This window comes from Caretta caretta, chromosome 10 (assembly GCF_965140235.1).
Source record: "Caretta caretta isolate rCarCar2 chromosome 10, rCarCar1.hap1, whole genome shotgun sequence".
Lineage (NCBI taxonomy): Eukaryota > Metazoa > Chordata > Testudines > Cheloniidae > Caretta > Caretta caretta.
In genome coordinates, this window is record NC_134215.1 from 82158803 (window position 1) to 82302981 (window position 144179).

Genomic DNA, 144179 nt, shown 5'->3' on the forward strand with positions numbered 1-144179 from the left:
TCGTTTATTTTAAGAAGTTTTCTTCTTGCATTCATACTGTAACAATAATATCTTAAGTGTATAATAGCATTTGCGCTGTCATTCCAAAACACTTTACAAGCAGACAGATACACCACTGAAATGCAGCCATTTCTGGGGTGCAGTAGAAATCTGATCACCCTGGATTCAACAAAGCACCTTAGCCCATGCTTATGTCTGCCTGAAAGTGACTTCAGTGGGACTTAAGCAAACACTTAAAACTTTTTCTTTATGTGTTTAAATGCTTTGCTGTGTTGGGCCCTAAACAAGTAATAAATGATTAATAATAAACCTATTATGAATTTCTCACCGTTCTGCCTACAAGGGCTTGGCATTTCTTATGTCACCTTTAGTGGTGATTATGCAGGATGGCTCAGTCACTGGTTTCATAGTTTAATAATTCTCTCTGGTGCTGTACAGAGTAAATCATAAAAGTTAATAATTAACAGCTAAACCATTTTTCTTGAATTTAAATCCTCCTGCGTGCCCTGTTGTATTTTCACTCTGATTGTGTCTGCCGTGCAGCCAGTGCTAATAAATGTAACTCTAGAAACCCTACAATGGAAGGTTGTGCTTCAGTCAGACCTGTTCACCCTAGGCCCATATCTTCCTGAATAGAAGCATGCCCTTGTAGAAGAGAGGTGATTCTGTAGGGGACTGTCAGGGCTCCTCATCTGCAAAAACTGGAAATTAAATAGTCAGGCTGAAATATTCCTGTGTAAACTTAACAGCAGAAGAATGGCTGGCTCCTGCCCTTGGAGATATGGGCGTGCAGCGTGTGTAGTATATTTTGTAAAAATATCTACTTGGCATGTGTGGACAGATGCTTTGCTGAGTTTGCAAGATAAGCAGGGAGAGGCTTCTCTCTATTCAAGCTTCAAAGCCAAATTTGGACCAGGACCTTGAAGCCTTTTGGTGCATGTTGCTCCCATGGAACTCAATGGAGAGTAACATGAGGCTTGCACAAGGGGAAGTTGTGTTAAAGGGAATTGGACAAACTGTGAGAAAGTTTGTGTCTCTGTCTTTGGGGAGGGAGGTTGTAACTTTTACAAAGAACTCTCTCTCTCCTCGCAACTGCATGCAGAGCTCACTTGTGTGTGCACCTTACCACCCTTCATACGCCACTTTCTGGCTGCTTGTTAATGTTTCCCTTATTCAAATTTGTGCAGCTTCCAGGTGTGCATGTAGGGGGTACCCTGCAGTGCACAGTACTGGCAAGAGATTTTTAGCAGGTACGGGGAAAAACTTGGGGCTAGCCTCCCTCCCCCCAAGGGGGGAGGGGCTGCACTCTGCTCCTTAAAGGAACAGAACACAGCTGGGGAGGACATTCATTCTTTATATGGCTTTAACAGCACAATACATATGCTAACAAACATAAACGAAGGCTTTAAGTTTGTTAGCATATGTATTGTGCTGTTGTGTTGGTCAGGAGCCCTCAAAAGGGGAGGGGTGGGCGGGACGGAAGGTGTTTCAACAGTGGTTTTGATTCTGTTTCTCCCCATTGGTCTGAATTATCCACGTTCCTACTGCATCACATCAAATCCAGATCAGTAGAGGAATGCCTCTGCTTGCACTGACCAGAAGATGTTTGGATTCTGATGTCAGCCCAGTTCTGCAGCCTGACAGGAATCAGGTGTGGTCCCCAGCGTACCTAGAATTCTTCTTCGCAGCCAAACTAGTCTAACGGCTTGTCTACACTGCCCCTTACAGCTCTGAAACTTTCCTCACTCAAGGGGGTGAAAAAACACCTCCCCCCCCCTCCAGCGATGCAAGTTTCAGCGCTGTCAAGCGCCAGTGTAGACAGTGCACCAGCGCTGGGAGCTGCTCCCCTCATGGAGGTGGTGTTTTTACAGCGCTGGGAGAGCTCTCCCCCAGTGCTGGGGCTGCGACTCCCCAGCCACGTTAAAGCGCTGCCCTTCCATGCAATTTAACATCGGCTGTGTAGACATACCCTTCCATGCAATTTAACATCGGCTGTGTAGACACACCCTTCCATGCAATTTAACATCGGCTGTGTAGACACACCCTTCCATGCATTTTGTGAACGGGAACTGGAGCAGCAAAACAAATGCCTCGTGTTCCAGCTTTGTGGGTGAGAGAACTATAAGTGAAGATTATAATGCGGGACACTGACGGCCTTAAACCAGCTGCCTCAGGAATCTGCCAAGAACTTTGCCGAAAAGATGTTCCTCACCTTAGCAACGGAGCTAAGACGTATCACACGTCTGCCCACCTTTAGTCGAAGGACGCTCCTTCTGATCTGACAGCTCAGGCCTTGTCAGCTTCATCCAGAACAATTTACAAACTTGGAACCGAACACTGTAAACCCTTAATCATTTGATCGGTCCCATGGAAGACAATGGGACTATTTGCATGACTATGGGCCACTTTTGACTGGTAAGTGTTTCAGGAGTCTGTTCCTGTAAAGGATGTTGAATCCCACATTGAAATGCAGTGTTTGGGTACAACACTGTAGAGCAGTTTAGGATACAGTTCTATTTAAAATGTCTTTTAATAAGTCATACATATGCTGAAATGGCTCCTCACCCAACTGCCCTATTCCATATAAACAGACTGAATACAGCATACGGGGGAGGGGGGGAGTGAGTAGTTAAGTATGTTGATGATTATATATACAAAGGGGGGGGGCTCTGAGCTGGAGGCAGGATGGGAAGCAGTCACATGGAGGGTCATGTGGGAAGTCACGTACCCCTCCTTATGTCCCTCCCATGAGTGCAGTACCAGCAAAAAATGACTTCTACTAGCACCACTGGTATCGTCCCAGAGGCCACAGGAGTCTTGCTGTGGGAGCAGAGGGAAATGGGACCGTAGGGTTGGTTGTCTGTCTCTGCTAGTCTTTTCATCGGTTCTAGAGTTGTGCATAGTTTACTCTGAGCTTTAGAGAGGGGACTATATTTCTGACACTTGGACAGTGAGACCAGAAGACATTTTCACTGTTTCAGTAGCATGTAATTAGATGTATTCATATCAACATAGCTTTTTGGGTATTTTGACTCTCTCCGGTCAGCAGTGAGTGCCAGCTTGGAGGGCGAACAGGCAAGCTAATTGTTCACGAGGGAAAACGGTTTGCCATGACGAAATCAAAGCTGGAAATGAGAAGGTTCCCAACTATCGGAGGAGTGACGTTTTGGAACAGTCTCCCATTAGCCCTAATACAGGCAAACAACCGAACTAGTTTGAAGATGGAGCTTGATACATTTCAGAATGGGATTATATGATGGGGCTGCCAGGAAAAGTACAGGCCTGGACATGGTGACCCGGGAGGTCCCTTCTAATCCTATGTAAATTTGTTTATATTGATACACAACACAGTAACTCACTAGTGAGGGCATATTGCTCCTCCAGGACACATTTCTGAAATGTACTATCAGCTGCTCTTAGATACTACACTGATGGATGCCAGTACAAGAACCTAAATACATAGACAGAGAGTCAGTGGCTAGTCAGATGTATGCCCAGTTAGCTGATTTGCAATCTGGTAACCCAGCATATCAGGTACTCGGCTTTGTCTGAGACTAAAAATACGGGTCATGTGCTGATCAATGATCCAACATGTAAACCACGGCACTGTGTAACAAATGTGTTGAGCAGCTCCCGTCTTTTCCAGTTTCACTAAAATAACAAGAGTTTGTATTTTTTCTGTCCCATGGCTCCCTTCAGCTGTGTTCATAGCAAAGGTGTTCTGGCAAAGGATAGGAACAGATAGAGCTTGTTCCAGATCTTGAGAATCCAGGTGAGCACTGGAGGGCCCAATTCTGCACGGTGTGGAATGCTTTCAATGGGGATCTGGAGCATTCCCCCACAGGATTCGGCCCATCGCTTGTACTGCAGTGAGAAAATGAGTAACTAAAAAGGAGACCTTAACAGACCATACTCTGCATGAAACAAGACAAAACTCTGAGCCTGTAGGACCCTTGTTGTAAATCTGAAAGAAGTAAAGTAATTACAGATCATGGAAAAAAATCAGACATGAAGTGTAAACTTCGAAAGCATTTCTGATTGTTTTTATGTCACGCATTAAATTGCTGGGCTGTATTCGTTTTCTTCTTTTAAAACAGATGAGCGAACGTCGAACCCTTTCTTCCTGGGAAGTAGCTTTGCATGGTGGACTACAACACTTCTCCCATTATGCAGTGCAGCTCGGGAGTTGCACAGCCACAAACTTTGTTTAATAGTGTTGGAAGGTTGGATCTGAGAGAGTGAGGCAAACTCTAATTACAAGGTGTGGGGCATTTGCAGGAAAATAAAAGGGGAATGTGTTTAATTTTCCGGATGGAGAATAATTGTAGGGTGGAAAAGGCTATCAAAGGCTTTGCTTGAGATGGAGTTTCTCTACCGCTGGGGCTGCGTGTCTATGCGGAGTCAGTCCCGTGCTTACAGTCTGATCCTGTACTGGGCTAATGCCCCTCAGCTCTTAGTGAAGTTGTGACTGGCATGTTCTGCACAAGAGAAAAGGGGAAGACGGAATAATTGGGCTGTCTGTCACAAGAAGTGTGTACTGATACAGAAAATAATGAAACTGCCATTTTCAAATCTAAATTTGTGGTGCCAGTTTGTCTGTCACTTGGATAATACTGTTTTAAATATTGTCCAGGCACTGCGATTGGTATGTGACTGTTCGTAACACTTGGCTACAGGCCTACTGAAAGGCGAGGCAAGCTGATAAAATATGCGTTTGGATACTCACCCTTAAATGACCCTTCTCCACAATCTTTGACTACGCAGTCGGACAGATGTTCAGGCTGTAAGAAGTCTGGGGACCTGGAGCTAGAGAGCCTGCCAATTAAACTCCAGCAGCCTGCAACAGGTTAGCACAGATCATGGAAATAGGGCTCTGCAGTGGCATGCTATGAGAAAAAAAAAAAGGAGTACTTGTGGCACCTTAGAGACTAACCGATTTATTTGAGCATAAGCTTTCATGAGCTACAGCTCACTTCATCGGATGCATACTGAAGTGAGCTGTAGCTCACGAAAGCTTATGCTCAAATAAATCGGTTAGTCTCTAAGGTGCCACAAGTCCTCCTTTTCTTTTTGCCTGAGTTAGACGTTTGAAAAGGTTTTGCAGAAACAGAGACAAAAAAAAGGCTCTGGGGGACTGTGAGCAGTGCACAGATATTTCACCGTTCACCTGCCACTCCAAAGAGGGGCATCCCCGGGCCCTGGATGCATTCCCGGCATGACCACCCTCTGTTAGGATATAGATATTCAGGCTTGTCTGTAAAGGCCTATACTCTAAGAATTTAGGTGTATTCTTATCACTTGGCTATAAAAGAGAGAATCCAAATCACTGTCTGACTGTCTAAGGCCTTTTCTCACTGAGACAGTCTGAGGCCCTGTTCTTAGGCTAAGGCCTTTGGCTAAGCAGCAGAGGCTGCCATAAGCTGCGAAGCGACCGGTCACCTCCTCACGTTCCAAACTAGTCACATTGAAAGAAGGTGCTATGGGGCTGTTAGGATACAATCCTGTCCTGATAACGCCTATCGCTTCCAGAGAAAGGGAAGTGCCTAGAAAATGTAAAAGGAAACTTAGTTTGATAGCATCCTGTCTGGCAAGAACTCACTTATACATAGCTGGGATGGGAAATCCTCACTTCTATGTTGTTTTGTCATTATAGTTCCCACTTTGCTATTGTTTGTCTGTAAAATCTCTGTCTGGTTCTGTGATTGTTTCTGTCTGCTGTATAATTAATTTTGCTGGGTGTAAACTAATTAAGGTGGTGGGATATAATTGGTTACATAATCATGTTACAATATGTTAGGATTGGTTAGTTAAATTTCAGTAAAATGATAGGTTAAGGTATAGCTAAGCAGAACTCAAGTTTTACTGTATAGTCTGCAGTCAATCAGGAAGTGTGTGGGTGGGGGAAATTGGAATCATGTTTGGCTAAGGACAGGAAATGGGAACAGGGACACAGGAGTAAGGCTCTGTGGTGTCAGAGCTAGGAAGGGGGACACTAAGGGTATGTCTACACTACGGAATAAGGTCGAATTTATAGAAGTCGTTTTTTTAGAAATCTGTTTTATATATTCGAGTGTGTGTGTCCCCACAGAAAATGCTCTAAGTGCATTAAGTGCATTCACTCGGCGGAGCGCTTCCACAGTACCGAGGCTAGAGTCGACTTCCGGAGCGTTGCACTGTGGGTAGCTATCCCACAGTTCCCGCAGTCTCCGCTGCCCATTGGAATTCTGGGTTGAGATCCCAATGCCTGATGGGGCTAAAACATTGTCGCGGGTGGTTCTGGGTACATATCGTCAGGCCCCCGTTCCCTCCCTCCCTCCGTGAAAGCAAGGGCAGACAATCGTTTCGCGCCTTTTTTCCTGAGTTACCTGTGCAGACGCCATACCACGGCAAGCATGGAGCCCGCTCAGGTAACCGTCACCCTATGTCTCCTGGGTGCTGGCAGACGCGGTACGGCATTGCTACACAGTAGCAGCAACCCCTTGCCTTGTGGTAGCAGACGGTACAGTACGACTGGTAGCCGTCATCGTCATGTCCGAGGTGCTCCTGGCCACGTCGGCTGGGAGCGCCTGGGCAGACATGGGTGCAGGGACTAAATTTGGAGTGACTTGACCAGGTCATTCTCTTTAGTCCTGCAGTCAGTCCTATTGAACCGTCTTATGGTGAGCGGGCAGGCGATACGGACTGCTAGCAGTCGTACTGTACCATCTTCTGCCGAGCAGCCATGAGATGTGGATTGCATGCAGTCCTTCTGCACCCTCTGCTGCCAGCCAAAGATGTAAAAGATAGATGGAGTAGGTCAAAACAAGAAATAGACCAGATTTGTTTTGTACTCATTTGCCTCCTCCCCTGTCTAGGGGACTCATTCCTCTAGGTCACACTGCAGTCACTCACAGAGAAGGTGCAGCAAGGTAAATCTAGCCATGTATCAATCAGAGGCCAGGCTAACCTCCTTGTTCCAATAAGAACGATAACTTAGGTGCACCATTTCTTATTGGAACCCTCCGTGAAGTCCTGCCTGAAATACTCCTTGATGTAAAGACACCCCCTTTGTTGATTTTAGCTCCCTGAATCCAACCATGTAAGCCGTGTCGTCAGTCACCCCTCCCTCCGTCAGAGCAACGGCAGACAATCGTTCCGCGCCTTTTTTCTGTGCGGATGCCATACCAAGGCAAGCATGGAGGCCGCTCAGCTCACTTTGGCAATTAGGAGCACATTAAATACCACACGCATTATCCAGCAGTATATGCAGCACCAGAACCTGGCAAAGCGATACCGGGCGAGGAGGCGACGTCAGCGTGGTCACGTGAGTGATCAGGACATGGACACAGATTTCTCTGAAAGCATGGGCCCTGACAATGCATGCATCATGGTGCTAATGGGGCAGGTTCATGCTGTGGAACGCCGATTCTGGGCTTGGGAAACAAGCACAGACTGGTGGGACCGCATAGTGTTGCAGGTCTGGGACGATTCCCAGTGGCTGCGAAACTTTCGCATGCGTAAGGGCACTTTCATGGAACTTTGTGACTTGCTTTCCCCTGCCCTGAGGCGCATGAATACCAAGATGAGAGCAGCCCTCACAGTTGAGAAGCGAGTGGCGATAGCCCTGTGGAAGCTTGCAACGCCAGACAGCTACCAGTCAGTTGGGAATCAATTTGGAGTGGGCAAATCTACTGTGGGGGCTGCTGTGATGCAAGTAGCCCACGCAATCAAAGATCTGCTGATATCAAGGGTAGTGACCCTGGGAAATGTGCAGGTCATAGTGGATGGCTTTGCTGCAATGGGATTCCCTAACTGTGGTGGGGCCATAGACGGAACCCATATCCCTATCTTGGCACCGGAGCACCAAGCCGCCGAGTACATAAACCGCAAGGGGTACTTTTCGATAGTGCTGCAAGCTCTGGTGGATCACAAGGGATGTTTCACCAACATCAACGTGGGATGGCCGGGAAAGGTGCATGATGCTCGCATCTTCAGGAACTCTGGTCTGTTTCAAAAGCTGCAGGAAGGGACTTTATTCCCAGACCAGAAAATAACTGTTGGGGACGTTGAAATGCCTATATGTATCCTTGGGGACCCAGCCTACCCCTTAATGCCATGGCTCATGAAGCCATACACAGGCAGCCTGGACAGTGGTCAGGAGCTGTTCAACTACAGGCTGAGCAAGTGCAGCATGGTGGTAGAATGTGCATTTGGACGTTTAAAGGCGCGCTGGCGCAGTTTACTGACTCGCTTAGACCTCAGCGAAACCAATATTCCCACTGTTATTACTGCTTGCTGTGTGCTCCACAATATCTGTGAGAGTAAGGGGGAGACGTTTATGGCGGGGTGGGAGGTTGAGGCAAATCGCCTGGCTGCTGGTTACGCGCAGCCAGACACCAGGGCGGTTAGAAGAGCACAGGAGGGCACGGTACACATCAGAGAAGCTTTGAAAACCAGTTGCATGACTGGCCAGGCTACGGTGTGAAAGTTCTGTTTGTTTCTCCTTGATGAAACCCCCCGTCCCTTGGTTCACTCTACTTCCCTGTAAGCTAACCACCCTCCCCTCCTCCCTTCAATCACCGCTTGCAGAGGCAATAAAGTCATTGTTGCTTCACATTCATGCATTCTTTATTCATTCATCACACAAATAGGGGGATGACTACCAAGGTAGCCCAGGAGGGGTGGTGGAGGAGGGAAGGAAAATGCCACACAGCACTTTAAGCACAGCACTTTAAAAGTTTACAACTTTAAAATTTATTGAATGACAGCCTTCTTTTTTTTGGGCAATCCTCTGTGGTGGAGTGGCTGGTTGGCCGGAGGCCCCCCCACCGCGTTCTTGGGCGTCTGGGTGTGGAGGCTATGGAACTTGGGGAGGAGGGCGGTTGGTTACAGAGGGGCTGCAGTGGCAGTCTGTGCTCCAGCTGCCTTTGCTGCAGCTCAACCATACACTGGAGCATACTGGTTTGGTCCTGCAGCAGCCTCAGCATTGAATCCTGCCTCCTCTCATCATGCTGCCGCCACCTTTGAGCTTCAGCCCTGTCTTCAGCCCGCCACTTACTCTCTTCAGCCCGCCACAACTCTCTTCAGCCCGCCACCTCTCCTCCCGGTCATTTTGTGCTTTCCTGCACTCTGACATTATTTGCCTCCACGCATTCGTCTGTGCTCTGTCAGTGTGGGAGGACAGCATGAGCTCGGAGAACATTTCATCGCGAGTGCGTTTTTTTTTCTTTCTAAGCTTCACTAGCCTCTGGGAAGGAGAAGATCCTGTGATCATTGAAACACATGCAGCTGGTGGAGAAAAAAAAAGGGACAGCGGTATTTAAAAAGACACATTTTATAAAACAGTGGCTACACTCTTTCAGGGTAAACCTTGCTGTTAACATTACATGCATAGCACATGTGCTTTCGTTACAAGGTCGCATTTTGCCTCCTCCCACCGTGTGACTACCCCCTCAACCTTCCCCCCTCCCTGTGGCTAACAGCGGGGAACATTTCTGTTTAGCCACAGGCAAACAGCCCAGCAGGAATGGGCTCATCTGAGTGTCCCCTGAAGAAAAGCACTCTATTTCAACCAGGTGACCATGAATTATATCTCACTCTCCTGAGGATAACACAGAGAGATAAAGAACGGATGTTGTTTGAATGCCAGCAAACATACACTGCAATGCTTTGTTCTACAATGATTCCCGAGTACGTGTTACTGGCCTGGAGTGGTAAAGTGTCCAACCATGAAGGACGCAATAAGGCTGCCCTCCCCAGAAACCTTTTGCAAAGGCTTTAGGACTACATCTAGGAGAACCGCAAATGCCAGGGCAAAGTAATCCTTTCACATGCTTGCTTTTAAACCATGTATAGTATTTTAAAAGGTACACACACCAGAGGTCCCTTCTCTGCCTGCTGGGTCCAGGAGGCAGCCTTGGGTGGGTTCGGGGGGTACTGGCTCCAGGTCTAGGGTGAGAAACAGTTCCTGGCTGTTGGGAAAACCGGTTTCTCCGCTTGCTTGCTGTGAGCTATCTACAACCTCCTCCTCCTCATCTTCTTCGTCCCCAAAACCTGCTTCCGTATTGTCTCCATCTCCATTGAAGGAGTCAAACAACACGGCTGGCGTAGTGGTGGCTGAACCCCCTAAAATGGCATGCAGCTCATCATAGAAGCGGCATGTTTGGGGCTCTGACCCAGAGCAGCTGTTCGCCTCTCTGGTTTTCTGGTAGGCTTGCCTCAGCTCCTTCAGTTTCACGCGGCACTGCTTCGGGTCCCTGTTATGGCCTCTGTCCTTCATGCCCTGGGAGATTTTCAGAAAGGTTTTGGCATTTCGAAAACTGGAACGGAGTTCTGATAGCACGGATTCCTCTCCCTAAACAGCGATCAGATCCCGTACCTCCCGTTCGGTCCATGCTGGAGCTCTTTTGCGATTCTGGGACTCCATCATGGTCACCTGTGCTGATGAGCTCTGCATGGTCACCTGCAGCTTGCCACGCTGGCCAAACAGGAAATGAGATTCAAAAGTTCGCGGTTCTTTTCCTGTCTACCTGGCCAGTGCATCTGAGTTGAGAGTGCTGTCCAGAGCGGTCATAATGGGGCACTCTGGGATAGCTCCCGGAGGCCAATACCATCGAATTGTGTCCACAGTACCCCAAATTCGAGCCGGCAACGTCGATTTAAGCGCTAATCCACTTGTCAGGGGTGGAGTAAGGAAATCGATTTTAAGAGCCCTTTAAGTCGAAATAAAGGGCTTCATTGTGTGGACCGGTGCAGGTTTACAACAATTTAACGCTGCTAAATTCGACCTAAAGTCCTAGTGTAGACCAGGGCTAAGGAAGGAAACTGGAATCATGCTTGCTGGAAGTTCACCCCCAATAAACATCCAATTGTTTTCACCTTTGGACTTGGGGTATTGTTGCTCTCTGTTCATGCGAGAAGGACCAGGGAAGGAAGTGGGTGAAGGAACAAGCCCCTAACACACCCCCTCAGAGGAAACCTCAGGAATTAGTCTGCCAAACTAGCACTGGGCAGGTAGGCTTGAAATAGGTGCTTGGGAATAAATGCATGCGATTGTAAATGTTGTCAGAAAACCATTCCCATGCCAGGAGTAACAGCGACACGCCAACTGTGAGCCAACAAATTGAAAAAGGAGAAGGTTTGAAACCTAAACCGAGTGGTGTTGGAAACGGTTTCAGCAGAACGTTTGTTTCAATGAACTCACTTCATGGATCTGTGAGTTAGCAAGTTATGGGACAGTATGGGAAGCCTTTTCTGTGCCCTGTGGTTTCCTGTAGATGGCGCTACAAACACCTTTCCCTAGGCGTTCACTGTCAGTGCTCTGCTTATGTTGTAGTTTAACGTGAAGCTGACAGCAGTGCTGCTTAATTCTGAAAGGCTACGGAGCACTTCTGACCATCACTGCACGTGTTAGAGGCTGGCAGTTTGATGAAACAATGGAAAAGGGCTATCCCCTCCCCACCCCTGCCTCTGTCCCAGACAGAGTCCTTCCAGGTTTAAATACATTAGCTCTTCCAGCATCACAGCACCCTGGTGAGGCAGGTTTTGTTACCCTCTTTTTACAGCTGAGACGCTAAGGCTCAGCGTGGCGAAGGGACTTGTCCAAGCTCACAAACTGAGTCAGTGGCAAACTTGGGATCAGAACCCAGGAGTCCTGAGTTTGCGCCTCCAACAACTGCAGACTGTTGCAACGCCCACCCTTTATCCGTTTGCATTTTCCAACATCAGGAGTGCAGCGTGGCCCCTTTCGGTTGCTGTAGAAGCCAGCAGCTTGTACCTCTTCCCCCAGGACTGTGCTATTCCAACACATCTGGGCCTCCCTGCCAGGGCATTCAAGCTAACCCTTAGTTGCCAATGCCCATGATTCAGCATCTGACAGTCTCCCACACCCACCTCCCAACTTCCTCAGCAATGCCAGCTGGGGCCAGAGGGCCAGACAGATGGAGTTTTACTGTTAGGGAAAGTTGCCAATAGGGATTGAGATAAAGGGGGAGACATACTGATTTCCCAGGGGCTGCATGTTATTAATAACACTGAGCTGTCACTGGGCATGGAGGAGTTTGTACTCCACACCTTGTGGCATTGGACCGGGAGCAATAAGCACTTAAACTAGCATTTTGGCTGATACCAGCTGGAACGAGGAGGGACTCCCATGACTGAGATTACTCCAAATAGCTGCAGGTTTGGCAGCATTGCCTGGATTCCACCCCCATCTCCCCACTCCTTTAAGGAGAGCTCACCTCCCCAGTCTATTGATGTCCAAGGACATCACTGAGCAGCAGAGACTATCTGCATGGTAGCACGGTACTGCACATGGAAGGCTGGTCCTCTTGCCATTTCAACAGTTCTCTCCTGAGTGATTTTTTTTTTTTGGTGTCTGATAAATGAAATCTCAGACACCGCTAGATGGAGTGTTAAGGAAATGCTACTCACGTGGCTTATTCCCCATGACACTCACTCGTAACGGGAACCACCTGCAGAAGAATATGGGAAATAAGTGACATTCTGCAAAGGGGCCAGTCCTGCCTTGAATGGAGCACATGTCAATGCCAATGGGAGCTTTCAGTGTGGATTAATTGGCAGCATGAGGCCTCAGAATGTCAAGACAAGTGGGTGTCTGAGCTTCCTCTCAATACTTCCATCAACGGTGGGGAGTTTGGACCCAATGACTGAATAGGCAGGGCCCAAACTAGACTTCGGTAAAGTTTTTCATGACTAGTTTTTTTCCACAATAAAATGCAGTTGTGAGGTGACCAAAACAATCTGTGAATTTGGCTAGATTTTGGCAAATAGCCCTGGTCTACACTAGGACTTTAGGTCGAATTTAGCAGCGTTAAATCGATTTAAACCTGCACCCGTCCACACAATGAAGCCCTTTATTTCGACTTAAAGGGCTCTTAAAATCGATTTCCTTACTCCACCCCTGACAAGTGGATTAGCGCTTAAATCGACGTTGCCGGCTCGAATTTGGGGTACTGTGGACACAATTCGATGGTATTGGCCTCCGGGAGCTATCCCAGAGTGCCCCATTATGACCGCTCTGGACAGCACTCTCAACTCAGATGCACTGGCCAGGTAGACAGGAAAAGAACCGCGAACTTTTGAATCTCATTTCCTGTTTGGCCAGCGTGGCAAGCTGCAGGTGACCATGCAGAGCTCATCAGCACAGGTGACCATGATGGAGTCCCAGAATCGCAAAAGAGCTCCAGCATGGACCGAACGGGAGGTACGGGATCTGATCGCTGTTTGGGGAGAGGAATCCGTGCTATCAGAACTCTGTTCCAGTTTTCGAAATGCCAAAACCTTTCTGAAAATCTCCCAGGGCATGAAGGACAGAGGCCATAACAGGGACCCGAAGCAGTGCCGCGTGAAACTGAAGGAGCTGAGGCAAGCCTACCAGAAAACCAGAGAGGCGAACAGCCGCTCTGGGTCAGAGCCCCAAACATGCCGCTTCTATGATGAGCTGCATGCCATTTTAGGGGGTTCAGAAACCACTACCCCAGCCGTGTTGTTTGACTCCTTCAATGGAGATGGAGGCAATACGGAAGTAGGTTTTGGGGACGAAGAAGATGATGATGAGGAGGTTGTAGATAGCTCACAGCAAGCAAGCGGAGAAACCGGTTTTCCCAACAGCCAGGAACTGTTTCTCACCCTAGACCTGGAGCCAGTACCCCCCGAACCCACCCAAGGCTGCCTCCTGGACTCAGCAGGCGGAAAAGGGACCTCTGGTGAGTGTACCTTTTAAAATGCTATACATGGTTTAAAAGCAAGCATGTGAAAGGATTACTTTGCCCTGGCATTTGCGGTTCTGCCTTTGCAAAAGGTTTCTGGGGAGGGCAGCCTTATTTCGTCCTTCATGGTAGGACACTTTACCACTCCAGGCCAGTAACACGTACTCGGGAATCACTGTAGAACAAAGCATTGCAGTGTATGTTTGCTGGCATTCAACCAAAATCCGTTCACGCGGTGGGAGGAGGCAAAATGCGACCTTGTAACGAAAGCACATGTGCTATGTATGTAATGTTAACAGCAAGGTTTACCCTGAAAGAGTGTAGCCACTGTTTTATAAAATGTGTCTTTTTAAATACCGCTGTCCCTTTTTTTTTCTCCACCAGCTGCATGTGTTTCAATGATCACAGGATCTTCTCCTTCCCAGAGGCTAGTGAAGCTTAGAAAGAAAAAAAAACGCACTCGCGATGAAATGTTCTCCGAGCTCATGCTGTCCTCCCACACTGACAGAGCACAGACGAATGCGTGGAGGCAAATAATGTCAGAGTGCAGGAAAGCACAAAATGACCGGGAGGAGAGGTGGCGGGCTGAAGAGAGTAAGTGGCGGGCTGAAGAGAGTAAGTGGCGGGCTGAAGACAGGGCTGAAGCTCAAATGTGGCGGCAGCGTGATGAGAGGAGGCAGGATTCAATGCTGAGGCTGCTGGAGGACCAAACCAGTATGCTCCAGTGTATGGTTGAGCTGCAGCAAAGGCAGCTGGAGCACAGACTGCCACTGCAGCCCCTCTGTAACCAACCGCCCTCCTCCCCAAGTTCCATAGCCTCCACACCCAGACGCCCAAGAACGCGGTGGGGGGGCCTCCGGCCAACCAGCCACTCCACCACAGAGGATTGCCCAAAAAAAAGAAGGCTGTCATTCAATAAATTTTAAAGTTGTAAACTTTTAAAGTGCTGTGCTTAAAGTGCTGTGTGGCATTTTCCTTCCCTCCTCCACCACCCCTCCTGGGCTACCTTGGTAGTCATCCCCCTATTTGTGTGATGAATGAATAAAGAATGCATGAATGTGAAGCAGCAATGACTTTATTGGCTCTGCAAGCAATGATTAAAGGGAGGAGGGGAGGGTGGTTAGCTTACAGGGAAGTAGAGTGAACCAAGGGGCGGGGGGGTTCATCAAGGAGAAACAAACAGAACTTTCACACCGTAGCCTGGCCAGTCTTGAAACTGGTTTTCAAAGCTTCTCTGATGCGTACCGCGCCCTCCTGTGCTCTTCTAACCGCCCTGGTGTCTGGCTGCGCGTAACCAGCAGCCAGGCGATTTGCCTCAACCTCCCACCCCGCCATAAACGTCTCCCCCTTACTCTCACAGATATTGTGGAGCACACAGCAAGCAGTAATAACAGTGGGAATATTGGTTTCGCTGAGGTCTAAGCGAGTCAGTAAACTGCGCCAGCGCGCCTTTAAACGTCCAAATGCACATTCTACCACCATTCTGCACTTGCTCAGCCTGTAGTTGAACAGCTCCTGACCACTGTCCAGGCTGCCTGTGTACGGCTTCATGAGCCATGGCATTAAGGGGTAGGCTGGGTCCCCAAGGATACATATGGGCATTTCAACGTCCCCAACAGTTATTTTCTGGTCTGGGAATAAAGTCCCTTCCTGCAGCTTTTGAAACAGACCAGAGTTCCTGAAGATGCGAGCATCATGCACCTTTCCCGGCCATCCCACGTTGATGTTGGTGAAACATCCCTTGTGATCCACCAGAGCTTGCAGCACTATCGAAAAGTACCCCTTGCGGTTTATGTACTCGGCGGCTTATTGCTCCGGTGCCAAGATAGGGATATGGGTTCCGTCTATGGCCCCACCACAGTTAGGGAATCCCATTGCAGCAAAGCCATCCACTATGACCTGCACATTTCCCAGGGTCACTACCCTTGATATCAGCAGATCTTTGATTGCGTGGGCTACTTGCATCACAGCAGCCCCCACAGTAGATTTGCCCACTCCAAATTGATTCCCAACTGACCGGTAGCTGTCTGGTGTTGCAAGCTTCCACAGGGCTATCGCCACTCGCTTCTCAACTGTGAGGGCTGCTCTCATCTTGGTATTCATGCGCTTCAGGGCAGGGGAAAGCAAGTCACAAAGTTCCATGAAAGTGCCCTTACGCATGCAAAAGTTTCGCAGCCACTGGGAAACGTCCCAGACCTGCAACACTATGCGGTCCCACCAGTCTGTGCTTGTTTCCCGAGCCCAGAATCGGCGTTCCACAGCATGAACCTGCCCCATTAGCACCATGATGCATGCATTGTCAGGGCCCATGCTTTCAGAGAAATCTGTGTCCATGTCCTGATCACTCACGGGACCGCGCTGACGTCGCCTCCTCGCCCGGTATCGCGTTGCCATGTTCTGGTGCTGCATATACTGCTGAATAATGCGTGTGGTGGTTAATGTGCTCCTAATTGCCAAAGTGAGCTGAGCGCGCTCCATGCTTGCAGTGGTATGGCGTCTGCACAGGTAACTCAGGAAAAAAGGCGCGAAATGATTGTCTGCCCTTGCTTTCCCGGGGGGGGGGCAGGGAGGGAACGGGGGGCTGACGATATGTACCCAGAACCACCCGCGACAATGTTTTAGCCCCATCAGGCATTGGGATCTCAACCCAGAATTCCAATGGGCAGCGGAGACTGTGGGAACTGTGGGATAGCTACCCACAGTGCAACGCTCCGGAAGTCGACGCTTGCCTCGGTACTGTGGAAGCGCTCCGCCGAGTTAATGCACTTAATGCACTTAGAGCATTTTCTGTGGGGACACACACACTCGAATATATAAAACCGATTTCTAAAAAACCGACTTCTATAAATTCGACTTAATTTCGTAGTGTAGACATACCCTTAGTCTCAGTCCAAAAAAAAAGGGCAAAAAGTTTCAGAAATGTTCCAGAATGAAACGTTTTGATTTTTTGTTTTGGCGAGATGTTCCAGTTTTGAATTTTCCTAAATTATGTTTTAAAACCCATCAGAATGAAACAAAATGAAATTATTTCAATTTTTTAATTTTGCCAGGAAATCAGAAATGTATTCATTTTGGTGTGATCCATAACACGTTTTCCCCTGTTTTTTTTTTCTTAGCTCAGCCACCAAACTGAAATACTGGTTATTCGCTCAGCTCTAGCCCAAACTTACAGGTCTCCCAAGGTCCACATAGGTATAAGAACAGCCATACTTGGACAGAGCAAAGGTCCATCTAGCCCAGTGTCCTGTCTTCCAACAGTGGCCAATGCCAGGTGCCCCAGAGGGAATGAGCAGAACAGATCCATTCCCTGTTGCTCATTCCCAGCTTCTGGCAAATAAAGGCTAGGGGACACCATCTCTGCCGTTCCTGGATAATAGCCATTGATGGCTTTATCTAGTTCTTTATCTAGTTCTTTTTTGAACCCTGTTATGGTCTTGGCCTTCACAACATCCTCTGGCAATGGGTTCCACAGGTTGACTGTGCGTTGTATGAAGAAATACTTCCTTTTGTTTGTTTTAAACCTGCTGCCTGTTAATTTCTTTTGGTGACCCCTAGTTCTTATGTTATGTGTTGTGAGAAAGAATAAATAACACTTCCTTGTTTACTTTCTCCACACCAGTCATGATTTTATAGACCATGATTTTATCATATGCCACCTTAGTCGTCCTTTTCTCAAGCTGAAAAGTCCCAGTTTTAGTAATCTCTCCTCATATGGAAGCTGTTCCATACCCCTAATCATTTGTGTTGCCCTTGTGTACCTTTTCCAATTCCAATATATCTGGGATGATCACATCTGCACGCAGTATTCAAGGGTCACCCATGCAGAGATCCAGTACCTCTACCCTGTTTTCCAGCCCCTGTGCCAGTGCTGTAGAGGCTTGCCGACTGGCCCATACTGCAGGGATTTCACTCGCTTGCAGGGGATCTGTGTTACACAACATCCTGCTTTCCTACTTGGAGAGCCCCTGCTAGTTTCCAGAGGGCTGGGGTCTCACAAAGTCCATGCTGGGTGTGGCCCTGAAGTACCTCATCCCATGAAGGGGCTTTCCTGGGATTAGGAGGAAGGGCATTGCCATGGAGACACCATTCTCCTTTCTGTGCCTCGAAGCTGTGTCTTCCAGCTCTGGGTACGCTCTGGGTACCCTCTGCTCTCAAAAGCAGTGGGACCGATCAAGCTCTGAGTAAGGCCTGCAGCGTCTGGCGCTGAGTTCCGAGTCTCTCTACCTACTCATTCCTTTAGGGCAGTCGTTCTTAAGGTGGGGTGCATGCACCCCCTGGGGGTGCGAGACATGCCAGATTTTTTTAGAAGGTAAATTATCGAAAACACAAATTAAGCACAGGCACGTTAAGTACAACTACTTTGTTTCATCAAACCTATGTATTTATTAAAATTACACATTTTTTAACGATTACTGTAATATACAAATAGGTTTAAAGAACTGACCTACTTCAACGATTTTTGATAAGGGGTGCGAGAACATATTTTGAGAACCAAAGGGGTGCAGGCTGAAGTAAAGGTTAAGAACCACTGCTTTAGGGTGACATTCCCTCATGCAAAAGGTCATCTCAAAGCATAGGTTTCACGTCAGCCCATTTTGATGGCCTACGTGTGACGTAAGCTGTGCATAGACCTCGCACAGGGGTGAATGTCACTGTCTTGCCTTCTACATCACACCTGCCTTCACTAAACCCAAGAATCCCAAACTGGCACCCTAACTGGGTATAGAAACAAAAAAGAGAGCAGCTGGTAGGGATGTGACACAGGCTAGAGCTGCCAATGACGGTTTGAATCCAGTTACCTGGCCCGGGGCCCTTTCCCTGTTTGTTACTCTTGCTATAGCAATCCACCTTGTTTTGTTCTCTTGCGCTCCCTAGCACCAAAGCACTTGGAGGGCCTTGGCAACAAGAGCTGGGCGAGGAGACAGGAAGGTGTAAATAAGGATGAGTTTGGCCTGAGGCCATAGATGAAGACTACGCAGGAGTCTGTCTCGAAGGAGGTGAAGATTTAACAAGCATTCCGAGCCAAAATCATCACCACCGAGCCCAACGCACCATGCTGGGCTGGAAGTTGCGCAGGCAACTCAGTATTAACCAAGTGCCTAAAGTAAGTAAGGTTTGGTTAAATGTATCTCCGATTTGGCTGCTAATCTGTGGGCTCAGTAGCCTAATAAAACCTCAGTGACCGCTTTTCTTTTTAATGATAACTTTCTTCTAATGCTCTACACATGAATCTCTTGATTAAAGCATGTTGCCAAACCCTATGTCCAAATCAGTGGCCCTCGACCTGGCTGGGGAAAGAGCTTATTTCTGTGGAAAATTTTTGAAATGGTGAATTTGTTTTGTGTAAAGTTTTTGTTTTTGAAGAGTTTGAAAGAGAGGCATTGAAAAAACAGCCCAGAGAATTTTTTTCAGCATATTTTTAATTTTTTTAATTGAAAACATTATAAAATGGTTATAAAACTTACATTCACCAAAAACCAGGTTTTTGATCAAATATTTTGATGATCATTTTCAATAATAATTTTAATTCACTTAAATACCTGTAAGCGTGTTCACTCTCACACTAAAAACAAGATTTTTTTTGTGAAAAAGGAAAAACGTTGAGTTTTGTTGCATAAAATTTCGTTTTCACAAGAAGGCCATTTATTGGATTAAAATATTTTTAGTTCAAATAAAAGTATTTTATTTGGTTTGAGAGCCAGCGCCAGCCAGAGCCGTAACAGCCCTACTGCTATTTACAATGTGCTGGCACAAGTCCTGCCAGCACAACTCTGTGGACCCAGGCTGGGAGGCTCCCTCCCAGACGCAGTGTAGACATCCCTTCGTCCAGATGTGGGCACCTAACTAAGTGGGCTCGTTTTCAGAATTGCTGAGGACCCAGCACCTGCTATTTTCTTCAACAACTCTGAAAATCAGGCCCCAAGTGTCTCAAATGTGGCTCCCAAATGGAGGCACTGCAAATCAGTGGCCGTTTTTGGAATGACCTAATTTTGCAGAAATGGGCTGGGCTGGAGCTGAGCAGTAGCCTAGCTTCCACATGCCACTGAGGGAACAGAGGCTGGGAGCAGTCAGCAGCTGGGGGACCAGCCATTGCCAACAATTCTGAGGCAGGCTTGCAGGTAGAGCGTCAGCTCCTATATGTAGATGTCCTGTGACTTGAGCTCAAGGTCCTAATCAAGAATTTCCCCAGGATCCTCAGTCTTCTGCCAGAAGCTGGGACTGGGAGACAGGGGATGGATCACTTGATGATTGCCTGTTCTGTTAATTCCCTCTGGGGCACCTGGCATTGGCCACTGTCGGAAGACAGGACATTGGGCTAAATGGACCTTTGGTCTGACCCAGTATGGCTGCTCTTATGTTCTTATGACCCTGTTTAGCAGCTATTACCTCGATTGTTCCTCGCCCCATGAGCCCATCTCCTAGATGAGATCATGAACCCATTTTTCTGCACCATTAACATGTGTTCTCCTTCCTTTGTAGCATGCTTTCTGAATTAAATACAGTTACCAATATTTTGCACTGCAGCTTGATAAAGTTCTCCTTTTGCAGGGAGATGTTTAGTGGGAGTTTTGCTGCAGGACTGGGCATTTCATGCTCATGCTCCAATTCCTGTGACACAGTGTGAAATATACAGACTGTACAGTCCATCTAAACGACGCACTTCTAATCATCCCCTGGCAGGTGTTTCGAGAGCAGGGCATCCTGTTTGGGTATCGCCATCCAAGAAGCTCTGCAGCAGACTGTCTCCTCAGTGTCTTCCAGATGACAAATGAAACACTGAATATATGGACACATTTCTTGCCTGCCTGGTACTTGAGCTGGTTTTTATTAACTGCTGTATTTTCAAATGTTTAAAATCACCCTAAGTAGATGGCTCTTTGTGATTGGGGGTGGGTGGGGGGGGGGTGATTTTGGGACCTGGGTGGGAAATGTACTGTATTCTAATGGAGGGACAAGGAAAATATAACTGAGAACTTAAATAATCAATGCATTCATTGTAATTCTGACAAAAATACAAGAATCAGTGAGGGTGAAATCCTCAGGAGTGGGAGTGTTGCCACTGATTTCAATGGGGCGGGATTTCACTAGTAACGCACAAGGTACTAACTCAGTACTCTGTATTTCAGGTACTTCCTATGGAAGTTGTTTGTCTTGGCCTATTCGCTGGATATCTGGAATGACATGTATGCCTGGCCCTTTCTTGCCTACATGCTCACGTGCTGTATTTATCCGTTCACATCCAGCTGTGCCCACACGTTCAGTGCGATGTCCACCCAGGCGAGACATATTTGTTATTTCTTTGATTATGGTGCCCTTAGTATGTACAGCTTAGGTAAGAGTCTCCAAACATTGTCTTGTTAAATATGTAACCGAATAATTGGCAACATCTTCAGAAGCATCTAAGTGACTTAGGGCCCAGATCCTCAAAGGTATTTAGGCCCCTAGCTCCCATTGATATCAGTAAGAATTATGTACCTAAATACCTTTAAAGATCTGGGCCTAAGCCCCATTTTCAAAAGTGACTTTGGCATTTAGGAGCCTAAATCTAATTAAAAGTCAATGGAACATGGGCTCCTAATTCACTTTTGAAAATAGGACTTAGGCTTTTAAGTCATTTAGGCACTTTTGAAAAAGTTGCCCAATGTCTAATTTTTTTTCTCATTCGTCTTTAATGCCTTAAGTATTTTGGGATTGCTGTAGGTGTTTTTCAGTTAATAATAATTCATGCTTTGCACTTAAATTTCACCTTCCATTCAAGGATCTCTAATCAATGAACATTAATGAAGTAAGGCTCACAACACCTTCATGAGATATGGAAGTATGGTCATACCTATGTTACAGAAACTAAAGAACAGAGAGTTTAAATGCCTTGTCTGAAGTAACCCAGGAAGTCCTGAGGCTGCTGATATTTATGCCAGGAACCAAGAGATTGACATATGAAAAGTGGCTTAAAGCTACCTTTGGTCCCCCCAGTCAAGTCCTGCATCAACCCCAAAATTGGGGTCCTTTCCCTTTATGCAACCACAGCAAGATTAGGGATGAAATGCTCCTTGGGCTGGAACTGAGTGGGCTCTGATGGTTCATGCTCTGCTGCTTGAATCCTGACTCCCAGGGCTGGGTTCTCTGGGGTGACTATGGGAGACACAATGGGACAGTCGTTCTTTTGGAAAGACATGACATTTGCCCTGGCTGGTGCATGCTGCTGCCAGCCAGCTAGAGGACTTATCCCGCTGCCTGCCTGGCGGATGACATCTCTCTGGAGCTGTTGGGTCCAGCTCACTAGTGCTTCCTTCACATGCCACCATGAAATCCTGCTCCACCGATTAGCAAGGGGAGATTGAAGGACCTCTTGTCCTTAACTATTGCAACGTGACTGTGTTGAAGACACACCCAGGGCTTGAGACAGACAGAGAGACACACGCACACTTAATCCAACTCTGATACCTGCCGAAGTCAAAGAGATGGCTTGCTAGATACTTGTATTACCGTCCACAGAATGTTGAAGTATTGTCCTGCATGTTAACATTTGGTAAAGTCACTCTGTCTGGGAGCACTGAAGTAAAACTGTGACTTTTTTCTATCATGAACCTGTGCTGTGTGTTAATGGTTAATCTCGGAGGAAGAGGGGACCAAAGCGGTGGCTTGACACTGTTATGGCTCTATAGAAAGAATGCTGAGTACATGCAAGCTGTGTGAGAATAGCTCTGTTTTGGTTTTTTTTTTTTTTTTACAGATACCATCAAGGGAGATGCAGGCCATCTAACCATTTGTGAATTAATCCCATGCTTTTGTTTACAGTGGGTTTCACTGGCTGTTTTGGTTTGGAGTGGCCCGTGGCTTGTAAAACGTGTGTCACCAATGTTTTTAGATTTTGCTATTTTGCTAATGCCAGGAGTAAAAGAATGAAATCGCAGGATCCAAATAGCTCCACACCCCCATAGCTGCCCCCCCCGCCCAAAAATGAAGTAAGGTAAATTAGCCCTAACCTGCTGGTTCAGATGTTCTGCATTTGTGCAGTGCCAACATAGCATGCTTTATCTATTATCATAGGACATGTCCAGCCTCCTTTGAAGTTGCTGGTAATTCTTATCAATCCACAGTCATACAAGGGGATGCTGAAAGTACCCTGCTCTGAGTCAGAGTTTCCCCTCTGTGATGTGTCTAACTGCATCTACATAAGGATCCAGAGGGACCTGGCTGTCTTGCTTATAAATCAGAGAGATCCTGACATGAAGTTACTGCCTTTGGGTTTATTTATTATATTTGTAAAGGAATGCGCCCTGTGGGATGCATCATCTCTGTTACAAGGAAGTCCTGGTGACAGCAACTGGAACAATAAAGTTATCTTCAGCACTTAATGAAATAATTCAAGCATAAATATGAATGACACTAAAGAAAGCATATAACTGGCAACCACATAAGCACAACGGAGACATAAGAACATCTCCACTGCAATTTTAAAAAAAATCCATTGAATGGTCTGATCTTGCAGTACTGCCTTAGCCCTACCAGTCACTGGGGGGAGGAATGCCTGAGTTAGGACTGGCTGCAGGGTTGGGCTCTTTGTTTTTTGTAAAATACCTGAAAGGAGCAGCTGAAGCAAACTAGAATTCTATCACTTTACAACAGGAAAAAACAACAGGTTCTGGGCCAGATTCTTCCCTCGCTTACGCTGGAGTCAATCAAGAGGGACTCCACTGAAGTCAATGGCATTGCACAGGCATAAAACCCAATGTGAGTGAGAACAGAATCATCCCAGAGCCACATAATTTGCCTTAATTTTTTCTAACAGAAAAAGATGTATAAACATAGCTAGAATAGAATGTTCTCTGTCTGGGCTGCCAATAAATCAGGGAATGCTATTGTCCTAAGTCAATTTGTTTCTCTTCTGTGTGATACAGACCAGTTTCAAAGCTCTAATTAATGAAGTGTTTAACCTAGTATCTGAAATGATGAAACTTTTTTCCTTATTTTGTCTTTCACGTGTTAAATTAAGGTCCCTAGTCCACTAGCAGACACCTCTGATCAAGGCAATGGCAGACTATCCACTATCAGAGAGACAAAGATAGATGAGATAATGTCTTTTACTGGACCAACTTCTGTTGGTGAAAGAGACAGGCGCATCTCTCAGCAACTGAAGTTGGTCCAATAAAATATCACCTCAACCACTTTGTCTCTAGACCAGCACAGCTGCGACAACACTACGTATCCAGTATCAGTCAGCTTCAAACAACAGTGGACTTTTTCTGATAGTCTTGCCCCTGAATCTGGAGGCTTATTTAAAAATCAATGGTTTCATTTTCCAAGGTGCTGAAATCCTGTCCTTCCTTGCAGCTTTCTTTAATTGCAGAGGGATCTACAAGTGCTCATCACCTCTGAAATATATTTAGGATCTGCCTACAAGAAACACAGGATAACACAGATTTGCTTGTTTGAAACCTGCAAGATCAGCAAATTACCCGGGAGGTTACTGAAGGGCACTAATAACATTCAAAACTAACCTGGGCACTGATTTTATTTTCAGGTTCTGCGATTGCTTATTCAACCTATGTTTTCCCAGAAGAATGGATCAATAGCACTTTCCATCACTATTATGTACCCACTGCTGTGCTTAATACTGTCATTAGCACTGGTCTTTCCTGCTACTCCAGGTACAGTTACCTCCTGATTATCCCACTGTGACTGCTAAAGCAGGTTTATTTACAAATGTAGCTTTGGAATATGTTACGCTGTGTGAACTGGGGAAAGGGAAGGGGAAAGGATGTTTAATTTTAGAACCATGTCATATACTGAAGCTAGAGCAGCTTCACAAGAAAGCATGTGAAATAACTTATCGGGGAAGCTTTATTTTTAGAGTTGCTGAAAGCTAACTTGATATCTTACTATGTTTAATATGTCTGCCTAAAGTAACTTTTTTTTTCTTTAACTACAATGTGCCTGATATATGGGGTAAAGAAATTTGGGCCCCTGTGCTGCAAACACTTAAGCATGAGTTTAATTTTAAGCACAGAGATAGTCCCGTTGAAGTCTGCACCTGGGCATAAAGTTAGGAACATGCATAAGGGTTTGCAGGATTGGGGCCTCACATCCAATTGCCTCCTTTGTAAAGGGTAATAAACATGACGTGTACTGTATGAGAAATTTTACCATGAGAAAATCATTAAAATCTAACCTCCCTGACAATCTGACTGACTTATAAACTGAAAGTATCCTGGCATGGAATTGGGATTTGAGCAACATTTCTAAAAATTTCCATAGTACTCAGCTAGCTTCTGGTTATGAATTACCTACCAAATCTCAAAAAGAATCTTTTTAATCTTCATAATGGAAATCCTCTTTAAAGTCTTCTTTGTAGAAGGTTAATATCTACGATTAGGATGACACAGTTTGCCTCTGCAACTGATGATTGATTTTTTGGTTTTGCAGCTGCATGAATAGTTCAGCGTAATTAGTCAATTGTCCTTTCATTGGAGTGTAGTGATCCCAATTTTTCCTATTGGCATGTGTGTCCATTACAGGAGACCCACAAAGCACCCACAATAGCTTCTGCTGATTGAGGGGTGCTTCCCTATCAGCTTTAGTGGCTCTAAGTACACTTCTAACCTGGGGTCTTTGCTGGCATGTAAATATGTTTGAAATGCTGTTGCCACAGAACAGGGAGAGCTGAATTCCTGAAGGTAAAGCACCAAAACAAAATGGAACAGTAGAAGAGGTGATTCTGCTGTAGCAGAGAAAAGAAGCAACTCCAGGGGGGAACAAATTGATAGCGTAGCAGTACCTGGGTCTACCAAAAATCATGCTGCAAAGCTTGGGTGTCCCAGATGTGTCCTGATCCAGCCACTTACTCACAGAAGTAGCTCTACTGAGTTCAGTAGGGTACTTGCAGAGGACTACTCACTAAAGTCAGGGTTGCAGGTTTGCCTCCATCATTTTAATTTTAGTACCAAGTATTATGTGAACTGCAGAATTAGGAACTGATATTTTAGACCACTCCACTTGTCTTGCCTTCTCCCCCCCCACTCCTTTTTCCTTTTTTTCTGTTTTTCTTCTTCTTTTGTTTTCCCTCCTCCTTTGTGTTGGTTGACTTTTGATTTCTGTTGTCTGGTTAGACAAATGAAGACAGGTGACAATGGGTTAACTCTAGCTTTTACAATTTCAGATATTACCATACTAACACAGTTATGAAATGTCAATGAATTTGACCAGTCCAAGTGTAGCTTTTTAACCTATTTTAAATTCTTTCTAATTTGCAAATTGAAATGCCAGTATCACCCAATTGCAGAATTGTAGAGACGGTCATGTACAAATTTGTACAGCACTAACTAGATCGGATAAGACAGTGTAACATTGTCTCAGCAATGCTGAAGTGTCAATTGTATCTGTGGTGCCACCATCAAATGTCACCTTTTTAACAAATTAAAAAGAAGTTCCCAAATAAGCAGACATTGTGGCTGTTGGGCCTGATTCTGCTCTAACTTTACACCAGGATGATTACATTGACTCAAATAATATTATTCCTGATTTATACCACTCTGAGTGGAGAATCGGGCCCACTGATTTCTAATGGCCATCTCTGATGGGATAATAGTTCTTGCCCTAGTTATCATTCTTGAATTCTAGAGACATCTTCCTCTTCCTACCAAACCATCCCGTTGCTTCACAATCAGCAGTGCAATGTTGTCCCCTGTGAGTAGGTAACTTCTCTATTATTCATAATAAACATATAATAAAATCAGAATCTCTCTGTGCAGTTGATGTTGAACTCTTATAGGAAGCTTTTATATATTTCCCGAACTTCATTCACGCAAAATAGAGCTTCCCTGTCAAATGAACTGCAGTAGCATGGAGCTTCAGCTTATACTGTGCCAGCAATGAATTTGTTAGCTACCAGACTCTCCATCTCTTCTTTTTTTTTTTTGTCTGTCTCTCTCCTTTCTTTTTCTCTTTCAGGCTCAGGCCCACAGCTGCAGAGAAAGAGCAATGCCACCCTGTGGCATGGAATCACTTTCCCCAAGGGGCTTGATGTTCAGTGAAATACACTAGGAGTGCACAGTTCTGTAAAATCCATAGTTTTGTGAATGTCTCTTCACCAAAGTCCTCTTCCTTGTTTATGTAAGTGGCTAACTCATGATTGCATCCCCAAAGGGTGCATGAGCCACGCGAGGGGCAGAGAGCCTGCTCCAACAGGAAAACATTGGAGAGAAAATGGGAGAGAATTTAAGGGCCTGACTGAGTCCCTGGGAGTTTTAAGACATTTAGCACCATGCAGGAAATTTAGTGCTCAGTGACCACAGTAAATCTCATTTGCTTGCATACAACACAGAATCCTTCCATAATCTTAATTGCTATAGCGAAAGGATCCGATTCTGCTGAGTTACGCCAGTGCAACTCTTCCTCAAAATCAATGTGAGTTATAACAGAGCAAAATTTGGTCCAAACTGCAGAATGGACAGTGTTGGAAGCAGTGCAGTCTAACATGTTTAGAAGTGCAGCCACCCATGAATCTCTCTCTTGTCTTTTAAAAAAAACCACTCTTAGTAGTAGGCCAATGCAATCTTGGGCCGTCCACATCTATCATAGCTTTTATGACCTTTCACAGAAAAAACACTGACATTCTCTACCTTGGGGGAGTGTCCTGGAACCCCCATATTCCTCATTTATATAAAGCAGGCCTTGTAAGGTATCAGGGGAAAGGCTATGACCCCCTGAAAGTCATTTCTCTGTCCACATGTGTATCATTAATGCATGTGAAGTTCTGAGAATTGTGTAGTATGGTGGTCACTAAAACATGCTGTAAGTTGGGGAATCAACCAGGTTTTAGCTCCCCAGAGGCAACAGCAAGGAAAGTGACCAATGCCCAGGTGGCGCCATCAATAACCGTCGTCCAGCAAGGGAGCTAGGATGCAATGATTCACCTGCATGAGGCCACACCAGGGGAATTGCTCAGCCTTGCCTAGAGACTCAGCAAGGCCCACCCAGACATGCCAGGACTTGTGTTTTCCAAGCACATGGACTGAGGGTATAAAATCGACAGAGTGGCCATATGCTTGGCTTTTCTCCTTCCCCCACCTACGCTGCAAGCAACTAACACACTGAGAAGACGACAAGACTCCAACAGAGGAGATTGGCACAGATTTCAAGGGGGAAATCTGTATACTAAGGACTGCAATATCCAGTGGGGTGAGAAAAACTGCTTAATCTAGTTGTTGCCCAGTCTAATAGGATTGAGAGTTTAGGCTGCATAGTCATATTTTATTTCTTTTGGTAACTAATTCTGACTTTTTGCCTATCATTTAAAATCTATCTGTGATAATCAATACATTTGTTTTACTGTTTATCTTTACCAGTGAGTTTGTATGATGTGTGTGGCAAATCTGCTCAGGTGTATGTCCACTTTCCATTGATGAAGTGGTGAACCAATTAATAAATCTGTTTTGCTCGTCTTGAGAAGTGCAAGACGGTGTATTCCTGGGGTACAGTGCTGGGAGCTGGGGGGATCTGGTTCTGGTGCCTTTCTCTGTGTGATTCGTGAGTGGCTATTGGAGCATTCATGCAATCTAGCTGGGCGTGGGGCTCCACATACAGTTGTTCTGAGTGATCACAGCGCCTGGAGGGGTTTGCTGCTGGTCACTATCAAGGCATTGTGAGAGACAGCCCAGGATGGAGAGAGTTAACGGAGCACAGTGATCCCACAATCTCAAGCTGTACCCTGTGGGATCCTGTCACAACCACATCTACCAATAAGCAGGTATATTTCTACACCTCCAAAAGTAGTGGGCACTAACTATCATAGGCATGTAGATTATTTTAGTGAATAAAAGATGTCATTGCAACAATATGGTATAATGATTTCAGGTTGATTAATACTGAGGCCATTTGCACTTCATCATCATCTTGGCAAATCCCAAAGGGATGTGGCCTTCTTGTAAGGCAATCACCATCCGGACAGATCTTTGGCAAGGTGCTTAAGGTTGTCTGGTTGTATATTGAGGTTTCTGTCCATCACTGGCAACCTTGTCATGCCACCGAAGCGTTTAGCACCCACCTGGTCACCGGAGGGGTAGCAGCATTCATTGGCATGCATGCATTGGAACTCATTGGTCTTCCATTTTTATAATATATCCATACCAACAAAGCTGCTGGAACCGTTCCAGTCCTGATGGAGATGATTGTTGGATTTGGCTTTGAATATCTTCATTTCTGATCTTGCCTTGGCACTTTATATGGAGCAGCTGACTGAGACAATGAAAATTAGAACCATCAGTCCAGTGATCTTCAGCCCTCCAATGCGCCCACGTTTCATTTCCACGCAACAAGGTTGGCGTAACTGTCATTCTATAGACCTGCAGGTTCGTAGAAAGCTTGATGTCATGAGGTACCCACAGAGGCCGCTGAAGGGCCTGAACCATGGATGCTGCTATACAAGCATCCACATTTTTCAAGCATCGTTCAGCATTGTCTTTGACGCTACTCAAGTATTTGACAGCTGGCAGCTGCTCCATGTCCCATTCGGACAGGTTAATATTGAGCTGGTTGTAAACAGCAAAGTAGCTTGCATAGGTCTGGTTATTAATCCCAACAAAACAAAGTCTGTAGCCATTACCTTCAAACAACCTGCAGCTCCAGATTACAGCCAGCTCAATATTAACCTGTCCAGATGGGACATCAAGCAGTTGGCAACTATTTTCACTTGCTCTACAATAACTAAAAATGGAGAAAGATTCTTGGGTCCTGGTAGGATTCCTCAGGGTACTTGGAGCCTTTAACAACAAGCAGGCCTATACATAAATGTAAGAAGTATGGGGAAGAAACAGGAGGGACTGCAAATATTAGTACACAAGCTAAATTATGACTTAATTGGCATCACAGAGACTTGGTGGGATAAATCTCATGACTGGAATATTGTGTAGGAAGGACCAGCATGGAAAAAGGCAGGAGATGTTGCATTATATATCAAGAATATATACACTTGTTTTGAGGTCTAGAAGGAGGTGAGAAGCATACCAGTTGAAAATCCCTGGGGAAAGATAAAAGGGGGAAAAAATAGGGGTGATATCATGGTAGGGGGCTACTATAGATCATGAGATCAGGAAGAAGAAGTGGATGAGACACTTCTAGAACAAATAACAGAAATATCCAAAAAACAAGACCTGGTAGTAATGGGGCATTTTAACTATCCAGACAACTGTTAGAAAAATAATGCAGCAAAGTACAAAATGTCCAATAAGATCTTGGAATGTATTTTGGACAACTTTTTATTTCAGAAAGGGGAGGAAATAACCAGGGCAAGAGCTATTTTAGACTGGATTCTGGCCAACCAGGAGGAATTCGTAGCAAATCTGAAGGTGGAAGGCAATTTGGGTGAAAGTGACCATGAAAGGATAGATTTCATGATTCTAAGGAAAGGAAAGCGAGAGCAGCAGAATAAGGTTTACTTGGTCCTGCCTCAGCACAGGGGATTAGACTAGATGACCTCTCAAGATCCCTTCCAGACCTACATTTCTATGATTCTATGTATCCATCCATCTTAACCACTTCATACTGTTCCTCATGAAGATCAATAGGAATATGAATCAGTGTATCAGCATGAAGATGGAACTTCTTGATGAAGGCAGGAACTTTATCATGGTCATCAGAAAAAAGTTAATGGGTTTCTATAAACCTACCGTACCAGCTCTTACCAGCTTCTCAGGAATTTCTTTCAATACTGGATAGTTGGTTGGTGAGTCAGTAATAAAGCATTTTTTCCTTTTATGTACTTTACGAATACTGACTTGTCAAATGTAAAAGTGTATAAAAATGGCTTAAAACAAACATATTTTTGACTTTTAGGGGAAGCAGGATGTCTCCATTGCTCTCTCACTGAGAACTTCCTACTTCTTCCCATATCCTTTTCACCCACTGAATCAATATCTGTGCAGCAGTCACATCTCAGTATCTCTTGCATACTTGGAAATCTCCCTTCAGATTCCCACATGGATCTAGAATAAAGACTGGACATATGAAAGAAAACAGAAGTATTTCTGGGATTTGTTGCATCTCACTTAAACTTTTTTGCAGAACATAAAATCCCATGGATTATTGTGCACCTGGGCTGAAGAATTGGTGTTATGTTTCAGAAATGGAAGTAAATGTAGATTTGTACATTGCTAAAAAGTAGCAGCAAAATGTGGGGCAAATAGTAGCAGTATTTGAATGGATGGCATGATGACATGCAGGACGGTATGGAAGCTGCAGTTGCACCTGAAGCTCAGCACCCTACAAGGAGGGTAAAAAGAAAGTCAATAGGATCTTCTTCACCATCATCGTTTTTCATACCCAAAGTCTGCAGGGCTACAACAGGCTTTCACAGAAGTCCAACTGTGTCAGAGCTTTGTTGGGGGCCAGCTTGCCAGCTACACATCTGATCTGAAGAGCACTAGTAAGTATCTAGTTCAGGGGTTCTCAAACTGGGGGTTGTGACCCTCAGGGGGTCACCAGGTTATTACATGGGGGGCTGTGAGCTGTCAGCCTCCACCCCCAAAGCCCAGTTTGCCTCCAGGATTTATAATAGTGTTAAATAAAAAAAAAAGTGTGTTTAATTTATAAGGGGGGGATTGCACTCATAGGTTTGCTGTGTGAAAGGGGTTACAAGTACAAAAGTTTGATAGACACTGCTCTAGTTCATTGCTCAGAAAGTCCAGATAGTTACAAAGAATTGTTTTGCAGGGAGGGGGCGTTAAACGAGCTGAGAAGTTGGCACTTTAGATGACCTGAGCACAGAGTGCTGCATGGAGAAGGTGCAAGGAGCAGTGAGGAACTTGACCTTGCAGCAATGGAACAGCTGCTGCGCGGCTACTAAGTTAGTTCTCCTTGATCGCAAGAATAAGACGTAAGAAAGAAGTGCAGAGTTAAGACCACCCAAATTAGCATCAAGACACACCCATTCAATGCACTGTATGTAACCACACTGGGAGCAGGCATGAAGGAGATCTGATGCTTACTTTCACCATACTACACCCCATGCTTAACTTTCCTTGCCCTCACATGTAGCCTCCACTTGTGCTATACGGCTCAAGGATTTACAGGATCAAGGCCGGTCTCGTCTCTTTTTAGGATGCTAAAAGAAATGAAAGGTAGAAAAACACAGTTGAGTCTGCCATGAGAAACCACTTTCACACAACTAAATATCCCAGAGTACCACGAGAGTTGCAAATAATAGTTTTAACTGAGGCTTCCATTTTTCTCTTCCAGGAATTTTGGGGTTGGAAATTATCTGGTTTCATCCCCATCTGTACCGTCCACTCCTCATCTTTGGTTGGTTTTTTTGGTTTTAGTTTTAAAATAAATAAAATGCAAATACAAAACCAATGGACGCTGTGTTCATTCCTTAATTAGTGAGTATCAGATCAGGGCTACGGGCTGTGCACTGCACTAATTGTCATGCAAATGCACATGAAGTTTACAAATGAGTGGCTACTTGCGCTGAACTTGGTGGCAAAATTCCTACTGAGGTCAGGGGAACAGGACTGGACCCATTAGGGCAGGGCCACTCACAACCTATCTGAACTCTTTTCGCTTCCTTCCAGCGTACATTTGAGGTTACATCGGTAGTAGAGCTCTTTCGTATGGAAAATTCTTAACGGTGAGGGAGCAGATCTTTCATAATTCAAATCAAGTGAAAACACAGACTACTGAAGATGTGGGCCCATAACTTCCCACTGGCCTTGCCTGTGAGGTTGAATATCTTTGTAAACATTGGGCCTTTTCTGCTCAATCCATGAGAAAAATCACATGGAGAGGTGCCCTGCAACTGGCATTTTCATTCACCAATGCAAACTGGGTGCTTGACGTTACCAAATTAGTATGGTGTCATTTTACACCCACTTTATAAATGACACCAGATGAATTGGGCTCATTGCACTGGGAGTCCTGTGTGTGGAGTGGCTGCCATATCAGACATAAAGAGGAATCTGACTCTAAGGGATAAGTGAAGTGTCTGCGATCACTGATATTCCAACTGGATTTCTGATCTGGATAGAATTGTGATACATTGCATTTACTATGAACTTAGTATGTGAACCACTGAGCAATAATGTGTGTCTTCCTAGTTCTGTCTTGGTTTGGAATCTCAGGCTCTTCATTGGAGTAAATGAAAGTCACCTGTGAACATGTTTCTTTCTGCAGAAAGGCGAGGTGTTCTTTCTAACTCTCCTTTTTGGCACAATTACCACTTCTTTCAGCTCTTTGCACATTTGCTGAGGACTGTTAAATTATGTTTAGACTTTGCACCAACTAAGTATAAAGTGCATCTCCACAATTTTCTTTGTCGTGCTAACGAATTCCAGCATATATTTCTCCACCCAAACATACCCTTTCCTTCCCATTTACCATATGATTGTAACCAACAGGCTTGGTGCGCCATACCTCCATTATAACCGTGATATCCTAGAAAGGTAATAAGGGCCAGATTTATTTTGGATTTTAGCTGATATGTTTGGATTCCCTGAAACACTGCATTTACAAAATCTTGGCTGGATGTAAAATATAAGTATTCTGAGATATGTCATGCATTATAAACAAACTGTGATTCAACTTAATGAATCAACATCAGTGATTAATGAATCAACAGCAGTGACCAAGGCCTTGTAATCCAATATAAATAGATCTCTCTTTATGACAACACTGAGTTCAATATCTAGCTCCTGTGATTAAGCAATACAAAAACTCAGGTCAAAATAACTATAACTTTGGCAACTATTTAAAGAAGTAAACTCTGTTTTTTCCATATGATATATGTTGCTAAATTTTTAAAGGAAGCACTTTCTCAGTGTTTTGCCTTAGGGCATTAATACTGCTTTGAAACGTGTGCCAAGATGATGTAAAAAGATTTCATGCTTTCAAAACTGCTCAGAGTCTGTGTTGAAGAGCCTGGTGCATGCTAATCTACATCTAGAAGAGACATAATTTTAGCCAATCAGAGCTTAGAAAATTGTCTGATTTGTTTTCTGTTGTGATATTTTACACAATGGTAAGAATCTTGTAATCTGGGAAATAAATTTGTGTGATTCAGCCATCATGGAAATGGCTATAGGCTCCTCAATATGCTGCTAATTCCACTGTGGTCTGCAGAAAACAATTGGGAAGATTTTTATAGTAAACCACACAAGGAACCAGCAAATCCAACACTGCTCCTAGTGTCTGTTTATGCTGACTCTGTCACCTCAATGACACAGCATCACACCACAATACTAGCAATCAGGCTGGAGGCCCAACATGGAACAGTTTGCTGAACTGTAGAATCAAGATATCCCTCTGCTTCATTCGTCATTCCTTATTATTAACGATGACTGGCCTGCTATGCTCCTGTATTAGTGCACGATTCAGCTATTTTCAATTTAATTGTCTTATCTACAACATGAGAGCCGAGGAGGTGGGGAATCGATGGGGAATGATCAATGTGGAATGATTGTGGGTGCCCTGTCTCAAAAGGCCTGATCCATGCATGGTAAAGGCAATGGAGTCTTTCCATTGCCTTTAGAAGGGTTGGGCCAGGCCCACAATTTTAATCAGCTGAATTATGCAAAGATTGGTTGATACATTATAAACAAGGCCATTGTTCGAACAAACATGGACATTTATGTGGCTTGGTTGTCTACAACATGTTTTACAACAATTAGTTGCATAAACAAATTGAGGATGGCTGTAATTTGACTTCCATTTCTCCAGCCCCACTTCTGGACTTAAAGACAGCTTTTTGTATGCTAGTATAGATTACAACAGCTATGAAAATATGGCTTGTGCAAAAAACTTCCACAAAAAGCACGTTCTGCAAGCCACAGTTCCTTCGAAAATATGCCTGGCAGTTGCACAATCCTTATTTGCCTTGATTTTGTAATTTGAAATGCTTTTTTATGTAGGTTCCCTGAGATACAGCAGCCCACGCTCAGCAAAACTCTTCGCACACTGGCTTTTGCATATCCGTACCTGTTCGACAGCACCCCTCTCTTCTACAGGGTATGCGCTGAACATTCAACCTTTATTAAGATGCCATAAAATACATTAGCTTCCTGCAGTGAAGTAACTATCGCCTATTAACATGAGACTGCACATATTCAGGAAAATATACAGACTATTTTTTTAAAGGAAAACTATACGGGTTAGAAAACAGTGTTTGGCTATTTTTAGCAAATACCTGTTGATGTACAGATTATTTTGTGCTCAGTACAGGGGCACTCAAACATACTGGCAATTTACAATGAGCCCAAAAGCTGCCCCTAGGCCCAATTCTTGGATGTTAGTGGGAGTTCTGCCTGAGCAAAATCTGAGTCAGGTCATCAGTATTTGCACCATAATTTGCATAAAATGGAGATGATTGCATCTGCTCTTATATCTACTACTGGGCTCTGCCCACCGTGTTCCAGATCCCAGCATACAATAATCCAGCCTGACCAAGTGGCCATTCTTAGTCCTGAGACTAAGATGGCAAAGCCTCATCATCTTGGTATACAGGGCTACAGGGATAGGTGGTAAGTTCTTTGGAAACATGCAACAGACAAGAAAGCCATTAAATATAGACAGCCTGGACTTGATTCTCCACTGTGACCTAGCAGGGAGGACACAGGAGCTGACTGAGGAGCTGATCTGATTCCCGGCCACAGTCTAAACTGAAGCTCCAGGAAAAAGGCTTTAATTTACAACACTGGCATAAGGACCCTTAGGGACCTTACACCAGTGGCGAATAAGACTCAGATATAGCCTCACCCACTTCATTGTCCATCCCATTCATGCCCCAATGTATGAATGCCCCTGCCCTAGCCCCACTCTCTGCTTACACTGGAAGTGAAGAAGTGGCTAGCACAGGAGGCAGGGGAACTGCCTGTGGAAGCTTTCTGCTAGTGGAAAGTTCTGGTGTGTGGGGTAACTACTCCACCAGCCACCTCCAGCCATTTTATGAGGCCAGGTGACCTTTAGCAGAGCAGCAAATCTGGCCCCACTCAAGAGGTATTCTTCAGTAGTTCTCTAACTTTCCTTTTCTTGGTACCCCCATGTGTAATTTTTCCTTTTGATATCTCAGCTATATCTGTGTACTGGGGAGAGCTGCATGGAAAGCGTAATCCCAGTCCACTACAGGCATGGTGTGTTTGCCTTCCTCACTTGTTTCATTTTTGCTGCGCATCTGCCCGAGAGACTTGCACCGGGATGCTTTGACTATATTGGTGAGTGCAGAACACTGTGATTCTTGTCTTTACTATTCTTTATTTCCAGCATTGAAGAGTACAGAAGCGTGGGCATCTCATGAGGGATATAATATATCTGGAGCAGAGTAAATGGTTCATATCAGGAAAATGCATTCACTGTTTCATGCTCATGATTAGAATAACCATGCATAGTTGTGCAAGAAGCCATCTCCAATGACCTGCTGTTTCAGGAAGTATCATAGAATCTTTAATGACCACAAAGTGGTCCTTTGCCATCCAAAAATCTACACCATAGTGCCATGCTATACAGTACTGAGTTGGAAGAAAGACTGACTCACCAGTACCAGTTCTTGCAGCACACAGGTGTTTCTTGGTGATCTCCCATCCAAGCAGAGCTCCAGTCTAGTCCTACTTAGCTTGTAGTCTCTGGCAGAATCACAGCACAAAGCAATATACCCAGAACTTTGATTTATGGTAGGCAGGGATTCAGTGAGTTTCCAAATGGACAATTGTCTTAGTTTAGTAGCATCACAATAAGAGCTATATAAATTAGTAAAATAAATAAATAGAATTTTTGCACATAAGACTTGCTAAGCTGTCATAGGTGTATTTTAATGAAACACAGAGAAATTTCTTGTTAAATATTTTTGACTCTGTTGCAGGGCACAGCCACCAGCTTTTCCATATATGTGGGATCATTGGCACACACTTCCAAATGGAGGCCATCTTTATAGACATGAACGCTCGCCGTGACTGGCTCTTAGCTTCCTCACCACTTCTCTCTCGTTCTCAAATAGTTGGTTCAGTTGGCATCTCCATTATCATTAGTCTAACTATCATTGGGGTTTTCTCACTGGCTCTCTATTCAACACCAATGTCCTCTAGGAAAGAATAACTACATAAGCATTAAACTTTAAGTAGAGATTGATTTTTAGTTACATTGCTGCAAATGAGAAATACCAAGTAACATTAGCACTGGATCAGTGAAGGTGATGAGATTTTTTAATGAATGTTTTTCTTGGGAAAGACACTCACTCAAGGGGTTTTCAAGAGTGAACCATTTTATATTGCACTGCTTTTTGTACTATAACTTTAAAGTTGGAGACCAGATTGTGAAATGGTTTTAAATCGGGACAAGTTGATATTTTAGCATGAAATTATTTAGAAAAAAATTAAAACACTGTAAAAGGGAGAAGTGTCATATTTTGCAAGTCAGTATTTGAAGGGCAGATTTAATCCAAATGATAAAACTCAGTGTGATACCATCTTCTAAATCCAACGGCCATTTATCTGTGTTGCTTTCGACTGCTTTAGGGAGGAACCAGGAAACTTGATTATTTTGATTATAACATGATGGTACATTGTGCTTATGTCAGTTCATAGGCATAAGTGTCTATATTTTATATATTTAATAAGTAAGGTAACATCTTGAGCCTACTGAAGTAAATGGCACTTTTTTGCAACAGACTTCAATAAGAGCAAGGATTTCACCGTAGAATCCTAGTTGAAATGTCCCTAGGATTGGGCCTTTCAGTTCTTCCCTATGGAGATTATTCCAGTCTGAGTTCACTGTATGTTTTTCTGATATTCAGTCTAAATTTCCTTGGCCTGATTCTGCACTTGTTTAGGGCCTGATCAGTCAGTGGGTGTTTTCCATTGAGTACAATGAGGTGTAATTCAGGCCCTGACATCAGTCTTATATTGGGGTAGTTCCACTGACTTCCATGTTACTCCTGATTTACAGTAATGTGAATGAGAGGAGAATCAAGCCTCCACTGCTCCTAATTAAACCTCCCCCAAGTATGCACCTGCTGTAGCAGACACCTCATTGAAAAACTATCACTGAGAAGCCATCAAAATTGCAATCTGGGGTCATAAATTTTGGCTTGGAAGCAGATGGCATCCTGCGATAGGACCGACTTGCACTCAGCTGGTGACCAGAGAGGTACTAGGCCAGGTTGTAATGTCCGTTAGAGTATTTTCACAACTGTTTTTTATACATAGGAGTCTCTTATGTCTCAGGCTTTGAGGTTATCTGTGACTTGATTGCCTATTGGATTATCTAATACCTTGGAATATAATATTTTTATTAGGTACATAAACATGTAATGCAGAAAATTACAATGAGATTATCAAGCTTCCTGATAATTGTGTTGGTTTATTATATGTTTTGTAAATAGTAGCCTCCATCGAGGTGTAATAGATGCACTTTGGGTTGACAGTACAACAAAATCTTTAAATATATTCTGGGAAAAACACAACTTGGAAATGATCTTACTTTCTTCTGAGAGCTGATCAAGATTGCTATTAACATTTATTGGCACTGGAACATAACGATCTTATCCAACATTTTATTTAATTAAAAAAATCATAACCATGACAAGAAAAGTGCTAATATGTACTGTTTATCTATCTTGTCTTTTAGTATAACTGGGAAAGAGTCTGGTTTTGTTTGCAAGAAATGATTTAAGATTCAACAGCATTCATTAATTAATTAACCGGTACAACTTCTTTCTCAGTTGGTAGTCTAACTTTTCAGATTCAATAAGTCCTATTTTCTGTGACTACTACACAGCCACACTTAGATAACTTCAAAGATGCAGCGGTTCATAGGAGAACTACCTGTAAAACAACAGGTTTCTGTTGGACATGGTAGCTGCTCCTTCATCCTTCTAGACCCTCCAGTAGTGTCACAGGGGGATCTGGTCTGACACTTAACTAATTTGCTCTATTAAAATGTGTGTCATTGCAACATTTTCTGATCTTGGAACAGCATATGGAAAGAGAAGCCAGATTCATTATAATGTGTGAGATACACATTCAAAACTATACAATAAATTAAGCTATACAGATGTAAAGAAATAAAGTCTATTTATGAAGAATTGGTCTTGTCATATTATTACATGTGAAGAATGCCAGAATAACTGTTTGTTTCCTTCAGCCTCTCTACTATGTCTGTATTCCAAACACAGAGTCCTGCAAACTGAAGACCAATCTTTGACCTATCCTGTCCCAAACACTGACCTTAATTTCCATCCTGTACATCAGACTCCCAACCGAGAAATAGGCAAAGCCCTTCAAGTTTAAGACCAAATAAATCCAGAACATTATTTCAGTTATATATTTAAATTCAGTGGTACTTTATTGGCGTGGCAAGCTATATAAGTGTGGCCAAAGTGTAAAAAAAAAGACAGAGATGGCAGGTATCTGTCCAGGATAAAGTTACACTGTTTGAGATATGTCCAGAGGTGAAAGTAAGCCGGTATGCACTGGTACGGTGTACCCGTAAGAGCCGGTGCACCGTACCAGGACTGGCTTTCCCAGACAGCAATTTAAAGCCCTGGGGTAGTGGCAGCGGGGATTTAAAGGGCCCCAGAGCTCCAGCCGCTGCTACTGCCCCAGCCCTTTAAATCCCCACTGGAGCCCTGCTGCCGAAGCCCTGGAGTAGCGGCGGTGTGGCTCCGGAGGGGATTTAAAGGACAGTAGCGGCTGCTGGAGCTCTGGGGCCCTTTAAATCTCCGCCTGAGCCCTGCTGCCATAGCCCTGGGGTAGCGGCGGCAGAGCTCTGGCGGGTATTTAAAGGGCCCCAGAGCTCCAGCCACTGCTACCGACCCGGGCCTTTAAATCCCCGCTGGAGCCCTGCTGCTGAAGCCCTGGGGTAGCGAGGGCAGGGCTGGAAGAGATTTAAAGGGCTGGGGCGGTAGCGGCTGCCGGAGCCCTTTAAATTCCCGCCAGAGCCCTGCTGCCCCTACCCCAGGGCTTGGGCAGCAGGGCTCAGGTGGGGATTTAAAGGGCTCGGGGCTCCAGCAGCTGCTACCCTAGCAGAGCCCCAGGCCCTTTAAAGCTCTGCCAGAGCCCCGGGGTAGCGGTGGCAGCCGGGAGCCCCCAGGGCTCCTCAGTGATTTAAAGGACCCGGGGCTTTAAGGCCCTGCCTCTTCTGATTGAGGCCACGCCCCCTACTCAGGACTCCTGTGTACTGGTAAGTCCTCTAACTTACTTTCACCTTTGGATATGTCTGTCATTTCTATCCATTCCTGATCCAGTGCCAGGCTCTAAGTTCCCTCTAAACTGTGCAGCCACGCAGGGGGAGAGGTGCCTTGGCCCTGCCCCCCCCCCCGAAGCTGCCACCGTGGAGAGGTGCTCTCCCCACCCCTGAGCTGCTGTAGGCAAGAGAGAGCTGGGGGGAATCCTCTCTCCCTGCCGCAGCTGTGGGGCACCCTGCACCCTAAGCGCCTCATTCCCAGCCCAACCCCAGAGCCCACACCCCCAGCCAGAGCCCTCACTACCCTGCATCCCAATCCTCCGCCCCAGCCCTAAGCCCCCTCCCACACTCTGAACCCCTTGGCTCCACCCCAGCCAGCCACACATCACCTCCATATTGGTGCATATAACAAAATTCATTCTGCACATGGATGTAAAAAAACTAAAGGGAACATCAGCCAGGATGCTACATAGTATGATGCCGCTTGAATTTAACCTCTTCCTTTTTAACCCTAGTCTTTATTTTACCCCAGGCTCCCAACACTAACTCTCTTCCCATAATATTATGCCTAGTCCATATCCCATCCTTAGTCTGAGAATTACATTAGTCCACCTCTTAGGTCCAATGTTCTTCATCTCCACCCCACTGATTACCAGGAGCTGCTGAATGTATTACTTAATGTCACGGAAAAACTGGGGCATGGATGAGGGCTAACTGGCTGAGATTCAGTTCACATAAGACTGAGGTGATGTTGGTTGATTGACAAAAGCAACCAGAAGAGATGAGTGGATTATTTCTGCCCACTGACTGAGATGTGGTCCTGCCTTTGGTGGCTGGGATTTGCAATCTTCAGAGCAATCAGATCATGGCTGTTGCTAGAAGATCAGGTAGCTGCTATTGCCAAGTTAGCCTTTTTCCCATCTATGGAGAGCTAGGAGGTAATGCACCCTGCCCCCCCCCCCTTTTTTTGGCTGCAGTCCTTGCAACCATCACCTATGCCTTTGTCACCTTGAGATTAGACACTGTAGTATGCTCTCCATATTAAATCTATTTGGAAACTGGCTAGCAGGCAGGATATTCTCTGTTAGGGCCCTGGGCCTTTGGAACTTGCTTCCTCTCCAGGTCTGAAACAGCCCAACTTCCTCAGCCTTCAGGGCCCATTAGAGGCACCACCTTTTCTCCTGAGGTCCAGAGGAAACAAGTAGGGCAGAGGGTGGGACTCAGGGGATTGATTCATTTCCACTATAGTCATATTGCTGCTGTGTAATTAAGCTGATCTAGGGAAACTGATACATCTGCTTATTTTTGCGTAGTTAAATAGATATATTTATATCAAGGGTGCCCAGAGCAGTGGATGGATTCTTCTTCTTGTAGTTTGTATAAATCTAAAGGATGGATAACGACTATAGTAAATAATAACATGAAGCTAGGGCATTTGGCCCGTTAATCTACCCACTTTGGGTCCCTCATTGGGCTTGTTTGCTCTCTGCTACTCCGCTATCAGTAAACAAAAGCTCCCCCCCGCGCCGTCTCGTTACTACCCCGGGTACCCTGCAGCCAGCAGGGGAGGGAAAGAAACGGGAAACCCGCCCAGGGGAACGTCCTAGGCAGCGGGTCCCCAGAGCACGCGCGGGGGGGGGGGGGGGCTCTCTCCCCTCTGGGCCTGCCCCGAGCGCCACCCGGGGCTCGCCGGCCTACACCGCCCGCGGTCCCCGGCTCGCAGCGAGGCCAGAGCCCGGGCTCCCGCCCCGCCCCGCCCGGCTGCCCCAGGCCTCGTCCCCGCACCTCGAGCCTGGGCGCCCCTGTCGGCGTCTCCATGGGGACGACGATGGTCCGTGACGCTCCGGCACGCCACACGCGTTGCGTGGCGACGCTCAGCCGCACGGCGCCCTCTGATTGGCCGGATTTGAATCGCAGCAGCGCGCGGCCCGATGGGAGCGGAGGGACAGTTCAAATCGAATCATCCCTAAGTGAGAGAGACCCCCCGACCCTCCTGCCGGCCCCGCGCAGGCCTCGGCAGAGCGGCCCCGCCCGGCCACCATCCCCGGCCCGCCCGGCCACCGTCCCGGGACCCGAGAGAGCGGCCCCGGCACCATGAAGGCGGCGTGAGTATGGGGTAGACCCCCCCCCCCCGCGCGGGAACCCCCCGGCCCGGCTCTACTGCCGGGGGCCTCAGGTCGCCGCCCTCCCCCGGCCAGCCCAGCTCTTGCCCCACTCGAGGCCGGCGGCGGGTAGGAAGGCCCCGGCTGGCTGAGCCGCCCCGCCGAGCGCGGTGAGGGGGAAGCGTGTGTGTGTGTGTGTGTGTGTGTGTGTGTGTGGTGGGGGGCGGGCCGGGGCCTTGGCCGGCGAAAGTCACCCCCCCCCCCCCCGTCCTGCCCACCCCGCACCCGGCAAGGATCCCGCGTGCGCAACAAGCGGCGTGACGGGGGCTGGCCGCTGCCGTCGGAGCGGGCCGAGCGGCGGGCCTGAGAAACGCCCCGCTTGTGCTAAAGACCCGGCGAAGTTGACCCCGTAGCGGCCAGGACCGGGAAAGCCGGCCGTGCAGTTGCGCGGTGAGGTCAGCCCCATGTGGGTACTGAGGCGGTCAGCCCCCTGCCAGCGGCGGGTGTTGGCTCCTTAGCCTCGTGTCAGGCCCGTGTCTGGTGTGTTCTTAGGCTTTGCAGCGGCGGCGTAGCCCTGTTTGTCCCGGGCTGGTAGCGAGAGGCACATCGCTCTGTAGGCTGGAAAGCCCCTCTCTTTCACCGACAGAAGCTGGTCCAGTAAAACCTATTCCCTACGAAATTAGGTCGAATTTATAGAAGTCGGTTTTTTAGAAATCGGTTTGATATATTCGAGTGTGTGTGTCCCCACAGAAAATGCTCTAAGTGCATTAACTCGGCGGAGCGCTTCCACAGGACCGAGGCAAGCGTCGACTTCCGGAGCGTCGCACTGTGGGTGGCTACCCCACCGTTCCCGCAGTCTCCGCTGCCCATTGGAATTCTGGGTTGAGATCCCAATGCCTGATGGGGCTAAAACATTGTCGCGGGTGGTTCTGGGTACATATCGTCAGGCCCCCCTTCCCTCCCTCCCTCCGGGAAAGCAAGGGCAGACAATCGTTTCGCGCCTTTTTTCCTGAGTTACATGTGCAGACGCCATACCACGGCAAGCATGGAGCCCGCTCACCTCACTGTCACCGTATGTCTCCTGGGCGCTGGCAGACGCGGTATGGCATTGCTACACAGTAGCAGCAACCCCTTGCCTTGTGGCAGCAGACGGTGCAATAGGACTGTTAGCCGTCATCGTCATGTCCGAGGTGCTCCTGGCCACGTCGGCTGGGAGCGCCTGGGCAGACATGGGCGCAGGGACTAAATTTGGAGTGACTTGATTAGGTCATTCTCTTTAGTCCTGCAGTCAGTCCTATTGAACCATCTTATGGTGAGCAGGCAGGTGATACGGATTGCTAGCAGTCCTATTGAATCATCTTCTGCCGGGCAGGCAAGAGATGAGGATGGCTATCAGTCCTATTGTACCATCTTCTGCAGAGCAGCCATGAGATGTGGATGGCATGCAGTCCTTCTGCACCGTCTGCTGCCAGCCAAAGATGTAAAAGATAGATGAAGTGTATCAAAACAAGAAATAGACCAGATTTGTTTTGTACTCATTTGCAAACCCCCCCTCTGCCCCCTGTCTAGGGGACTCATTCCTCTAGGTCACACTGCAGTCACTCACAGAGAAGGTGCAGCGAGGTAAATCTAGCCATGTATCAATCAGAGGCCAGACTAACCTCCTTGTTCCAATAAGAACAATAACATAGGTGCACCATTTCTTATTGGAACCCTCCGTGAAGTCCTGCCTGAAATACTCCTTGATGTAAAGCCACCCCCTTTGTTGATTTTAACTCCCTGTAAGCCAACCTTGTAAGCTGTGTTGTCAGTCGCCCCTCCCTGCGTCAGAGCAACGGCAAACAATCGTGCATGTGAGTTGAGAGTGCTGTCCAGAGCAGTCACAACAGAGCACTCTGGGATAGCTCCTGGAGGCCAGTTCCGTCGAATTGTGTCCACAGTACCCCAAATTCGACCCGGCAAGGCCGATTTAAGCGCTAATCCACTTGTCAGGGTTGGAGTAAGGAAATCGATTTTAAGAGCCCTTTAATTTGAAATAAAGCGCTTCATCATGTGGACGGGTGCAGGTTTACATCGATTTAACGCTGCTAAATTCGACCTAAAGTTCTAGTGTAGACCAGGGCTAAGTTGGCCTGTGTTAGGTCGACTTACAACCATCACAGTGATTAGTGCAGTGGCTCATGTCCCCGTTACCCTCCTTTTGTCTGTGGTGCGCCATCCCCATGAGGAGTGCTTCTACTGACTTAACAGGGGCAGCGTGGGGGGCTGAGAGCCTGGGCTGTCAGCTCCACACACAGCTCCTCCCTGCCAGGAGCCCAGCTTTCTTGTCAGTTTCATGGCTCCTGCCTGAATGACAGCCAACAGCGGATGTAAGTAACACAGTGTCTACACACACACACTGCGTCGCCCTGACTACACCGACATAAGCCCTACACCTCTCGTGGAGGTGGAGTTATAATGGCAGTGTAGTAGGGCGCTTACATCAGTGGGAGCAAGGCTGGAGTGTGTACGCTGACATAATTAGGTCAACATAAGCTCCCTTATGTTGGCCTAACTCTGTAGTGTAGACCAAGCCATCTTTTACTGGACCAGCTTCTACTGGTGAGAGAGACAAGCTTTCCAGCTACACAGACCTCTTCATCTGGTCTGGGAAAAGTACTCAGAGTGTCACAACTAAATACATGGTGGAACAGATTGTTTATCATAAGCAGTTGCACATTGTAAGGGACCATTCAAGGTGAAATGGCTGTTAACACCACTGGAGTCATAAGACAAAAAAGGGGGGTTAGTGGGTTACAGATTGCAGTAATAAGCCAGAAATCCAGTATTCTTTAGACTGTGATTTTTAGTGTCTAGCAAAGTTATGAATTTAAACTCCCAGACTTGTGTTAGAAAGCGTTGTGCAGGTTTCCTTTGCAGATGACGACTGAGAGATCAGAACTGGAGTAATTGTATTGTGAAAAATGTTTACCCTTGGGTGATATGGTGTGTTTGTCTGTTATCTTTTTTTGGTATGTCATTTGAGAGCTTAGTGATTGTCTGTTTTCACCCACATTATTTTTATTGGGGACATTTAGTGCACTGGATCAGGTACATCACATGATGTGATGGGCATTTGTAGGACCCATGGATCTTGAAAGGTCTGTTGTGGGGTTTTTGATCTTTGTAACAGTGGGGATATGTCTGCAGGTTTTGCATCTGTCTTTGCGACAGGTTCTGTTACCGCTTTGAGTTGGTGAGTCCTGGTCTGTGAGTAACTTGCTTGTGATGATGAGGTTGGGGGTTTGAAGACCGGAAGAGAGGGTTCTGAAAATATTTTTATTATTTATTAATGATTACTTTCTCTGTTATTAGGCTTGGCAGAATTTGATATAGAATCATAGAATATCAGGGTTGGAAGGGACCTCAGGTCATCTAGTCCTACCCCCTGCTCAAAGCAGGACCAATCCCCAATTTTTGGGAGCTGGTCAGACAATAATTATTTATTGATTCAAAAAATTAAAGCTTTATACTGTTAAAACGCATTGTCAACATCACATGTCAAAATATACATAGTAAATAGTCTTAAATCAAACAGGCAAAGAAAAAAATGCTGCCTGAAAACTATCTATACATTTTGATGATTATCGATGGAAGTATTTTTTTAGTTTGTGTGTTTATGATTAAATTGATGTTTATTGACACTTATCGATTACAAAATCTAATCTGTCCAAGTTTAGTTGCAATAAATCCCTGTTTAAGTAAGTATTACAGTACAATCCTGACATCTCCTATTTTACCTTAGGTAAAAGTAAAATGCTTTGTCTTCACTGTGCCTGTATCTCTGGATAGCTCTCATGTTTTTTACCCTGAGACAAGAATCAAAAACAAAAGCCTTCAGCAGTGAATACAAGGTCTTAGGAGCCTATGACTTGCCATTTTGGAGCAATGGTGTCCTGTTTCCATAAGTGGCCCATGTTTTCCTAAAGAGATGTAGGTAGATCACTGATGTTGGAATGTTAGTCTAAAAGATTGTTGGGGAAAGGCAAGTTAATGTTCTTTAGGTAGAACTATGCTAATCAATGTATGTATCGTGTGACTAGATGACGAGTCTAACTTTCAGTTCTTTATTTTCAGTAGAACTAAAACTCCTAGAAAACCAGTGCTAAAGAAGTCATCCAACACAAATCTGAAAGATCCAGTTGGGGTAAGGTGTCTTGCTTTCCCGTCTTGCTCTTCCAGGTCAACTGGAAAGCAAACCTACTGTAGCTTTGAGAGGCTGTTTGGGGTAAATCTTAATAACATTTCAGAAATGGTGCCATAGTGTTAATGGCTGAGAATGTTTCTACAAAACAGCTGACTGGCAGCCCAGTGAGTCTAATTTCTATGATTAACTTTCTACTAGCACTGTGGTCTCCTTGGTTTGTGTGTGCCTGACATAATGCTGATGAGCTGAAAGTAGCCCCTACCTCTCCTTCTGTTGTACAGGCTTATTTATACCTGTGCTTAAGTCTTTTTGGAATCCACTTGTTGTGATCAGGCTTATGCATTTCTAATCCATTTCTTCAATGTTTTTCTGCTTTCTTTCTGGTGAATCCCATCTGTGGTTCTGAGGAATGAAGGGGAGGAAAGCCATGTAGTGGCAGAGAATATTCCCTCAATTTCTCTCTTCTTCCCCATCCCCAGCAGAGTTTTACTCCCCTCTCATCTTTCCCTGATTCTGTGGCTCAAGGTCCTGAGTTATAACTTTACTTCTTGCCAACAAGGATTGTATGGGATCATAAGAATCTGTCAGTGGCACTCCTGGGTTGATGGGAGGCACTTGACAGACAGTCCTTTACCCACAAGGGCAGTGTGTGCTCCAGAATCTAAATCTGGGACTCTTATGTGGTAATTTTGAGTAGAAAGATTTTCAAGGACAGCACTGTCAGTATGCAGTGGCAAGTGACAGAAGTAGACACAAATCTGTTAAAAGAGTGACTTTGTTAATCTTTTGGCACTGGACAAATTTGGGGGGGGAGGTCTTAAAATTGTCCTGTCACTGCCATAGTAGGAATTTCTCTGAAGAGAAGCAGCCAGGGAATTTCTTCATGTGGGTCGTTGTGTTTTTTTTTTTTTTTGTAAATCACGTGTATTTTCAAGTACATATGATCTGGTACATAATTATAAGATGCTGAGATAAAACGATTTCTTTGGTGACTTTAAAGTAGAACAAATTAAGCATTCTGCAGCATGAAATACACTGCACAAATATCACTAGGTGGGAACGGTTGGCTAATGTAGATTCAATTGACCAAATGTCTTGGGGTATTAAAATAAACTTTATGTATAAATGTTTTTAACTTTCGAAGGTGCATGTAAACTGTAGTGGCAAACATCAAAATGTTAATTTCACCTTGCTGTGTCAAAAAAACGGAACCAAAGTAGACTGCCTTTTTATTATTATTTATTATTACTACTTTTTATTCTAAGAAAACCGACTTCTGTTCCATCAGGTGTACTGCAGAGTGCGTCCCCTAAGTGTTCAGGATCAGGAGTGTTGCATAGAAGTGATCAGTGAAACAACAGTTCAGATTCATCCTCCTGATGGATACAGAATATTCCGGAATGGGGAATACAGGGAGGTATAGTACTTTTTAAGACTAGCAGTAGAAACAAATTTAAAATGGGCAAGTTGATAGCTAATGCTCATGCTGACTTTGTCCAGCAAACTTTGGAGCTAATCTGTTTATCATAGGCATGCCATACAGTTCATATATCAATCTACAGAGGGCTGGCTTCTAAAATTCACTTTTTTGTAAACTGTTTGATTAAACTATGTATTTATTCTCACACTAAGCTCTTAATTTAAGAGTTAAATGGCTTAAACTCAATCGCTGAAAATCAGGGAACTAACCACTTAACATCCACAATAACCTCAACTCGCATGCCTTTAATTCCCAAGCATAATATGTTAACATACTATCAAGGGCCTGATCTAATGCTCATTGAAGTCAGTGGAAAGAATCCCTCTGACTTCAACGCATGTTGAAACAGGCTTCAGCTCTGCAGCTCCACAACACACTCCCCTTCAGTTCCATCACGGGACCACACACTGTGCACGCATCCAGTTCCTCATCCTCCTAATCAAATACAGTTCTAACCTCTTATTATCTTGCGGGAAGGAGGGTGGCTTTTTCTTCTGTCTGGAATGTGCTAGTGTTTTTTTCTTTTCCCAAGACGCAGTATACGTTTAAGGAAGTATTTGGAACTCTTGTCACTCAGAAAGCGCTCTTTGATGTTGTGGCTAGACCTCTAGTAGAAGATCTCGTTCGTGGAAAGAATGGTATGCCCCTGTTTTGTATTTAACATGCTGTAGCGGCACTGCATAGCTAAAACCATTTATTTTTTACTCTTGTTTGGTTGCCTTTCTCCTGGAATCTTTTTTTAACCACTGTTAAGCCTGTTCAAAACTTAAGGATACTTATTTTCTTCAGGTTTACTTTGCTTATTCTGGCACTCCCACAAATTATCAAGGTTTCTCAGTTTGTCTTCTGAAAACAAGTTTTCAAATAGTCCTATCCTTTCATGAAAATAGGAACAACTTCCTTGTAACAAAGTGGAAAGAACCCCCCCCCCATTCTAAATTACTCCTGTTTCAGATGCATGCAAGATATTTATATTGAGGCTTAATTTTCTTGCATACCAATCAACTGTAGAGGCTTTTGTCTACAAAACCATGACATTGTATAATTTTGTAAATAGACTAGAGTCTTGATTGGCAAGCGATTTGGCCTAGTAGGTCTCCTGAATCCCAGTCCAGCGCTCGCTCTATGTTCTACTTTGGGTTCAGCCACGGCCCTCTGGGTGACCTTGGGAAGTCACTCTCCTACTCCATGCCTCAGTTTCGTCAGCTGTAAAATAGGGATAATGATGCCGACTTTCTTTGAAAAGAGCTTTGAGATCTCTGGATGAAAAGTATGATTGAAGAGCTAGATGGTGGTGGTAATTTGGTGATTGGCTCATGTGAACTGTCAAAAAATGTCTGATACCATGAGGCCAGGTTCTTCAGGTCCATCTGGCTGCTGTATCTGAAGCTCTTCAGAGCAGAATAAAAACAAACAAGCTTCCCGCAGTCAGGTTTTAAGCGATGGTCAAAATGGCTGCCTTCACTCTCATTTCTAAATGTACTTAACCAGAAAGGGGAACTTTGAGCAGCTAGAGTTTATTAAAAACTGTTCATTTCTAGTACTTCCCTGAGGTCTGCCTGCTAGTGCCAGCTAGCCTTGTCCTGAGCAGCATTACAGTATGCTGGGGGAATGGCTTTACACTAGCTGGCCCAGTCCTGCTCTCTGGGCAGTCGCTGCACTGACAACATGCAGCTGTGGTCTTTCCTCCTTTGGACTAACTCTTTCCTTTCTCACTCCTGGGATGGTACCAACATGTCTTGAGTATTCGTGCTGACCGTTCCAAATGAGGAAGTCTTCTCCCCCCCCCTCCCCCTTTATTGGATAGGATCAAGTGACAGTTCAAGTTGAAGGTTTTCTAGTTAATAAGGTCCAATTAGGAACATTTAACTGTAACTGTTTTACTCCTAGGTCTCCTTTTCACCTATGGTGTGACAGGTAGTGGGAAAACACACACAATGACAGGTTCTCCTGGTGATGGAGGACTTCTTCCCCGGTGCTTAGACATGATCTTCAACAGCATAGGACCATTTCAGGCCAAGCGATTTGTGAGTTGCTTTGTTTTAAGTCTTAAGAGAAACTTTCCCAGTAACAGCCTAAAACACAGTCAGTTATTCTCTGTTCTAAATTGTTAAATTGTAAGAAAAACCTTACAGTCCTTTAATCAAAATAAAGTAATCAAACAAAACATCTGCATCAGAAGCAGAGCCTGGTCAAAAATGGAGAATGACTGCAGGATGGCACGTCAATGAAGTAGTTCGGTCTTACTATTTCAGAGATCATTAGTCATATTTTCACTTTTATCGTGCTGACATTTTTATCACAATTAACCCTTGCCACAAACGACCATTTCCAGTGTTTAAGTTCGTCACATGACTGCTAACCCCATTTGCTGCCCTCAGGTTTTTAAACTTGATGACAAGAACGGTGTGGATGTGCAGTGTGAAGTTGATGCTTTGTTAGAGCGTCAGAAAAGAGATGCCATGCCAATTCCAAAGACTCCATCTGGCAAGTAAGTAGAATGAAATGGTGTATTAATACATATATATGAAATGTTGTAGCTGTGTCAGTCCCAGGATATGAGAGAGACAAGGTGGGTAAGGCAGTATCTTTTATTGAACCAACCTCTGTTGGGGAGATAGACAAGCTTTCGAGCTGTACAGCTCTGCTCTTCAGGTCTGGGAAAGATACTCAGGCCATTCAAGGTAAAGTGGCCCTTTAACACCTCTCCAGGCATAGGGGGGCAAGAACTGGTGGGGGAGGCAGGTTATACTCTGTTGTAATAACCCATAAATCCAGTCTCTCTGTTCAGTCCATGATTTTTAGTATCTAGAAAAGCTATGCATTTAAGCTCCCAGGCTACTTTTGATGGTATTGTACAGGTTTCCTTTGAGGATGAGGACTGAAAGGTCCGATATAGAGAGGTGAAAAGTGTTCACCCACAGGTGATATGGTGTTTTTGGCTTCTCATTTTCTGAGAGTTTATTTAGTTGTGACACTCAAAGTACATTTCCCAGACCTGAAGAAGAGCTCTGTGTAATCTTGTAAATTTGTCTATAAAAGAGATCACCTCACCTACTTTTTCTCTGTTGATACATGTCATTCCAAAACTTGAGTTTTGATGACTTGGACGCCCTTCATGAACGCTTCTTGCCACTTTCAGGAAGCGTTAATATATCACTCTACCTTTTTCTTCTGGTGAGATAAAGCGTAGTCTAATCAACATTTAAAGCTGAGTACTTGGAGGCAGGCAACCTAGGTTCTATTCTTTGCAATATGATTCGTAGCATTACCTTGGTTAAGTCACTTAAACTGTCTGTGGTTTAGCCTTTCCTGTTAGTAAAAGGTATGTTAAATTTAAAAAGTGTTTGAGTCCAATGAATGGAAGATGCTATAAGTACAAAGTATTAATGAGCTCTGCATAGGGCTGACTAACTGTAACTGCTTGGTAATTGACTAGGTAACACAACTACATCTGAAAATTTTATATCGCAATATATAGTAATAAACATGACTATATTTAAGCTTTTTACTGCTTTCACAAGTGCTCTAGCTCTTTCTTTTTGGAGGAGAACTGAATACATGGCATCAATGTTCAACATGGGCATTTTTGGGACTGCAGTTATATACCCGTGGCTGGCCAATGCCAGCTGACTCTGGCTAAGGGGCTGTTTAATTGCAGTGTAGACATTTGGGCTCAGGCTGCATTCTGAGCTCAGGGACCCCCCACAAGGTACTAGAGCCTGGGATCCAGCCTGAACCTAAAAACATCTACTCTGCATTTAAATGGTGCCTTAGCCTGAGCCAAAGTCAGCTGGCCTAGTCCACCCACGGGTTTTAATTGCAGTGTAGACATACCCTTAAACTGTGCTGCTTTCAATGTAGCTTCTAATTGTAGAGTATATGTGATGAATTATCCGCTTGTCATGGATGCTGTATTGTAATAATGTCATGCATGGTTTTAACAGACGACAAATAGATCCAGAATTTGCTGATATGATCAGTGTACGAGATCATTACAAAGTGGAAGAGATTGAAGAAGACAATGTCTATAGTGTGTTTGTCTCGTATATTGAAATCTACAATAACTACATATATGACCTGTTGGAGGAAGTTCCCTTCGATCCAATAAAACCAAAGTAAGTGTCTTTTTTTTAATATGCCTCTTTGAGTGATTATCACCTCTCCAGGTTGTAATTAATATTGGGTTACCTTGAGACATGCTCACAATCCCCACCTCTTTGTCTTGAGTCCAAACGAGATTACTCAAGAAAGGAATATTGGGTACAGTGGTGTGGAGACAAGACTGTGAACCAGACAGTTGAATCTGACTTTGCCACTGACACCCTCCATAGCCTTTTACAAGTCTGCCTCAACCTCATCTGAAAAATGGGGACTTGCTGTGATGTAGTGTGGAGTTGGCTTGTTTAAGTTTCTACAGCAGGGTCTAAAACCGCAGAACAGGTGTCTTATTGCTGGTGCTAAATTTTTCACATTCCCTTTAGAGTGTGTTACAGAGGAACTTAAGTTTGTTACATTGGTACAGGCTCTTGGAACCTGTGGGACTCCCAAATCTGTTCATGCTGTCTTACAAACAGCACTCTCAACTGATGACTACAACTTGCAATCTATACAACTTCTTAGCTGCCATTCCTACTCCTGTTTCCAAAGAAACTGATCCTGGGCTTGGTGACCGTGACTCACTGTTAATCAGCTTCACGCTTCATTGAAACAGGAACAGAAATCTTGGGTGCCAGTTTGAAACTCTGGCTTTTGGAGGCAGCCTCTGGGTGAGCTCCCTCCCACCATTACAGTGTTTGGGAACTTTTGGGAAAACAGTGCCCTTTAGGGACAACACAAGCGCACCTCTAAACTTTTGTCTTGTCTCCACGTTAACTCTCTGCTTTGTGCTTGTGTTTAAATGGATCTAAAATTAAGGTTCTCACAAATAGCTACTGGTGCACAAATATCTTTGTGAAACTTGACACACTTATGGCAGAACAATTAATGCACACAGATTTGTCATGGCTCTGGCCTGAGGTCTTTGGATCTAATCTTTTTGGATTCCATCTCTGAATAGGGTCCACAAACCAATAGAACATATTGGCTATGTCATGAGGCTTTAGGAGGAGAATTGCAATTATTTTGTTTAACCACTTGTTAAGCACTCACTAGAGGATCACCATCTTGTTAAATGTTTCCAGAACTTGGTCTTAACTTTTACATTATTTTCTGTTGTGCAAATTACAATGATTAAAATGTTAGGTGGTTGCTATGGGTGCTGTAATATTTTACCCTATTCCCTTGATAGGTGGAACAGTTGCAACACTCCTGTGCGGAATGGTGATTTTATGTATGTGCCCAGCATATTGTCTCTTCCATTAAAAATGGAGAAGCTGAATTTATTGTATGGTGTTGCTGTAAATAAATTCAGACCCCATCTCTTTCTCTGCTTCTCTAGCAAATTCAGAATAATGCTGTTGAAGTCTATTATATGCTTCTGTATGAGCTTATGCATGTAGGAGAGTAGCATTAGTCCTCCAGCCTCATAGTGCCTACTATGCATTGCAATTAAATGTGTAAAAGCAAAGCAATAACTGAACTGTATCTAGTCCTGCCTAAATATTTCCCCATGCATTTGTATTGGCTCTCCGTTCTGTTAGTGTGGGATAACGTTTGACATCTGTGTTCAGGTTGAATCTGATCCTTAAACATAAGGATATGCATGGTGCTTGCTTTAAAAGCCTTGCTGCCTGTCAGCTTGATCTAAACCATGCTCTTTGCAGACCTCCACAATCCAAAGTACTCCGTGAGGACCAGAATCACAACATGTATGTTATAGGATGCACCGAAGTCGAGGTAAAATCTACTGAAGAAGCTTTTGAAGTTTTTTGGAGAGGTAAGAAATGTTCAGGAGTAGTGCTCACTTTAGTCATGTATATCCCTGTGGCATGAAGACCTGCATGGCCTCTACCGATCTGCCACTCAGATTAAAGGGCTCTCTCGTTTAACAGGTCAAAAGAAAAGGCGCATTGCTAACACTCAGCTGAATCGCGAATCTAGTCGTTCTCACAGCGTGTTTATGATTAAGTTGGCTCAGGCGCCGCTGGATGCAGATGGAGATAATGTCCTGCAGGTGAAATTCAGAGGCTAATTATTTTAAAGAGCGCAATGCGTGTGTGGGAAGGGCAGTGATGACCTAGACAATGGCTCCTCTCTGGGATGTTCTAATTACTAGTTTCCAGTTGCACTTTTTAAATGCCTCATAAGTCAAAGCTCTCTCTGTCAAGGTGAGCATTAATGAAATAAGCAAAGTTTGTTGTTCCCTTGCTCTTTGTCTTGGCTACTGTTACGCAAAAACTAAGCATATAGAAATTGGGAGAGGCATTTGTAGTTTGAGACTGCCTGAAATAGAATATGAATCCTAGATTCCAGAACCTGGAATGCTAGGGCACTAAACCATTAGTAGCTCATAGTCTCTCACATAATTATAAGAGAGAGCTTCAATTCTCTCCCTAACCTTTATTAAGTGTTAACTTACAACAGTTATGTAAGGCTTAAAAGTCTCATGTAATTTTATTTCTTCCCCTATATTGGGGACATGTTGCAAATGGCATTAAACATTTTATTTTTTTTCTTGAACAGGAGAGAGAACAAATAACTTTAAGCCAGCTGTCCTTGGTTGATTTAGCTGGAAGCGAAAGAACGAATAGGACAAAAGCTGAAGGAAACAGACTACGTGAAGCAGGTACATAGTTGGCTTGGATGGTCTGTTGCTTATATGCTCATATGCAACTATTGGTTTGTGGACTAGAAAGCTGGTCATATGGTAGTGCCTCCTGGCTCAAGATAAATATCCTGGTGGGGTGTCTTTTTGTTCTATTAAGTCAAATGACTCTTAAATCCCCTTGTCTGGAAAGCTGGACACTACCCATTGTCTTAATGTAACTAGAAAAGGCTTGAGGTATTCCTAAGCTAATCAGAATAGTTTATCCCCCCAAACAATGCAATTTTAGGCATAAATTGGCCACTAACTTTGGAATATTGTAACTGAGGGGCAATATCCATCTGAGTGCTTAACACTAGCTCTGTTTCTTTCAGGTAATATTAACCAGTCACTTATGACATTAAGAACATGTATTGAAGTTCTACGGGAGAACCAAATGTATGGAACCAACAAGGTATATGACAACCCACCTTCTTACTGTCTTTTAACCTGTCAAGACTTTTGCTTGAGACTGTTGTTGTTGGGGTTTTTTTCGTTCTTTTTAGATGGTCCCTTATCGAGACTCCAAATTAACCCACCTGTTCAAGAACTACTTTGACGGAGAAGGAAAAGTGCGTATGGTCGTGTGCGTTAACCCCAAGGCCGAGGACTATGAGGAAAGCTTGGTAACTTGCATGTGATTCTTCTCTTCTTCCCCCCCCCCCACCCCCCCATTCCATCCCCACCAAACTGATGAAACGAATATGAAGAGATAGAAAATATAAAGGGGAGGGAATCTCTCACTTCATCTCACAAGGAACAAAACTGAAACTTTAAAGGGAAACCCACAACCTAACAATCACACTCCTTATTCCTAGAAATGGCATTAAAGAATACTATAACAGAAAGAAGCCACATTTCTCCTAGGCCTTAACTGTTTGCCAACACTCTGTACAGTCACTTTCACTGTTTCCTTTGTTGGCAGCATCAGGGAGAGGGTGGGGAGGGGGCGACACACACCCCTGTAAAACCACCAGGGAAACTGGGCAGGAGCTGTAGTAGTTGAAACTACCTGTAACTTGGCTTTTAAAAGCCATCTCAACTTGATAATGTCCCTTTTTAGTATGTATCTAGATACTTGCGAGTTCACACTGTGGGTAAAGATTGTGGTAACTAAATATGGAGTATCTAAAACTGCATATTATTCTATCATAGCAAGTCATGCGATTTGCAGAAATGACCCAAGAAGTTGAAGTTGCAAGACCTGTTGATAAACCACTGTGTGGCTTAACCCCAGGACGCCGATTTAGAAACCAGGCCTTTAAGGATGAACTCTCACGAAGACTTGAGATTCGAGGTGGCCCAATCGGCGGAGGTAAAAACTGGAATGATGTTACATGGTTTCATAGCACAGACTTATTAGTCAATCCAGCACTTCTGACTAATAGAAAAGACATGAAAATAAAACAAAAACTCCTACATAATCTATAACTTAACCGAGAGAATAAAGTCATAAGGATATTTGTTACCTTGGGTTTATGCTGCAGGGTTATAAATTATAATGAACACAGTCGGTGTTAGTACACATATTACTAGTTCCAAGATACATTTTAAATATGGTGATAACAGATGTAGGTGAACTTTCCCTTACCCCCTCCCTTGAGGGAGGTCGTGGATCTAGAAATACAGCAATATTTGGACAAAGAAATAATTTTTAAACTGGATTAAAAAATTGTATGCTCACAGGGCTTCTAATCTCTCTTAAATTTCCAAGCTTCCCTCTACACCTATCTTTTATTTATAACTTCTCTAATCGAAACACTTATTATATGCAGCAATGTCCCATTCAAACCCTTCTTTTGGTACAGTTGTGCCTGATCAGCTACCATCTAGGTGGTGGAAACTCTTCCTTGTTAAAATGTCCAGGCTTTTATATTTCCAAAATGCTTTGGGGTGAGAGCGAGTGAGTGCGTGGCTTCAGTCTGTGTGCTGCAATGCTGAAGTAGGTTTAGAATAGCTTGCTGTCATGGATTGTCTGCTTTAAATCCTTACAGAAACAGAACAATCTGTGACTGAAATGCTTCTGCAGAACTTCCCTCCGTTACCATCATGTGAACTACTGGACGTGAATGATGACCAAACACTTCCTAGGCTGATTGAAGTCCTTGAGAAACGCCACAGAATGCGGCAGATGCTGTCAGAAGAGTTCACCAAAAATGGTGAGCACTGATTCTCCATATGAAACCATTCCTCTGCTAATCAATACATGAAAGGCAGTTGTGCAAAGCAGCTGGAGTAAAATAGCTATATCTTCTATCCCAGTGGGCACATGGCGGAACGTATCTGGTTTGCCTAAATTCGTGAATGATGCTTCAAAAACTTCACTGTGGTTTGATATAAATACTCAGACATTTGGCAGGGTTGTGTCAGCAAGCAAAATAAGGCAATCTTCATATTTCAAGCTAGTAGGGAAGAGGCAAAAGTTGATCTAGTTTAATGTTCTGGGGAGGGAGTGCAAAGATTCTCCCTAAGTGAATTTATATGGATTACAATGTCTGAATCTGTTCCAGTACTCGCATTTAAAACTATGCTGCAGGAATTTGATAGCAGCATTGTATCCAAGGAAAACTACGCTCAAGGAAAACTCACTGAAAAGGAGAAAATGATAGCAGGACAGAAAATGGAGATTGAACGACTGGAAAAGAAAACTAAAACATTAGAGTACAAGGTTTGTTCTTGCATAATCTGAAATTACTCAGTTCTTAAGCACAAAACTTATACTTTACTTAGCAAATGTCAAATTTTTAATTCAAAAACAGAAGTTTTTTCCACATAAGGTTTTCTCAAAATACTTTAGTTAATTGTTTTTTCTCTTATTTGGTGGGGATATTAATCAAAATGTCTTACTTGTTTTGGCTTTAGCATGAGTAAGGTTAAGTTTCTTTCAAGAAAACCAGAAATCGCTAAACTACCGTATATACTTGTTCATAAGCTGAATATTTTTGGTAAAAAAGTGACCGTCAGAGAGCAGGGGGTCGGCTTATAAATGGGTCTACACCAAAATTTGATGATTTTTAAACTCTGTGAAATCATTGAATTGAATATCTAATACATTGTCGTTTTGTTTACCCAGAGCATCTGCAGGCACGGAGCCCCTCAGTTCCCTGTGGCCGCAGTCTGCAGCTCCCATTGGCTGGGAACGGCGAACTGCGGCCACAGGGAGCTGAGGGACTCCGTGCCTGAGAATGCTCCAGGTAAACAAAATGTCCCGACCCACCAGCAGCTTATCCTGACGGGCTGGGAGCCAAAGTTTGCCAACCCTTGAAATATTGGGTTGGCTTATGAAAGGGTCATACAGTTTTTACTATTTTTACCTATCCATCTTGGGGGGCTCGGCTTATAAACAAACTGGCTAATGAATGAGTATATACGGTATGTGCTACAAACTTCTGAAATTGTCTTTGAAATTTCAAGGGAACTTACTGGAGTGTTGGTTTATGTCTGTACTAAAATCGCTGATTGTGGTCTAAAGCATGTTAAAATATGATTAGCTCCTTTGCTCTCTTGTGCACCTCTTCAAGAAAATGCTTTGTGAGCAATTAAATGTGAAACTTAAAAGAAAAAATGCTATGGTCTTTCCTCCAGATTGAGATTTTAGAGAAAACTACTACAATTTATGAAGAAGACAAACGTAATTTGCAGCAAGAGCTAGAAAGCAAGAGTCAGAAATTGCAGCGGCAGGCTTCTGATAAGCGTAGATTGGAAGCACGATTGCAAGGCATGGTGACAGAGACAACAATGAAGTGGGAGAAAGAATGTGTAAGTACACTAGCATATCTGTTAGAAATGCTTAATGGAGCAATGTTCGTTGTACCAAGCTAAGGCTGAAATTAATTTTTCTTTGTGTATCCAGTTTTGAGAGACAGACCAGACCATCCACTCTCACCTTGAAATTTGACAAGTGTGATCTTATGCTGAAGTAGAATTTTTCTAGAAGGGTATTGATGTAAACTCGGTAAATTTTGTTAAAAATTATTTTACAAAAATTTGCTTTTTTTAAACAGTTTAGCATTGTTTCCTTCTGGTTCATAACTTTTTTGCCTTCTGAAATCAGATTTTCTTTGTCAGTTGTCGTCATTGACCTAGCCACAAGGGTTCTGCTCTTCCCGTGGTATATTAGCAACAGCAAATTTTCTGCCAATTGCGCGCGCGTGTTTGTGTGTGGGGGGAAATAGCTTTTGAGGAACCAACCTGCTATAGTGATCCGTTACCTGAGCTAGAGACTTAGCCACTACAATATGAGCGATGTGTGCTACTAAATGAATGTAATCACTTTGTTCTTCAGTTAGGATATTGAAGATGCTAGATAGTTTTCAAAGTTGGCCAGGCCTAGCGTACATAGGGACTACTTTGACAAGTCTACATCTTGGCTGGAAAATCTTCTTCCATTTGAAATACACAGCTCTCCTCAATTCAGTTGTCATCACAATAACGTATGCTTATCTAATTTGGTCTTTATTTACAACAATATCCTCCACCCGGTTCTCACCTGCAGGAGCGCCGTGTGGCGGCAAAACAGCTGGAGATGCAGAACAAGCTCTGGGTCAAAGATGAGAAACTGAAGCAACTGAAAGCTATTGTTACTGAACCAAAGAATGAAAAACCAGAGAGGCCTTCACGGGAGAAGGACCGGGAGAAGACTTTTCAGAGATCTGTGTCTCCCCCGCCAGCACCAGTATGTTATATGTGAATCTCTTTGTATGTCAGTGCAGAGACAAACAGGTTTTTATAAAGCTAAATGTAGCTGACTATTTTTCTCTCTAGTTGTTGGGAATGGGACACGAGAATGAGTATGTTTTGGGCTCTACTAAATTCCTTAAGTGTTTTTTTTTTTTTTTTTTCCCCCCTCTAGTGTGTTGTCTCTGCATGCTCTTTTACCTTACACTTGACTAATTGAAAGAGTGCCCTGGCTTTTTAAAGCTGACAGTGAAACACCTAGTTATGTGAAGTACTTGCGTTGATTACTCTCTGCATATACGCAAGTCAGCCATACAGGATGATTTCTGAGAAGTGTTATACTTTACCAGTTCAAAATTGTATGTGTTCACTAACTTCTCTCCCATTTTCTTCAGTTTTCTAGTAACTATGTTACTCAAGTCCCTAACAGCCAACCTCTCATGAGCCAGCCACAGCTGCATAGACGCTCTAACTCTTGTAGCAGCATTTGTGTGGCATCCTGTATTTCGGAGTGGGAGCAGAAAATTCCTCCATACAACAAGCACACCATTGGCACACCTAAGGCAAGGAGTAGACAACAGGAACCAGAGCAAAATAGAAACTGTAATGTGTCAGACAGAAGGCGAGGGATGCACTGGACTGGAGTCATTGAGGTCCCCAGCCGTAGAGATGAGATAGAAATAGAAGAGGACCAATGCTGCAGGGTTAGTGCTACTCCTAGCAATGGTTACATGAAGCAGTGCTTGGTTGCTGTGGCTCAGAAGATTACCATTCTCAAACAATTGCTAAGCTTAGTGTGTGCTGCCATATGTGAGCTCACCCCTGAAATGGAATTGGACCCAATTTTACAAATTTTCTCCATGTTTGACTGCTGCCTCCAAGTTATGTGTCATGGCACTTGCAAAACACAATCTAATTTGGTTTCTAAAGTCAGTATATAAAAGCCCTTAAAGGAGTATGTCTGTCTGTGTCTCGTCAGCGTGTGTATAGTTCTCTCCAGGAACAACAATTTAAATTTTCTGACTATAAACCTCCTTGTCTCCATTTGTCTGTCTCTTAAACTTATTTGGCAGTCTGCAATTGCCAGAGTCATTTTTGGGCGGATTAAGGATCTCATGAGCTGTTTGTGGAAATTTCATTTATCAGCTGGAAAATGTTTGGACAAGCAGTCTCGCTTGTAATGAGCGGAGTCTGGGATTCATACAACCGTTAAAATGTTCTTACTAAATTTGAATATTTGTAATAAAACTGGTGGTTTTACTTGCAGTTTTCATTCAGTTTTAATTGGTCTAAGTGATTCTTCTGTGTACCAGTTCGTATCAAGGAGATGCTTGTCTTAACACTATACGCTTTATCATCACATTCTTGCTAAAGGGGTTCAGGTAAAACTAATAGACAAATACCAGACTATTTTGAGAGACGTTCTAAACAGGAGCAAAATCTGTTACGTTGTGAATCCATATCTTGGACTCCCTTAATGGTATTACAAACAAAGTTCCTGTGACAGACTTTTGGATGCAAGTCATGCTTTCATACGAATGCCATTCAAATTAAACTTTACCTTAACCCCTGTTGGTGGCAAGCTAAGGAACATTGTCCACTGTCGAATACAGTGCACCCTTTTTTAAGGGTCTAAACTACTAAGGCAGCTTCTCAGAGCTGTCTCAAAAAATTACCAATGGAAAAATGAATACTTCACTCGCCCAGCCAAAAGAAAAGGGTCACTGTAGGTAGTTTTAGGTGAGCCTTGAAAACTTCTATTTGCCCAAATCTTAATGTTGCGTTCTGCGTCCTGGCAGCATGTAGTTTTTGATATCATAGATGCTTGTAACCGTGTTTGGGGCTTCTGAGAAGAGACCTATCAAGAGGGTGCACTGTAAGCCTTATACCTGTTGCTAAAATACGATGTAATCAATGCTCAAGTCTTGGAAGCGCAGTGGATGGGGTTAGTATCCATGGATCTGAGTTAGGTGATCTTGCCACATGTCACTAATGAAATGGATTTTCATTGGGTGTATATGTGAGACAGAAGTGTAAAATCTCCCCTTATTATTTACAGCTGTTGGCTCCCAGAGCCTGATAGAGGAACACTCACCCATATGTGTGGTCTTGCCAGTTTCATCTTATTTCTCTTAAAACTGAGCAATGTAAACTCCCGCATGATAGGCGGAAAAGGCTGAATTTGATGGGGACAGTGAGCTGTGTGACTGAATGGAGATCTTGTGTACTTTGGATGGGTCAAAAAGAGGCCCTTTTTCCCTCTTCTTCCCTGCACCTCTTTGGAAGTGACCTCTGCTGTAGAGTTTATTTGGCAGGGGGACAACACTGTATACAATTGTTCTTTGTGGCTGGGATTTTACTTCTAGACTCTGACCCTGAATCTAGCTGTCTGTAGAATAAGGGTTGGTACATAGTCACCCAGTTATGGAGTTCAAAAGAAGGTAGTGGAAAGTGCCATTATAACTTCATCCCTTGAGTCTGGTGTTCAGATTGGCCCCTCCATGGTTGGTCTTCAGCTCCACATCAAGAGCAGCATTTAAAATATGCACCTTGTTAAAGTCATGTCTTGGTCAAGAGTGATTTCAGTTTGATGAACATAAATCACGGCCTTGTGTCAGAGGTCCCTCAAATTCTTTCTTAAGAGGAGGATTACGTTGCCCCTCCTGAGACTTCAACCATCCTTCTGCTTAACTTTCAGAGAAGATTCTCTGCATAAAGCTTATTTTCTTGCATAAATAATACTACCTCTTGTAACATTTTCACCTGTGATCTCATAAGAGGGTCCATATTTAACAGACCTCCTGTTGCAGTTTAAAACAGACTTCTAGTTCTGCCCAGCAGAGGGTGGGTGGTATACGGGTAGAGGTATCAACACATCAGTAACTTCTGATGCATTCCAGCAACTGAGTGCCAAACCAGTCTCACTCTGGAAAGAGGGGCTAATGTCAAGCTTCTTCCTTCTCCACAGAATTTACCCAGAAATACACTTGAGGCCTCCCATCTTTGAGTGACTCCGCTGAAGTAACACCTCCTAAAACCTGTGCCATGAATCTGTTCCCTTGATTACCTGAGAAACCGACCATTTGACCCAGGAATGTGTCCATGGAAACTATCTTATGTAACTGCTTTTTCAGGCCTGTTTAATGGGTGTAGAATTCATAGTTTGGCTGGACATTTGAGAGCTGCTGCAAAAAAGTTCAGATTCTTTAGTCTGAAGTTCTGGTTAAGGAATCCATCCAACTATGTAGAACTTAATTAAAACTGCAAAGAATGAGTTGGCCCAAGTGTAATTCTAATAGCAATGTTGTGTAAGTGTGTCAGGAATGGTTCCCTGCAAGATCAATTCTGATTAAACGTTTAGAGATGAAATTTTGGTCTTCATCCAAATACATTTTAACCAGGCCTGAAAAGCTGCACTTTAACTACTGATTATGCTTATTTCTTCTGGTTCTTTTCTGCTCTGATCAGACTGCACCTCCAGTTCGTCTCAGACACAGACGATCACGCTCAGCGGGGGAGAGATGGGTAGATCATAAGCCACCTTCTAATGTGCCAACTGAAACAGTCATGCAACCACATGTCCCCCATGCCATCACAGTAGCAGCTGCAAACGAAAAGGCACTAGCTAAGTGTGACAAGTACATGCTGACTCACCAGGAACTAGCTTCTGATGGGGAGATTGAAACTAAACTGATTAAGGTAAAGCAAATACCTCTGTGTTGTCAAATCGTACTTAACTGATTCGGAGTTTCTGATTTTAGCTTGCATAAGGATGTGTTTGACTTAAAGTGCTTTTGTTGATTGTGGTTTTGGAAGTTGCAGGTTGGGGTAGGAGACGCTTCAGTTCCTAGAAAACATTTCTAGTAAGCTTACAGTACTTGAATGTGTTCTTCTAGCTATTTGCATGCCAAGTTTCATCTGCATCAGTTTTGATTTAAAAAAAAATTGCACCTACCGTAATAAAATGATAGTTTGTCCCATTATGTAAGACACCATCCATAATCAGTGGATGTGTCAAGCCTGTGGCTGCCACTGGTTTTCTGAAGCCTACTTACGGAGGCTTGACCATCTTGTTGAAGTGATGTCGCTTCGTTCCTCTAGCAGCGTGAACCAGTTCCCATCTTGCTGCAACAACAAAGCAATATGAAATCTAACACTTTCAGAATGTAGCTTCCAAGTGTTAGTCTGGCAAACACTTAAAGCAAGTTGGGATGCAGCGTAGGCTTTGAGTTCCAGGGGGCTCTGCTAGTTTCACACAAGTTGTCAATTCCGCCAGATGGCCGCTTTCAGCACGTTTGTTTGGAAATGCCAATTGTTGTCAGTTAAACCCCCTCCCAAAGAAACAGTGTTGATAAGTACTTCTTGTGGTGAACTTTAAACTGGATAAAACAGCTGCAGTTTTCCTTTAGCTCTGACTACTAGGGCATGGTCACTTTTTAAAATAAAATTCCTCCATGCTACCCCAAGGGCTTGTTGACCCCACTTATCCCAGGGTTTATCCCATCTGCCAACACAGTTACAGTCCTGTCTAGACTGCCGAATGAAAGCATTGAAACTGGGCCTTACTCAGTTGTGTTTTTAATCTGCTATCTTAGGAATTTCTTGCACCATTTTGGGGGGGGCAGCTGACAACCTCTGGGTACATCATGTGCTGATGGTTCACTCTAGTGCATGCTCACGTGTTTGTGCTCTCTGGGTTGATCGATGAGCTTCCTTGAAAGAAATGGTAGTTATTGCAAACACTGAGGTCACGTACTAGTTGGCCACAATTCAAGTTTCTGTGCAAACATAATATCCAAGTAATTATATTAATTTGTAAGGAACTTGTTTCTTTTCCTCAGGGTGATGTTTACAGAACCAGAGGTGGTGGACAGGCAGTCCAGTTCACGGATATAGAGACTCTGAAACAAGAATCACCAACCGGGTCAGTCACATATAATTTTATAATTGCAATAATGTCAAGAACCTAGTATCCCCAGAATGTGCACACAGCTCTAATTCTATCAATGGTTGGTGAGAAACTTCAGAAGAATGAAGTTGCTGAGATTTTGAACTTACCAGCTTTAAGGTAAGACTGGCCTAATATACGTAAAACTGAGGTAAGGTTTTCTTGTAAAGCCTGCAGCTACAGGTATTGCTGGCGCACTGCTGGAGTTTTGGGGTACCAGAAGCTATTCATCATCTCCATATGAGTGAACCGTCTCTAGATAATGGCTTGTGCAATCACTCATTGGACAGTCTATTGAACTATACACAGCAGTCTTTCAGGACTAACTCTTCTCTCTGCCTCCCTCAGTCGAAAGCGAAGATCATCAACTTCAAGTCCTGCTCCACCAGAAGATGCTGCAGAATCTGAATGGACAGATGTAGAAACCAGAGTAAGTTACAAGTAGGCGGCCAGATTCTTACGTTGGTGTGAATCTGGAATAACGCCAGTAATTGTCGTCTTTTCGCTGGCTTTATGCAGCAGCTGTGACTAATGCATGTGTCTTTCCAGTGTTCAGTAGCTGTGGAGATGAGGGCAGGATCCAGTCTGGGACCTGGATATCAGCATCATGCTCAGCCCAAGTAGGTGTCACACTAACTTATCATAACTGGAGCTTCTGGCTTTCTTGCTCTAAATGCTCCTTGGCTGGGAAAATGTTATTCCCCTCAAGTCTTAACCAGCTTTAAGGTAAGGATTGATTCCTGAAATGTCAAACCTGGCGGTGTTGCCACTTTGCCTTTGTGGTTCCAGCCATTTACTCTTTCTCCTTTGCTGGTGTGAATGGGTTCTCTTGCTGACTCAGACTATCAAGGAGCAGTGATATGTCACCAAAGGGACAACTGGAGACAGCTAAGTGCCATGGCAATTGGAATGACAAAGTGACCTAAAATTGAAGCCAAATTTAGCATGACAAGTGACTTTTTTGGGTGCCCAACTTGATAAGCCTGAAAGGAGCCTGATGTTCAGAGTTGGGCCAACTTTCTGAACATCAGTCCCTTGTAAGACATCTCAAGCTGGGCCCTCAAAATCACTGGTCACACGTGGCCTGAGGTGTGATAGTAACATCTGACATCGATACCTTATGTCTTCAGCGGCAGTTTGAGTGGACCCACAAACCTGTGCTGGAACACTGGCTGCCCAAACAGCTCAGAGGTGGAGCAGTGTATCTGGGACAGAAGTGAAGAGAAATGAAAATATTCTACCCTGATTTCCTTGTCCATTATACATCTAAGGTTGCAAAGGATTAAAGTAATCTCCGTGCCTGTCAATGTTAGTAACACGCTGTAGTGCAAATGAGCATATCTGCGATCTCTGCTTGATGCCTGGAAGGAAGGATAGTTTAAGTACATTTTATTAGTGTACGAAAACTGTTTAAGGTACCTTGGAGAGGGGGATGGTGTTCAACGATCTGATGGCAAAGTTGATGTAGTTCATATTAAATTCCAACTACCACTTGCCAGATTGGGTACGTAAAGCTTCTAACAGAGAAGCACAGGCCTTAGCTGTGGCAGAGAAGCCCTGCTTCTGTTCAGAGTCTGGAGTACCACATACTGAATTCACAGATGACAGCCTGAGGCTTCTTGGGGAAGCTCAGTCTCACCCTGGAGAGTTTGTGAATCTAAAGCTCCCATCTTGCTATACAAATAGAAAAGTCACCTGATGTCGTGTAGAAGTCCCAGTTTCTAACACCAGAGTCCAAACAAATGCTAGAGTTTCAACATGAAACTTCGTAAGTGGCAAGACTGGGTCTCAAACGCTTGCTGACAGAATACGTGCTTATTAGGCAGTCTGGTAGCCTAGCTGCTGGAGAACAGAGTTCACTTGCAGATTTGGCCTTTTGCAGATAGGTGCTGGCAGCGCTGTGGCAGTGATCCATTCAGCTCAGGGGAAGAAAGCTTGCAGTTTTACACGATGTTTACAGGCAGGAGAGAGGGCTTCAGAGGTAAAAGAGCTTTTCATGAAGCAAAAAGGGGGTTGCGGGGTGGGTAGAAACAGACGGTGACCCCATAACGACCAAACAACCTTCAAAAATTTCAGGTCGAAATAGAGAGGCTAAACAACTGTAAAAAGCTAATGCATTAGACTTCAGTCTATGGTGTACACTGCTCCAAGTGGGAAAACTTGTCTGTACAAGTCCAATAGCAGTGATGGAATACATTTAAAATCTGGCACTTTTGGGAACATCTGGTCAGAAAACTTGTGATTTTTAGATCTGTTTACAAACTTTTCCCTTGTAATCCTGCTATGGTATAAACTTTTTTTCAAAGCCCCCTTCCCTGTAATCTTGGGGCCTAATCAAAGTGAGTGGGAGCTTTGTCACTGCCTTTTAGAGGAGCAGGATCAAGTCTTTGCTTTGCCTGTTGGGTCAGTCTTGCTGTTGTCCTGTGTGTGTAGGTTGAACTCTATGCAAAAGCAGATTGTGAACTTAACAGTTGTTGCTCCCTGATCTAATGCGTTGAATAAAATCCATAGCATAGCTGTATCACTGAACCAATTGATTCTTTTCATCACTATATACTCTTAGTCTGTTGTATGAATACAGGTTTTATGTAAATCTAAGTAACATTCTTGACCATGAGTATAGAAAGTTGTGCTGTGAGAATCAAAACTTTGAGCTGAGAGTATTGTGTGCTTTTTATTTCAGGCGCAGAAAACCATGAGCTGGAATTCACTATTGTACTGGAATACTGTTCGCAAAATGGGGATTTTAATCAGTTCTTCAGAATTTGCTGCCAGTGAAGTCTTGGTAAATTTACTGCTATGCTAAACTGCAGACTTGCATTTTATAACTGCTTATGCTGGACAGCAGGCAGCTAAGGGAAACCTTTTTTTCACAATTCTGAGGAAATATATGTATCCAATGCATTTGTTTTTTGCCCGGCTGTGTATTATGGATAACTTTGAAGAGAGCCTTCTGTTCTGTGTGTGTGTGAACCTCTTGATATTCTGTATCTCCTGTAGACTGAATCATGCAAGGCCTTTGCCTTGTGTTTTTGCAAGGTTTTCTTTTTGTAGTGTAAAACTTTTTCAAGTTTGGTCACAATCCTTTGTATGGTGGTTGTTCGTTTGTTTTTTAAATACACAATTGCTGCTATTTTTTTAGCTGCAGTAATGCACTTTAGAAATATTTCTATGCCCATTCAGGTTTTTATTATACTTAGCAAGAATTATTAATATGAACTACCCATCAGAACAACTATCCAATAAGAGATGGGACTTAATTGTTGGACGACAGTGTTCTGTACATATACAAATCGTCTTCTGAAAGTCATTTCAGTCTTTGAGCCGGCATAATGACAAAAAGCAGAAATCCTGAGACAGTGCATAACGGTGAATTGGTGTCATACCTATTCAGTTCTGTGCAATGAGTAACTGTTATATGATGCTGATTACATCAGCAGATGTGGGGTGAAGGTAATATGCTCACTTGTTAGGTGACAATTGTATTAAGCATGGATCTGCAAATGTGTTAAAATAAATACTTTTATTCAATGGCTCTTACTCAGTGTAGACTTGTTAACTTGGGATAGTGTTTTACGTTTAGTGTATGTAATCTGGGCTTCCTCTCAGTGGAGATGTGAGGCCAGAATTTCAATAGCATCTTGCACTGTCTGGTCTTTAATAACTCCCATGCCAAAAATATCCTGCAGTAATGGATCTTTGAAGTGGGAGTCTGGCACACTTTGAAACTTTGACTAAGGGATTACAGTGAATTCCAATACGTTAAAAGCGTCAGAAAAGACCTTTGGGATTTTATATAGGCTGCCTTTCCACTTCTTCAGTCTCTCGGCTTATCTTTTGATGAAAGGGTTGTCTTGCTTTGGACTAGGAATAGGAACCCGGTCTCTTTAGAGAGTATGTTGGCTAACACGTTTAAATCACTGTCAAAAATATGGCTTTTAAAAATGGGTTTTGCCCACACCTAGTAAGCATGGTTTTAACAGCATTTGTTTACACTGGCTGCTAAATAGTGTTTAAAAATATGCATATTTGTGTTAGCTAACACACTTGCTAAACATACCTCATTTCTTAGTCTACACTAGGCCTTAGAGTCTGAATCAAAAGTGTAACGTGTAAAACCAAAAAGCAGGGCTACAGATAGTGAGGACTCATGGGCTACAGATAGTGGGGACTCATGGGCTACAGATAGTGGGGACTCATGGGCTACAGATAGTGGGGACTCATGGGCTACAGATAGTGGGGACTCATGGGCTACAGATAGTGGGGACTCATGGGCTACAGATAGTGGGGACTCATGGGCTACAGATAGTGGGGACTCATGGGCTACAGATAGTGGGGACTCATGGGCTACAGATAGTGAGATACCCAACTCTGGTAACCCCTCACCCCCCTCCCAGGCTAATATTACAACTCCGATTCTTCGCGAGCCTTCCTAATGATGAACCTCTCCCTGAGCAAAATGATAGACGTTAACAATCTGGTTTCAGAGCAGCAGCCGTCTTAGTCTGTATTCGCAAAAAGAAGAGGAGGACTTGGGGCACCTTAGAGACTAACCAATTTATTTGAGCATGAGCTTTCGTGAGCTACAGCTCACTTCATCGGATGCATAAAGTGGAAAATACAGTGAGGAGATTTATATACACACAGACCATGAAAAAAAACACACATTGTAAGGAGAGTGATCACTTAAGGTAATAAGATAATGGTAATAGCTCATCTTAAGTGATCACTCTCCTTACAATGTGTATTTTTTTCATGGTCTGTGTGTATATAAATCTCCTCACTGTATTTTCCACTTTTTGCATCCGATGAAGTGAGCTGTAGCTCACGAAAGCTCATGCTCAAATAAATTGGTTAGTCTCTAAGGTGCCACAAGTCCTCCTTTTCTGTTAACAATCAGATGTTTGTTGCTGTTACCTGTAGCCTTGAGCAGACAGCAGAGCAGGTCACATTTCAAAGCCCTTCCATCTTAGGCTGGGAAAACCAAAAATAAGGCCTTCAACATCTCTGGGTCTGCCCGTGTAACACCACTAACCCAGTTTCTACCCCACAATGGTGGAGCAGCCCCAAAGCACTGACTGGTGAAGAGCAAAAGTTGCTCTGCTTTTGAGACAGCATTTGCAGGCTTCAGAGGGCAAACTGCCCTACTTAGTCCCAGTCCTTGCACTCTGGGCTGCACTGATTTGCTGCCACCGCCCACACCCGTGCGTCTGCAACTCCACAATGGGAAAAGTTAACCAGCAGTCGCAGGATTTCCCAGGCAACAAGGGCGTGAGTGATTGTCCCACATACAAAGCAGGCAGTCCAGGGGATCTAGCGTGTCTGCTCTTCCCCGGGTTGAGACATTTCTGGACAGGATTATATGATGCGGCTGCCTGCCCTGGCGTGGGACTGGACACATTCAGAATGGGCTGAGGCACGCTGAAACACTTGGCTCTTACAGAGGTCATGGGCAAATGTGCAGCACCACTGTTTGTGTCATTACTTCTCCCATGACCCATTCAGGAGTGGGGCACAGGCCTTGCTGCAGGTCCCCATGCCTTTCTGTAACTTCCTGCTAAATACTAGAAGAGAAAAACGGAAAGCAGGGCTTCAAATAACCAATCAGGAAGCCTTGTGGAAGAAGCACATCCATTTCCGTCACTTAAACCTCTACGAAGGGAGAGACAGAAGGGAATGAGCTGTTGAATCAATAGCTTAGCGTCGAGATGACCGCTACTTATATTAAAAAGGCAATACATTACATTGGGCATCTTGAACTAGTGCCACTAGGTGGGGTACAGTAGCAGCGTTGCTTGTGTTAGGAAACAGTATGTGACCTTAGATTCTTCCCACCCCACAACTTAACCCTTCCGAGGTAGCCTCTGTCTGTTCCCACTTGTGGAAGTGCCTCCTCCCACCGGCATTGCTGGGCTTTAGAAACCTTGTAACCAGTCCCCGGGCCAGCACCCTCTCCTTGTACCAAGTGACCGTTGCTCAGGTTATTGACGGTTCCTTTCTTTCCAGGGCTGAGAGCAGCTGGGGAAATGTGGTCTGTACTTGGAGCGATTAGGGGATTTTGTTGAATTGTGTCTGGATACGTTTTGCTATTGCACACTTGGCTTTTTCTCTGGGCCAGGATCTGGCACTTTCTGGTCACAGCCAGTCAAGTTTTGTTTTGTTTTTTTTGGTGTAAGGTGTACATTGGAGAGGCAGACCCTTGTGTCTGAGGGTTCAGGTCTGGGACACAGATTCTGTGTAGTGTAACCCAGGCTGTGATTTGAAACCTGTTGCTTGGTACCTCTGCTGAAAGGCTAAGATCTTGACCAGTACCAATTGAACAAAATAGCTTACTAATACAGACTTAAGTGCTGAGCTGTCTCAGAGGAATTTGAGTTTAACTGCATTAGTTTGGATGCTTCACAGTGATTGATGGGGCTGGGGAGCTGAGCTAGTGGAATTAGTAACAAAACAGTCAAATGGGGCTGCAGCCACCAATGATTATTTGTTTTGAAGAAAACCCCTTAGATTAGGATGAAATAAGTCTCTACCCCAATCCCAATTAATCTTTCAGTGTTAATCACTGTGCTAAGTGTGTCACTGTTTAACAAGCAGTATTCAGGCCATATGCCACCTAAACACATCAGCAACAGCAGAAAAATATGATGGGAAACTACTTCTGTATGAGCAACTCCATGGTCTGGGTGTTCCTAAGCCTCTGACTGCCAGAAGCTGAGACTAGAGGGCAGGGGATGGATCTGTTTTGTTCGTTTCCTCTGGGGCACCTGGCACCAGCCACTGCCTAAAGACAGGATACTGGGTGAGACAGATTGGTATGGCATTTCTTATTGTAGATACAAAGTATCTTTGTAGGAAAGACTATTTAGCTGTGGAGTGAGTGTGACTCTTAGTATTCTTCATTCGGGTTGCTGTTAACCTGTCTAGTGCCTGGCCATAAAGCTTTCCATATGCTCTTTAACCATTGATGGGAAGGGATGCATAACTCTTGAACACATGGACACCCAGCCTTAAATGTTGCAAAACTTCTTCCAGCCTCATTCCTTATGGGGAAAAAATTCTTTGTTTTTGAAATTGAAGACCTGACAAATTCCAATGAGAATGGTGTGAGACGCTGAGAACTGCATCATTAATGGAAAAAACATAGTCGGGTGGTGTTTAAATGTCTGGCAGACTTAAGACCTTACTACTAAGGAGAAGGATGTGTCTGTACATCATTGGATTGTAAGGGAGGGGGGCAGGGAACGGGCGATGTGGCAACAACAATCTGTCATCAAATGACCAGGTCCTGGATACATGGGTCTGTGAAGAGCAACTTGTTAGTTGGCCCAGTGCGGCCCCATAGAAGCAGTTTGTAGGGATGGAATCTTTCTCCGTGTTATCTGTGTGCTGCATTGGGTCTCTGCTGAGCAGAGTGTGTTGGCAATCTTCAAGGAAGATAGGGGGTTTTGTACATTACTGTCCGGGAAGGGCCATGTTAGGCCTGGCTGTGTAATTCTAGATGACTGTCTCAGGGTGAGGACAGAGGACTTGACATTTGCATTTCTGCTTCTATGCAGCCACTGAAACCCAAACCTCCAGAACGTGGGAGCCCCTCCCTTTAATTGTTGCTATTCTCTTCAAGTTGAGGGAAGGGAGGGAATGGAAAATTAAAGAATGAAACCTGATGACGGATGAGAACAAATGGCTCTTTGTTAGAATGTTTCTTTCTAAACACAAAAAGACTGAAGGAAAAAGAGAAGAGAAATCGAATTATTTCAGAAACGACTAGTCAAGTCATTAGCTAATTCACGGGAGAGGGCAGAGGTTGGATTTCTTCATTTGTGAAAAATGCCAAAAAAATCAGACTCCAGTGTGTGGATCCTGTGTCCCTTGTTTTTCCTCCCACCGTTTTAACCACCCATTGTCCCCCTCCTGTCAGTGAAATCCCATTCCAGTGAAGTCACCATTCATGTCTGCTCTTTTTTCTTCACTTGCTCTAGTGCACATCACTGGCAGTGTTTACCCTGCAAAGATTCCTCTAAGTCTAAGCACACAATTTACTCTGCAAACAAGACTTGGCATTTATTGTGGGTATCTCTGTTTACTTATCATTCTTTAGTCTCAGTGGGAAATGTTAAAACAAACAGCAGTCCGCAGTAGGACAGCTGCATGTACCAATGCTCTCCAGTGAAAGATATCTGAATGGAGGCCTTCTTCTCGGGTTTAGTCAGGGTTACATTCCATCAGTGAGTTGTAAATATATGTGGAAAAGAATATCCGCATTGAAGGAAATTTTTAAACATTCTTGACTGATCCCCTAAAGGTTCTTTCCTCTTCAGTTGTATGTGGTTGTGTGTATACACCTACCCTTATTGCTGAAATCAAGGGACAAACTGCTATTAGCACTTTAATGTAACACTTTATAGGGCCACGCCATCCCCAGTGTGGGGGAGAAAACTTGTGGGAAGGTCAGGAATCTCCACCAGGTCTCATGAAGTCTTAGTGGAGTCATATGGCTGATGATTTGCCCCCAGAGACTGGACAGGAGCAAATGGCTCTCCGAGCCCAAGGTTGTCACCATAGCTGTAGACAACAAGAATACTTGTGTGGAGACACCCATCCTCCATGTTGCTTGCCCTCCTCCCCACTCCCAGAGACATCTGTGCGTAGAACACATGTGGATGGAAGGGGTCTCAAACTCTGGATGAGGAATGCTCAGTTGTATGACGGAAAACAAGATTAGTATAATCCTAAGGAGGGAAGTCCTTGCTGGTTTCATGTGGATGGATGCTGTGGAGCACAAGGACCTCTTCCACCTTCAATTCCATCCCCTCCGCATCCACCAACTTCCCCTCCCACACTGTAGGGTAAAAATATACAGAAGAGGCTTCCACAGAGTTGTGGGGGAGGGGTGATGCTGTTTAGACTCCATCTCTGCCTCTGACCGTTCCTCATGCTGCTTTGCTGCAAGGCCATGTTGTCTATTAGTTTTTACTTCCTCTGTGTACTCTTAGCCCCAGAGTGTGGCTCCCAGCCAACGCAGGCAGAAGTGCTGGCAGAGTTTGGGCACTGGGATGTTCAAGTGCAACTTTCCACTCATCTCTCCCCCCCACCCGCAAAACAATCAGTGAACTGCTTGAAAGGGGAGTGGCAGGTGCTCAACACCTCTCTAGATATGGCCTAATGTCTGGAGAAATTTTGTAACCAAGAAGGAGTTTATTTTCAATTTCCTTAAATTATCTCTGACAGCAGATGTGAAAACTCTCAAGCAAACCATGTCCATGTCTTTTCCTTTGAAATAATTTATACCCTAGTAAACTAAGGTCAAAGTTAGTTACTACACATACTTGGTGTGACATTATCTGATTAAAATATAACCATGTCGATCATTGTTGCTACCACTGTTATATAATTGCAACAAATCTTGTACAAAGTATGTCAAGTAAGGTGCCTATGGAAAGGTTATAGTTATGCTTATGCTATTTGTATGCATGTATCATTTTTGTATTTGAAGTTATGAGTATTGGCTCTGTACCTGTATTTTAAATGTTGGCTCCCGTGAAAACACCACGATGGTGTTTAGCCAGCACGTCGTGAAGGAACTATTCAAGTTAAATGGCACATCAAAGGGCCCTTAACTCACAATGGAAGACGGCTATCTCCACTTAATGGGCTTTCTGTGAACATTATATCTGGAGTCTAGGTCATGGCTTCCGCTATGACTAAGCGAAAGCATGCATGGACATGTGACTTGCCCATGTGACTCCAAACACCATCTTGTTCTCTGTAATTTTCCACAGTGAGAACAATGGGATTCCCTTCACTTGGCAGAAGCTATAAAAGGCCCTGGAAACATCTCCATTTGGCCTCTTTCCTGCTCAAACCTCTGGACTATGAACTTATGCTAATAGGAGCATTCTAACCAAGGGACTGAAGATCTTCCAATGATTTGGAAGTAGCCAGAGACTTGACTTAAGCCAGCAGTTTATTGCATCACTGCTATTAAGCCTGATCTAAGAACTTTTCAATTATTGTATGTATTTGATTGCTTTAACCAATTTTAACTCACCTTTCTTTTTATAAATAAACCTTTAAATTTTTAGATACTAAAGGATTGGCAACAGTGTGATTATTGGGTAAGATCTGAGTTATATATTGACCTGGGTGTGTGGCTGGCCCTTTTGGGATCAGAAGAACCCTTTTGTTTGATGAAATTGGTTTTAAATAACCACTCAACATTCAGTTTAGTGTTTTTGCTGCTGATACAAGGACTGGAATGCCTAAGGAGACTGCTTTTCTGACTTCGTGTTAGCCAGTGTGGTGAAACAGAAGTTTACTTTTTGTTGCCGGTATGGTATATCTTATGGTAGAATACCCACCAGTTTTGGGGTGTGTCTGCCTTATTTCTCAGCAGTTTGTCCTGAATTTGGTATTCAGTTGTGACCCAGGGAGGGTTCTTCCAAAGTTTTTGCTGTCTGTTCTCCTCTTCAATTTTTTAAACTCCAAAAAACCTCTGAGTCGGATGTTATAGGACAACTGCTTATGCAATGTTGGCTGGGTGTTCTTGGCACTGTTAGACTGGCTGTTGCCTGCCCTGGGTAATAAAAAGCAGATGATTCATAACTAGTCTTTTAAAACCTAGCAATTGGCAATGAGTGGGAGGGGAGCTGTTATCAAACAGGCTTTTTCAATCCTGCAATCCTTACAACAGGGGTGGGCAAACTTTTTGGCTTGAGGGCCACATCGGGGTTGCAAACTATATGGAGTGCTGAGTAGGGAAGGCTGTGTCTCCCCAAACAGCCTGACTGCCCCTCTCAGAACTCCCGACCCATCTAACCCCCCTGCTCCTTGTCTCCTGACTGCCCCCAGGGACACCACCCCCATCCAACCCCCCCTGTCTCCTGACTGCCCTGACCCCTATCCACCCCCTCTGCCCGCTAACAGGCCCCCCCCAGGACTCCCACGCCTATCCAGCCCCCCCATTCCCTGATCACCTGCCCCAGAACCTCCACCCCATCCAACCGCTTCCTGCCCCCTGGGACTCCCCGCTTCCTGCCCCCTTACCAGCAGGACAGGGCCATAGTTTGCTCACCTCTGCCTTCCAACATGATATAGAACGTTGAGTTTATTGGCCTGGTCCTGCTTCCATTGCAGTCAAGTTGAGATCTCCTATTGAACTGAGAGGTAAAAGTTAGACCTCAAGGGTGATGTGACTGGGGTGTACCAACCCCGCACTGGGCTGCTGGGAGCGGACCAATCAGTGTGGGCCCAGGAGGCCACGCCCCCTTTCCCCTGCTGCGAATGCTGTAGGTGGAGAAGCCGGATAAAAGGAGGCCGCCCAGCTCAGTTGGGGTGGGCGATGGAGGAGGAAGGACGTGCATGGCTGGTTCCTGTGGAGGTGCCTGCGAGCCTCCTGGCGGTAGAGTCCAAAGACCCGGACTATGTGTCAGACGACTGGCTGGTTGCAGAGACTGCCGGGGAAGCCAAACTGCCGCCCGCTGAGGAGGCTGCTGCTTGCTCTACGTCCCAGCCCAGGGGGAAGTAAGGCCTTCACTCTGCCCAGGGGGAACGTTCCCCAAGTACTGCTGCTTGCCCTAGCCAGGAGGCTGCAGGGCTCTTGACTGTTGCTTGCCTTGCCCCGCCGAGGGGCTACAGCCTGATTGTTGCTAAGTAATACTGCCTGCCCCCGCCAGGGGGCCGACGGGGGTGCCCCAGCTCGACACACAGCGGGGATATTCAGAAGTGTTCAGCATTGGCCTAACGACGCCGATGGAAGTCGATGGGAGTTTTACCATTGAGTTTGTTGGGAGCAGAGTTAGACTTGTGCACATCCTATTTCCCAAAAGCTTTGCTTCTGGTAAAGCCGTTCCAGCTGCACTCTGCCCTAGCGCACTGGAGCTGTCTGCTCCTGAGAACTGGGGCAGGAGAAAGACTGTGCTAACGTGGAACCTGCCTTTGATCCAGGCTGGCTCTGGGCATGCTTCCCCTGGCTCTGCTGATCTGCTGCAGCTGTTCTGAGCGTGACCTCTGCCAAGTGCAGGCCCCCAGTCTTGCTGCGTCTTGCCAAACTGCAAGTGGATTTTGCGATCTGCAGAAATGGGGTGTAGGATGTAGCCAGAAAACTGACTGTTGTTTCAGAGCTAACCCAGGTCTCCTGCGGGGGGAGGTCAGCTTGTCACCTACCCCTTGACATGGAACATCCCAGCCAGGGTGACATGTCTGCTCTCTAGCTTTCTCTGCCCTGAGAACTGGCAGATCTCCCACTGTTGCTTCGTGGGGAGTGTAGCTCCAACCTGCTGGCAGCAGGGGGGATGACAGCATGGAGCAGAGGTCAGTGTTTTTACCCATCATGTCATCTTTGCCCTGAGCCAGGTTACGGGGAGGCAAAGTGGATCAAGTACTAGGCAGGGGCTAAGGAGACCTGCTTCACATTCCTCATTTTGTCACAGCCCTGCTGTGAGACCTTGGGCAAGTAACATCCTCTCTCTGCCTCAGTCTCCCCAACTGTAAAATGGGGACAATGCGACTCTTCTTTGTACTGCACTTCAAGATCTATGGATGAAAAGTGCCACAGCCCAGCTCAGGATTGTTGATTAAAGAGGTCTTTAAAGAGGTCAGCTGAGCACCCCGAAAGTGAGGCCCCCAAACTCAGAAAGGGACCCTTTCTGAAAACGTTGACTGAAGTAACTTGCTGACGCCATGGTGTCAATGCTGGGATTAGAGCGCTGCATCTAATCTGCTACAGCACAGTTCTCTGTCGGGATCTGTTTTATACCTGTGCCTTCCCCCCTTCCCCTCGTCCATGATGTCTCTGTCATGTGCTAAGAACACCATTCACTAGTGCTGGAGTCCTGCTTCACTGCTCTAGGAAGCCCTTGCGGCCCTGTTCTGGGGAGCCGGAGTGGAGTCTTACATCCCTTCTGGTACTCGTGTTCTGGCATTGCAGGAGCATAGCTCTTGCCTGCTGATTCACAGAGTTTGCAGGATCAGGATATAAATGATCAACTCCTGGGGGGAAGCCCGTTGGCTTGTTTGCCTGCACAGCATGAATATTCTTAGCAGTAATAATGGGGCACAAGAGAAACTGTAGCTTGTTTTAAATTATAAAAATAGGTGACCCCTGACACACGTCAGCACCTGGATTAATAGATGTGTGTTGATACCACTTCATCTTCAAACACTGGTCCTCTTCTCTAGCGCCAGATGTTCACCACCACCTAGGACTGCATAACTCTTGTCAGAAGTCCTCTTATGGGGAAAAATAATTTCTAAAATGACTAGCTCTTACTACTGCTGCATTGCTTCAGTAGCCAAGGGGCAGGATTTTGCCCATTGTTATAAGCGAGTCACATTTTTATGGGCCAATGTACAGCATGAAGCCTGCCTTCCTCCTCCAAGTGCTGTCAGCCCAGAACTCCGCTCCTGGGCTGGGCCTGCACAGACCACAAAAGCCAAGTACTGAGTGCGAGTCTGTACTGATGATCCAGTCCCAGATGCCAAATTACAGGTAAGTAGCTTATCCTTTTCCCCCCAAGTCACACTGTGCATTTCCCGTAAATACAATTCATCTCGTCTTTGTCATGATTGATATTCAATTACTATGCTGTTAAAAATAATCCAATCACATGCTAAAATTACACTGCCTGCGGCTACATTCGCTTTGACAGAGAAGATGCTGCTTTAAAAAAATAACAAACAAATAAAAAACACTTTTTTTTTTCCTGGAAAAATTATTTTCCCCTCCTGATTTTGCCAGTTGCTCTGGAATCTCCTCTCCAGCCGGGGAGAAAGCAGGTATGGCTTCCTCATAGCTGATTTGCTGTGAATTAGTTCACGGGAGAAGACGGTTACTTATACCGTTATTTCCCCGCAGAGGAATTCCATTTAATTCCCCATGTCTGCTTTGCTGAAAGTGCTGGAGTTGAACAAATATTTAATCTGCAATTCAGATGCAAACATTTTAATTAGCGAACAATAATTTTTTTCAGTTTGCTGAGTTTTAGATGTCTAGTTGCACGCCTCTCTCCCCCGCTCTTTTTCTGTTCAAATCATATTTAATTATTCTCTATCTTTAGGCACTTGGATTTATTTATAAAATATCAAGTTCTCTTACCATCTTTTTTTTTTTAATTGAAGAAAGACCTAAAATACAATTCTCATATAGGAATAAAGACCTACTCTTATGATTTTTGCAAGTTTCTGGATGATGATATGGCTGGACTATTAAAGATGAAATTTGTCACTGGATTCCATCAACAGTGGAATCCAGTGCATAAATGTGAAGTCTGTTTTTTGTTCTTTATTGTTGAAAAGGGAGAAAGTGTTCTGGAGGTAAAACCAGAGAAATGAAATAAATGAATCCTTACAGCAGTGGATCATGGGAAGCTTCTGTCCAGTTCCTTGTTGGCTCAAACAGCTACAACCTTTATCAGACAAAATGTTAGCAAATAGAGGATTAGTTAGTTACTCTTGTATCCTATTCTGTTTCTAGGTTAACTAGCCCTTCTGGAGTCCTTAGGTTTTGAAAATGTTTGCTAACTTCTGTGGGTTTGTCTCCTCTTTTGCCTTGCTCTAAATCAGAGGTAGGTGGTGCAGAAGGACTTGCATCTTTACAATGACTGGTGGACTTTCTGCAACAGCTGTCCTCACCCTTGCATCTGGTCAGATGGAATAGTAGCAGAAAGTTCTTTGGACAGAATCCTGTCATGAGAGCCATGTTTCCTACCTTGAAAATAAACATCTCAGCCTGGCTTCAGGATTTAGTAGCGAGAAATGACCACCCATGAACTCTTGAGCTTGCCTGCATTATGGGGGTTTTGCCCCAGGGTTGCTGGAGGTGGACTGCACTTGCACTTGACTGCTAGCTCAAACTGGAGCCAAAGTCCCTCATGTAGACAAGCCCTCCGTGAACTGGCTGTTGGAAAGCTCATGTTTTCGGCAAAGAATTTTCTGTGCAACAATAAAACGTGTGCGCAGCAGATGGCGACGTAGCACTGACTAAAGCAAACCTAAAGGCTCTCCGTGCACAGTTGCTCCTCAACCGGGGCTCAATTTTCTGGGAGGTGAGGGCACATGGCACCTGCAGGAGTTGCTCAGCAAGCTGCAGGACTGGGCCCTTAAAGTTTGTTAGGGGGCTGGGGGAAGCCCAGGGTTGTATTCTAAAAGGCACTGGGAACTAGTGACATTCTGGCCCATCTTTCTGTGAGATCGTTTGGAAAAGGAAGCACAAATGGATCCTTTCTGCACCTTTTTCTTTAAGGAAATTACCCATCTAACACAAATGCACAAAATGGAGCCTACTGAGATTTGCTGTGCGATTCCATATAGATCTCTCATGCCACAGCTCTGTGCTTAATTTACTGGCAGCTCTCAGCTGTGCACTAGGTCAGTGGCTCTCAACCTTTCCAGACTACTGTACCCCTTGGCAGTCTCATTTGTCTTATGTACCCCCAAGTTTCACCACACTTAAAAACTACTTGCTTACAAAATCAGATATGAAAATACAAAGGGGTCACAGCCACACTGTTACTGAAAAATTGTGACTTTCTCATTTTGTCTGCATGAAATGTTAGTTTGTACTGACTTCACTAGTGCTTTTTATTTAGCCAGATATCGAGATGAGCTGATGTACGCCCTGCAAGACCTCTGTGTACCCTCAGGGGACGCGTACCCCTGGCGGAGAAACACTGCGCTAGGACTTCCCGTGACGGGGATGCAGAGTGCCGACGTGGTGTGTGTTCTACACTGCTGGAAATGCACCAATGGTACAGTCAGGGTTTCTTTGAAACGTTTATATTCTATACGTTTTCAAAGTAGATGACTGATAACTGTGCAAATAACAAGCCTTTCTTAAAGGCCTGCAAAAGCAAGGAAATTCAAAATTAAGGCTAATCTGCCTGTAGGATTTAACTGGGCCCATTAGGTCAGTATAACCACATCCAGAGCCAATCAGAGGGGGGGAGCCAGGAGGGCCATTTGGCCTGGGCCTCAAGCTCAAAGACGGCCTCAAATTTAGACACTTGTTAATTTTTTGGCATTTGATATGTTTCTCAAGTTGTTTTTATGTGCATCCCTATCGGGCCAAAATGTGCCACACATTCTCAGTTTAGAGCTGCAAATTTAAGCAAATAAGAGATGTGATTTGGTAAAAGACAATTTTTTTTCACAGAAAAAGGCTAGAAAGGCATTTGTTAAATAAAAATATTCAAATTATCTCACTCTTTTTTGGTGCCTTATTTTGTTTTCAGGTGTCGTAATTTTTAACTTTTATTATGGCTAGGGCTCTCTCTGGACCTCTGAGAGGGCCTGACCACATTTGTGGTATGGAAGCCTGTTGGAAAGGCAGAGAAACAATGGGATGATTTCAGGGTGGAGCCTTCTCTGCATTTTCCCTGATGTGTGATATTTATGGTTTGCGTCTAGGTTCGTTCTCTTTTAAGCCAGGGAACTGTGTAAAGAAAAAAAAGGAGAAAGCAACACACAGTGCAGGCTCCATGGTGGCCCTGTTTGAGTTCTGGGCACTTTGCAGCTCTTTGTGATGGGTCGAACTGCACTTCCTCAGCCACGTACCAGCTCAAATCCTGCTGTCCCTTATGTAGCCCACGTACTGGTAACCCCCCTGGCGGAGCTGGTGGGTGAAGAAATCTTCTCCCACTGGCCATGGAGTGAGCTGCTCCTGCATCATCGAGGCACAACAACCCCACTGTACTCCTCTGGGGTGAGGCAGGTAGGATGAGCCAAGGCCTAGAGGACTTTCCTGTTCAGGGCACCTCTATGGGGTGAGTTAAACATGGGGATACGAACACCCAGCTTATCCTGGGACCCGCTTCATCTGCACACAAGAGTGAAAGACTTGCTCTAAAATTGCCAGTGGCTTTGGTAAGAGTTTGCGGTGCAAGGCCAGGCCCCTGTGCTGAGTTGCCACCTCCCTCTCTGCGGTCAGCTCTGCAGAACTGCTGTGCCCTCCCTGGTGGTGGAAAATGTTTCCTAATAAAAAGGATGAATGGAGGAAATCTCTCCCAAGCTCAGGCTGGGTTGGTGGTAGCTGCCCTGGCCATCTATCATCGCAGTATGGCAGCAGACAACTTTATAGCTCCCTGCGTCATTAACAGGAGGTTTAAAGATGGCACTTGCTAAGGAGTGATGAGCTACTGTGCTAACTATTATCCAAGTGCTTCTCTATGTGGCAGACCTCTGACTTAGTGCTACAGAATCTCCTACAGGATGGCTGGCTTAGGAGTGCCATTTTACCCAGTTACTGCAGAGCTGCATGCTGACCACACTAGGAGCTAGATCTTGGCTTGTAATGTCGCTACTTTGCACCAGGCCGCCAGTGCAGAGCAACTACAAACTGGGTTAGCTGGTTGCCTGAGAATTCCCTTTCCCCAAGGGATTCTGCAGGGACTGATGGAGGTAGCTCTTTGCTCCCCCTCTCTTAAAAGATCATGAGTGGGGCCATTGGAGTCAGGCCAGCGGAAAGTTAGAGCAGCTTTAGGGTTGCTCTAAATTTGTGCTTGGGGGCAAACCTGTCTGCAGCTGGTCTCAGAATAAAGGTTTAGAGCCCACTTTACTCTCCCATACCTGGGCCTGTTGGACCAGAGGATGTAGCCCTACACGTAGTACTGCACATTTATGCTAGCTAATGTCAGAGTAGCGTTTCCACAGCTATTTCAAATGGCCGGGAAAGGGGAAGTTTGGGTGTGAGGGGAGAAGGGGGAGATTCTCAAATAAGATGCTGGAGGTGGGAACAGGCTTACTGTTTTCCCCTAGCTGTACCAGGTGGGACAGCTGGGCCACCAGGCTTTCCCCCCTAAGAAGATAACAGCTAGGGGTCTGCCAGGGCCCAACCAGAGGAGGGCTGATTTTGCTGGGGGAAGTTCATGGGGGCCGTCCGGGAGTCCTGTTTTAGGCTGTGTCTCTGACTGAGTGGCGGGGGTTCCTCATATCTGCTTCTGAAGGGCCTGGCGCTGCCCCCAAAACTCTCCCCGAAGCTGCTAGGAATTTGGGGGCATGAGGCGGAGTAAATCTTGCCCCCTTCCCTGCAGAACGCTGGTTTTGCTGCACTGAAGTCAAGGAGGTGGGGCTTTGCTCTTCTTTCCCTTCTGCATGGGGGCATCCCCACAGTGGATCATTATTGCACTGCACTCAGCGTACAGGCCAAAGGCCACAGGACTCCGTGGGACGAGCAAGAGAGCAGAAAACTCTCCCCTTGTCACTGTGTGCACATGGCCCACTGGTGCCTGGCTTATGTGGAACATTATCCCTGGCAAAAATGTTCAAACGTTGGCAATTCTCGTAGAGACAGAACACATCGGGTCCCACGCTGCCCCGCCTGGAAGCGTGTTATGCCATTCTTGGCCAGTGGCACGCTTTCCAATCTGCTCCTATTGAATGCGGGGGAAGAATTATTTTACACTACATAATCCAATCTGATGTTGAATGCAGCCACTGGTATGTATACACCATAACCTCCGCTGACATCCTTGGCCTGGTTACTTAACAAACAAGTTGGATTTTTTAATCACTGACAACACAGAGTTCTGTGAATTAATCTCGGCCAGCAGGCTGTAACAAGTCTTTTAAGGACAGTGTTTTGTCTGGTGAGGTATTAATGTTACATCTAGCAGCATAGAAGGTTTTGGGAAAAAATGAATTCACTAGGAAATAGTTATTTCTCTCAAGCTAGAGGGATGATTGGCCTTGTGGTTAAGGCATGGTACTAAAAAAAAAAGCAAGACTTAGGTTCAATACCTGCTTCTGTGTCTGGCTTTCTGCCTGACCCTAGGTGAGTCAGCCAGCTCCCGTTGAAATAGCAGTGAGGTGTCTAATCACTCAGGATTTAATCTCTGTAAAATGCAGCTCAAGGTGCTAGGAGGTCAGATCACAAGTTTTTAACTTGGAACAGCTTTGTGGAGAAGTTTTTTTTTCTTCTCTCAAATATGATGCTAAAAATTTCTCTCCATGGGATATAATGGAATACACTGGCCCCAAAGGTTGAAAGGCCTGTTTGAGAGAAGGACCAATGAAGCGAGTGTGAGAATCATTCTCTACAGTTATGGGTCTTTCTTTTTTAACCTTTTATTTCTGCCCCCAGAACTGCACTTAAATGGACCTGACCACCCACTGCAATCACTATGGGTTTTCGCAAAAAGAAAAGGAGTACTTGTGGCACCTTAGAGAGCTGAGGAAGCGTTGTTCTAAATCAGCCATAATCTACATCCATAGTAGCCAGGATGGTGTTATCAGGAAGATCACCGATGGATTGAAGTTTCCTCAGGAAGTCAGTGGTGTCTCGAAGGTAGCTGGGAGTGCTGGTAGCGTAGGGCCTGAGGAGGGAGTCTACATAGCCAGACAATCCTGCTGTCAGGGTGCCAATGCCTGAGATGATGGGGCGCCCAGGATTTCCAGGTTTATGGATCTTGGGTAGTAGATAGAATATCCCAGGTCGGGGTTCCAGGGGTGTGTCTGTGCGGATTTGATCTTGTGCTTTTTCAGGAAGTTTCTTGAGCAAATGCTGTAGTTGCTTTTGGTAACTCTCAGTGGGATCATAGGGTAATGGCTTGTAGAAACTCGTGTTGGAGAGCTGCCTAGCAGCCTCTTGTTCATATTCCGACCTATTCATGATGACAACAGCACCTCCTTTGTCAGCCTTTTTCACATTTGGGGACAATGTATACCTTCAGATCAGCGGCACTGCTATGGGTACCCGCATGGCCCCACAGTATGCAAACATTTTTATGGCTGATTTAGAACAACGCTTCCTCAGCTCTCGTCCCCTAAAGCCCCTACTCTACTTGCGCTATATTGATGACATCTTCATCATCTGGACCCATGGAAAAGAAGCCCTTGAGGAATTCCACCATGATTTCAACAATTTCCATCCCACCACCAACCTCAGCCTGGTCCAGTCCACACAAGAGATCCACTTCCTGGACACTACAGTGCTAATAAACAATGGCCACATAAACACCACCCTATACCGGAAACCTACTGACCGCTATTCCTACCTGCATGCCTCCAGCTTTCACCCTGACCACACCACACGATCCATCGTCTACAGCCAAGCTCTGCGATACAACCGCATTTGCTCCAACCCCTCAGACAGAGACAAACACCTACAAGATCTCTGTCAAGCTTTCTTACAACTACAATACCCACCTGCAGAAGTAAAGAAACAGATTGATAGAGCCAGAAGAGTTCCCAGAAGTTACCTACTACAGGACAGGCCTAACAAAGAAAATAACAGAACGCCACTAGCGGTCACCTTCAGCCCCCAACTAAAACCCCTCCAACGCATTATTAAGGATCTACAACCTATCCTAAAGGATGACCCAACACTCTCACAAGTCTTGGGAGACAGGCCAGTCCTTGCCTACAGACAGCCCCGCAACCTGAAGCAAATACTCACCAACAACCACATACCACACAACAGAACCACTAACCCAGGAACTTATCCTTGCAACAAAGCCCGTTGCCAATTGTGCCCACATATCTATTCAGGGGACACCATCACAGGGCCTAATAACATCAGCCACACTATCAGAGGCTCATTCACCTGCACATCCACCAATGTGATATATGCCATCATGTGCCAGCAATGCCCCTCTGCCATGTACATTGGTCAAACTGGACAGTCTCTACGTAAAAGAATAAATGGACACAAATCAGATGTCAAGAATTATAACATTCATAAACCAGTCGGAGAACACTTCAATCTCTCTGGTCACGCAATCACAGACATGAAGGTCGCTATCTTAAAACAAAAAAACTTCAAATCCAGACTCCAGCGAGAAACTGCTGAATTGGAATTCATTTGCAAATTGGATACTATTAATTTAGGCTTAAATAGAGACTGGGAGTGGCTAAGTCATTATGCAAGGTAGCCTGTTTCCTCTTGTTTTTTCCTACCCCCCGCCCCCCCCCAGATATTCTGGTTTAACTTGGATTTAAACTTGGAGAGTGGTCAGTTTAGATGAGCTATTACCAGCAGGAGAGTGAGTTTGTGTGTGTTTGGGGGTGGGGGGGAAGTGAGAAAACCTGGATCTATGCAGGAAATAGCCCGACTTGATTATGTAAAGAGTTGTCACTTTGGATGGGCTAGCACCAGCAGGAGAGTGAATTTGTGTGGGGGGGTGGAGGGTGAGAAAACCTGGATTTGTGCTGGAAATGGCCCACCTGCTGATCACTTTAGATAAGCTATTACCAGCAGGACAGTGGGGTGGGAGGAGGTATTGTTTCATATTCTCTGTGTGTATATAAAGTCTGCTGCAGTTTCCACGGTACACATCTGATGAAGTGAGCTGTGGCTCACGAAAGCTCAAATAAATTGCAAAAAGAAAAGGAGTACTTGTGGCACCTTAGAGACTAACCAATTTATTTGAGCATGAGCTTTCGTGAGCTACAGCTCACTTCATCAGATGTTTACCGTGGAAACTGCAGCAGACTTTATATACACACAGAAATCATGAAACAATACCTCCTCCCACCCCACTGTCCTGCTGGTAATAGCTTATCTAAAGTGATCAACAGGTGGGCCATGTAGCTCACGAAAGCTCATGCTCAAATAAATTGGTTAGTCTCTAAGGTGCCACAAGTACTCCTTTTCTTTTTGCGAATACAGACTAACACGGCTGTTCCTCTGAAACCTGTCAAATAAATTGGTTAGTCTCTAAGGTGCCACAAGTACTCCTTTTCTTTTTGCGAATACAGACTAACACGGCTGTTCCTCTGAAACCTGTCACTATGGGTTTTGCCATTGATTTGAAATGAAAGCAGAACTGGGCCCTGCTTGACTTAGGATGCAAATGTGTTTCCACACCTACTTTGGGAAATTCATGTGAAAAATAACACACTGTAAAGGTTTACCTGATCTTGGACTAGCTGAACTAGATATTGCATTGGGAATTCTTAGCTCCAGTATGTTAATGCTTTCATCTTTCCTGTTAATAAGTTTTCTAACGGGGGTTTGAGCATGCGCACATCTTGTGGCCTCCATATCCACTGTAGAGTGACTAGGAGCTAGCTCTAGCCCTGTGAATTAACCAGCACTAGTTCTTCAGGAGCTTCTGAAAAACACTTGGTCAAGCACAAACTCTACCTATTAATCAATTCAGCCTTCAATGCAAATTAGATTCCAAATAATAAGTAATTAACTTTATCATGTTGGCATTACCATTTATAACAAAATGTCAACATTAGCTCTGTAAACAAGACAGAGTTGCTATTTACAAAGTTAGCGTGGGGACCAGAATGGCAAGAAAATACAGCTGAGCCTGGATGAAAAGAATGAAATGACCAGAGACCTGCACTGAGTTTTTTTGTCTGGCCTAGTTTTAAATCAGAGCTATTGAATCTTATAAACAAGGAAAACCTCCCTGCAGTTTACTATTTTTAACTCAGTCCTTTGGCATGTGAGATAGCAAGTTGCAAATTGGACTCTGGCATTTGTGACAGGATTTATATGCTAATAGAAACTGCATTGCTTGGAAAAATAAAACCTGCAGGTGGTGTTTGTGGCACTCTGTGTGTGTGTGTGTGTGTGTGTGTTTTCATGCACATGGGGACTGGGGAAGGCAGATATTGGAAAATCCATTGCTTTGTTCTCTAGCAATGCATATGTATTACTCTCTGATTAAATGATGTTTGAAGGAAACCATATTTAGTTGGTCTGCCAGAGGGGAAAAATACAAATGATGGGCTCATGCCCCAGTATTGACATCTGAGTCTGGATTTCCATCCCACTGTGAAAACCTGAGACTGTTTAATGCCAGTGTTTTGGTTCAGCCTATTATAAATACAGAGGCCTTTTGCAAAATGTGGATCTGGATCTACGGTTGGATTCCAAAGTTCTTAAGATAGGGGGACGTTTCAGTCGGGGTTTTGGTTTGGGACCATCTCTGATGTTTGTTTGTGTCTGTGTATGTTTTAAAATGCTTGAAAATTTCCAACCTGACAGGTTAACTTTTTTCTGTGTATAAAATCATTGTGTTTACACGTATACAAGGAAACAAAATCCTGTATTGGAGTGCACTGGCATCAATATTGTGTTTTTTCTTCCTATTGCCCAGGGAATCAAAAGTTACTCATTTACCTCCAATGTCCTCAAAAGCAGAGGTTAATAGCTGCAATAAGGATACAGATGATCCTCTTCACACTTTGCACCAAAAGCACAGATCTGCAAATGCAAGGTCAGGTGAGAATTTAAACATGCAAAGCTCAGAACACTTGGAGATAGGGTTTCCATACAGGAAGTAGGAAGTAATGCCAACCCTTAGTATTCTTTAGTACCATCTAAAGATGCTAAATCTAGGGACCCAGCAGCCAGATTGAGTCTTTGTCAGGGAGCTGGATTATGTCCATGGGTCAGAGGCCTGAAGAAGAGAATCCTGTGCCTCTCAGAAACTAGAGAGATGCTGCAGGGAGTTCACTTTATCCAAATGGCTGTTGTAATTTTCCATAGCCCCAACACTGGAGTTGATTGAAAATTTTGTCTAAACGGTGGTTGTGTTTTTCTAAGTGGGCAAATGCTTATTTTATCAAACTGGCAATGTCTCTGGGAAGTCTATTTTTGACTACAAGTACCTGCCAAAACTGTAGATTTTTCATTTTGGGGCAAACAAAAACAAATTTTAAAAAATTGTTTTTTGGCAGACCTAAACTGGAAAAATTCAGCCAGGCAGGCAAAAAGATTAAATCAAACCAAAACCTGTTGCCTGAAAGGCTGAAATTTTTCAGTTGCCATAAATAGAAAAATGTTAGGGTTTCATAGAAGACCTGAAAAATGTAGGAAAATTTCAACCTTTCTTTTGTCAGGCTTCTGTTTTTTTTTTAAGGTGGTAATTATTTCCCTCCAAAAAATCTGACCCCAGCACCCCATTCCCCTTGGTACTGGTGGCATGATAGGATGATCTATACGGGTAGAGCAGCCTGTAATTCTGCACCCTGGGGATGGTGTGGGAGGCCAACAGGGATTTCCCCCGGGGATTGAAATTAGAGGGAGCGTTCGAATGTACAAAGGTCTGGAAAAGACTAAATTTGCAACACTGCATGTAACTAGTTGACCACGGTGGGGGGGGGGGGGTGTAGGGAAATGTTTTGGAGGTAATCTCTCAAGTGGAACTACTCTATCTGCTGCTATGGAGAACTACTCCCAATTCTGGAGACATTTGTAGCTCCAAAGGCGAGGAGTCCTGCAAAACTCACAGGGGCTAGCAGCTATGGAGACTGCTATGGAGGGCCCTAAATCTATGGGCAACTCGGAGCTTAAAGAAGCAGCCATTTTCTAATGGTCCCAGTTGCAAGAAAAGTGTTTAAAAATTTGTCTTTAAGGCTTAAAATTCACATTCCAATAACTCAGAACCAAACAGAGGGAATTTTACTGGGCTTTACAGATAAATCCACCTCTTGGCCAACAACAACCAGGAGAAATTTCAGCTCAAGGCCTAATTTTATTTGTGGCATTTCGAAGCCCCTGAGAGCAGACATGACTTTAGAATGAAAGTGACTGAGAGCGGGAGAGCGTAAGAGGTCCAGGTGCCCAGCTGAAGTAGAAATTTCCACAGACTCATAATATGCTTTTTGATTCCCAAATCCATCTTCTACTTAAGAAAAAAATAAAAATAAAATAAACATAAAAAGGTCAGTAATCTCATCAGTGGAAATAATCATTTTTGTTCTATGATCTTAATCTTTTATGGCATACACATCTGGAAAAGTACAGGAAAATAATACAAACTTCAGTTAAGCTGTATAAACTGATGAGAAAGCAATTTCATTTCACTGCAGCTCTGTGGACCTTTGTCACACTCCTTCTTGTAAAAATATTGACTTTATAACACCTACACTTTGTTCTTTTCCTTAACAGGATAGCTGCTAAGTGTTGTTAAAACAAACATCACATGTTCCATGGGGCTCTGACAAGGCCTGCAATCAAATCCTCTCTAATAACTGCTTAAATACTCTCATCAAGCTTGTCCTTGGTGTTTGCTTTAGGACATTGTGTTTTTCTCTCCTCGCTGTATTTACTCAGCACCAGCGATAGACTTAGCTACAGGTCACCCAAAGTAAATGCCAATTTTTCTCGGGCTGGCTTTCATTACTGAAGTCGCCTTTCCAAACCAGTTAAAAAGGATGTCTTTCTAAACAAATGGCCTTACTTTTTAACTTCTGCTAATCTCTGCCGAACGTAAGGCTCTTCCCTACCTTTTTGCTTATGTTCAAAACCAAACAAAAGACAATGACTGAGCTAAAAGATTGTCAAGGGGGAATGAGAAAATGAGGCCTGACATGTGAGTGGCCCTGGACTCACACAGCACCTCATCCAATTAGTTAGTGGGAAAATAAGGCTCTCCTTTCATACCAGCTTCAAGGTCAGGGGAAATGAACGAAGCTTTGACCTGACAACTTACAACAGGGCATAGCACGAACTAGAACAAGGCGAGTGAAAGCCAGGCCTTAGGGGTTTCCGTCTCCGCCTGTCAGGCAGGCGCTGCCATGGCCTTGGGGAGAGCTGGCATTAGCTTTGCTGGGTCTGTGTAATGGGGGGAGTAGAAGGCTTGGCTAAGTGGGGCAGCCTTTTCCCTTGGGGTTTAATTCTGCTCTGGGGTGGGCTTCCTGGGCCTGGAGTTTGGCCTACTAAGGCTTCCTCGAGCAGGGACCCTAGAGCAAAGCAGACTTCAATGTGGCAGATACAACTGGTGGAGGAAACCTTGGCATGGGGGAACTGTCCTAAAGCACTATATTGGCTCCTACACCACCCTCCTCTTGGCCGAGAGGGCTGGGCTGGAGGAGCCTGGCCATAGCATTGGCGGGAGAAGGACGCATGGCTGCTGTGTGCCCTGCCCCCTTCCAGTTTGGGAAGAAGGCAGGGAGGGAGCGTGGCTCTGAGGGGCAGACAAAAGGCACTTCAGGGGAAAAAACAGTGAACTGTAGAAACCAAGCTGTGATTGGTGGAGCAGGCTGGAGGGGGAGGAGTCGGGCCCTTTAAAACTGGCTCCCTTGCCCACCTCCTTCAGTCCAGCAAGTGAAGGCTGGTTGAAGGAAGCAGCTCCCTGTTCCGGTGCAATGGCAAGGGTAAATGCTCTTTTCAGTTGTTGGGATCCCAGTGTTTTGGGTTTACTACCCTGGCAGGAAATAAAAGAGCCTGAAGCTGAAGAGCCAAGGCAGAGTTGACCTGAGCTGCTTTACCAATGTTAAATTCAGCTGTGTGTGTTCCCAGTCCCATATCCAGAGGGAGGCAGGGGGGGATGGGACAGGCTGGTCTTTTGCTCCCCACAAAACGCTCTGCTAGTAGGGGATGATCCTCCTAGCACAGGCTGGGTGGGGTTTCCTCACTTGTTGCCTTCCTGCAGAGATGCGGGGGGGGGGGGGGGGGGTGTCCCTGGGGCAGAGAGAGGTAGGGGTGGGGAGAGGTGGGTTATGAGGGAAGGAGGCCGGAAGAGAAGGCTTAGGCTGGGGTTTGTGGTGGTTTGGCAGGACCCCCTAGTTAACAAACCGGACTGCAGGAGGGGCGGACTTCACTTGACTCTGAGGAAGGTCGCGGGCGGTTGTCTGGAGTATAGTAGGGAAAGGAGCGAGCTGAGAGGCAGGATCCCAGCCTTTGGACGGGGGAGTGCCCCTCCCCTAATGGGCGGCCTGCTGCTGGAGCCACAAAGGGGAAAGGCTGTCAGCAGGGGTAAACTACAGGAGGCCTGGGAGCTGCTGACCTGGCTCCTGTTGCTTCTGTGAAGCCATATGAGGTGTGGGGGAGAAAAAGAGAGAAAAGTACAGAGTACTAGGGCCGGAGGAGAGGGGCAACTGTAAACCAGAGAGGACAGGAGGTTTTGCTGGCAGCTGGCTCAGGCTGGTCCTCTTTGCCACTTCTGTGAAGCCCAGGCTGTGGGAAATAGTTGAAGGAGGCCTTTGTCTCCCAAGTGCCTGGCCCATTCCCCTGCCAGCTGCCCCAGGACCAGGCTCTGAAGGCAGATTATAAACTGCCTTAATGCAAGCTTAAAGAGAGCTCTTCCTGTCCGTGTCATACTGGCCATGCTGCCCCCCGCAGTGACTAATAAAGTCCATCACATTCTTGGTCCATTTGTATCTGGCAAAATGCAGACTAAATGGGCCATTAGCAGGATCTGGCTTCTCCAGCTCCCCAAACACAGGATTCTAAGTTACAGCCCATCTGCTTTTCCCACAATGCTGTTACACCCAAATAAGTTCCCTAGAATCTGTTCTCTTGGAGATATTTCCATAACATGTGACAGACCAAGCCGCTTGTGCTTGTGCTGTGCTCAACCACTTCCATGTTAGGTTTGGAAACTAAAACCTTATGATTAAATAACATTACTAGTAAGCTTATAATTTTAAGGTGCTTTGTAACCCTTCTATGTCTCATTGCTTGATTCAAGACAATGTTTTTATGGCATGAATTTTGGACAAAACGCATTTGGTGAACGCAAAAATGTCTGTACAATAGTATGCTTAATTTGTATATATGGTTATTACAATTGCATGAGCAATTCAGTACCTTTTGTAAATAAATTAGGGCTGTCAAGCGATTAAAAAAATTAATCATGATTAATTGTGCAATTAAAGAATAAAAGAATACAATTTATTTAAATATTTTGGATGTTTTCTACGCTTTCAAATATATTGATTTCTATTACAACACAGAATACAAAGTGTACAGTGCTCACTTTATATTATTTTTATTACAAATATTTGCACAGTAAAAAACAAAAAAATAGTATTTTTCAATTCACCTAATACAAGTACTGTAGTGTAATCTCTTTATTATGAAAGTAGAACTTAGAAATGTAGAATTATGTACAAAAAATAACTGCACTAAAAAATAAAACAATGTAAAACTTTAGAGTCTGCAAGTCCACTCACTCCTACTTCTTGTTCAGCCAATCACTCAGACAAACAAGTTTTGTTAGATTTGTAGGAGATAATGCCACCCACTTCTTGTTTACAGTGTCACCTGAAAGTGACAACGGGTCACTTGCATGGCACTGTTGTAGCTGGCATCACACGATTTTTACATGCCAGATGCACTAAAGATTCATATTTCCCTTCATGCTTCAACCACCCTTCCACATGTCGATGATGGGTTCTGTTCAATAACAATCCAAAGCAGTGCGGACCAACACACATTCATTTTCATCATCGGAGTCAGGTGCCACCAGCAGAAGGTTGATTTTCCTTTTTTGTGGTTCAGTTGTGTAGTTTCTGCATCGGAGTGTTGCTCTTTTAAGACTTTTGAAAGCATGCTCCACACCTTATCCCCCTCAGATATTTGAAGGCGCTTAAGATTCTTAAACCTTGAGTCGAGTGCTGTAGCTATCTTTAGAAATCTCACATTGGTACCTTCTTTGTGCTTTGTCAAATCTGCAGTGAAAGAGTTCTTAAAGTGAACAACATATGCTGGGTCATCATCCGAGTTTGCTATAACATGAAATATATGGCAGAATGCAGGTAAAACAGAGCAGGAGACGTACAATTCTCCCCAAGCAGTTCATTTACAAATTTAATTTAACACATTTTTTTTTAATGAGTGTCATCAACATGGATGCATGTCCTCTGGAGTGGTGGCCAGAGCATGAAGGGGCATACGAATGTTTAGCATATCTTGCAATGCCAGCTACAAAAGTGCCACGTGAACACCTGTTCTCACTTTCAGGTGACATTGTAAATAAGAAGCAGGCAGCATTATGGCCTGTAAATGTAAACAAACGTGTCTGTCTTAGCGATTGACTGAACAAGAAGTAGGACTGCATGGACGTGTAGGCTCTAAAGTTTTACGTTTTATTTTTTACGTTTTACGTTTTATTTTATTTATTGAATGCAGTTAAGTAACAATTTTTTTAATCGCGATTAATTTTTTTGAGTTAATTGTGTGAGTTAACTGCAATTAATTGACAGCCCTAAAATAGATACAATCAAGCCCAGACAATACTTTCCTCTCCCACTATCAGCCTCCCCAAAAGCTTGGGTAAACCATTGGCCTTTGGGGGATTCACTGAAAGGCAACCTACCTAGGCGGTATTAGTAATGAAGATAATATTATCTTGCTTCACAGATGTATTGTGTGAATATCCAGAAAGTGCTTTGAGCTCTTCAGGTGAGAGGCCTGAAGGAAGTACAGACTGTTGTTAGTATTCGCAAAAAGAAAAGGAGGACTTGTGGCACCTTAGAGACTAACCAATTTATTTGAGCATAAGCTTTCGTGAGTTACAGCTCACTTCATCGGATGGCATCCGATGAAGTGAGCTGTAGTTCACGAAAGCTTCTGCTCAAATAAATTGGTTAGTCTCTAAGGTGCCACAAGTCCTCCTTTTCTTTTTGTGAATACAGACTAACACGGCTGCTACTCTGAAACCTGTTGTTAGTATTATAACATTTAGTTTCAACCAGATACTTCTATATTGGAAATTAAAATACTTTCCTTTGTCCAAAGAATGAAAATGACCGGTGCTGTAGCAGGGGTAGGTGCACTTTAAAGAATCCAAAGTATAAAACTACATAAAGAATTCAGCATTATGGTGGGATTTCTGTGTATTTATAGTATTCCACGTGGCTGTTACTGTCATTAATGGGTTACTTGGGAGCTGCTTCTCCCCGCTACAGGCTGTGTAGTTGGCACTGCCTGGTTGCAAAATCCTTGTAGTTCTGTAGAGTCATATGTCAGGATTTATGAACTGATGTCCCAGATAAAGAATATTTGTTCTAAAATAGGACCAGTGTCCTGGCTGACATGAACAAGACTTCAAATGTCAATAATCATTGTTCATACACTTGTGTGTATGTCTGAGTAGTTCTCTTATTTTCTGCTCCTCCAAAAGATTCCAAAAATGTAATCTTTTAAACTTTATATTCTTCTCTTTTTTTTCTAGAATAGGAAGCAAAGCTGGCAGCGGTAACATTACTCTGCTTGTGCAGATAAAAATGGCTCCTTCCAGTTAGACAGCTGGTAAGTGACACTGGGATTCTGACACTTGCACTGTTCTATTTTTTGTGCTTTCCTTTATGAAGGTTACATGCTGTCACACTGAAAGCTTTGTGCCTACACGTGCAAAACTGCTACTGCCATGTGATCCCCAGAGGTACTGATTGAATGTCAAGGCAACTTTTCGATCACAAATCACGGAGAAAGAAAAGGAGGACTTGTGGCACCTTAGAGACTAACCAATTTATTTGCACATAAGCTTTCGTGAGCATCCGATGAAGTGAGCTGTAGCTCACGAAAGCTTATGCTCAAATAAATTGGTTAGTCTCTAAGGTGCCAGACGTCCTCCTTTTCGTTTTGCGAATACAGACTAACACGGCTGCTACTCTGAAATCATGGAGAGTCACTGCAGAGGCTATGCCGGGTCCCATATGAAGGAAAAGGGTTAACTCCAGTTTGGGATTGCTCAGGTGGTCAGGCAAATGATTAGAGCAGTAATGCCAATAGGTGTAGGTAACTGCATGGACAGGTTGAGAGGGGAGAATGCCTTTGGCAAGGCCATGCTCCATGTCTAGAAATCATAGTTTATATTCTGATTGTTACATTTATTCTGCATTGTACGTGTACCCATGCACATATTAGCATGTATGCATGAACACTGCTAACCCTCAAGGAAAAGTCCTTGCTGACTCTCCCTGTTCTCTTCTGTTGAGTTATTTCACCTCCTTGTGGTCTTGCAATCCATTGTTCTTTGTACTGAGTCAAATTCTTGTTCCAGTTATACCAGTATAAATCCAGCGTGCTGTAAATCTGCTCTCACTAGATTTCTACAGTGATGAAAATCTGGAGTAATTCCATTGATTGCCAGTGGAGTTACTCCACATCCACACTGGTGCAAGAAAGAGAAGAATCTTTTTGCTTCTCTTTGGTTGTAATTTTGTTGCATAGCTACTGTGTTTAACCAACTGATGTAGGATCCTTCATGGTTTCCTTTAGGAAACTGGAGCTGGTGGGAAAAATAGTTGAAAATTTTCAGCAAGGAAATGGATATTTTCCCCCTTAACTTTTGCAATAAAATGTCCCAGTTTTTTGGATCAGCTAAATGGGAAGCCAGGAAAAAAACCCATAATTGGGTCTCGGGGGAGTGGCGGGGCAGTTGTTGTCCATGATCTCATTCAACAGCTAATAATATTCCTTGCCTGGTTTAGACTGTCCCTCCAAATATGGAGGAAAGTACCTTGTATTCTGCCTTGCCTTCAAAGGAGGGGATTACTTGTGTCTAAGTTCTTGTTTAATGAACAGAGTTCTATACATGCTGTAGATTTGCCAAATAACACAACTAAAATGAGGAAATCTAAGGTCACCTGCACTCTTGCTAGGAATAGTCTGCACATGAACATTAATCTGGAATACGGTGGGGGTGTGAATTTAAAGCGTATTAACTATTACTGATTAACTTCATGTGAGGACATATATTTTGGAAAAAAAGTGCCTTATTCTGAATGAGTTTAAGTGGATTAAATCATTCAGAATAAGATATTTTTATTCCAGAATAAGAACAACCACAAATGGAATTAATCAGGGATAACAACCATTGTAGACAAGCCTCTAGTGTAACACACACTGGGAACGTAGTACCCCTTTTGTGCTGGTTCACTATTGGATAACCGCCTACTACTGCTACATGCTAATAATGCAATTACTCCTTTAGCTCAGGTGGTAGAGGTTTGTGCCACAGTGCTGAAGATCATATGCTCAAACCCTTGTGAGTATCCCCAGTTTAATTTGAAGGTCAAAGCCCTTTTATAGTATTTCAGAATAAATAGTTACCCCCCTCCCCCCCGATCTAATTGGATAAACTCTGTTGGCAGTTTTTCTATAAAATTCTATCTGGGTGAGAAAAAAAGAAAATAAAAGATTATAGGAAGCACAATTCATCTTTAGCAATTCAGTTCTGCCTTTGTCAGACACCAGGAGGCCAGAGCTTTTTCTGCATGGCAGGAAGGGACCATTCCATTGAAAAACAAGATCGATATCAAGGCCCTGGATGCTAACCCAGATATTTAAATCACCCGGGAGACCATTTAAATGGAAAATCAGTAACTGAAGCATGAGAGATTGATTTTAAATAATTTTTATGGCTGTGGGCTTCAAGCTGTTGTCAATATTTCTGCATAAATAATAAAATATATTAAAAAGTTAGACATGACTGACAGCATGCCCAGATAAACCTTGGGATTGGAGCAGTTTCAAGGTGTGGGGAGCAGCGCAAATCATGTTGCTGGCAGGTTAAACCACTGCTGCAGGGTGGAGAAAGGTAAACAACCGCTGCTGACACACCGTTTATTCTCCAGTGCTGACAGTAGTCAACCTCTTTCCTCTCTGGCAGAAACAACAGCAAGGCACTTATAAAAGAAGTGCTGATTTCAAATAAAAAAAGTTATGGAAGAAGAAGATGAGACGGACGTTTTTATATCCCAAGCCAAAGTGACATTTGTTGATATCCAACATCAAGTATGACGCTTACTTCTGTGCTGAGAAAAACAAACCCAGCAGCCTGGTATCTATCTTATTGGGCTATAAACAGGTGAAGTCTAGTGGTCAGAGAAGGGGCTTGTATGTCATGGCTCCTGGGTTCTGTTCCTAGCTCTGCCTCTGCCCTTGGTTGAGTCACATACCTGTGTCCCACTACTGTCTCTGTAAAATGGGGTTTATAATATCCATTGCATGGTGATGTTTTGTAGCTCAATTAATCCATGAAGACTCTGCAAACTTCACATGAAAAGGGTCTATGTGAAATGTTTGTCATCCAGGTTTGAGAGGGAAGTCTGTGGGCAATTCAGAGAAATCAGTCAGCCATTTGTTTAAATTTCTTAGCTGGAAATTCAGAGAGTAGAGTTCCTAACATCGAAGTAAGAAACGTGTCCCACCTGAGGGAAGCTTTGTCTGGCATTCCTGTTAGGCATTTAGTAGTGAATCGAAGGTCACTGCATAGATTCCACTACTTATTTATGGTACAGATTGGTTCTCATTTAAATGTTTTACTATTTACCGTCTTTCTGATGACAACAATCGCTTCTTTCACCTTGGCCACATTGGAGCTCCTCGAAAATAATAAACAGACATTGGTTGGCACAGATTTATGTAACATCTATTGCCTTGGTCTCTGCAATTAAAAGCCATTTATAGTAAATGTGTTTGCTTTGTACTGAATTACTCACAATGCTGCCAAGTACAGCCACACCAGCTGTTAATTAGAGTTTAGCTTTTATGACCAAAAAGTCTGCTCTGTTGTTACGGAAAATGGGAATAAAAAGTCATTTAACCTATTGTGATGTGAAAATAAATGATGACTTGTTGGTTTAATTAAATAGTCTGTTTATCTAGCCGTCAAAGTGTTTGAACATACACAGGATTACAAACAGCATTTTGCTGACTTGGTTCCTGTTGTCTGAATGTTGTCTGAAGTGACAGTTACTTACTAAATGGCCCACTGAACTCAACATGAATCTTTCAGCAGAAAATCCAGTGCATCATTTTGCTTTGTGGGCTGCACAACGTGTTGTTAACACACAACCCAAGCCCCAAAACAAAACCCACCATCACCCTGCACAATTCTCTTTCTCACACAGCAAGAGGCATCTGCTTAAATATCTCATTATATTGCACATGGGTGCACGTATGCTCCTTTATTTCTCTGAACCATTCCCACAAGGCTATTTTGGGGAAGTTGCCATTTATCTGTTGCATGGGGGGAGCAACATTAGAATTAATTCTTCAAAGACAAATGTATGGTTCTTCCATCCTGCTCTTCACAATGGAGGTTTCAGAAAAGTTCCTTTATGCTTAGATTGAATGTTCCATAATGTTGTTTATATTTTGTGCCTGTGGATATTCTATGAGGGTTCTTCTGATTGAACCAGAGGGCTCTTCTCTCTTTTTTTTTTTCATGCTAATCTTTGGCATGGCAGGACAGGTGGATGGGCTGTCATGAATCCAGCAATTTGGTCTTTGGAAATGATTGGCTGTGCAGCGGCAAATAGGAAAGCTTGGCTCGTATGTTGGGGCCCTCAGAACTACTCTTGGATGGTAGAGGGGCAGTGGTTCTCAACCAGGGGCCTGCGAGCAGCTTTCAGGGGGCTGCAAACCAGGGCCAGCGTTACATTTGCTGGGGCCCAAGGCAGAAAGCCGAGGCCCCACTGCATGGGGCTGAAGCCCGGGGCCTTGAGCCCTGCCACCCAGGGCTGAAGCTGAAGCCTGAGCAACTTAGCAAGTTGCCCTGCTTGCTACCCCATAAGGCCGCCCTGGCTTTTATATGCCAAAAAACAGTTGTTGTAGCAGAGGTGGGCCTTGGAGTTTTTATAGTATGTTGGGGAGGAGTGGGGGAGTGGGAAAGGAGCCCAGAGAGGAAAGGATTGAGAACCTCTGGTATAGGGCAAAGGGGTCTTTAACTGCAGATGCTGGAGAAAATCAATGTAAAGACCAAAAGGCAGCTCTCGTGTTGCAGAAGGTCACTGAATACTGTTGGCATTTTTTATAGGTGAGTGAGCCAATAAAACAGATATCGTTCCAGATACAAAATTACCTCACTGTGTTGGGTTACTGAGCAAGAGGCAGTGGGGACTTGGACATAATAAATGGGTGGGTTTTCACCGTACGGTCCACGCTTCCACAACCAAATGGATTGCAAGACTAAAACAAGACTGTTTGTGTCCAGTATGTCTGAGATTGTTGAAAAGCAGTGCACAAACTCAGTGCCAGCCTGGTCAAGTGAAATGCTTTACTTGATGCCACTTTAATTGGTGATTACCCCTTTCCTAAAGTATTCCAAGAGAACTTTCTAGACTTGGGGGTTCTTTACTCATTTGTATTAGAATTCCACTTGCTGCTCCTCGTCCGCCTTCTTCCCCGGCGGAATATTTCGCCAGTTGCCAATGTCATAGGCAAAATTCCCAGGTCTATAGTAAAACAGCAGGTTGGTCTTACCAGTTATGTGCAAAAGCCACGATGGTATCACAATGGTACCCATTGCTATCTGATTTATACTAGAGTCAAAACAGCAGGCCCTACCTTGTTACGGAGATACATCCTCTGTCAGGGAGGCAATATCATGCCTTATGCAGAGGGTCTGGACTTTGCATCTGTAATTCCTATGATCCTATCTATCTCCTGCTCAGGAACAGTTTGATTCTTGTCTCTCACACCAGAAGTCCCAGTCTTGAGACAATGTCAAGGAAGAGTCTTGAAAAAAATGCAATAATCTGTTTCTACAGGTTTGTAACCTTTTAAAAAAACAACAACTCAACACCGTGTAACACAAACATTCCATTTGGTAAAATAAATAAAATAACAGCAAAGAGCTGCATCTATTGTATCCTACTCTCCAGCTCTCTGTCGCTATGATTGGTCTTGGCAAAATGTGCAGCTCATGGCAGATATCCTCGACACAGTCACACAAGGTGCCAACAAGGCCAGCTTCTCTCCATCTTGTTAGCTCTGATTTCTGCCCAGGATGAGAAGGACTTCTGAAAAGGAGACCTGGAGCAAAGCTAATGTACAGTATATGCCTGTTTGTATTTGTAATGGGAAGCTGGCAGTCAACGGCAATTACTCTGCAAATGGCAGTTTGAGGAATCTCAGCATTGCAACATTTTTATGGACTGTGGAATTCTGAGAGGAATCTGCCTTTAGATACACAGCTATATTTATACGGCTAAGTTATACATTGACTATCTCTGAAACCAAATAGGGATGCTTTGTGCCGATGGTTTATCAACCTTTTTAATGTGACTGGGTGTTGCTGTTCTCTGTTTGCTTTATATTGGAAACTATGTTCAAATATGTGCCACGCTCTCTCAAACCAACCTGCCTAGTTTGTACTGACCTTGTGCAGTACAGTCTCTGCTAAAGGAAAGCCGATCATGCATTGCTGTCTGGAGACAGCCTGCTGCTTCCTCTTTAAATATTCCAGAAGGAGCTGTGGCATGAAGCACAGTCACTGTATGCAGAAGTTAGTCTCCAAGAAAGTGCTAAACTTGTCATGGCTGTTTACTTACGCTTTTGCACTGTTTGTGTAGTCAGAAGTCTTGATCTCATATTTATCTCCTCTTAAAACAGCTAGTTTATAATTTATACACATTAATAATCTCCAAACCTTTAAGTGGAGACATTGGCTTTGTTTGCCTTTTAATTTTTATTTAAAGACGCCCTTCCCAATTCAGCAGGCAAGTGCTTTAAAGGGCATCTAAGGAGTGTCTCCTCAAACAAACTGCTTATAGATAAGTGTAGTAGCATGCCAAGGTTTCTTTTTACAATGGAAAAAGACTTGTGCTCTAGTGGTGAAATACACTCCTGGGCAGAGGACCAACCACAAGGTCTAGGCACCACTTAAATTCTCAAATTAGGATTTAAGTGGTGTCTAAGGCACGTGTGAGGCTCCTGCACCTGAGCCAGTTTCACCCTTTGAGAGAATGTCAGATTGTGAACTTGCCTGTAAGTCTGTATTGTACTGGTCTCGCCATTCTGTATGTGCGCCACTGCTCTCTCCGGGACAAATCAGAGCTGCTTAAATGTGTCTCAGAGGCCCTACAGTTGCAAATTGATCAAGGGCTGGAGTTCAGATTCAACGGTTCCGAAATCTCACGAGTTGTTCTCCCAATAATTTAGCTCAAAAGGGAAGTGACTGGGATTAGATGTTGGCAGAAATCTTACAGGAAGTGAGCTAGTGAGGTTACCATCATTTTGGGTCTAAATCTTGCGATTATGGCTATCCTTACAAGATTCTGGTCTGTCCCAACCAGAACCAGCAAGGAGGTCTGGTCCCAGATTAAAAAACCTGTTAGTTTGGGGGAGCTTTGGATTTCAGTGTTGTTTCAGATTCATCTGTAGTTAACCATGGCTGTGAGGGCTGGATTTTGCTTTGTCACGTAGTTGCAAATTTGGAGTAACTTCCCTGAACCCTTTTGAGAAAGACAGACTGAGTGTTGGCGCTTCAGGTGATTCATTTAATCTCCTCTCAAGTGAAATCTTCCAACTCGGTCACAAATCAGAGGGACATGTTTACTGACAGCATTTTACAGTGACCCCCCACAAAGCACTGCAGTAGCCTTACGGTAAGACCGTGTGTTTTGGAGCATTCTTGGAGAATACTGGAGTACTTTTTTTATAATGGGAAAAACTCTGAGCAAAACGCAGACAACCCAAGAATCCACTTAGGATCGAAATCTGCCACACTGGGGACTGAGTGGTTCAGAGAACTAGTCATAAAATAAATGACTGCTCACGTCTTGGTTGCTGTCTCAAATCCAGCCTAGTTCAGTAGTTGACCTATGGCTACTTTAGTAGCCTGTATGAAATGAATCTGGTCTTGGCTCATCACCAACTGGAACAGATATTTGTTACACAAGAGCCATCGCAGCTAATGGCCACTCCTGTTGTCCACCTCTGAGAGACCGAGTCTTTGGGCACAGCCTGAATTATTCTCATGGCTGCTGCAGGTCAGAGTGAGGGATGCTGGAAGGCTGGCATGGGGGAAGCGTGCATTGCTCCTGCCAGTGTTAAATCTCTTTTCTGGACAATCACAGGAATTCAGATTCCCGGGCTGTTAATACAGCTCTTTGCAAAACGAAAATTCACACAAACAAATACGCACGATCTGCTGCTTGTCCTGGAGCCTCCTCCCAAGGTGCTGTAGGTTGTATTTACACAGGTGGCACAAACTCCTGGCTCTGCCCTTCCTGTCTTTCATCTGGTGAGGTGCTTGGGCACGACGCTGAGTGACAAATGGTACAGGAATGCCCATTAATAAGGAAACATTTTCCTGCTTTCTCAGTGTGCCCACAAAGTAGCCGAGGTGTGAGACTCCCTCTTATTTAATCTGAATATTGACGTTTCTCCCACAGCTATGTTGGAGTTGGATCCTCATGCAGTTTTCCCACATGGAATCACATAAAAGGATGAGTTAATTCGCGTTTATAAAGCCCCATGTAGTGCTCCAAGCATTTTTTTTTAATTGTCATCATTGGTGTCCTAGCAAGGTGCTGCTGAAGACATCCAGATGTGTAGCATCAAGCTGATTTGGATCCTTTGAGAAGCCCAGATAAAGCATCCTGTTACTTACTGAAGAATCTCTGTGTCTGGCCGGTATCCTCATGTGAATTTGTGGAAACCTGGATATGTTTTGTTTCCTCCTGCTGTCGGAGTTGTATGAGGATTCCAATCCAAGGCGTGGCTAACAAATCCAAGGGTAGGTCTACACTGCAATTAAAAACCCACAGCTGGCCCATTCTAGCTCTGGGTTTTTAATTGCAGTGTAGATATAAGCCAAGCAAGGCTGGCTCAGATGCCCATGGAAAGTTGCTGGGGTTGGAGGGAGAAACTAAATGAGGTAGGATGTCCCCCACCATTGATGTCTTTCTTCTGTTAAAAAATAAAACATAACTCCAGATGCTGGAGACCTTAAGGTAATAATTTCAGAGTTTTCTACTGACAGGTCTCCTCAGTTCCAGTTGATCCAAATCTCCCTTTCTTTATTCAGGGGAGCTCTTACCCAGGATCTCCTGGTATGGTGTCCTCCTTCAACAGGGGCAGCTCCTCGTATAATACTGTATAATTTATAGGAGGAGTCCCTGCCCTAAGGCTCCTGCGAGCTCACTTCCCTGGCCCCCATGCCAGTAAAATTAAAATGTAACTTACAATAAATTGTAAGCCTGCAGCTGGTATGAATCGGCAGAACTCCAGCAACTTCAAGGGTTTTACCCCAACAGAGATCTGGTCTGCCACAAGGCCCCTCAATCAGTGCAAAACTACATGACAAATGCAGACAGAATTTAAAAGAACATTTCAAAGGAAACAAACACAATCCTTGTGTCTCTTATGTTTGGGTTGGAAGAGCCCCAACAGTATCAAACTGCCCCAAACTGCACTAAGCTGCTTTATATCAACCCAAAAGGCAATTCAGGAGGTGGGAGGGTGACGTGGAGTCTTAAATGAACACAAGGCTAACCTACTGTCTCCACCCTCTGCAGTTGTATAGGCCATAGTGAGTGGTCTGGTTGCTCCTGTCAGTTAAAGCAGAGATCCAAATGCAGAATCTGGCACTTGAGAAGATCATGGATTTGACATGCTCCCTGGAGAGCTGTGGGTTCGTAAACCAATGAATAAATTACAGCGAGGCCTAAATAATGAAGTATTTACATCTGTCAGATGACTGCCCCAATATTTTTCAGTATGTAAAATAAAACTGGACCCATTGTCCTCCATGCTCTGGAATGTACAAAGAAAACAAACTTCTCTAGGCATGAATGAATTGAGAAACATGTGGCAGTGAATTTGGCACCTTCTTTTCCCACCTCACCCTGGGGTGTGTGTGGAAGAACAGTTTTTAAATCTCTTCCATTTTTTTAACCCACTCACATAATTATTCTTGCACAGTGGCATCTCAAGGTGCTTGGCAAACCATCCATAAGAACCAGACTAGTATCAGGTGACTCATGTGACCAAGTTCTGTTTGCTTCACTTGGGCCTGCTCAGGTGAGAGAAGTGATCACAAGTCGTCTCTAGTGAATTAAGTTCCTGTGCGGCATGGAAGCCGTATTAACCCCATTTCACATACCAAAGCATTCAGTGATTTGCCTGCAGAGAGTTCATGGCAGAGGTAGGAAGAGAGCCCAGAGTTCCTGACTTCCTCTCCTGTGTCCTAACAACATAATCACCCTTCTTCTTGCACGTTAGTAAATGAAGCAGAGAGGACATGGCTTACTGAGAACACAGGAAAAGCTCATATCGTGAGGCACGCCCACACTTCAGTGAAGTGAGAAATGTTTCACGGATGCATGCTTTTTTTAACCATGGTATGACACTTAGGTTGTGCAATCCCACTGGTTAGCAGGGCATGGCACAGCCAAAGCTGTGATACTTTCTTTGCTGATGTGTATTACCCACCTCTCACAAACAGTCTGCAATCTCTGTTGCCTACGGTTGCAAATACAACCCAGAAAAATGCTCTCCATTGGACTAGATTCTGTCCATTAGTTAGTCTTAGGAGACTCAGTCATCTGAGAACAGAACCTTTGCATGACTCATCATACTATTGACTTAATCTTTAGAAAGAATATTAACTGCAATGTCACAATATCTTTGCAATCCTGGTCTAAAGAGACAGTTGCATGGTAACTTTTTATAACTCAGGGTTAAGGAAACATTCACAATCTTTAGTGTAAATATGACTTGTTTTTTCCACCACCTCCTCCATCCTCTGTAAGACTGCAAATCTCTCCGATGCTGTTGCCTTAAATTAAGCAACTTTGCACCAAAATATTTACATCTTAGTATACTTTTGGCTTGCAGTATAATAAAAGCAATTGTGCCGTGAAAGAAAGGCGATGACATCGGAGGGATTAACTTCACAGAGGTTGGAAACCTTCTAGAAACACAGTAAGTGGGAACTTCTGTGTCACAAGAAACCTCAGCTGGTGGTGCAGCTAGTACAGCAAGTTGTTCCAACTGACCAGGATAAAGCTTCCAAGATAAGATGCGGAGGGGCCGCAGCTCCTGTTCCGATCAATGGAAGTGCTCTTATGCTTGCTGGATTAGGCCCCAGGCGCTGAGTCAGTCTTTAGAGAGCGATGTGCCGTGTTAATGTGAACAGAGGACCAGAAACGGAGCTCGCCTGAGTTCTAATCCCAGCTCTGACACTGATTCCCTCTGTTGCCCTGGGCAAATCATGTCCTCTGAATCTTGGCACAGCATGTGTGAAACAGGGCTAATGCAGGCCTACCTCGCAGGTGCGGGAGGGTGGATTGACAAGAGTTTGTGCAGTGCTGTAAAACCCCACAGAGCCAGGCTATGGAACGGTTTGCTTCTCCGAGAAGGAGATGTTACTTCACCAGCCACATGTTAGACAAAACTAGGAAGCAATCACGAGTGCTGGCTGGAAGTCCCTGCCCTCTGATGGCTGTGCCATGGGTTGTCTGAAAAGTTGAGAGAGAGGCTCAGTCCTGTTTCTCATAGCAGGTGTCCACAGCGTAAAAGCCACTCCTGGTCAGTGGCCCACCAGACCGGACAAGTCCTCAATTATCCTGCTGCTCACCAGAGATCAGAACTGAACCAACGATCCGCAGGTGAAAGGCACCAGGAGCACAGCGCCTCAGAGCTGAGCAGGCCTCCTCAGACAGCAGCAGAACACAGCTGAATTTTAACTTTGCACGAGCTGGGCTGGACCAACACCATGTGATTCAGGGGAATCCAGATTCAAATACCGAGGCCTGCCCCCTAAGGGAGAGGATCCAATATGGCTGGCAATGCTGTAGCCAAGTGTTCAAGCTCCCAGATAAATTTAATCTCTCCCTGATAGCAAGATGTATGGTCTTGGAAATGAGGCAAAGTTATAAAATAAAGAAACAAAATCTCCCCCACCGCCAATAAATTTCAAAATGAACGGAAAGCCATAAACCGACAGCAAGCGTACACTCTCGGGCATTTGGCCTATTCAAGGCTAATGGCAGCTCTCGGGCAGAGAACATTAGCGTCCCACAGCACACCTGACGCACCCCGTGACTGGAGTGACTCACAATATGCCTTTCATGCTCTCCTGCATACTTATTGTTACACAGAGCCAACTCCCAGCCACAAGCTGTGCCTCAAGGCATCCCTGAAAGGCTGTTGTGATGAAGGGAAGCCCAGTGCATGTCTTTGCAGCTGACTGGCCCCAGATCCGAGACGTGTTTCCTGTTGAAAACCTTGCACATAAAATCCTGGCCTTGTTGAAAGCAAAACTCCCACTGACGTCAGTGGGCTAGGAATTCACCCCCAGCATTTATCAACCCTAATTCCCAAGTGTTAGGAGCGCCCTAAAATCCCCCCCCCCTTTTTTTAACATGGAGAGAGAGAGAAAAGTGTTTTCTTCTAATCTTTGTAATGGATTCGCTGCTGAGCAGCAGCTGGGGGATTGAGTTTCTTTTATTTTTCTATTACACTCTAGTCGGGGAAAAAATGAAGAAACGAAGCTTTGCAAAAATGGCTGGGAGGCTGTGACAACTGTTCGTTTATTGAATGGGAGGAAAACTTCCTTTCTTGGGCAAAGGCTTGTCTCTGTGAGTGTCGGCAAACGTAACTGCCATGCCTTGGGGAGATGCTGGTCTGGAGATCTGAGGGCTGTTGTGGACATGAACTTGACTCTATTTGCTTACCTTGGCAGGGGGTGCCCCCGGAGGCTGGTAGCACTAACACTATCGAAGCATTGCTGCAGTCTGATGCTGTACTGTCCTTCCATTTCCTGTGTATGTACGAACGGAAAAGGAGGAAATAATTCACATTAGAATTATAGCCTTTGGCCCAAGTGTTTGATTTTTTTTTAAGGGAATGTTTCACAGATGGTTTGCATTAGTTCAATATTTTTTCGATCCAGCCAATAATATCTGCTAGGCTTGGGCTCCTGTATATAAATGGAAGGTATTAAACAAAACAGGAGACAGAAGAAAAGAAAATCATCTGCTTTCTCCACAGGATCTGAAAAATAATCAGGAAAATTGTTAGTGTAATTAAAATATCTTTTTGTAGGCTAGGACTTTCAAAGCAGACTAAGGAAGTTGCATCCCCAGTTCCTGTTAGTTTCCAATGGCATTTGCGTCCCTGGTCACATACTGTTTAACTGTCCTTAATTTCTCCTTTTGGAGGGAGCATTGCCTTGTGATTGATTAGAGCAGAGCTCTGACTCAGTGTCCCACTTGGGGAAACATCATACACACTCTCACTTAGCTGTAAAATGGGTACAATAATATTGAATTTCCGCATGAGGGGTGTTAAGTCTTATCTGGTGACTCTGAAGCTCTGTGAGATCCGTGGATGGAGTGTGTTACCGAAATGCAAACTCTTTCATTTTTGGTTTCTGTGATGTAGTGCTGTAGGCTCAGAAGAGCTAGAAAACAGAGCTGCATTAGTTAGCAGATGGCTGGTTTTATTTATTCCTGTATCCAGGCTCATTCAACTGCCTGTTTCTATCCAACCGAACTTGTACCCCCAGACAAGTGATGTAGACACCTGGGATTCTCTTGGGTGAAGGCCTGGCTAATTCAGTGCTTTGCTATGCTAGCTTGCCCATAGTTCCTGTTTACTGAAACTGGCCTCTCCACCTCAAACTATCCTTCATGTGTCCATTTGCTCTCTTAAGTGTCCTTTACAAGCCAGAACCAACCTGAGGCAGTGAGGCGTAGGCCTGATCTATATATGTAAATGAGATTGATCTAGCTACATTGCTGATACAAATTTTGCACCCTGTGTAATGTAGTTAGTACAATCTGATCCCTACTGTTGATGCAGAGAGGAAGAATTCTTCCGTCAACCTAGCTACTACCTCTCAGAGAGGTGGATTAACTACAGACACAGGAAAACCCTGTCCAGGGATGTAGGCAGCATCTATACTAATGCCATGGGCAGTAGGTGAAGCTTCCCTTGGGGGAGGCTAGCCCCCGGCTCTGCTTCTTCCGGCCAAGATCCTGCCTCCTCCGGATGAGGCCACACCCCGCTTGCTGCTCTCAACCCTCTGTGGCTCCAGCCGGGGTTGGGGGGGACTGAGAGCTCAGCATGGCCAGGGTTGAGCTCTTAGCCCTGGCTGGAGCTCTGAGCCTGGAGCCCCTCCCTGTTCTACTCCTCCTGCCCATGGCCCCACCCCTTCCTCCATGGCCCCACCTCTGTTCCACCCCCACTCTGCTTCTGCCCCCTCCTCAAAGATTCCCCCCGCTTGCTCCTCCCCCCCTGCTGAGGCCCTGAGACTGGAAAAGCACAAGCGGGAAGCAAGATCTTCTCCAGCCCCGGGGCCATGGCAGGGGGAGATTTTTCCGGGGGCCCCAAATCTGCCACTACCTCCCCCCTCCCGGCGGCATGAGGTTTGGGGAGGCTTCGCCTCCCCCAGCCTCCATGATGTGCCTCCTGTGACGAAGGTGCTGCAATGGCACAGCTGTATCACTGTAGCGTAGGTCGCACTGTCCGCTGGTATTCAGCACTTGACGCCGAGCAGCTAGCTGCAACAACAGGGTGGGCAAGTAAGTACCCTGTGTGCTGGGAGTCTCCAGTCACCTGAAAACGATCCTGATGCTAAGAACTGCATTGCAGGGCTTTTTGCTATTGGAGTTGTGCGAATCAGCTACAAAAGGGAGCTCGGAGCATTGACTCTTTATTTTGAGGGAGGAACTTGCACTCCCTCCAGATCTTCCATCCGCTTTTGATTATTCCCCTCCACCCCCAGAATTTTTTTTTTTTCTCACTACGCCGGAAAACCTAAGGCAAAGTGTCTTTGGAAATGCTATAGCTATGTTAACAGTAACATTGAGCAGATAGGAGGTGACCTGCTAGCTCTTTTGTTAAACCATTCTGTTTAAAAGAGGAGCACAAGCTGGCTTCTAGCTTGTGGGGGTCAGGAAGGAGCTTCCCCTGTGGGCATGTTATTCCATAATTGCCCACGCTGGGGTTTCTTGCATCTTCCTCTGTATCAGCTGGTGCTGGCCTCTGTAGTGGGAGGACATAAACTCACAGTACAGCCACTCTCAGAGATGGATATTAGACTAGATCGCGGTGGGCAAACTTTCTGGCCCAAGGGCCACATCGGGATTGCGAAACGGTACGGAGGGCCAGGTAGGGAAGGCTGTGCCACCGCAAACCGCCTGGCCCCTGCCTCCATTTGCCCCTCCCACTTCCCGCCCCCCTGACTGCCCCCCTCAGAACCTCCGACCCATACAACGCTCCCTGCTCCTTGTCCCCTGACTGCCCCCTCCCAGGACCCCCAGCCCCAAACCGCTCCCCCCCGGGATTCCACCCCCTATCCAACCCCCCCGACTGCCCGACCTATCCTCACCTCCGCCTCCTGACGGGACCCCCGATCCATCTACCTCCCACACTCCTCCTCCCCTGACCTCCCCCTCCCGGGACCCTTGTTCCTTACTGCCCCCCCAGGACCCCACCCCCTACCCAACCCCCCCGCTCCCTGTCTCCTGACCGCCCCCCCGAACCTCTGCCCCATCCAACTGCCCCCTGTCCCCTGACTGCTCCCCGGGACCTCCTGCCCCTTATCCAACCCCCCCACCCCCTTACCATGCCACTCAGAGCGGCAGGACAGGCTTATTGGAAAGCCTGGCAGGTGGGCGGGCACAAGCCATGCTACCCGCGCAGTGGCATGGCTGCGGGGGAGAGGGGACAGCGGGGGAGGGGCTGTGGGCTAGCCTTCCCGGCCGGGAGCTCAGGGGCCGGGCAGGACAGTCCCGCCAGCCGTAGTTTGCCCACCTCTGGACTCGATGGATCACTGGTGTGATTCAGTCTGGCTGTTCTTATGTTCTGAATGGGCGAAGCTAACAGAGAGTCTTTATTCTGCAGAAAGTTAGTCCAAGTTGTGTTTGGACTATTTTCTGCTTTGTTTACCTGTCCTTTCCACTAGGAGGTCCAAGCTGTGCGCCACTAGGCGTTGTTTGGAACAAGGCTTTAGGCAATCACTGTCCAATACCAGCCTCTAATCTCTGTCCTGCATGGTAACACAACTCTCGATGTTGTTTGAGATCAGGTGTTCCTCCAGCTCTTCCGCTTTATCTCACTGGAAATCCGCAGTGTAAATGTATTGAAGAAAAAGTACAGTTCTGGATATACAGCAGGGATGAATTTGCTATTATGTTCTTGCCAAAAGGAAAATAACAAATGTCTGTCTCTCTCCTGTTGGAGGCAATCTGTAGTATGTGCTAATCACACCAAAGTCAACAAATCAATACACACAACAAGGAAGTTTCTACTGCTTTCACCCAACTTCAGTGCGCAGCATAGAGGACCTGAAGGAGAATTCAACAGAGGAGTTAAGAATTTTTCCATTTAGGTTCTTTCCTCGTGGTGTTGAGCATGAGCATTTTTGGAAAACACTGTCTGGGATTAATCTTCCTGATTAACTGCTGTGACTGTGGAAGGTGCAAATTCTCCACTGCCCTCTGGATTGTGTGACTGTGGAAGGACTTCCCAGATCAGCACTTGCCCCTAGCACATGGTCAGCATTCACTCAATAGGACCAGATTGAAGTGTGTAGTCTTGGTTAAAGTTTCCTCACTCTGCCTGGCAAATTCAGACCTCACTTTTCCATTCTCCCCTCAGCTGAACACAGGCAGAACATCACCCCCAACTAATACTAATAATATCTGGCGTTTATGCAGCCCTCTACATCTTCCCATTGTTGTACAAATGTTAATTAAGTGGAACTAACGTTCTGTAAAGCACACTTAGGATGGTACTGCTCATAGTCACAGCAGTTAATCAGAAAGATTAATCCCAGACTGTGTTTTCCAAAAATGGTAGCAGGTACCTTATGCTAAACACCATGAGGAAAGAACCTAATTGGAAAGATTCTGAACTCCTCTGTTGCATTCTCTTGTATGCTGCTACACAGGAGAAACCACAGCACTTTCTGGCAGGTTGCATACAGGTCTGCCTGCTTAAAAGAATGACATAGCTGATGTGAGTTGATGTCATACCAGCCAGGTACCTCAGTTTGGCTGGGGCATTGTGCAGGTTTCAGCTAGATGGCATAGCGAAGCCACATATCTGTCATGTATGCTGTGTGTCCTCAAATGTGGCAGGACACAGTCGTCGTTAGACAAGGTGGGTGAGATAATATCTGTTTTGGACCCACTTCTGTTGGTGAAAGAGACAAGCTCTCGCTCTAATATCCTGGTGTAAGCGGGAGAATAGTCCCGCTATTGTGGGGAACTTTCTTGGCTTCTGCACGACCCCAGTGAAGTGGGCTAGCGAAAGGATCTGAGTCCTCGCTCCCACTTCTTTTACCCAGTGGCCTCCCTGCCCTTTAGGACTCCCCTTCCACTCTCCTGTCTGGCAGAGTCCTCGTAACCCCAACAAGGCTGGGCCCAGGATTCCTGGGGGGTTCGACCCCCAAACCTGCTGTGGTCACCTAGGACAGGGGCTAGGGTGTCCCCACTCCGGAGTACTCTCTCTGCCCTGGGCACTTCTCTGACCCACTGACCATTACATACAAGTTAAAGCAAATGCAAGTTATTTAATCAACAATTAATTTAAAAAAGAGTAAGAAAAATGGGAAAGGTTAAAGGGAACGCATCACCCCGCTCTGTGGCAGGGAACATCACAAACAGTGTCTCTGGAATGTCAGGGCGGTTCAGTCTGTTCCTTGTAAGTCCCAGGCCTTCTTCTCAGGGCCCGGCTGTGCTGCAGGGATGCTGTGGGTTGGACACTCGCTCTGGTGGTGGCCACACGCTCTCAGGCTCTAGGTTGCAGGGCCAGAGTTGTCCCTGCCCTGTCAGGATTACGTATCTCCCTCCGAGTCTGGCCTGCAGAGCCTCCTGGTGGAGGCGTCTCCCTGTGCTGGGCCCACTGCCCAGGGTCCCCCTCGCTCTCCCCAGCTGCTCACGACACCTGGCTCCGGACTGCCCCAGCCCCAGCTCCAGCTCCACTCTGCCTCAGCACGGCTGCTGCTCTGCCTCCAGTTCCCGGGGCTGCTTCTCTGGCCCCTCTGGCTCTGGTTGCTGCAGCTCTGCTCCCAGGGCAAGTCTGCTCCCTCTGGCCTGTGCCTCTGGCTCTGGGGCTGCAGCTCTGCTCCCAAGACAGGGTCTGCTCTCTCTGGGCTGCTTTTCCGGTCCCTCTGGATCTGGCCCAGCTCTGCTCCCCAGCTCAGCTCGGGCCCCTGCTTTCTCCTTAGCTCGGCCCCACTCTGTCTGCCCCAGGCAATTCCAGCTCACACGGAGGATGGGACCCCCCTGGCCTCCTGCCTGCCCTATCATTCAGGCTGACCTGGAGCATTGGCCTCTCCCCATTGTTCCTGGGGACTGTCCATCTCAGGGTCCTGATTCCCCATCGACCCTTCCCCCTTTTTAGTACTGGGAGCTAGCAACTAAACCTCCCCCCCCCCGAATGTTAGTAAGGGGGCAACAGTCCCCTTACACTGGGACTGACATGGCTGCAACAATACTGCATACATCTGTCATTGTTGGCATTTGTGAGTTTTGTCGTGCATGTTGTTAAACAGTGGCTCGCAGAAAACCCTCCCCACTTGGCTCGCCACTGGGGGATGAATATGGTTAAGTGCTGGGTGGAACCTTATTATGGGTTGAGGTAGAGCATCATTGAGGTTGATCGGTATGAACTCACTTTTCAATTTACGAAACTGTAAGGATGTTTCCTCACCTAAGAGAAGAGGAGTATGTGATCCCACCCAGGAGCTTTTGTTTAGTATTGCTTTGCCTAGGAGTGTCGGGGGAGGGGGAAAGGCAAAACAGACACAGAAAAAGTCTGGGAGAGACTGGGAGACAGGCAGCCTGAAGGAACAGCTGAAAGCACCATGGCTGACCCTGGGGAGAGGTTTTTGAGTCGGGTGCAGGCTGAAGAGAGGTTCTTGGTGCTGTGAGCATACAAAACTCTTTCCTGCTGTTTTGATTCCTTCTCCATTCAAACACGCAGGACTTTGTCCTGTCTTCCTTGATAAACAAAACTACATCAAAGAAACACTTATCACCAATTTCTCCTCCTAACCAGAACAGCCTACTAGGCCCTGAATGTTTTGGCTACCTGCTCGGCTCAAAAGGGGTAACAATATGTCGGAAGGTGGACCAGCGGTTAGGGCCCAGGACTTAGGACACTCAGGTTCAGTTCCCTGCTACACCACAGATATCTTGTGTGACCTTGGGCATGTCACTTATCCTCTCCATGCCACAGTTCCCTATCTGGACAATGTGGATAACAGCCTTGCCCTGCCTCACCCAGGGGATAAATACACTAAAGATTGTGGGGCACCCAGATACTTTGGAAATGGGGGACCATATAAATACCCAAGAGAGATTCTCACTGGTGATGTGCACACATTGTCATCTGTAAATTGGGTAGTTTACAAAAGTGTTCATTGAATAATTCATTTGATAAACTTTGTTAAATGTTGTGAATTATTCCTTATCATTACTCATCGGTTATGATTTTCAAAGCATTCTAGTGGATTTAGATAAACATTTCCTACTTATTTTAATTTCATTCCTACTAGCAGCTAGGATATTCCCACTCCCCCATGAAAGTCTCCCAAATATAAAGTTGAAATTCAATAGGGAAATTGATAACACCAAAATATTCAACGCTCTTCCATAGAGCATGATTTTCTGCATCTGTATTCTTGTTTCTTTACATTGACGAACAATGTTTCTCCATTTGAAAATGAGCTTTCAGGTTCCATGTATATTTTCGCCATCACATACATACAGAATCACAGTGCTATCCCTACATTTCCCTACATTTATCTCTTGTAAATTGATTTTGGTTCCTACAATGAACGGACATTTGCAGAAAGACCTTTTTTTTTTTAAATAAAAACATTGGAAGAAATATATTTTGGGGTTAAATTTCTGACTTGTACAGGAGATGACAAATCCTATATCCTTTTCTGCTGTATGGTGTGTACAGAAGGGGCCAGATTATGATCCCAGTTATGTTGGTGTAGGTCCAGAGAACTTCATTGATCTCAAATGATTTACGCTGGTGTAACGGGAAACAACTCCATTTGAAGTCAGAGCTTTTCTGGATTTACATCAGTGTAAACTGAGGGTAGAATTTGGGCCAATATTTTGAAAATCTCCCCTTCTAAACTCCTTTTGGCAAAATCGATTCTGAATATTCACACTGAAGATGCACAGTGGTGTGTAACATTGCTGGACCTTCAGCTCTGTAACTGTAACAAATATTTTTTCCATAAGATGTCAGTGTGCTGCAAGAATTTACATGTTTGTTTGTTTATGAAGTACCATAAAAACCAGATGGAAGCCCTTCTTCTGCACCATCACCAAATCTGAGTTCAGCGTGTAACTTAATACTTTGATTTGCTGAGAGCAAGAGGAACTGGTGCACTGCTGCAGTTCTGTGTATTTTGTACTGCAGAAAGATAATTACCCACCCTTTGGTGTTTGTCCTTTAGTGAAAGCTTCCCGGCAAGGCAGTGAAAGATGAATGGAACCAGAAAATCATTGAACTATGTCCAGCCGATCAGAGGCCTTATTCTCCTCTAACTAGCCCCTGTCTTGTGTCAGTGCGATTCTGCTGACCTCACAGAGTTACTCCTCTTTTACACTAGTGTAAAAGAGAAAAACGGGGCCTTGTTTTTTGTTAGTTAATTGCTCATAATTTTCTGCCACGGAATTACTGACTTTTTTCAGGGGATGGGTGTGGGGAGAGGGAGAGGAGGGAGTGAAATCTAGGCCGGCTGGCAATTATTCCCAACAAAGCACGCAGAAATGTGAAAAGCCCCATTCGTATGAAAAAACACGCTGGAGAAAATAGCCAGAGGAGGTGGGTTCAAAAGCTGCATACGCTAAGAAATGAGTGCAGGGCCGGGGGCCATTAACTTTAATAGGGAATTTTGCCTAAGTCAGGGCTGTTTTGCGCTGCTGCTGTATATAAAAATGAAATACCTCAAGATTTGGCCCTTAACATGGGGCTCAACATCTGCATAGAGTCAGTCTTGTGCCGGTGCTGCTTTCGTCCTTGCTACGAGCTGTCAGGGACCTCTTATGGATGTGTTCCTGGAGTGGAAGTTGCCTGCCCTTGAGAGTTATGATTGCAGACAAGCCAAAAGGAAAACTGCCACACCCTGGTTTGACAAGCTTATTTCCCCCCCGGGAACATTCAGCTCCGCTAATGTGTGTCTGTGAGTTGTGTTTTGGAGGTGCTGAGAGGCCCTCGTGAGGATCGGAGCCCCGATGTGCTGGGTATTGTACGATGTCTAACACTGCGTCAGAGCCACAGAGCACCTCGGCTCTAAGCATGGGTGTGAGCTCTTTGCTCATCATATCATTTATTAAGTTGTGCCTTAGTAAGGAGCAGCTTTCAGTTCTGGATTTGCTACTAAGGGCCTGATCCAAAACCCACTGACGTTAATGGAAAGTCCTGTTGGCGTCTCTGGGAGTTGGATCAGAGCCTTATGCCAGACAATTGGGCTGTCCCTATTCAGAGCTGGCTAAATAGGAAAGAACTTGTGTTCCTTCTCCTTCAAAGGAGATGACTTCAAGGGCTGAGAATATTTATTTCTCTCAGGGTAACAGTCATGCTTGGATAGTTCAGATGTTGCCTAATCCTTTTTCCTTCTCTAGTTTCAGTTCAATTTTTAAATCCAGTAATATGCGTAATAATCCATAAATCTGGGATTAGTATAACATTATATGTTCCTTGAAAGCCTTTCTGATCCCATAGTTCGTTTAATCTTTTATTAATGTTAACTACTACGTGTACTGTCAAGGGGGGCTGGATCAATTTGGATAGCGGGGGTGCTGAGAGCCATTGAATCAAACAGTAAACCCTGTCTATATGATGGAAACCACTTCGAGCCAGGGGGTGTGGCAGCACCCTCAGCATCCCTCGTTCCAGCACCTATGGCACTGTCCAGCAAGCCCAGGAAGGGCATCTTCAGAGGCAACCAAACTAGAACGATACAAAAATATACTAAAGTATGAGTTTGTCTTTAGTGCAAAAAACGTCTTCTGTTCAATCATCTCATCTGGCAGACAAAGTGCATGTCACGTTGCTAGGCTTCAGAACTGTCAAGAAGAAACACTTACTGACGTGACTTTGATGGTAAAGAAGGGTTGTTGACAGATGTATTTCGGGAATGGAAGTTGCCTGCACTTATCAGCGATGATTACGGACACGCCCCCACCTTTCCCAGGGCCAGGGAAACCTCATGGATCCATTCTTTGGCCTCCTCCGGAATCTTATAAAACAACAATAAAAGCATTGTGGGAAATGGCCACTTTTCTGTTAAATGGGTTGTCATTGTGAAAATGCCAAATTTCCTCCTCTGGCAAACGCAGGACTTCGCCCAGATCATGAAAAGTGTCATAATTTTTGCTACAGAGAATCAGTGCTGCTGCCCATCTCGTCATTACTTTGTAAATTGCACATTTTGTAGGTTTCCTCTCATTGTAAAGCTGCTACATTATGTCAGCTCCTCTTATCTGGACCCCAACTGCACGCTTTACTGTTATGGTAAATTTGTGAGTACAACTTCTGCCCCTGTCTGCCCCATGGAAAGTCCGTAATATATTTCCACTATGTACTTGTAAGCTCTTATTGTAAACAGAACCCCAAACCAGCTAGTGAACTCGTCAAAGTGTATCCTGTAGTGAGGAAAGACTGTCCAGTCACATAGGGCATGAAAAATAACGTCTGTTCGTAACATTATAGTATAATAGAGAAGGGCGAAGAGGCAGTGTCGCTTGCTTTTGACCGGAGGAGGAATTCAGTCCAGTTTATTGCAGGCTTCATGGTGACAAGCCCTTTAGAAATAACTAAGATAAATAGAAAAGACCAGATCCTCTGTCCCACTGCCCCTTTATGCTGCTGGTCAGAAAGAGACCCAGAGTGTTTTGAGTTGCAGAAATCAGGGCAGAACTGGTTCTGTATATATTGTGCCACAAGGTGCTAATTTTGCCCATGTGACATAAGTGTGGCAGAACACGGTTCCGCCCACACCCCAGCATAGGGGGTGTGGCAGGAGTATTCTTGGCTGCTGAATGTCCCCATGAATCTGTTCAGCTCTGGAACTCAGAGCAGCTCTGGGGCTGGATTGACCTTTGGCAAGGTCAGGGACATAGGAGGTCTTAAAGTGGCTGAAAGCCACTTGTGTGCTCCACTCCTGATCCTGTGCTTGGCCAGAATGGAGAACATGACCCAAAACTTCAGCTAAACTTGTCAGATGCAGAAGCTTTATTAAACTGGAAATTAATCTTGTGTAGTTAATTTTCCTGCCAAAGCAAACTGGTTCAGAGAAGATCATTGTTTCTGACAGTACCGGTGCTACGATAACACTGACATTAGATCCAGATGGAGAGAGGTTTCGTCCAGTCGGCACAGAGGGAACCAATTAGAACACACATTATTTTCCAAGGAATTCCATTTTCAATTTCCTTCCCGATTATGCTGCTTATCTGTAAACGTGAACTCTCTGCTGAATTCACTCTGATATTTCTTTTCACTAAGTCTCTTGAACTTGCATATTTTCTTTTCACTTCATCCTATTTTCACAATTTTATTTTTAGCTCTGGATGGTCCACAATGACCGTGAGAGCACCAAGCCATTCAAAACCCCCACATTCCTATCCAGTACAATCAGGTATGTTTTCCAAACAGCATAGATGAACACAGAGCCTAGGCTGCAATGTATTTTGCTTCGCGTGATTGGTGTGTCTTCTGCACAGCATCTGACATCCAATTTCCTTAGGTCATCTTAGATTTTTTTTCTGGTCTTTGATGTTCCTCCCTCTTACAGTAGCGAGAATACAATAATGGAAAAAGGTCTTGTGCAGTGTTCCTCTGACACCTCATAACTCAGCAGAGTATAAGGCTGGGAGAGCAATCAAGGAACACCTTGATTAGGTTCTGCCATCATTGGTGTTGATGATTCAGTAGGTAATGGAGAGATGGGTGACATCTATCGTATGATTCTATGATAGGTGTCACCCATCTCTCCATTACAGAGAGGGCACTGTGCTGCTGAAGGGTGCTGTCTTTCCGACGAGATATAAAATTGAACACTTTGTGATGGTTAAAGATCCAGTTGCACATCTGACGGGAGAAGGGGTCTTGGACCCTCTTACATTCTTCCTACCTACGTTCGGCCAGCAGTTTGAATTGAATAAGCTGTTCTTCTTGCCTTCCTGTCCCAACATCCTGTCGTATGCTAGGAAATAGCTGCAGTGTGTCACCTCACTGATGGTTGCTTCATCAGTGGGTGGCGCTCTAGCTTGTGAAGCAGTTTTGGGTCTGAAATGCACTTTAAAAATGCCAAATGTTATCATTAATAAGCAAAGCTGCTTATGACCCTCGCCCAACTTCGGGGTAAATTGATGGTATGCAATCACCCCCAAAATGGAATACTTTGGATCTTTTCTAATTTTTTTGTCCTTAATTTTTAAAAATCTGTTATGACAAGGCCAAATTTCCACCTCTGACAAATGCAAAACTTTGCTCAGGTTGCGACTTCCTTACCAAGCCTCTTGCATGTAGTTTTTTCCCAGCATCTGGGCTCTTCCACAAGTATGTACATCCATGCCTGAGAGTCATGCGTACAGCAAACAGAAGAGCATGAAAATTGATTTGCTCTATAAAGGGGGACCAGAAGTTATTCTTTATTCCATGACAGTCAAAGCACACTTGGCTATTTTTAGTAGATAGCATCGCCATTGCAATCAGTGTGAAAGATGCAGACTGTTGTCAGCCCCTGGTTCATGGGAAGGTGGGAAAGTGAAGCTTGCTGAGTTTTACTTCCAAATACTTCTGCTCTAGTTTCCTCTTAGTGGGCCAAATTCTCATTTCAGTTCTATTGGTGTAAATCTACAGTGACTCCCCTGACTTACTCTGGATTTACACGGATACAAGTGAGACCACAATGGCTTTGTCTGTATACATGATGCCCAGGTTTCAGCTGTCCTTTGCTTGGGACTGGCTCTCTGTAGCGTGGGCCAGTAAAGAGGAAAGCCACACTACACTGTATGCCTATTAGTTTTAATGATGGACTTTCAAATTTCAGGCTTCTCTTAGCCATATTAGAGAATAAGACTGATATATAAACTGTGTGCTAGGTATGGAATGAGAAATGCCACAGTCAGCTGGATGCTGGATCAATCCTATCCACAAGTACTCGAAGCCAGTATGGACTACTGTATTATTCTGAGATGGTTCTGAATATCTATGGCTTACCTTCGTGGGAGGGGAGGTGTCTCATGCTTTTCTGATCCCTGGGGTACAAGTTTCAGGGAACTTTTAAAATGTTGAAAAGTCTCAGATCAGTGTGCCTGTGTGGAGAGGGTTGTGAGTGCTGCTACACTGGGGGAGATGGGAATTCTGGACTCCCCAGATATTTATTGAGCTCATGCTCAAATAAATTGGTTAGTCTCTAAGGTGCCACAAGTACTCCTTTTCTTTTTGCAGATATTTTCTGAAGCAGATGAGGATAAAGAGGGGGTGAATTTGACACCAATGAACTGAAACACCTGACCTAAGGAACGTTTTTAGGAAAAGAAACCTGCATGGAAAGTGTTAGCATTTCCTTCAGGAAGTGATTAGATTGCATTTATTTACCTAACTCTCCTGCACCTGGGAAGGGAAGGCTGCAGGTTCTCCATAATATCACATCTCCATTTGGTACTCAGCACTTTCAGGAAATTCACTTGATTGCCTTGGCATTTCTTCTTCTCTGATCTTTCCCCAAACCCACTGTCTTCTGTTCTAAATCTGAGTTAGAGGCCAGATACAGACAAGCTCTGCCCGCCCCAATCCTCCCCCCCCAAAAAACTGGCCTGTGCTCTATAGAAGTGGTATTTGTGTGTTGTTGAATCATGTGTGATGTGGTGACCTTATTTCTCTTCCTCAACCTCTCCTCCACAAATACGTCTCTGTTCCTGATGAGATTCTCAAGAGCAAGACACACTTCAGAGCCAAACCTACGAAGTGCTTGTGCACATTTGCATGCTCCTAGCACAGGTGTGGCTGCACCCTGATGCATGTGTGCAAGCTAGGTTTTGCACAGTTAGGTTTTGCACGCAGGTACACTCCAGTTGGATCTCTCCATCAGCTTCTCTGTAGATCTTCTTCCTAGAACCTTCCCCCATCACCCTCCCTGGGGGCTCCCTGCTACAGAATTAGAACAATAATATGCCTGTGTTGACAGTACACACTTGGCTTTTTGTGGATTAAAAGAAAAACTTCTTTCTAACTGACCCGGAAGCATCTTCTCCTTAGACTGCGTGCAGGATTCAGGGTACACTGCATGTTGGTTTATATTGTACCACAGCTCTGAGTAAGAAACAATGCAGAGCCACTTTGTCTTTAGAAGTGGTCTACCTTGCTCTGTCAGCACATCTGGCAAGCTTTGGGGTGGCAACCGGCTATGAACCTGTCTCCTCTTTGTCCTCCTCTGGGGTGCTTTGCTCCCCACAAACACAGGTTCTGGGATTGGGGGAAGAGTACACTTTTCTCCACTTTGTACACACCGTGGAGGAGTTTGCAATAATCTAGTTCCATCTGAATGAACAGAGAAGCTTGCTTCCCATTCGTTGTATTGCGCCCTCTGATGCTCTTTCGCCTTGTGAACCAGCAAAATGCAACATGCTAGAATCTAAAAGCCAAGCTGTTGGTGGCCTCTTAGTAGAATGGGTAAATGAATTAAAATGGGTAAATTAAATCTTCCAGGCAATGAGGGTTGAGTTCATGGCTAATTTAATACTGTGTTGGGAGGATTTGATTGGCTAACGGCCCTCCTGAACAAGTCGGGAATAGATAGCCTAGTCCTCTTGAAATACACTGCAGGAAGTGAGGTTATACAGCAATGCATAAGCTTTGAGTGCTTAGAAGCACTCAGCGTTGTCTTATCGCAACACAATAAAATTAAGATGCAAATGTCCTAGAATAACCACCCAGCTTGTCCCTGATGGTATAAAACTGGATCCTCTTACATCCCTAGACTGGTTTTGTACACACAGTGGATCTTGCTCAGAGTAGCAGATGTGCACCTTTGTCCATACACACATCAGGTCCTTGGGCCCATCTGCTAGAGTGGTGCAGTATTATGTGTGTAATCAGATGTCTATGCAAAGTGGCTGTATAAAATCTGGAGCTAACTTGATGCTGGCTGCGAATTTGGCCTTGAATGTCTGGAGCTCAGATTTTACTGACTGAAATTTAGTTTAAAACTAGTAACCCCCTACCCTGCTCCTCACCCACTGGATTAAAATAGCAGCAACAAGCCGGGGGCGCGGGGGTGTGTGTGATAGCTGGAAGGCTGCAGAAAATTGGTTAAATACCAGCTTTTCTGAGGAAATGTGTGTAATTCCAACATTACAGGGCTGGTCAGTTGGAGACCATAAATATAGGAACAGCAAGTTACATTGAAAGAAGCTGAAATGAGGTGGCAACAAAAGGTTTTTTTTACTTGTGGAGGGAAGAGAAATTAGAAAACAAGTTCAAAAGGATTTGAACCTCATTCTCTGGGCTTTAAGAGACAGTTAGAAAGTAAACACTAGGAAAATGTAGTCTCCCTGCCGAAATCTCTGCCATAATAAATTTGCTGTGATGGTTTCCAAACCTCAAATGTTTTTGTTGGGCTAATAAAAGATATAAGAAGAGAAAGAAAAGATGTAATGGAAGTGGGTCTTGTGAAAGCAAAAAACCCTTGTGTGGCTCATTTCCCTGCATGTTTCAGAGGTGGGTCTGAACCAGAGAATTATATATGGACCTCTGTCAGCTTTAGAGAAGATCAGAGTAAAATTCAAATCTGTGGCTCAGAAAATCAGGTGAGATACGATGTAGGAAATCTCACTTCCTAGTGATAAAGAGCATCTTGCAGGATGCTCTGAAGATGATCGGATTCTGCAAAAGCCATGTCCAAGCCATGTCATTCCATAGCCCCAAATCCCTCAATTTGAGGGCCTTTTTTAATCTGTTAAAGTTACTGGGTTAGGTAAATGCTCCAGGGACTCTGAGTGCTCTAGCTCCTGTTTAGACAGGGATCTTGTCTTGACTATTTTTTGTGAGGTGTTCAGTGAACTTTTTTTTGAGTGTGGTTGAAAAATAATAAGGTAGAAAAATCACACCCCAGAAAAATTCAGTGTTCTATATAGGTTGGGGGTAAAGTTGCTAATTAACATAGAGTCACTGCACAAGGGAAAATTGGATGAAAGTATTCTAAAGCTCTCTGATTTGATATAAGAAGAGAATAGTAATTAGCTTTGCTGAACTTCAAGCTAAGGCAAGTCTATGTAGGAATTCAGAATTTAGTACTGAGAAAATGCTTAAAAGAAGGTCCTTAGAGGAGGGGAGACTGCAAATCACAGAACAAATGTCACCATTGGATTCTCTTAAAAAGGAAAACAAGTACAACGCTCTTTGGGTGTGCTTTGGTCTTTACTGGGACAAGAAAGTAGAGTTCCTGGGCCGGATTCTCATTGCTCTAGCAGTGGAAAAGGGCCTTTAAATCAATGTAAATTACATGTACCCCCAGTTTGTGGTCCCTTTCCACTGCCAGAACCACAGAAAGGGGTCTTTGTGTCAATGAGAATGGGGCTTCCCAAACAGTCAAAATAACCCAGGAAGGAATTTCAAATCCAATTGCACAGAAGAATGGATTATAAACCAGGGAAAGAGTTATAGAAAAGATGTATTTCTTCTCTAGCTTCCCCACACATGAGCAAATGGAGTTCGACAGGTAAGTACTGAAGTGATAGAAGTATGCAGTTGAGATTGGGAATTATAGACCTGATCCTGCTCTATTGAAGCCAATAGGAGTTTTGCCGTAGACTTCAGTGTGATCAGGATCAGGCCCTTACAGGCATGTGCCATGTGACTGCCAGAAGCTTCAACGTACACCCAAAAGAATTACCAAGCAAAAAAGTTATCTAATCCATCTAGGTACTTAGGGGAAGTTTACACTTAAAATGCTGCATCAGTGCCACTGTAGTGCTGAAGTGAAGTTGCTCCTGTGCCGACAGGAGAGCGGCTCCTGTCGGCACAGTTAATCCACCCCCGTGAAAGGTGGTAGCTGTGTTGACAGGAGAAGCTCTCCTGTTGTCGAGGTGCTGTCTACACCGGAAGCTAGGTTGGTATAACGACATTGCTCAGGATTTTTCACACCCCTGAGCGACGTAGTTCTACCGATACAAGCCTTTAGTGTAAAAATGGGCTTATGTGACCCCCACCACCACTAAATTTTTCAGTGATCTGCCAGGGGCATGGTTGAAACAGACCTTTTGAACCGAATGAATTTCTAAAAATCCCATTAAGGCATTGGAAGGCTAAAGGGTCATTGATGAAGGCATTTTGCTGCTTATTATATATTTATTTGTGGAATTCTTTCATCGACCTAGCACTGTCTACACGGGGACTTAGGTCAGTTTAACGATGTCGCTCAGGGGTGTGGATTTTTCACATCCTTGACGGATGTATTTAAACTGACCTAATTTCCTGGTCTAGACCAGGCCTTAGCTCAAAAGGGTTGTTAAAGGAATCAAGCAGGTGAGCTAAAACCATGGCCTAGATAAGGAGCATCCCAACAAACACTCCAATGCAATAGCCAGGGTTATAACTGTGAAGAGGCCCCATGCCTGGTGACAGAGCTGTTAGCCAAGGCTGAGAAGAGAGACCAAACGGAACACTCTGGGTAAGTCTACACACACAGTCTGCAGCAGCCAGCCTCCCAGCCCGGGTTGACAGATTCGGGCTAGTGGGGATTGTGTGAGCGGTCTAAAAATAGCTGTGTAGACAGCACTTTGAAGTTGTGGCTCGGGCTGGAGTTCAGGCTCTGAAGCCTAGAGATGCGGGAGAGGGCTGTTTTTTTCCATCAATTTTGAGAGCACTAGTACAAGTCCCATTAGTCCAACTCTATCAGCCCAGGCTGTGTAGAAATACTCTTAGCCATTACAGGACCCTGGACCTAGAAAACGGGAGGGGGGCTCAGTGAGCTCAGAGGCTGCCTAGGGAGCATCAGCAAAAGTTGCCTGGTTGGCGAGAGGACATGCAGACGGAGAGAGCGGGCTAAGGAGCAGGACACCCTGCTTCTCCCAGCCAGAGCCGGGGGTTAACTGGGCTCTGGGGAGCTTACAAAAGCTGGCCTGCAGAGAGGAAGCTGTAAGACAGACCCAGGGATAGAGGCTTGTTGGCATTTAACCCTTTGCATTACCTGCTTGCTCCCTGTCTGGGACGGAATAAATAATGCTTTGTTTTGAAAGCACTGTTTCTGAGTCATGTTAAACAGCTGCTGGACACAGGTGCCCAGAGCCAAAGGGCTCACAGGTGCCACACGCAACCGGGCCTGTCGTGTTAAGGGTTGTGAAATGGTGCTGCGGCCCAGACACCAAGTCTCAGTGTTTGGACTCGCGTGGCCCAACCTGCATGAGATGCAGGATGCCAGGTCTCCACTGATGATTTTCTTTCTTGGATGCCCCTCTGAGCAGATTTTAAATGCACAGAACTAGAGTCAATGGGGCCCTTCTGTGTATCCCAAACTCTCCCTCCCCAGCAACAACAACAATAAAAATCTATCTTCAGAATGAAACAGATTTTAAAAAATCCTTTCTAATCACCAGTGCAATCACTCTTGCTCAACTAGGTGTGTCATGATTGCACTCTAACACATGCTCTGTTATGTCTTATTGTTTAATTGGTACTTGGCACATCCTTCATATGAGCTTGCCTGGGACCCATTGGAGATAAACTTATCCTCCATTAACATCACCTGGAAGTTTTTATGGGGTTGATGAAAAATATACTTGGGACAAATAATTGTTTTATATCTTAGGGAGAAAGACCTAAGGGGTCTCCTAAGCAGGCAGTAAGAGAATCATCATCCATTAACATGAAGGTATAATCTGTCTCTCATCCTCTTTACCATAGGGCTGTGGGACCCCTTCTAGGTAAATATAACATTCAGCTGTCTTCCTGGCACATTGGAGAAGGGCAAAGCTACCTCCTTGGCAGATTATCATGATAAACATTAGTCACCCAATTTAGTGAAAAATATTGTTTTCTCCTAATTAAGCAAATTGTTGCAAGCTAGGTTACTGACTGCTGGGGAAGTTAGTTTCTGCCTTCTAGGCTTGCTGACAAGAGAATAGATTTATCTCCAATTCAGATCACTGTAGATGGTTCTCGGTATTTTATTACCATATGCAACTCTGTGGATGTCACTAACAGAGTAATGAAAGAGGGGGGAGGCCCTCTGCAACAGACTATGCATGACAAATATTAATTATATTTCATTTCATATGCAGATGATGCAATCAGCTGTGCAAAGCTGGAGATAATACTTTTGTCTGGGTTTGTTTTTTGACCTTGAAAGGCCATGTATTATTTCCCTCCTCCTTGCCTATAAATCAGAATTCATATCTTAATTACATTCTGTGATTTGAATTTCCTTTCATATGTGCAGATTAGCTAATGTTAACATACAGAATATACAAGATAACTATGTACAAGATCAGTGTAGTTTTAGCCCTGAATTGCTGCTTTTCAAGACCCAGCATTGTCCATTTGACCTTAGTGATGTTCAAATGCCATCAACTCTTCCTCATGCTTCAGGACATAAATCAACACCTACCTACTTGAGGTCAGGAAGCAACTTTACCATTGGGCAGGTTATTTTATACTTGACCACTTATGAAGTTTCTTGCACCTTTCTTTGAAGCATCTGGTACTTCCCACTATGGGGAAGGAAGTGGGAATTATGGGACTATTGGTCTGACATACTGTGGTAATTGCTCTGATCCACTGTAGGAAGCATTTAGTAGAGCTGGATGGGAAATGGTTTTCCTTTAACATGAACATTTTTGAAATATCAAAAGATTTTCTGGTCCTGAATCAGGACAAAACCACAGAATCTTTAAATGTTCAGAAATTAAAAATGCAGACAAAATTTCAGTTTGGGCTAATCAAAACATTTGATTTCAACCGTTTTTTTCTATTGTTACCTTAAATTTCAAAACAAAAAGTCATGCTGAACCAGAAAATTGGAATTTTTCATTCTTGATCATTTTGAAACTACTATAAAAATTTTTGAGTAAAACATTTTTTTTGGTCAAAACTGACCCTTTCCCGTAAAAAGCTTTGTTTTGACAACTTGGCATTAACAAACGAACGAACAACACTGTCAAAAAATTCCCAACCAGCTCCTAGCATTCAGAGGCTGGGGATTATTGAGGTAAATCCTGAGGTGCCTTTCCCACTCTCAGAAGAACGAAGAGCACCTAATTATGATGGAGGGGGAGGGATAGCTCAGTGGTTTGAGCATTGGCCGGCTAAACCCAGGGTTGTGAGTTCAATCCTTGAGGGGGCCATTTAGGGATCTGGGGCAAAAATTGGGGATTGGTCCTGCTTTGAGCAGGGGGTTGGACTAGATGGCCTCCTGAGGTCCTTTCCAACTCTGATATTCTATGATTCTATGATCAGTACTGCATAGAGTAAGAGATCAAGGCACCATAGACCCTGCACCGAGGACTCTGAACAGCCCATATGCCAGAGAGACACCTCATAGCTCATTTCAGGGCAGAAGTGGTGGTGTGGTGGGAATGCCAGAAGCATGGTCAATGGGCTTTCATACAGCCACAGTTCCATGGGAAGCAGGGTTCCCAACTTTCTAATTTTTGAAAACCGGCCCTGCTTCTTTCCCTTAGGTCCCGCCCCTGCTCACTTCCCTTTCCCCTCCCCCTTCCTTGTTGCTTGATTCTTTCCACCTCTCTCCCCACAGCTGGGCTCCCTCTGCTCCGGGGCTGGGACAGGAGCTGCAGCCTGACACAGAGCCTGTTGCCTGCCTGTCCATGAGATGCAGGTAACAGGTGGTCTAGGCTGAGCAAGGGCTGATGTGGGTGGATGACCCAGTGCCTCCTCCCCCCCCGACCCCCCACGGTAACTGGACTTTTGGTGTCCAGTCAGTACATTTGACCGGACGCTGCCAGGTCCCCTTTTCAACCAGACTTTCCAGCTGAAAAACGGGCACTTGGTAACCCTGTGAAGGTTGGGCAGTGGGACACATACATTTCTCCTCTCCTGAACCAGCAGTGGTTAGTTAGTATCTGGCTGGGTGGGTATCCTGCAATTTGCTTCCAGCTTGTGGGGTGTAGAGTCAGTCCTGCAGTGCTCCCTAACAGTTCCTGTACAGAGAGGCACTGGGGGGCCAGGTTGAATAGTGGCTTATGCCAAAAATGATGTGTCTCCTGGCATCACTGGAACTATGCATGGAGTAAGGTGCTGCTCCGAGCAAGGTAGGGAATCAGAATCTGGGCTGCACATGTGGGCCCAGGGCCGAGCCCCTCATTAGCAGTGTGGCTTTCAACCTGGGGCAGTGATCGTGCACAGCATGGGTAAAGGCTCTGTTTTGTTACAGCACTTTTAATGCACAGCATGATGACTATTGCAAACGACTAGGCACCGAGTGGTAAGAGTCAAGACTTTAATAGTGTCTCTCTGTAGACACTTGTCCTCTAATAATTGTTGGAGAAATGCCAGGGAATACTTGGAATAGACTGAGCAGGCCAAACTAACAGCTGGTGGTAACTCCATTAACCTCATTGGAATTACACCCACCAGGGCTGAATTTGGGTCAGCGGCGGTTGTCAGTTGCACATCACTCAGTGAATGGCATTTCTCCGGGCCTAACAGCACTATTACTCATGACTACGTCAAAGGGTGATCTTCAGTACCGTTACATGCCACCTCCCGCCTTTATATTGCAGGTCCCCTCCTGACACTCTTTTCCTGATAATTATACAGCCGGCACTTTGTGAAAATAATGCAAATGGCTAAATATGTCAGCGTGTGTAGTTATTTTAATGTTCCTGTGAGGATGTCTGCCATTTCTGCTTTGAAAACTGAAGGTGGAACAGTCTTAGAGGAATTCTGCTTTCTAAATACTTGGGCCTCTTGTGTCCTCAGCAATACATCTCAGTTCAGTGGGGTTTGATTGGCATGACAAGCTATTGGAATATTGCCAAAGTGTGTGTTTAAAAAAAAAAAAAAAAGTGGGGGAGGGAATCACGCCTCTCAGGTATCTGTCACAGGTAGGTACGACTCTCCCAGGATAGTGTTAGGTGCTGTGTTTGGGGTTGGATCCCCTGAGTCAATTCTTGCTCCACGGCAGGTTGCTACGTAGTGCAATGCTAACTCTGTTATCTCTCTCCTTTCCCCTTCCACCCCGAAGCTCCATGGTGTACTATATGGTACAGGGTAAAGTGCACTGGGCAACCAACACATAATCTGCACAAAGTAGCTGAGGTCTCTGAGGGCAGGAGCTGGAATTGCAAGGTTGCCCCGGATCTGCCGTGCTACTAGTTGGCAACTGCTGTTTCTCGTTTTGTTGTGTGTTTCCACTATCAGTGGCAGAATTGCAGTTTTTAGGCTAGATTCTGTAGCATAACAGAGGGTTGCACAGTTATTAGAAAGAAGTATGTGAGTTCAGTTATTAGAAAGAAGAGGCTTGTGGTTGAAACACCCTTCGTCTAATTGGATCTAGCACTGTCCGCACAATTCAATTAAAATGAACATGGTTCACTTTTTCTCTGCTTTGTAGGAAATGTGGCACTTCTAAGATGACAAGCCTCAGGGATTCTATTAATATTGCTTACAGTATTTAGAATAATTACTTCCCTAAGCCGAAAGGACTAAATGAGTTTAGTGGGCGTCAGGGACCTCTAATAGTGTTTTTGTTTAGGTTTCCAGATTTCAGTAATTCTGCTGGACAACAGTCTCCTTTACCTGCATGCCTCTGAACCAGCAGTTCATGTGAATTCATCGGAAGTAAATTCCTCCAGCGCATAGATGGAAATGCAGTCTGCTGTAGAGCTGAGATATTCACTTCTGTAGTAAACCTGTGTTCATTTATATGCCAGTTACAAATAAAAAAGAGGACGAAATTGGTGGTAAATAGACTAGTGGCCATAGGTGAACCAAGTCGTGTGTTGTGACGGGCAGAATGGTAAAGAGAAAACAGAAATGTAAGAAGGGCCAGACTGGGTCAGACCAATGGTCCGTCTAGCCCAGTGTCCTGTCTGCCGACAGTGGCTGATGCCAGGTGCTTTAGAGCAGGGGTTCTCAAACTTTCTCTTTCTGAGCGCCCCCCCCGCCCCGCCCCCGCCATGTGCTATAAAAACTCTATGGCCCACCTGGGCCACAACAACTAGTTTTCTGCATATAAAAGCCAGGACCGGCATTAGGGGATAGCAAGCAGGGCAATTGCCAGGGGCCCCATGCCACAGGGGCCCCCAGGAAGCTAAAGTTCCTCAGGCTTCAGCTTCAGTCCCAGGTGGAAGGGCTCAGGGCCCTGGGTTTCAGCCCCAGGTGGTGGGACTTCAGCTTTCTGCCCTGGGCCCCAGCAAGTCTAATGCTGGCCCTGCTTGGCAGACCCCCCTGAAACCTGCTTGCAGCCCCCCAGGGGGCCCCGGACCCACGGTTGAGAACCACTGCTTTAGAGAGAATGAACAGAACTGGCAATCATCGAGTGATCCATCCTCTGTCGTCCAGTCCCAGTTCCTGGCAATCAGAGGCTAGGGACAGCCAGAGCATGGGGTTCCATCTCTGCCCATCCTGGCTACTAGCCATTGATGGACCCATCCTCCATAAAGCATAAGAGGGGAGTGGTGTGTAGAGCATCAAGGGGGCAGAAAGTTATCCAGAGAAAAGCCAAAAATAAATAGCACTATGTACTTACAAAGTACCTCTCATCTGTGGATATCACAGCACTTTATGAATAATAATAAAGCCTCTCAACAGCCTTGTGAGAGAGGTATTTTTGTACCTATGTTACATATGGAGAAAATAAGCCACAAAAAGGTGACTTGTCTAAAGTTACACAGCAAGTCAGAGACAAGAGTCAAAACAGAACCTGAGTCCTGGCATCTAGTCTGCTGAGAGAACTCAAAATCTGGACTGCAGACAATGTATAATACAAACTTTATAAGATACCCTGTAGGGAGCCAGAGTGGCTCCCCTCCGAACCAGAGGGTAAAGAGCCACCCTCTCAGCCTGAGTGGGCGGAGCCAGGCCAAGCTTCCGCCAATCCCTGGAAGGGGAGCGGTGGGACAGGAAGTACAAAAGGCGGGGCCCTTGGCCCAGGGAGGAGAGCACCAGGGAGGGAGACAGACGCAGGCTACTCCCTTGTGATCCTGCTGCCGACCCAGGGGAGGCCCTGGGCCAGGAGGAACCGGAGCGGGAGGAAGGCCTGTGGTGACCAGGACTGCCAGCCGCTGAGTACCCGGAGGACCTGGAGGGGCCCGGCTGCAGCCCGGGCCGGCGTGAGTCCGACACAGAGGGGGAGCTGGAGCTGCCCGCGGCGGAATACCCGGACGAGCCGGAGAGACCCGCCCCAGAGACCGGGGAGGAAGTAGCCCAGGGGCAGAACGGCACCGTGGGGTGGGTGTGTTTGGTCAGCGGGCGCAGACGGCCCCGTTGACCCAGCGGCAGGACCTTCGCCTCCCGCCACTGACCGGGCCCTGGGCTGGACCGCAGTGGAGTTGGGTGGGCCTGCGTTCCCCTACCCCGGCCAACCCGACTTGGGTAGCAGAACTGTGCGCCGCGGACTCGGGCCGGCGCTCCCCCTGCCCGCTAATTCCCCAGCGCCCGAAAAGTGTGACTAAGGCTTGCTAGTGGGATCATAGCTCTCCATCGCCCGTAGGGGCTCGGAGGACCGACTGAAACCTGTCACATACCCATACTGCCAAGGTGCTATATAGTAATTTTTAAAAATACCCCTTTAACTAACCTTGCATGCAGTGTTTGTGTGTTGCAGTAGCCATCCTGCCCTATGCAATCTATTCACCGTGATCAATATGTTTTCAGCATTATAAGCTACAGATTTTTACTAGTGAGGATGATAAACTATTGGAACAAATTACCAAAGGAAGTGACGGTTTCTTCATCTTGTGATGTCTTCAAATCAAGACTGGATGCCTTTTTAGAAGGATATGTTCTAGCCAAAACACAAATGATGCTTTAGTTCGACAAGCTGTTGGGCTCAGTATGGGGGTCACTGGCTGAAATGTCGTGGCCTGTGATCCACAGAAGGTCAGACTAGATGATCTTCTGGGCTTAAACTCTATGAACCTGTGAATAGATATGTTTTTGCAATTACCACTAGCTAGTTAAAAAAGACAAATAAATGGTTCTCAGCAAGTCCTTGCTACCCAAACAGCCTCTCACATTTATCATGACTGTATTGGTGCTTTCCAGTGGGTTTGGAATTTGAATGTGCCTCATTTTGTGAACTGACCTACTGCTCACCTTAACCGAAGGGAGAAATCTTGACTAACGCAGCACTTTTTCATTAGGAAATTATTTTTCTTTCTATGGGTTGGACGTAGGAAAGCAGCAAACCAATTAAGAGTGCAGCAAACTGTGACCAATCCCAGTTTAGGCATGATATTACCCTTTTATTTGACAAAGCTGTTAAATATTTAGTCTAACACACCAAAAGGATTTATTGGGAAAGCATTCTAGGTCAGTTGCACTGCTGTATGCCATGGGCCATATTTAATGTTGGGACAGATATCAGCTGGATAGAGAACGAAATGAACATTTAACTATATATGTAGGTACAGATATGGAATAGGTGGGGATATCTTTAAGTGTCCCGTAGCAAAACTGGAAATAGTAAAGTATGTGAATTTTCTTAATAGTTAAACTGAACGACCCTTGGCCAGTGTTCCAACTTTTTATTAAAATCTGCACGATTCAAATTCTTTGTCCGTGTTGCTATTTTTCTCTCTTATTTTAGCTCTTAGTGTTTATAAGTGTCATCACCTAGAGCTTTCCCATGAACTCTCTTGAACTTCAAACAATGACAGTGGTTTATTGTTATAAAAAATTGAACTACTCTAAATGTAGCTGTTAAGCAACGTTGTACTGCTGGAGAGGCCGGTGTGGTCCAATGGATTAGGGCACTGGATTGAGCTTCACCAGATCACGGCTGTGGGGTTGACTTGTTCTGTTACCTTGTTTCCCCTCCTACCCTTTGTCTGTCTTGTCTATTATTTGTATTAGGCATAGACCAGGAACCCATTGTGCAAAAGGACCGTCTCTGCCCCAAAGACCTCACTTAGACTGTGAGTGCTTGTGGGCAGCTAGTGTCTCTTACTACGTGTGTTTGTACAGTGTCTAGCATAACGGTGCTCGGATTTCAGCAGAGGCCTTGAGGTGCTGCCATCATACAAACAATAATAGTTTAAATTGTCAACTGTCAACTTAAATATCATCCAGCCTGGCCGGCACTTTGTGCTGTTGTTTACACCTCTGGAGAGTAGGTGTAAAATGGTAACATTCAGACCTGGTAGCATCTTACACCCAATTTGCTCAGGTGTATGGGACTCCTGAAGGGACAGGATAGTGGTGAATCAGGTCACAAACAGTTACAAACAAATTTGCTTATGTCCATTTTGGGGGGGTTTTAAGGCTAAAGGAACTTTTAAAATCTCATTTACTATTCACTCCTCGATGTTTGTTTGCTGCTGCTGCTCTTTTTTTTGTTGTTGTTGCTTTTTTTTCCCCTTTCACTTTCTCAGCCTAGACAACCAAGGTCAATGAAGGCCATTCTATTTTTGTTTCACTCTCAGCTCTTAATTCTTCTTGGTTTCTTAACTGATATGGCAAACCCTACAGGGAATGTTTCTTGTCTTAAAAAAATCCAAACCAAACCAAACTGTTTCCATTGGAATTAAAACTAATACTCCAATGTATCTAATTTTAGGGCTGACAGCTACATTGTAGGGCTAATTGAGTTGATGCTGGTCCGTTTTTTAAAATCACTGACTTCACAATAGGACCCTTACTATAGAGCCCACCAGTCCACTATAAAATATATCGCCCAAAGCTAGACTGCCAAACTAATACAGAATCTGTACTTTATGATGATTAATGGTATTTGAGAGCGTGCAGGTACTGAGCCAAATCTTCCCTCTTTTCTTTTTGAGGCACAGCTCTTAACGAAGTCACCTGGAATTTTGCTAGAGCAAGGACTGCAGGATTTGACTCATTCTGTTCAGTTGTTAACATGTAATGAGAAACGTTGGCAGGACTCTAACCTCCTCACGGCCTTTGGTAAGGGCTGAGATGTGGACTAACTTCTCTGGCACCAGAATTTTTTCATTTTTCTTACATCCCTGTGTAGGCCCAGAACTCGTTTGCCTCACTCTGAGCTCATTTTAATATTATAAATAAATTAAATTAAATTAAATGACTCGTGGCTTTGGGGTCTCTTCTCCCATTAGTTTGCTCAGATAACGCACGCTAACATTAACAGCAGTTATGCTCATGCCTTGAGACGAGACTGCATCTTATCAGGGAATGTATCAAAAGACGGTTTTAAACACCGGGCCTGTTTGTGCTCTCACTCGGTCTCTCACTCACACAGCATGAAGTCAATAGCTGGCAGGGAGGAGAGAACGCAGCAAAGAGTCACACTCTTGTTTTATCTTTCCGTAGATTGCTCAGCTACCCCCTGGTGAGTGTGCAAACCTCGGCCCCAATCCTGCAGTTGGATCAGCGCCTGAATGCAAGCGTTTTCTTGCACTGATCCAATGGCAGGACTGAGGCCCTAGATAGACTGGCATTACACTGATGTAAGTGAGAGGAATCAGGGCCCCTTGGTGTTAACCATGCTCTTGCATTACTGCTTCTTGCCATTGGATTGTATCTCTGAGGATATGGCGATGGTTTACTTTAACGGAAAATATAATAAATATACACAGCCTGCGCTGACTTAAAAATAACATGTTTGGTATTTAATTGCTTTGCCTGTGTGTGCTGGGTGGCATGGTGTTTTTTTAACCCTCCCTTATCGTTCGGAATTTTATTTTCATCACAAGCCGTTTTTTCTTCTTCTGTGCACAAACAGACAAGATATCTTAAGAGCTCTTATCTGGAAAGGGGGAGGGAAAAAAGCCTAATCCCCATTTAATAATGTAATGTCAGCGGGTAACGTGTTCAATATGGCAAAGGATCTTCAGCACCAGGTCAATAGGGTAGCTATAATTTTTAGCAATAAACAAAGCCTGTTTTTAATTACTTCTGTGAAATTGCTTGATCTATGCCTGATTAAATATTCATTATGTATAACTAGACAGTTTCTTTGTATATAGATCCATATTAAATTTATCTGGCATCCTGCCTGCACAACACATCTAATAATGTATGGCAGCTTTGAAGAAATTTCTCTACCCTGCCTCCATTGAATTTATATAAATAGTAAGTGTCTCTCTGTCACCTGTGGGACTGAGTGCTTTGGAGACACATGGAAGCTTTTAGGAAGGGGAAATGATGGAGTTCTTGGGGTAGGCATGGGAAAAATAAACAGATCACTCAGAGAGGGATATGCCTGGGGCAGGAGGGAGGGAAGTGCCTCTCAAACCTTGTTTTTTTCACAAGCTTGCCAGCTAACTACTTTGGCAGTGTGCAAAAGAAAAAAAAAATCGCTCCTTTTAAAGTAAAGCCAGAACTGATGTCAATATTTATGTAATATTTTATTACAGTCTAAATGTACTTCTTGATTGAAAACATTTCCTAGAGACCTTCTGGAAAATCAGATTAATCTGTAATTCAAGTTTCTATAATAATTTTTTAAATAGTGGTTCTGCCACTTAAATTCATAGGTACAGGGCAAAGATTTGGACTCTAAATATGTAATCCATGGGGTTGTTTGATGTAACGGATCGAACCCCAAATTGTATCTTATTTGGATTTAGAGACGTGGTTGTGAAAAACAGCGTATCTGGCAATAATCAGTTGTTTCCACTTTTTTCTAGTGAGTGTGGAATTTGTGTCTTGGAAGGACTTTGAGACTGGAGTTCCATATCAATCAATAGATCTTGCAAAGTTCTTGGTCTTTTGATATTACTCTACCAAGCTGCACTAGGTACAGCTTGCCCTATGTCCGGAGCAGAAGCAAATTCTGACTTTATTTTTTCTGTCCTTTAATAAAAAAAAAAAAAAAAGGCAAAATACTGCGTTACATTGATCTTCGTGTTATGTTATGCTGACCTGTGCCAAATGTGAGGAAGCAGTAACACAGACCGCGAGAGCAGTGGTTATGTTAATAGGCTAGTATGTGGTCCACTTAACCAGAATGAAACTGAGCACCCATTCTGAAATATTCAGCACGAGGTTAAGATTAGTCACTCACAGTGGGTTGGCCTTCCATTGGAGAAATGTCTGCATATTCTGCATAGATGTGTTGGGCTCCCCTCTTTAAAACTTTTATCATTTGTACCTTTCTGCCATCCAAGCCTGATTCAAACTGTGTAAATATTTGTATAAAGAGACATGGTGGTTATGCCTTAACTTAAATGAAAAATGACAATGCACTGAGAACGTGTGTGTGTGTGCATGACCACAGACTGCAAGCAGATGAAAACCACGGGAAGTGATTTAACATATGTTAACATTCCAGAGTCTTCACAATGAGTCTAATATCCCCAGCAGCCAGTGTTTCAGCTGTGATAAATGTAGGAATTGGACTCTTACTCAATTTCACAACTTTTCAATTATTCCATCATAAAGGAGTTCGTCTTCCCTCCAGTTTAAGGCTCAGAATCTGCAGCTGGATCTGGGTGGCAGTTGTATTTGCTTAGAACCTGGCTGCTCAGTTCTAATTGCAAAACCAACACCTGTTGAAAATCTTATGAGAACAGCTGCTTTTCAGACATTTTTGTGGCATCCGAGCTGCTACCAGAAAATTAGTGCCTTCCAGTTTTGCATGCATCCTGAAACAAAAGCCATAAGGAGTAGATTTAGATCTGGAGATTCAAACTCAAATAGTCCCTCTTTGCCAAGAAATTCAGAAGGGTTTGGACTCAAAGTTCTGTTTCTGGGAGGGGGTGCTGGTTTTCCTTTTCCTTTGGATGCTGTAGAATTGTATGCACAAGACCTTGAGCAGTAGCTCCTGTTGCTGTTATATTTTCTACTTCATAAAATATTTTTGACTCCTGCAAAAAGACACAGACCATCTCTTGACACATCAGTAGCAGTTGGTCATGCCAGACAGAAAAGGACACAGGAAATGTGTGTAGATTGATTCACTAGAAGTTAATCCTGTAGCTGATAACCCACAGGAGGAGGAGTTACATTTACAATCTTTCTAGTGTCTTCCACATGATGGGAAATAGGACCAGCTGAGATTATTTTTTTAAAAAAAAGGGTTTCAATTAATCTTTTGTGCTAATCTGACTAGAATATTAAAGAAGAAGAAATGTAAGTTTTTTCTTGCACTAATTAAAGTCAGCCAAAAACATTGTATTACAACACTAGAGACATACTTCTGAAATACATATTGGCCACTGGATTCGCTCCTTTCTTATAAGCTATAAATTTGAAAGGGCTTGTGCAATCAAACATCATAGTTTGAAATAACTTAACAAAGAATCTTGCCATCATTAGCGAAAGCTAAGAATAAACACAGCAGCTTTTCCTACCCCTTGTGGCATCTTGAGTTGGTCTGGAATTTAATTTGAAATGACAGGTTTCAAAATCCAACGGGTATGATTGTTGCCTAGGAAACTAATTTTGTTGTACAAATGTTTGGGGGAAGTGGGCTCCTGTTGAGCAAATTTTTTCCTCCTGACTTATCGGAGGTAGTTGAGCATTTGCATCTCTAACAGTTACTCATGGGTCAAATGGCAACTGCTCATCAATGAGCCCTCCCCCAATGCAAAGCGCTCTCTCTGGGCACTGTATCTTCCCTGCTTGGAGTCCCATGACTTATTTGTATAGCCCACCTTGTTGGGTGCCTGGGCCTCTGAGGCCCATCTTGACATAAAGTCAGCCAACATCTTCCTAGACTCTAGAGGATCAGTCCTAGGGGAAACCATCCTCGAGTAACACCTTTGGGAAGCTCCCAAATCTCTTCCTAGACTATTACCGCACTGTGACTCTTGCACAATGCCCCCTATTCGTCTCCAATAGAAGGCAGTCCCTTTAAATCAAATATTCCAATGACTGTGGCCAGGATTTTCAGACCTGGGGGCCTAATTTTGGGGATGGAAATCCACTGACTTCAACAGGAGCCATGAATGCCCAGCCCAGTGACATGCAAGGCTCCTGCTTTTTTATAATGCCTAAACATGGATTTAATGGTCTAACTATGCACTTAGGTTCCAAACATTTGCCCAGTATTTGGAGTGACTTGATTTCCCATTCAAGAGCTTTGCAAGCGCAGCCCATTCCGAGTTTCCTTGCCTCTGGGTGATGAGATGCTCAGAGTTGGAATGACTTTGATCATCCTGATTTGCTGAGTGTAAGTTTTGCACCCTGGTGAATCAGGGTTGCCATTTCATGGAGGAGGGAAGAAATATTAAAATGACATCTGCTCCAACCCAAGGAGTCCTCCATGGGTGGCTGTTTTTCCTGCTGAAAAAGCTTGACTGGGTGCAGACGTGGGATTCTTGACCTTCCATGGCTAGGCAATAACTGTTTCGCGTCCTCTGAAAAGGGTCTGTAATGGGTAGTGTGTTGCTTTTCCCCACCTCTGAGGATTGAGCCGTTCTATATGTTTCCTACTTGCTGCTGTTGCTGTCAATTTTTCTCCATTAATCCACTGTAATTTGAAAGTTAGCCTAATGCAAATTCTCTCTGGTATTCTTTATATTTCTGCATTGCTACAACTTGAAAGTTCTCAATTCCCAGTAAATTAAACCTGCTATCCAGGCCATGAGACCGGGTACTTGTACTGTGTTGTGCTTCACATGGGGTAAGCGATGTCATGAGGTGGCTGGAATACTTACTGGGGTTTTGTGGTCACTTTTCTCAGCCCCATCAGATGCTGTTTTGAGGCACCCTCCATCTCTGTTCTCTGTGTGAACGTCAGAGCTGCATGATGCACACTTTTATTTCAGTCCAGAACCGCAGTGTAACGGACAAAAAGAGGGGAATGGATGTCCCATGGGACTGGTAATGGGATGCAATGTCCTGCAGCTGTAGGTCGGCACTACCAGCAGTCTGGGCTGGCTTTGAGGCTGAAAGTTGTGTTTGCAGGGTTCCGATTTGGTAGTCTATGTGAAATGTGGAAGTGGCCGGAGTACCGTGTTCAGTGGAACAGTCTCCATAACACAGATCCACCCCATCACAACTGACCTATGTAAGCAGGCCAAGCAATGAGTTATTGCAGTGGTTCTCAACCCACAACCCAATCAGCACTCAGCTGTGGCCCATGTGACATTCTCAGGGCCATATGTATACATATTGCTTGGATGGAGCCCGAATAACACATACAGAGCTGCATCTGTGGCCCACAATGGTAAATAGGTTGAGAACCACTGATTTACTGTATGCTCTCCCTGTAGAGATTCTCCTGCCAGATCCTCCTGTTCTGCTCTGCAACTTGCTGCCATCGCTTGCTTGCTAGCCCTTGAATCATTCCAGGTGTCCCCTGGTGTCATGGTTCCTTCCCCACTCTGAATGCTAGGGTACAGATGTGGGGATATGTATGAAAACCTGCTAAGCTTACTTTTACCAGCTTAGGTTAAAACTTCCTCAAGGTACAAACTATTTTACCCTTTGTCCTTGGACTTTTGCTGCCACCACCAAACATCTAACATGGGTATTATTATTATTATTATTTATTATTAGGAAAGAGTTCATCTGGAAACATCTTTCCCCCCAAAATACTCCCAAATCTTACAACCTTTTTTCTGGGGAAGGTTTGATAAAAATCCTCACTAATTTTCATAGGTGACCACAGATCCAAACCCTTGGATCTTAAGAACAATGAAAAAAAGCAATCAGTTTCTTAAAAGAAGAATTTTAATAGAAGAAAAAGTAAAAAGAATCACCTCTGTAAAATCAGGTAAATACCTTACAGGGTAATTAGATTCAAAACATAGAGAATCCCTCTAAGCAAAACCTTAAGTTACAAAAAGACACAAAGACAGGAATATCCATTCCATTCAGCACAGCTTGTTTTCTCAGCCATTTAAAGAAATCATAATCTAATGCATACCTAGCTAGATTACTTACTAAGTTCTAAGACTCCATTCCTGTTCTGTCCCTGGCAAAAGCATCACACAGACAGACCCAGACCCTTTGTTTCTCCCCCCTCCAGCTTTGAAAGTATCTTGTCTCCTCATTGGTCATTGTGGTCAGGTGCCAACGAGGTTATCCTAGCTTCTTAACCCTTTACAGGTGAAAGGGTTTTTCCTCTGGCCAGGAGGGATTTTAAAGGTGTTTACCCTTCCCTTTATATTTATGACACCTGGGATTATGGGAAATCCCTGTTCTTCTGAAAGAAAACAATTTTTCTAATTACCAAATGTATATGGTTGCTTGCCCAGCCCTAGAGCTCTTCACTTGTTAAATCTGGTCTTTCTCTTTCTAGAGATAACCTGTGGAACTACATCAATGCAGACTGAGATGAAAATATTACACACCCACTAGGAAAGAGCAACTGCAACACATTCCATGGGAAGCCTCTTGCACCTAGACACTGAAGCCATAGTACAAGCACAGGAAACCTCTTCCCTGTCTCTCTCAATTCTCCTCCTACCACAGTGTTTTCCATTTGGGTGTCACTGTTCCTTCTAATCCACACTAAACACACAGTTGTGTATTTGGCTCAGTAAAGCCATCATGCACCTAGACACCTAACTCAGTGAGAAAATGCTTATTTGCATGTGCAAGGAAGATTTTTGATCATAAAAACAGGGGGCGCTCGCAATGTTTGCGAGTACCTCTTTGAAGCCTACTTGGCAAATTTGCTCCAGTAGGTCATCTTGCCTGTCCTGTGCTCCATATTGCATAGACAAGTGCCTGGTGACCTCAATAGCTCTTGTTCTCTCAACTATGCCTGAAAATGTGTGTTTGTGCTTCTGCTACAAATCTCTCTATTGATATTGCAAATTGAATGAAATAGCTAAAGATTATAAAATTAATGATCAGAGGGGTAGCCGTGTTAGTCTGGATCTGTAAAAGCGGCAAAGAGTCCTGTGGCACCTTATAGACTAACAGACGTATTGGAGAATAAGCTTTTGTGGGTGAATACCCACTTCTTCAGATGCATGTAGTGGAAATACCTGCTTCTGGAAATTTCCACTACATGCATCTGAAGAAGTGGGTATTCACCCACGAAAGCTTATGCTCCACTACGTCTGTTAGTCTGTAAGGTACCACAGGACTCTTTGCCGCTTTTACAAAATTAATAATGTATTTGTTTCTGACATCAGGACGGCATTGCTTAATGAAATTGAGTTCAGCTGAACACAATTACTCGATAAAATAATTCTCTTAAATAATCAAATCTGCACTGATAAAGCTCAAGCCAATTGTGCTTACAAACGGACCAGCCAAAAGAAACTATTTAGCTCACCCTCTGAGAGCTCTACATAGCCTGACTTTGACGGTATGTTGACAGTTAATTCAATTGAGAGATGAGACAGTATATGACTGAGAACACCAGAGGGAGTTTAGGTGAGGGAGAGGGAGAACAGCAAGATGGCATAGACAAACCTTTGGATCGGCAGGTATGTGGCTCCACAGACATACACTGGCTCAGCACCTGTGGACCCAAGTTTTAGTGTAGGGGCTTCTCAAAATTATGCTTGGAAAATTGCATGTATCCTTGATTTGAAAAGGCTGAGAGGAAGGCTGAAATCAGCTGTATTCATGATCACATTGTAAATAGGAGAGAGTGAGGTCTCAAGGAACGGCCACCAAGTCGGATGTCATGAGTTCTAATCCTGGCTCTGACTTTGGTTTCTGGTGTAGCCTTTTTCTATGTTTCTCAGTTCTGCATGCAGTGGAGGCAATTCTATTTGTAAGAGTTGTAAGGTCCATTAATGTTTGAACATGTAAAATGCTATTTAAAGGATAAGTATCATAAAATGGATCCAGTTGTAAGATGGAATAAATGGGGCAAAACGGGAGGGTGTCTTTCGTTAGCTTGAGGCGTAACTGTTGGTCTGAGGCTTCCATGCCAATGAATTAATTCATGTCTTAATTAATGATTCATATTAACGATCAACTTACACACATTGCTATGTGGCAGTGAAGACCATGTTCTGGTCCTCTTGTCAGGTGGATAGACCATGACAAGAGAGGACAGACTCATGTATGTGAAATTTTCACCCCAGAAAACTCTCTCTCCATTCCCTTGGCCTTGCTAGATTTCTGCTGACGAGGCCAATTGGGTACAGAGCCAGGACTTGTGACCTTATGTGATGTCTAGGCTGCTGACAGCTGCAAATCATGTAAGAGGAATATGCCCTCCTCCGTTAACCTGTAATACTCATTTAATTGAAACTAAGCGTATCTTAGGAATACTTTGGTTTCTGGTTGAATTCACAATATTAATTAATAAGCCTGCATTTCAGAATAAAACCTTGTTCTGCTTTATCTTTTGTGGTGAATGATTCCTCTAAGTGCTCCTCCCCCCTTCCCCTGCCCTTTTTAATCTAACATTCATAGATTTCCAATGGAAATAAAAAAGATATTTTGTCTAATGAAGAACTGATGCCACCAGTATGTAGGAAGCATTATTTTTGTGTGGGTGCGACAAACTCAAACTATGTATCCCTTGGAGGCTAAAATACTTCAACCCTAGAGTGAACTGTCTCCTTTTAAATTTGCTTATAAGAAAAATCTAGGAGTTGTAATGAGCAGTCAATCTCCACCAAATAACTGGCAAGCCAATTAGCTTGCTTAAAACTGTTGTATTCATTAGCATGAAAACAAAGCCAAACTTTTTAAAGATAATTGCATCTTTTAAATATCCATATTCTTGATCCACGGTTGTCTCATAAATATGCATGATTATATAATCCTTTTGAAAACATGCTCCCATTAATGAGAAACACAAAAAGTATGCTAAATGTTTCAGATTGTGACACAAAACAAAAGCAAAGAGATTCGACTTAAAAGCTCAGGCTCCCTCTTTAGCTGGTCCCCTGTTGTGCCAGAGTATATGGCATGCCTGGTGCACCATATGGAACAACCCACCCTGAGCTGAGACCCTGTGCAGTACCAAAAGCACGATAGTCCCTATGCTGCAAAGTGATGAACGTTTCCTACTCCCTGTGATTTCAGTGGAGATTGAAGATGTTCATAGATTCATAGATACTAAAGTCAGAAGGGACCATTATGATCATCTAGTTTGACCTCCTGCACAATGGAGGCCACAGAATCTCACCCACCCATTCCTGCGATAAACCTCTCACCTATGTCTGAGCTATTGAAGTCCTCAAATCGTGGTTTAAAGACTTCAAGGAGCAGAGAATCCTCCAGCAAGTGACCCATGCCCCATGCTACAGAGGAAGACGAAAAACCTCCAGGGCCTCTTCCAATCTGCCCTGGAGGAAAATTCCTTCCCGACCCCAAATATGGCAATCAGCTGAACCCTAAGCATATGATCAAGATTCACCAGCCAGATACCCAGGAAAGAATTCTCTGTAGTAACTCAGATCCCACCCCATCTAACATCCCATCACAGGCCATTGGGCCTATTTACCATGAATATTTAAACATCAATTAATTGCCAAAATCATGTTATCCCATCGTACCATCTCCTCCATAAACTTATTGAGTTTAATCTTAAAGCCAGGTAGGTCTTTTTCCCCCACTGCTTCCCTTGGAAGGCTATTCCAAAATTTCACTCCTCTGATGGTTAGAAACCTTCGTCTAATTTCAAGTGTAAACTTCCCAATGACCAGTTTATATCCGTTTGTTCTTGTGTCCACATTGGTACTGAGCTTAAATAATTCCTCCCCCTCTCCGGTATTTATCCCTCTGATATATGTTCAGTACTTCAAAACACAGGCGCCCTCTTGAGGATTTACCACCCAGGGTTAGATCCGGGGCAGTAAGGAAGAGTCTGATTCTTCATTATGAATCACTTTATGTAATAACATAGGTAAGGAACTGGTTTTGTTTTAACCAACTGACGTCCCTTTTAAATATCTTCCTGTAGATATATAGCAAGGGATTTTTTCAAAATAGACATTATTGATGTTTGATAATTATTTAAGTGGAAATGAAGAAGTAAAATACAGTAAGCAGGCCAGAGTATAGAAATTGCTGGAGTTTGGATGTTGCCAGGACCTTCATCTTTGCTCTTACATGATGTTGTTCTATGACCACGAGTGCTTGTGGTCTTACTTTTTCAGGTCAGATATAAAAACGAACACACCATATGTTAGCCCCATGCTGGGACATTTCTGGAATATATAGGGAAGAGAGCTACATAGGATAGCACCAACTCCATCAGTGCCCACTTTTTTTGTATGTTTTCCAGAAGCAGCTTAACAGTGACCAGGCTCCACTGTGCTTTATTTAGGAGATCAGATACCACCACAAAGGAGAATGTCTACTTTTCACAGATTCATAAATTGCAAGGCCAAAAGGGACCACTGTGATCATCTAGTCTGACCTCCTGTGTGGCTGTAGAACTTCCCCAAAACAATTCTGGAGCAGATCACTTAGAAAAACATCCAGTCTTGATGTAAAAATTGTCACTGATGGCTAGTCCACCATGACCCTGGGTCCATTGTTCCAGTGGTTGATTACTCTCACTCTTAAAAAGGGTATGCCTTATTTCCAGTCTGAAAGGTACAGCTGGTTCTGCCCACTTTTGAGCCAGGGCTCTTTCGGGTTTGAGTTGAACATAACCCCTACATTACACAAACCTTCTTGGGCTGAGATTCCAAGCTTTAGCCCAGAGTAAATCTTTTCCCTCTGCATTAGAAACCCTTAAAAACAGTGAGTCATAGCAGAAATATAAAAAACATCTTCGCCATAGTGGCATTGTCAGGATGCATGATATTTAGGACCAAAGTATGTTCATCGACCACTTCATTGATCTGTATTGAACTCATTGTATGAGATAGTGTTGCCTTATTCTTTTCCTTCTGAGGAGAGGAGTGTTAGGAAATTGGAGAAAGAAAAGGAGGACTTGTGGCACCTTAGAGACAAACAAATTTATTTGAGCATAAGCTTTCGTAAGCTACAGCTCACTTCATTGGATGCATTCAGTGGAAAATACAGTGGGAGATTTATATAGAGAGAGAACATGAAACAATGGGTGTTACCATACACACTGTAACGACAGTGTTCACTTAAGGTGAGCTATTACCAGCAGGAGAGCGGGAGGGAAAAAACCTTTTGTAGTGATAATCAAAGTGGGCCATTTCCAGCAGTTGACAAGAATGTCTGAGGAAAGTGGAGGGGGTGGGGGAATAAACATGGGGAAATAGTTTTACTTTGTGTAATGACCCATCCACTCCCAGTCTTTATTCAAGCCTAAGTTAATTGTATCCAGTTTGCAAATTAATTCCAATTCAGCAGTCTCTCGTTGGAGTCTGTTTTTGAATTTTTTTTGTTGAAGAATTGCCACTTTTAGGTCTGTAATCAAGTGACCAAAGAGATTGAAGTGTTCTCCAACTGGTTTTTGAATGTTATAATTCTTGACATCTGATTTGTGTCCATTTATTCTTTTACGTAGAGACTGTCAAGTTTGACCAATGTACATGGCAGAGGGGCATTGCTGGCACATGATGGCATATATCACATTGGTGGATGTGCAGGTGAACGAGCCTCTGATAGTGTGGCTGATTTGTGATTAGGCCCTATGATGGTGTCCCCTGAATAGATATGTGGACACAGTTGGCAATGGGCTTTGTTGCAAGGATAGGTTCCTGGGTTAGTGGTTCTATTGTGTGGTGTGTGGTTGCTGGCGAGTATTTGCTTCAGGTTGGGGGGCTGTCTGTAAGCAAGGACTGGCCTGTCTCCCAAGATCTGTG

At 44.6% G+C, this 144179-nt stretch overlaps 2 protein-coding genes across 8 annotated transcripts; both read left to right on the forward strand.

Moving 5' to 3' along the window:
- The first annotated feature begins 2120 nt into the window (after positions 1–2120).
- PAQR5 (progestin and adipoQ receptor family member 5) lies at positions 2121–38772 on the forward strand. Of its 2 annotated transcripts, XM_075133261.1 has the most exons (9): positions 2121–2415; positions 18585–18813; positions 20391–20518; positions 20837–21042; positions 24235–24361; positions 33101–33145; positions 34610–34706; positions 35767–35908; positions 36553–38772. In XM_075133261.1, exons 2-9 carry the CDS (start codon positions 18763–18765, stop codon positions 36783–36785), a joined length of 1029 nt encoding a protein of 342 aa, XP_074989362.1. In that variant the 5' UTR covers positions 2121–2415; positions 18585–18762; the 3' UTR covers positions 36786–38772. The 2 variants fall into 2 exon arrangements, with proteins under 2 accessions (XP_074989362.1, XP_074989363.1); XM_075133262.1 differs by lacking the exon at positions 33101–33145 and having other exon boundaries at positions 2124–2415.
- A 3022-nt stretch (positions 38773–41794) lies between these two features.
- On the forward strand, positions 41795–67550 carry KIF23 (kinesin family member 23). Of its 6 annotated transcripts, none has more exons than XR_007358849.2 (24): positions 41795–41977; positions 46091–46160; positions 47449–47577; positions 48173–48278; positions 49531–49667; positions 50022–50131; positions 51588–51758; positions 53406–53518; positions 53634–53755; positions 54265–54367; positions 54721–54800; positions 54892–55011; positions 55541–55700; positions 56380–56544; positions 56896–57053; positions 57971–58144; positions 58881–59060; positions 59458–59766; positions 62531–62761; positions 63904–63986; positions 64359–64440; positions 64560–64630; positions 65893–65991; positions 66694–67550. XR_007358849.2 is itself a non-coding variant. In XM_048867066.2 (24 exons), the coding sequence occupies exons 1-24, from the start codon at positions 41967–41969 to the stop codon at positions 66707–66709; spliced, it is 2943 nt and encodes a 980-aa protein (XP_048723023.2). In that variant the 5' UTR covers positions 41795–41966; the 3' UTR covers positions 66710–67550. The 6 variants fall into 6 exon arrangements, 5 of the variants coding, with proteins under 5 accessions (XP_048723023.2, XP_048723020.2, XP_048723022.2 ...); XM_048867066.2 differs by lacking the exon at positions 65893–65991 and adding an exon at positions 52931–52972; XM_048867063.2 differs by lacking the exon at positions 65893–65991 and having other exon boundaries at positions 46094–46160.
- The last annotated feature ends 76629 nt before the right edge of the window (positions 67551–144179 follow it).

Bases quoted from the DNA above. Each gene is read 5' to 3' on its own strand.
- PAQR5 (XM_075133261.1), top strand. From the start codon at position 18,763: ATGCTGGGCTGGAAGTTGCGCAGGCAACTCAGTATTAACCAAGTGCCT. The intron at 18,814-20,390 runs GTAAGTAAGGTT...ATCCCCTGGCAG, and splicing joins GTATTAACCAAGTGCCTAAA to GTGTTTCGAGAGCAGGGCAT. The intron at 24,362-33,100 runs GTACAGTTACCT...TGTAACCAACAG, and splicing joins GGTCTTTCCTGCTACTCCAG to GCTTGGTGCGCCATACCTCC.
- KIF23 (XM_048867066.2), top strand. The intron at 46,161-47,448 runs GTAAGGTGTCTT...CTGTTCCATCAG, and splicing joins ATCTGAAAGATCCAGTTGGG to GTGTACTGCAGAGTGCGTCC. The intron at 56,545-56,895 runs GTGAGCACTGAT...AATCTGTTCCAG, and splicing joins AGAAGAGTTCACCAAAAATG to TACTCGCATTTAAAACTATG.